The sequence below is a fragment of the Acomys russatus genome, chromosome X, assembly GCF_903995435.1.
Source record: "Acomys russatus chromosome X, mAcoRus1.1, whole genome shotgun sequence".
In the NCBI taxonomy this organism is placed as follows: Eukaryota; Metazoa; Chordata; class Mammalia; order Rodentia; family Muridae; genus Acomys; species Acomys russatus.
This window is the reverse complement of record NC_067169.1, coordinates 52,167,394-52,289,289: the sequence shown is the minus strand read 5'-3', so window position 1 is coordinate 52,289,289 and position 121,896 is coordinate 52,167,394. Positions and strand designations below refer to the sequence as shown.

At 45.7% G+C, this 121,896-nt stretch overlaps 4 protein-coding genes and 1 pseudogene across 21 annotated transcripts; 2 read left to right on the top strand and 3 right to left on the bottom strand.

The window, feature by feature from the left end:
* Window positions 1-24,852: 24,852 nt before the first annotated feature.
* On the bottom strand, window positions 24,853-30,181 carry Itgb1bp2 (integrin subunit beta 1 binding protein 2). 2 transcript variants are annotated; one of them, XM_051142001.1, is made up of 11 exons: window positions 29,694-30,181; window positions 29,410-29,459; window positions 29,264-29,320; window positions 29,040-29,185; window positions 26,878-26,972; window positions 26,716-26,774; window positions 26,529-26,599; window positions 26,341-26,440; window positions 25,834-25,947; window positions 25,534-25,596; window positions 24,853-25,258 (listed from the first exon to the last, which is right to left on the bottom strand). In XM_051142001.1, the coding sequence occupies exons 1-11, from the start codon at window positions 29,755-29,757 to the stop codon at window positions 25,025-25,027; spliced, it is 1,053 nt and encodes a 350-aa protein (XP_050997958.1). In that variant the 5' UTR covers window positions 29,758-30,181; the 3' UTR covers window positions 24,853-25,024. The 2 variants fall into 2 exon arrangements, with proteins under 2 accessions (XP_050997958.1, XP_050997960.1); XM_051142003.1 differs by lacking the exons at window positions 29,264-29,320; window positions 29,410-29,459.
* Window positions 30,182-30,962: 781 nt separating this feature from the next.
* On the bottom strand, window positions 30,963-51,320 carry Nono (non-POU domain containing octamer binding). 2 transcript variants are annotated; one of them, XM_051141999.1, is made up of 12 exons: window positions 51,200-51,320; window positions 50,429-50,488; window positions 41,839-42,004; window positions 39,405-39,598; window positions 37,345-37,646; window positions 35,950-36,045; window positions 35,504-35,700; window positions 34,582-34,666; window positions 34,020-34,122; window positions 33,515-33,554; window positions 32,785-32,894; window positions 30,963-31,419 (listed from the first exon to the last, which is right to left on the bottom strand). In XM_051141999.1, the coding sequence occupies exons 3-12, from the start codon at window positions 41,993-41,995 to the stop codon at window positions 31,285-31,287; spliced, it is 1,419 nt and encodes a 472-aa protein (XP_050997956.1). In that variant the 5' UTR covers window positions 41,996-42,004; window positions 50,429-50,488; window positions 51,200-51,320; the 3' UTR covers window positions 30,963-31,284. The 2 variants fall into 2 exon arrangements, with proteins under 2 accessions (XP_050997956.1, XP_050997957.1); XM_051142000.1 differs by lacking the exon at window positions 50,429-50,488 and having other exon boundaries at window positions 51,200-51,314.
* An 8,106-nt stretch (window positions 51,321-59,426) lies between these two features.
* On the top strand, window positions 59,427-76,700 carry Zmym3 (zinc finger MYM-type containing 3). Of its 13 annotated transcripts, none has more exons than XM_051141111.1 (25): window positions 59,427-59,448; window positions 61,572-62,254; window positions 63,227-63,270; window positions 63,604-63,676; window positions 64,137-64,431; window positions 64,662-64,839; window positions 65,205-65,423; window positions 65,716-65,866; window positions 66,078-66,193; window positions 66,357-66,443; window positions 66,559-66,709; window positions 66,999-67,171; window positions 67,387-67,552; window positions 68,346-68,443; window positions 68,526-68,685; window positions 68,918-69,030; window positions 69,168-69,342; window positions 69,514-69,660; window positions 70,999-71,102; window positions 71,388-71,556; window positions 71,853-72,004; window positions 72,756-72,870; window positions 74,354-74,608; window positions 75,951-76,065; window positions 76,172-76,700. In XM_051141111.1, the coding sequence occupies exons 2-25, from the start codon at window positions 61,585-61,587 to the stop codon at window positions 76,362-76,364; spliced, it is 4,119 nt and encodes a 1,372-aa protein (XP_050997068.1). In that variant the 5' UTR covers window positions 59,427-59,448; window positions 61,572-61,584; the 3' UTR covers window positions 76,365-76,700. The 13 variants fall into 13 exon arrangements, with proteins under 13 accessions (XP_050997068.1, XP_050997069.1, XP_050997063.1 ...); XM_051141112.1 differs by lacking the exon at window positions 59,427-59,448 and adding an exon at window positions 59,560-59,580; XM_051141106.1 differs by lacking the exon at window positions 59,427-59,448 and adding an exon at window positions 59,800-60,016.
* A 15,929-nt stretch (window positions 76,701-92,629) lies between these two features.
* Gjb1 (gap junction protein beta 1) lies at window positions 92,630-101,963 on the bottom strand. 4 transcript variants are annotated; one of them, XM_051141472.1, is made up of 3 exons: window positions 101,829-101,919; window positions 101,498-101,566; window positions 92,630-94,141 (listed from the first exon to the last, which is right to left on the bottom strand). In XM_051141472.1, the coding sequence occupies exon 3, from the start codon at window positions 94,123-94,125 to the stop codon at window positions 93,271-93,273; it is 855 nt and encodes a 284-aa protein (XP_050997429.1). In that variant the 5' UTR covers window positions 94,126-94,141; window positions 101,498-101,566; window positions 101,829-101,919; the 3' UTR covers window positions 92,630-93,270. The 4 variants fall into 4 exon arrangements, with proteins under 4 accessions (XP_050997429.1, XP_050997431.1, XP_050997432.1 ...); XM_051141474.1 differs by having other exon boundaries at window positions 101,498-101,603; window positions 101,829-101,887; XM_051141475.1 differs by lacking the exon at window positions 101,498-101,566 and having other exon boundaries at window positions 101,829-101,963.
* A 12,150-nt stretch (window positions 101,964-114,113) lies between these two features.
* On the top strand, window positions 114,114-114,679 carry LOC127185274 (40S ribosomal protein S7-like; annotated as a pseudogene).
* Window positions 114,680-121,896: the final 7,217 nt, after the last annotated feature.

Genomic DNA, 121,896 nt, shown 5'->3' with positions numbered 1-121,896 from the left:
GACTCAGGCAGGAGAGTTGCAAGCTTGAGGCCAATATTAGTGAGGGCCTATATTGAGATTAAAAGGGACTGGTAATGTAGCTCAGTGGTAGGGTGCTTATGTAACATGCACAGGGCCTTAGGTTCAGCCTCCAGTACTGAAAAAGATCAAATGAAGGCCAGGTGAGAGTGTGCGCTCTGATATTCAGAAGATTAAGGCAGAATTTCTTAGGCCAAGGAGTTTAGGCCAGTCTGGGCAATACAGCAAGACACAACTTCTTTTTCTTTTCTCATTTTTAATTTAAAAAAAATTTTTGAGACAGAGTCTCTCTGTATGATAGATAGCCCTGGCTGTCCTGGACTCACTTTGTAGACCAGGCTGGCCTTGAATTCACAGCGATCCACTTGCCTCTGCCTCCCAAGTGCTGGGATTAAAGGAATGCACCACCATGCTAGATGCCATTTTTAATGGTTTTCCCCCCTGAGACAGGGTTTCTCTATGTAGCCTTGGTTGTCCTGGACTCGTTTTGTAGACCAGGCTGGCATCGTACTTACAGAGATCCGCCTGCCTCTGCCTCCCTAAGTGCTGGGATTAAAGGCGTGTGTCACCACCACCCAGCTTTTTTAATGTTATAAAACAAAAGATTCTCACATTCAGTGTATGTGTACCTTTATCCACTGAGCCATCTCACCGGCTCTCTTGTTCTATTTGGTATTACTTTGTTTTGTCTTTGAAACATGCTCCTTTCTACATATACATCTTTCTACAGCTACGTATAGCTGTGTCCAGCCTTGAACACAAGGCACTATTCCTGACTCAGCCTCCTAAGTGCTAGGAGTATAAGCATACAACCCTAAGCTCACCCAGCTCAGATCCAGCTTGTCTGTGTATACGTATGTTTGGGCGGTATACATTTGTACATGTTTGTGTGCTTGAGAGGGAACACATACACGTGGAAGTCAAAGATCAATATCAGGTATTTTCCACTGAAGCTCACTGAGTCGGCTAGACGATCTCGTCAGTGGTAGAGTAATCTCCACTTCCATCCCAGTAATGGCTTTCAGATACATGGTGCTATGGCCAGCTTTATTTTTTTTTTTATTCTTGTTTTTGTTTTTGTTTTGTTTTGTTTTTTCGAGACAGGGTTTCTCTGTGTAGCCTTGGCTGTCCTGGACTTGCTTTGTACACCAGGCTGGCCTGGAACTCACAGTGATCTGATTCCCTCTGCCTCCCAAGTGCTGGGATTAAAGGCGTGCGCCACCACACCTGGCTTTTTTTTTTCTTCTTTTGGTTTTTTGAGACACGGTTTCTATGTGTAGCCTAGTCTATCCTAGAACTAGCTCCTGTACATCAAGCTGGCCTCTGTAGAGCAAATTCAGAAATCTGCCTGTCTGCCTCCTGCTGGGATTAAAGGTCAGCAGCAACACCTACCTGGCACAGCTTGCTTTCTGATAGAACCCAGGATCACCTGTCCAGGAATGGCTCACAGTGGGCTGGGCCCTCCCCTATTGGTCCATTTACAGCTGGATATCCTGGAGGCATTTTCTCAACTGAGGCTGCTTCCTCTCTGATGATTCTAGTTTGTATCAAATTGACACAAAACCAGGCAGTATACCCTGTCTCAAAAACATACTGTTATAAAACCCCACCCTAATAAAAATATAGGGTTTAAAGGAACCTCAAGTAGACAAAATAATATTAAAACAAAACAAAACAAAAATTGTCAGAGAACTCGCTTCTGGATGTCAAAACTCATTGCAAAGCTTCAGTAATGAAAATTGTGGTCCTGATGCTGGGGATGCGGCTCAGTGGTACAGTGAGTGTTTTGCATGTGCAATATCCATGCTACAAAAGCACTTCATCACTGTGCTACACTCTCATGCCTCTTACTCATTTTTAAATGTACCGTACACTACTGTTTACTATATTCAACACACAATATAACACATCTCAAAGAAAATTACATTTATTCACTCTAATTGAGTTTTCAGACCTTTGCCTATCACCTCCACATTCCCTCTACCCCTCTCAACGTCTATTTATCACCATTCTGCTCTCTGCTTCATTCAATTTAATTATAATTGAGAAAATACAGTAATTGCAGCACTATTCACAATAGCCAATTTGTAGAAATCAGCCCAAGCATACATGAACAGATGAATAGATAAGGGAAAAGGTAATATATGTGCACAGAATGAAACCCTATTTAGGTTTCAAAAAGAGACTTTGGGGCCAGTGGGATGGTTCAAATGGTAAATGTACTTGCTGACAAGCTGAGTTCAGTCCCTTGGACCCACATGGTTGGAAGTGAGAACCAATTTCTGCAAACTGTCCTCTGTGCATGCTGTGCAGAACAATGTCTGCTGAAGCTCTCCCCCTGCATATTTATGGTCTGCAGGTAGCTCCCCTACAGAAAGTGATTTTTTGTTTTATTTTGTTTTTTCAGGGCAGGGTCTCTCTGTGTAGCCTTGGCTGGCCTGGACTCCACTTTGTAGAGCAGGCTGGCCTCGAACTCACAGAGATCCGCCTGCTTCTGCCTCCTGAGTGCTGGGACTAAAGGTGTGTGCCACCATGCCTGGCCAGAAAGTGCTCTTAACCCAAGATTAGCTCAACCCTTTAAGCTGTATGCAATAGCCTGCCTTCCTGCCTGCCTGTTCAACTGAATATAATAAATACATTGAGCTTCTGGGATGCCGCAGCTTCTCCATCAGAGAGCCTGGTCCACCAGACCCCCGTTTTTCTGCACATCCCCGTGTGTGTTCTTCCTTCCTTCTCTCACAGCCCTGTGGCAGTGAAAATCAAGCCAACCTAATTTTACTGGTCATATAGAGATTATATATTAAATACAAAATGAGACACTGATTTTTATTATAAAAGTGGTAGTATCAGGGACATTTCAAACACATCCCTACCTCAGGAATCATTGAAAGACTGTAAGAGTCAGAAACGAGGGATGGCTACATATGAATGCACAGTGATATGACAGAATGGACAAGACCTTCAATGGCTCAGACCAGACAAAGTACCAGAAATTGGGTGGGGTTTACCACTGTGGACATGAAGTCCCACCCCCAGCTGAGGAGCTATTGGATTTGATAGCTGCTAGGAAAGGGAGAATCAGTTTTCTCTTAGAGATGTGACCCCTGGTAGGTCTACCATACCCCAGGGCAGGCCTCCCACCAAGAATATTTGGGCAACTCAAACTGGACTAGATGGGTAGATAGAGAGGTGGGGGTGAATCTGGAGGGTTTGGGGGGGGGTATCAGGTGAATATGATCAAAATACATTGTATGACATTTTCAACGAATAATAAAAGAAATTTTAAATGGCAATATCAGAAAGTATGGTAATATATTATTTTGGCAAGACTATAAAGAAAGACACCCTCCTGTATTGCTTGCTGTTCAACTGTTGGTATAAGTTTGGAAAAGTAACTTGTCAAAACATATTAAAAGTACACATCCTTGCCTGTCACAGTGGTATACACATTTAGTCTCAGCACTCAGGAGACCAGCCTGGTCTACTTAGAGAGTTCCAGGACAGCCAAAACTACACAGAGAAACAAACTCTGTTTCAAAACAAAACAAAAGAAACATACAAAACTACACATACTTTTAAAATTATTAGTAAGTAACAAAAACTCCAATTCCAATAGGCTTCAATAAGGAGAATTTTTTGGTTCATTCAACTGCAAACTTCAGAGAAGCAGGTATTATATTGATTTGATTGCATAGATAACAATATCAAAGACCTAATTTCCTTCCATCAGCCTTGTAAAATATGAGCTTCATTTTAAAATTGATTCACTCCTTAGTAGCAAAAGAAATGAAGTATTTGAAAGCAGTCACACTACACTGTCTAAAAGAAAAGGCTGCCTTCCTGTTCCTCGCTCAGAAAAAAAAAATCTTCTACCCACAAATCCTGTAAATCTCCTCAGTCATTTTACTAGGGCTCAGTGCATTCCTAAACAATCTCCTTGAACAGGAACATGGTGTCACTGGGCAAGCCTGGGTTGTCGGAGCCAATCTACGAGGCTTACAGACATGATTGGGTTTTACCCGTGGTATAGCACTCTGGTGAAATTATTCTGCCTCTCCACCTCCAATGTTATGAGTACCGAAGGATGAGGAGGATGTGGGGTGAACTGACTAAGGAGTGGTGTCAGCTGCTACATGAGATCCAGCAATATCTAGGACTGTATCCTGCATTATACTGCACATGTGTACAAATAAGTGTTCAGGGAATTTGCGTGACAGGAAACTGCAAATAACTGAAATATTAGGGACTGCTTAAATTATGACATAGCCATATAGAAGAATAAGGCACTGTATGTATATTGGGATGATACAGTCTTTGTTTGGTTTTGTGTTTCGGTTTTTGTTTTTCTTTTTTTAGACTTTTATTTATTTTTTCTATTTTTTTTCTTGTTTTTTTTTTTTTTTTCGAGACAGGGTTTCTCTGTGTAGCCTTGGCCATCCTGGACTCACTTTGTAGACCAGGCTGGCCTCGAACTCACAGCGATCCGCCTGCCTCTGCCTCCCGAGTGCTGGGATTAAAGGCGTGCGCCACCACGCCCGGCTTTATTTTTTCTATTATTATTGTTGTATTTATTTATTTATTTTTATTTTAGCTAGAGTTGCAGACAGTTGTGAGCTGCCAAGTGGGTACTGGGAATTGAACCTGGGCCCGCTGGAAGAACAGCCAGTGCTCTTAACCTCTGAGTCATCTCTCTAGCCCCTGTTTTTTTATTTTTCAAGGCACGGTTTCTCTGTGTAGCCTTGGCTGTCCTGGACTCACTTTGTAGACCAGGATGGCCTTTAACTCACAGATATCCACCTACCTCTGCCTCCCGACTGCTGGGATTAAAGGCGTGCACCACTATATGCAGGTGTACGATACAATATTAGAGATGTACTAAATGAAAAAATAGAATAACAACAGGCAGTCTTTTCTGGAAAAAACAGAAAGATATAATCATATATTCCAAGAAAAAAAAAAGAAAGCAAGCTTCTGTTTTCATCAATAAACCACAGCACACATACAAACACATGTGCCAGCACACATAGTGGCACAAGCTATAATCCCAGCACCCGGGAGGAAGTTCACCTCCTAGACTATGTAGCAAGTTCTCAGCCATCCATTAGAGGCTAAACACAGTGAGACTCCTTTTTAAAACAAAACATCAAAAACCATTAGCAACAGTGGTTGTCTCTGAAAAAGAATCTGGGAACTGGAGTAAATAATACATGACTTTTAAAAACTCAGCCTGGTGGTGGTGGTGCACACCTTTAATCCCAGCACTCAGGAGGCAGAGGCAGGCAGGTCCCTGTGAGTTCAAGGCCAAAGTGGTCTACAGAGTGATTCCAGGACAGGCAGGGCTACACACAGAGAAACCCTGTCTCAAAAAAACTTAAATTAAACAAAAACAAAAACAAAACAAAAGCCAGGAGTGGTGGCGCACGCCTTTAATCCCAGCACTCAGGAGACAGAGGCAGGCAGATCACTGTTGAGTTCGAGGCCAGCCTGGTCTACAAAGTGAGTCCAGGACAGCCAAGGCTACACAGAGAGACCCTGTCTTGAAAAACCAAAACACCAAAACAAACAAACAAACAAACCTCAGCTGGGTGGTGGTGGTGTACACCTTAATCCCGGCACTTGGGAGACAGAGACAGGTGGATCTCCATGAGTTCCAGGAAAGCCAGAGCGGTTATACAGAGAAAGCCTGTCTCAGACAAAAACAAACAAACCAAAAAAAAAAAAAAAAAAAAAAAAAAAAACCCACTGTGTGTGTGCGCGCATGCACGTGCCCACGTGTATTTCTGTCTGTATTTCTGCAGAATCCAGAAGAGGGTACTGGATCCCCTGGAGCAGAAGTTACAGGTGTTTATGAATTACACAATGTGGATGTTGGGAGTTGAGCTCAGGTCCTCTGGAAAAGCAGTAAATATTTTTTAACCACAGAGCCATCTCCCCAGTTCTCATATTTAACTTTTATTCTCTATCTTTTTATAATGCCTGCTTTAAAAAAAAAGATTTATTTATTTATTTGTTATTTATACAGTGTTCTGCCTGCATGTACATCTGCTTACCAGAAGAGGGCACCAGATCTCAGGTTGTGAGCCACCATGTGGTTGGTGGGAATTGAACTCAGGACCTTTGGAGGAGCAGACAGGGCTCTTAACCACTGAGCCATCTCTCTAGCCCATAATGCCTGCTTTTAAAAATTATACAAACAAATTGTCCATGATACAAGTATTTGCTAGCCTAGTATGGACAGTCTTGCCTATTTGCTTGTTTTTATTTGTATTCTTTCTGTTGCTGTGATAAATGCCATAACCAAAGTTAACCTAGGGAGGAATGTGGTTATTTCATTTTACAAGTTATAGTTCGTTGTAGAGGAAGCTAAGGCAGGAACTGAAGACAGAAACTGAGACCATGGATGAACACTCCTTCCTGCCTTGCCCCTAGGCTCATCATGCTCAGCTAGTTTGTTTGTTTGTTTGTTTTGAGATAGAGTTTATCTGTGTAACAGCCTTGACTGTCCTGGACTCGCTTTGTAGTCCAGGCTGGCCTCGAACTCACAGCGATCCGCTTGCCTCTGTCTACCGAGTGCTAGGATTATAGGTGTGTGCCACCACCACCTGGCTTCAGCTACAATTTTTATATAGCCCAGGCCCACCAGCCTATGGATGGTACTGCTCCCAAATGAAAATTTTTCTCCAACAGTCTCACTGGGTATACAAACCACACTTAAAATCTGGGCGTGGTGGCGCACGCCTTTAATCTCAGCACTCCAGAGGCAGAGGCAGACGGTTCACTGTGAGTTTGAAGCTAGCCTGGTCTACAAAGTGAGTCCAGGACAGCCAGGGATACACAGAGAAACCCAGTCTTGGAAAAAAAAAAAAACCTAAAACCAAAGAAACAAAAAACAAAACAGAAAAAAAACCCCAAAAAACAAAACAACAACAACACACTTAAGGGCCAGACCCATGCCTAGCTGTATGAACTCAATGGTATTTTGGAAGATGTTTTCTTGTAACGCTTTGGGCATTTGTAACTTCACTTGTCTTTTGCCTATCTATTATGGTTTCTGATTTTGCGGTTTTGGGGGGTTTTGTGTGCATATGTTCCTCGTGCTTCTTCTATTTTTTAAAAGAGATTTATTTATTTATTATTATGAATACAGTGCTCTACCTGCATGTACACCTGCATGTCAGAAGAGGGCATCAGATCACACTACAAATAGTTGTGAACCACCATGTAGTTGCTGGGAATTGAACTCAGGACCTTTAGAAGAGTAGACAGTGCTCTTAACCTGTGAGCCACAGTCTCCAGCCTACTTTTATTTTCTTTCTGTTTGTCTATTTGGTTTGTTTTATTCTGGTTTGTTTGTTTTTTATTGACTTATTTGTTTTCAAGAGAGAGGGGGAGGAAGTTTAAGCATGGAGTTGGATGAGTGGGAATAGGAAGGATCTGGGAGGAGATGAGGAAGGGGAAACTGATCAGAATATGCTGTATGAAACAAATGTATTTCCTTCCTTCCTTCCTTCCTCTTTTTGGTTTTTCAAGACTGTTCAAGTCAATGACTGTACTTGTCCTGGTTTTGATCTCTAGTCCTACACAAAATGGATTATAATTTGGGCTGGAGAGATGGCTCAGAGGTTAAGAACACTGGCTGCTCTCCCAGAGGTCCTGAGTTAAATTCCAAGCAACCACATGGTGGCTCACAACCATCTATAACGTGATCTGATGCCCTCTTCTGGCCTGCAGGTGTACATGTAGACCACTGTATAAATAATAAATATTTTTAAAATGGCTTACAATTTGATATTGTTAACGGTTACAGAATTTACAGAACACTATTACAAAATGATTGTAGGCTTGGGATGCAGCTCAGTGGTAGAATGAATGTTTAGCATGTTCAAAGCCCTGGGTTCAGTCCGTAGATCCGCCTGCCTCTGCCTCTGCCTCCCGGGTGCTGGGATTAAAGGACTATAACATTTTTTATTCAAAATTATCCATAAATAATAATAATAAAAAACAGGGCTAGGTGTGATGGCACACGCCTTTAATCCCAGGACTTGGGAGGCAGAGGCAGGCGGATCTCTGTAAGTTTGAGACCAGCCTGGTCTACAAAGTGAGTCCAGGACAGCCAAAAAATAAAAAATAAAAAAAAAATAAAAAAATAAAAAATAAAAAACCCAACAACAACAACAACAAAAAAAAAACCCAAACAACTTCTGCACATTAGATACTGTATCTTCTCAGACTTTTCTTAATCAGTAGTTCTCAATCTTCCTAATGCTGTGACCCCTACCCAACCATAAAATTATTCATTGCTACCTCATAACTAATTTTGCTATGGTTACAAAGCATAATGTAAATATGTTTTGAAAGAGGTTTGCTAAACGGGTCATGACCCACGGGCTGAGAACTGCTGCTTTCTCTAAATGTTCTAGTGTGTATTTGAAATGCCTAGAAATTAGATACATCATGGGTCATGGTGGCACATACTTATTTAGAAAAAGGCAGGAAGATCACCACAAGTTCAAGGCTATCCTGGGCTACCCAACCAAGATGGTGTCTCACACCCCTCCACCTGTACCCCAGAAAAGGAAAGGAAATGGATAGGTGGATGAGTAAACCAGACTGTTAAATGTGACTTTCTCTGAAGAATAAATTGGAGGAATCAAAATTCTAATTTTCATTTCACTCACTCACTTGTTCCATTTTAGAAATAGAGGATCCACATGCTGGAAGCAGAAACTGACTTCACAACGGAGCCCTTTGAACTCCATGGTGTTCACATGACAGTGCTTGTAGCTGCACAGGTGCCTGCACACATATACCGCCACCGCTAGGGCTTCCTTTTCTTTCTTTCTTTGCTTGGAGCACTAGTGCAAAACCCAGAGCCTCCCACGAGCTTAGCTTATACTATAGCCACTCAGTGTACACTGAGCTGTACCTCCAGCCCCAGGATTTCCTTACTCTCTGCCTCCCGAGTTCTGGGATTACAGGTGTGCGCCACTGTCTCCACCTCTTAAATAGCTAGGATAACAACATACATTCCAGCACCTGGCTCTGTCCAATCTTTGCCAGCTCAATTGAAGTCCTTCATTCAACAAACTTTTTTTTTTTGTTTTTGTTTTTTGAGGCAGGGTTTCCCTGTGTAGCCCTGGCTGTCCTGGACTCACTTTGTAGACCAGGCTGGCCTCAAAATCACAGCGATCTGCCTGCCTCTGCCTCCTGAGTGCTGGGATTAAAGGCATGTAACACCACACCTGGCTCAACAAACATTTATTGATCACATATTATGCGTATGTTAGGTAAATTTTGGTCCTGAGAATATTTTATCAATACAGCATTTTATTCTAGTGGAAAAGAAATAATGTACAAATAAATAAATAATCATACATTAAGATAACATTTAACAATCCTAACATTTAGCACACATTTAGGTGTGCCTCCTGTACCAGGCACTGACTATGCGGAGAGTTTCATATGTTCTTATTTAATACTTGTAATGACCTCATGATGCAGTGTTATTATTCCTGTTTTATAGTTAGGGTACTGAGGCACATAGCTACTAAATATTTTAGGGTCATACACCTAGAAAGGGGAAAAGAGACTTGAATTCAATCTGACTCATAGTGTGTCCCCCTTTTTTTTTTAGATTTATTTATTAATTATGTACACAGTGTTCTTGCCTGTATGTACACCTGCAGGCCAGAAGAGGGTATCAGATCTCATTATAGATGGTTATGAGCCCCCACGTGGTTGCTGGGAATTGAACTCAGGACCTTTGAAAGAATAGCCAGTGCTCTTAACCTCTGAGCCATCTCTCCAGGCCATAATATGTCCTCTTAAACTATTCTGTTCTATTGTTTCTCATGTAAGGAAACTTCAGCTGACAAGGGTTATGGGAAAAATAATCAAGGCTAAGCTGGGTGCTGTGGCGCATGCCTTTAATCCTAGCAATCAGGGAGGCAGAGGCAGGCAGATTGCTGTGAATTCAAGTCCAGCCTGGTCTACAAAGTGAGTCCAGGATAGCCGAGGCTACAACAGAGAAACCCTGTCTCAAAAACTGACATCATCATCATCACCATCATCATCATCAAGGCACTAGGTACTGATTTAGAAGAACTTGTCTAGAATGGCTTTCCTGAGCCAGGTACGGTGGCACAGGCCTATAATCCTAACACTCGGGAGAGCTGTGAGTTCAAAGCTAACCTAGGCTTTGAGTAACTGAGAATATAGACCTCAACCACCACACCCAGATCTATCTTTCTGTCTGCCTGTTCATCCGTCCATCTATCAAAACTGGTGCTCTCTCTCTGTCTCTGTCTCTCTCTCAGTAACCCTGGCTGTCCTGAAACTCACTATGTATACGAGGTTGCTCTACAGAGATCTGCCTGCTTCAATCTCCCTAGTGCTGACATTAAAGGCTTTTGCCACCATGAGACAGGGTCTCTCTTGTGTGTAGCCTTGGCTGTCCTGGACTCACTTTGTAGACCAGGCTAGCCTTGAACTCAGAGATCCGCCTGCCTCTGCCTCACAAGTGTAGACTTTTAAAAAAAAGGTAATATTCGCCGGGCGTGGTGGCGCACGCCTTTAATCCCAGCACTCGGGAGGCAGAGGCAGGCGGATCGCTGTGAGTTTGAGGCCAGCCTGGTCTACAGTGAGTCCAGGACAGCCAAGGCTACACAGAGAAACCCTGTCTCAAAAAAAAAGGTAATATTCTAATTTGTTGGACTACTTTTGTAAAAAGACACAACTAATATTCTGTTATCTAGTATCCTGGAAAAGATAGGATCATGGTGGATTCTTTCCTTTTATTGGCCAGTTTTTAACTTAATTATCATGAGAGATATTATCAACTTATAACAGGTAATCTGAAATCTACAAGAAAATTATTCTCAGCAGGAGGAGTAGTTAGTACAGAGACACTAGAGATTGAACTGTGTTATATTCAAGAACAGAGGGAGGGGCTGCAGTGATGGCTCAGCCATTAAGAGAGCCTGCTGACCTTGCAGTGCATCTGAGTTCGCCTCCCAGCATCCACATCAGGTGGCTCATAACTGCTTCCAGGAGCTCCTACACTTCTTACACCCAAGGGTGCCTAAACTGTACACACACACACATACACACGCACGCACACGCGTGCGCTAAATCGTACAAAGAAAAGAACAGAGCAGAACCCATTCCCCCCTCTCGTCCACCTATGGTGCTCTCTCAAGGCCAGCATATTTTCCCCAACAGAGCTGCTTAGTTTGGTTTTGGACTACGTTTTGTTCTAATCTGGACATGATGGGATACAATGGTCATCCCAGGTGAGAGTGCTGCAAGATAGCTTAAACTCAAGGCTTTTTTTCCCCCCAAGACATGGTTTTTCTGTGTAGCCTTGTCCTTCCTGGACTCACTTCATAGACCAGGCTGGCCTCAAACTTAATAGCAATCCGCCTGTCTTTGCCTCCCTTGAGTGCTGGGATAAACTCAAGGCTTAAGGCTATCCTGAGCATCATGAGCCCCTGTCTCCTTAAAAACAAAACCTAATCCCTTTATCTGTCAAGATGGTTTGGTGGTTAAGTGAATAGGTTACTTTTACAGAGGGCCTGGGTTCAATTCCCAGCACCCACATGGCAGCTCACAACTGTCTGTAACTCCAGTTCCAGAGGATCTTATACCCTCTTCTGACCTCCAGGGGTACTAAGTGCACATATGATGCACAGATATATATGAAGACAAGATATTCATATGTGTAATAAAGAACTTTTAAAAGGATTATGGGGCAGGAGCGATGGCTCAGTAGGTAAGAGCTCTGGCTGTTCTTGCAAAGCATCAGGGTTCAACTCCCAGCACCCACATGGCAGCTCACAACTGTCTCTTAACTCCAGTTCCAAGGGATCTGACACCTTCACACAAACATACATGCAGGCAAAACACCAATGCACATAAAATAAAAATTATTTTAAAAAGAATTACGGGCCCATGTCACCACTCTCTTTTTCTTTTTCTTTCTTATTTATTTTATTTTATCTTTTGGTGACAAGGTCTTGCTAAGTAGGCTTGTCTGGCTTGGAACTTGCAAAAATCAGTCTGCATTTGTATCCTGTATACTGAGATTAAAGATTTGTACTGCCATGCCTAGTTTATTCTTACATTTTCACCAACAGTTATGGAAAAAAAAGATTTGATGGTAAAGGGATTATTCAAATTTTTTCATTTTATGTGTATGAGTATTTGGCCTGCATATATGTTTGTGCATCACTATCTTCCAGCCCCATAATATTATTTTAAAATAACAAAGTAAGCCCAGGATATCCAAGGCTACACAGAGAAACCCTGTCTCGAAAAACCAAAAAAATAAAGTAACAAAGTAAACTGGGCGCGGTGGCGAATGCCATAATCCCAGTACTCAGGAGGCAGAGGAAGTGGGATCTCTGTCAGTTTGAGGCCAGCCTGGTCTACAAAGGCCAGGACAGCCAAGGCTACACAGAGAAATCCTGCCTTGAAAACAATTTAAAAATAAAATAATAAAGTAGGTAGACATGGTGGCACAGACCCTTAATCCCAGCACTTGACGGGCAGAGGTAGGTGGATCTGTGTGAGTTGAGCCAAGGTGGTCAACTTACCTACCACATTAGCCAGAGCTACATAGTGAGACCCTGTCTAAAAAACAAACAAAAGCAAGCTGGGCATGGTGGCGCACGCCTTTAATCCCAGCACTTGGGAGGCAGAGACAGTCAGATCCCTGTGAGTTTGAGCCCAGCCTGGTCTACAAAGTGAGTCTAGGACAGCCAGGGCTACACAGAGAAACCCTGTCTTGAAAAACCAAACCAAACCAAAACCTTTCACTGCAGGCTAGCAAGCTAAATTAACGAATTAAGGTGATTGTTCCCAGGACTGACAGATTCTGATGACCTGGAAGGAGAACTGACTCCTTCAAGTTCTCTGGTCCCCATACAAGTCCCACAGCAGACAGTGTATCTCTCATAAACACACACACACACACACACACACACACACACACACACACACACACACACACACACCAAAATGTAATTTTTTTAACTTAAAAAGCAAAACCCTCAGTCACTCAGGAGAGCTTGTCTTAGTGCCATCTGAGAACACACAAAGTCTGAGACCCTGACAGGGATATTAGAAAAAGCCACACCCCCCAGCATCCCACTCTGTCCCTTTGTCCAGCCTAACTGGGGACCAGGGAGCCTCTCGATCAGTGAGATTGCACACCAATGTGAGCCTTTTCTAAGGCACTCTGACCACTCTGGGGGCCTGATCCACGACCTCAGTGGGACCGCAGCCACCGCACCCCCTGCTTCCTCTAACTTGACACACACTCCCAGGGATACTTGACTTCACACTGCCTGGCAGCAGCCACTTCACTCTTGCTGCCTCTGGAAGTCCCTGTCCACTGTCCTCCCTCTTCTTCCTGCTCCCCAGGTCACTGCTAGAGGGAGAACCAGGCAGATAAATATAAATTCATGCTGTCCCGTTTCAAGTTGGCCCTTGCAGCTGCTCAGCAACCCTTTATTTGTCTCGTACATTCCCTGGCACTCTCCTGCAGGGTTGTTCAGACAACCCCCATATTAATTCCCCTCTTTCTGTTCTACTCTTTCTGATTACTATATAGACTTTCATCAGATGCTTAGAATTCCACAACGTTGTAAAACTTTCTTTTTTTTTTTTTTTTTTTTTTTGCAGAGAATTTATAGCATGGACAAAAGCAGACAGAACTGCATAAAGAATCATTTACCAAGCACTCAGAAGGAATACCAATTTCTGGGCAATCTTGTTTCAAGTATCTTTTCATCCCTTCCTCCTTTATTATTTTGGAGAGAATCCGAGACAGTGTATCATTCCATACTTAAAGATTTCAGCATATTTCTCTAAACATAAAAATCCTAATTGTAATGTCATTAGCACATAAAATAAATGACAACCAACACCAAATTGGTATCTATATTTGCAAGTTTCATAAATGTAAGAATATAGCTCGTTTGAATCACTATCCAAATAAAGTCCAACTTTGTGATTGATGAGCAGGTATTATATGACATTTCTTTTCTTTTTTTTCTTTTTAAATGTTTTTATTAGCATATATTAATTGTATACAATAATGGGTTTCATTATATTTTCATATTTGTATATGATGTTTGGCCATATTTACACACATACCCATTACTTCTATCCCCTTCCACTCCTGTTTATCCCCTTTCTCTCCTCAGTTGTCCTCCTTTCTATTTTCATATATTCGATTTTGTTATCCAGTAAGTTACATTAGGACTGATTACTAGAGCATGAGCCCCTTATCAATGGCGAATTCACTGAAGACATGTCTCTCCCTCTCCCTTCATCTGTTACATGTATATAAATCTTCAGGAGCCTGGCGCAGTGGTGCACACCTGTAGTCCCAGCACTCGGGAGGCAGTGGCAGGTGGATCTCTGTGAGTTCGAGGCCAGCCTGGTCTACAGAGAGAGTTCCAGGACAGCCAAGATTACACAGAGAAACCTGTGTTTTTAAAAAACAAAAACAAAAACAAAAACAAAACCCTTGGGCATGGGTAGATGCATAAGCCCTCCCTCCCATGACGGGATGATGGTAGGTTTATGTAGGTCATCACAGCAGCTATAAGTTGTAAGAGGCAACAGCCACACCATGTCTGGGGGTGAGCATTCCTTCATCTTCTCTCCATCTTTTCGTTCTTTCTGCTGCCGTCTCCTCCAATGTTCCCTGAGTCACCTAGCAGTCACTTTCCCTCAGCACTTTGACTAGTTATGAGTCTCCGCAGTCACTGCTGACCACTGCAAAAAGTTCTCAGATCAAACTGACAGCATTCTTACTCTATGAACATAAAAACATATTTAGAAGGCATTCCAATAGATACATTCCCCAGTTAGCAGCAGTAGTAAGTAGGTTCCATATTAGGGCCAGGGCCCAAGATCTCCCTAGCCATAAGCTTCTGACTAGGCTTACAGCACCATATATGCTACTCTTAAAGTAAAAGTGCAGATTTTTCCCTTCTTTCCTTTCTTGCAATCATTTTAAGAATCTTACTGTGTAACCCAGGCTAAAGTTGAATTCACTGTTAGCCTAGGGTGGCTTTGAGCTTGTTCTCTTTCTGCCTCATTCTCATGAGTGCTAGGGTTAGAGGTGTGCATCATTATATATCTTCCTTATGAGGGTTTTACTGAAGAAGTTGGACAGTTTCTCAGTAGCTTTAAAGCCTGGGTTTTCCTGGCTGCCTGTCTGTTGTAAAGTTTAACCTGTTCTTTTGACCTCTTTGGGTTTGTTTTTTTTGTTTTGTTTTGTTTGCTTGTTTTTTCGAGACAGGGTTTCTCTGAGTAGCTCTGGCTTTCCTAGAACCCTATCTGTAGTCCAGGCTGGCCTCAAATTCACAGAGATCCACCTGCCTCTGCCACCCAAGTGCTGGGAGTTAAGGCATGCTCCACCATACCTAGCTTTGACCTATTTTAATTAACATCTTTATAAAAGCATCTTTTGTATTCGTTGACCTGTTTTTAGTAGTGTGGAGACAAATGAAACGGGAAATTGTGCACTGCCTTGGAGAGTGACTCAGAATGGAACTCGGACCTCTTTACCAGGACTGAAACAGATGGTTAGGGGTCAAAGCTCAATAAATAGTAACAGAGGTCCAGGGAAGGTAGGATACACAAGGGGCCTCGTAGTGTCCAATTTCCACAGAGCTGGTATGTGAACCAGGCCAAGGGACACTCAAGCTGAATGTCAGAGCTGGAAAAGGAGAAGCAGCAGTTGAGGCAGCAGCTGGGATGGTTGCTCTACTCACTACTCCCGTTGTCTAAAAATATCGTATCTCCCTCTGGGCCTTTGTCCAGGGTAAGTCCTCTGTTGGAATACCTTTCTCTCTCCTCATGTATAACAACCGGTGTACGTTCCCTTGTTTCCATAGTTTTACTGATAGGGTCATAAAATATCTAAGGAAGAATATATGAGAGGAATAATGTTGATTGGTTTTCCAAGAAGGGAACCAGATAGGCAAGAGAAAGGGCTGGAAGGAAACAGATAATACTAATTTGTTATAGACAGAACAGTTAATCTGATCAGAGTATCCAGCATGGAGCCTTTTGAAGTGGGAGTAGGAAAGGAATTCGTAGTTTTAGAAGATGGACGAATGGTCCGAACAGCCCTGCAGGAGAGTGCCAGGGAATGTACGAGACAAATAAAGGGTTGCTGAGCAGCTGCAAGGGCCAACTTGAAACGGGACAGCATGAATTTATATTTATCTGCCTGGTTCTCCCTCTAGCAGTGACCTGGGGAGCAGGAAGAGGAGGGAGGACAGTGGACAGGGACTTCCAGAGGCAGCAAGAGTGAAGTGGCTGCTGCCAGGCAGTGTGAAGTCAAGTATCCCTGGGAGTGTGTGTCAAGTTAAAGGAAGCAGGGGGTGCGGTGGCTGCGGTCCCACTGAGGTCGTGGATCAGGCCCCCAGAGTGGTCAGAGTGCCTTAGAAAAGGCTCACATTGGTGTGCAATCTCACTGATCGAGAGGCTCCCTGGTCCCCAGTTAGGCTGGACAAAGGGGCAGAGTGGGATGCTGGGGGGTGTGGCTTTTTCTAACATCCCTGTCAGGGTCTCAGACTTTGTGTGTTCTCAGATGGCACTAAGACAAGCTCTCAGGAGTGACCGAGGGTTTAATTAGTAGCCATGAGACCTGAAACAACCCATGCAATCCATTTCTTTCTTTCTTTTCCTTTCTTTTTGTCCAGACAGCATTCCTCCATTTAACATCCCTGTCTGTCCTGGACTCAATCTGTACACCAGACTGGCCTCAAACTCACAAAGATCTGCCTGTCTCTGCCTCCCTGAGTGCTGGGATTAAAAATGTGTGCCACCACACCCAGCTCATTTATTTCTTGTATCTTTTTGTTTGTGTTCTTGTGATTGAACACGAGACCTTCGGCACACTTCTTTCTCTCTCTCTTTTGAGTCTCATGCAGCCCAGGCTGGCTTAGTACTCTGTATGTAGCCAAAGACCATTTTGTGTTCCTCATCTCCCTGCATCCAACCCCTGAGTGCTGGTATTACAGCTGTATGCCATCATGCCAGGTTTATGTAGTGCTTGGGATAGAACTTAGGACCTCCCATGCTAGGCAAGTATTTGACCAATTGAGCCACATCTCCCATCCCATTTTCTTCTTTAAGCCTTGGTTTCTTCATCCCTAAGAAGTTGGGAAATGGGGTGATGATAAACAAATGTAATTCTAATGCTCAGGATGAGGTAGAAGGCTCACAAGATAAAGACGGTCTATGCTACATAGTGAGATCTTTTTTTTTTTTTTTTTTGAGACAGGATTTTTCTGTGTAGCCTTGGCCATCCTGGACTCACTTTGTAGACCAGGCTGGCCTCGAACTCACAGCAATCCGCCTGCCTCTGCCTCCCAAGGTCCGGGATTAAAGGCGTGCGCCACCACGCCCGGCTCCATAGTGAGATCTTGTGTCAAAAAAAAAAAAAAAAAAAAAAAAAAAGAAGAAGAAAGAAACAGTTAAATTAAATAACAAAAAAATGAGCTACTAATATGTAGGTCAGAGCAGTTCTAAGGATTAGGTAAAATAATGTGAGTAGACATGTACAGCACAGCGGACAAGCAAATGACAGCTGCCTTAATTGTGAGGCTGACGCAAAGCTGCAGTGAAAATGTCATCACCTCATAGAAGGGTAAAAACGTTGGCTGCCCCCCTTTAGTGTTTTGAGACAAGGTATCACTGTGTAGCTTTGCTGGCCTCAAACCCAAAGAGGTCCACATGCCTCTGCCTCCCTAGTGCTGGTAATTAAGGGGATGCACCATCATACCTGGTTCTCTCAGTTTTTCTTTTTTGCTTTTGTTTTTGGGAATGTTTGTTTGAGAAATGGTCTGTTTTTATTTATTTATTTTTATTTATTTGGCTTTTTGAGACAGGGTTTCTCTGTGTAACAGCCGAGGCTGTCTTGGACTCACTTTGTAGACCAGGCTGGCCTTGAACTCACAGAGATCCACCTGCCTCTGTCTCCCGAGTGGGGATTAAAGGCATTGCCACCACGCCCGGCTTGAGACAGGGTTTCTTTATGTAACAGATCTGGCTATGCTGGAATTCCCTTTGTAGACTAGGCTTGGCCTCAAATTGACAGAGATCCCATCTCTGCCTCCTGAGTGCTGGGATTAAAGGCATACAGTACCATGCCCAGGATGAGTTTTTAAAACAGGATCTCATCTCACAGAGCCGAGCCTAGTCTCAAACTTTCTCTGTCAGTGAGAATGACCTTGAATTTGTAATCTTCCTGCTTCCTTTTTTTTTTCTTGGTTTTTCCAGACAGTTTCTCTGTGTAGCCTTGGCTGTCCTGGACTTGCTCTGTAGACCAGGCTGGCCTCAAAGTCTCAGAGATCCACCTGCCTGGGCCTCCCCAGTAGAGTAATGGAAATATAGGTGTGTGCTACCACACCCAGCTCTGCTTCCACTTCTAAGTACTGGGGATACATTATTATGCTTCTATGTCCTGAGAAAATCTTATTTCTCACTGAAACATAAAATTGGACTTTGGAAGGCTGGGCAAGGTGGTGCACACCTTTAATCCCAGCACTTGGGAGGCAGAGGCAGGTGGTGAGTTCGAGACCAACCTGGTCTACAAAGCGAGTCCAGGATAGTCATGGCTCTTTTATACAGAGAAACCATGTCTCGAAAAAGGTTTAAAAAAATAAAAAAAGACTTCGGGGTTACATCTCCCCCTCTCAGAAGAAAAATTCCTTCAATTTAACAGGCGGAAATAAAAGGGTATGATAAAATGCTGGGATGGTGGTCAATATCAGTAATTCCAGCACTTGGGAGGAGGGTTTGAAATCCGAGGCTAGCCTCAATCAAAATCAGGAAAAAATATTAGTGAATAGAGAGGATAGATCGTTAAAGAGTAATAGTAAATAATTACACGTCGCTTATTAGCTATCAACCTCAAAGGCAGATGTAGTCAGAGATAAAAACGCAAGTGAATGCTCTGCATGAGATGTTCGAGGGCATAGGCAAACTGCATGCCTGGAGGAAGAGTCATGAAAGAGAAACGCTAGGATTGAATAGCCATAGACAAAGAGAAGCTCGGGCTGGAGAGATGACTCAGAGGTTAAGAACACTAACTGCAGCCGGGCGTGGTGGCGCACGCCTATAATCCCAGCACTCGGGAGGCAGAGGCAGGTGGATTGCTGTGAGTTCGAGGCCAGCCTGGTCTACAAAGCGGGTCCAGGACAGCCAAGGCTACACTGAGAGACCCTGTCTTGAAAAAACAAACAAACAAACAAACAAACAAAAAACAAAACAAAAAACCACTGACTGCTCTTCCAGGGGTCCTGAGTTCAATTCCCAGCAACCACATGGTGGCAAGCTCCAGGATATCCTGGGTGACATAGTTAGACTTTGTCTCAGAAGAATAAATAATAAAATAAAGCCATCCCAGCACTGGGAAGGCAGAGTGGAGTGGATCCCTGAAGCCAGTCACACTAGCCAAATAATAGCAAACTATAGGTTCTGTGAGAGACTGTCTTTAAAAAAATTAAGATGAAGGCTGAGGCTGGGTGTGGGGGCGTACACCTTTAATCCCAGCACTTGGGAGGCAGAAGCAGGCAGATCTCTGTGAGTTCGAGGCCAGCCTGGTCTACAAAGTGAGTCCAGGACACAGAGAAACCCTGTCTCGAAAACAAAAAACAAAAAATAAAACAAACAAACAAAAAAAGATGAGGGCTGGAGAGATGGCTCAGAGGTTAAGAGCACTGACTGCTCTTCCAGAGGTCCTGAGTTCAATTCCCAGCAACCACATGGTGGCTCACAATCATCTGTAATGAGATCTGGTGCCCTCTTCTGGTGTGCAGGCGCGCAGGCAGAGCACTGTACACGCAGTAAATAAATAAATAAATATTTAAAAAATTAAGGTGAAGGATAATTGAGGAAGATACTTGATGTTGATCTCTGGCCTACACACACACACATCATGTCCACATGTATACACACACACACTAGCGGGTGGTCACTGTTGTTACTATGTGTAATTGTAAATTTCTTATACTTTAGGCTTTGGCTTTATAAAACAAACTACTACCATACTTTGTTACCATTAATTATTTGACATTTTATATATAAACTTTATATACAAGAATTACCTGGTTTTTTTGAATCCTCACCTCCTTTCTCTTCAGGATATCAGGACAGTTGTTATCTTGTTTTCAGAAGATAGAAAAATATTTCAAAGTTAATATTAATGGATACTATACATCTTTCTATAGTCATTTTACCTCAAACTTTGTTTGTTTGAAAGTCTCCCTATGAAGGCAGACAGTGGTGGCTCACACCTTTAATCCCAGCACTCAAGCGGCAGAGGCAAGTGGATCTCTGTGAGTTCGAGGCCAGCCTGGTCTACAGAGTGAGTTCCAGGACAGCCAGGGCTACACAGAGAAATCCTATCTCAAAAAGTCTGTGAAACCAACACTAGCCTTGAACTTGTTATATAGACCATGGTGGCATCAAAGTTGCCATGTAGCTCATCTTGGCCAGGAAGCTCATGATCTTCCTGCCACAGCATCCCAAGTACTGAGATTATAGGTATGTACTACCACACCCGGCTTGCAGGGGGTGGAGGGTGCTATTTGTCTTGATTTTTTATTATATAGCCTCTCAATGGCATAGAACTCACTATGCAAACCAGGTTAGCCTCGAACTCACAGCGATCCGCCTGCCTCTGCCTCCCAAGTGCTGGGATTACAGGTGTGCACCACCACATCTAGCCCGTCCTTGACTGTTTTACTTCTAACTTTCTTTTTTGAGATGGGTTCTTGCTATGTAGCCTATACTAATATTGAACTCATATTGACATTGCTAGCTCAGCCTCATGTGCTGGAATCAGAAAGAGACATGTGCCACCATGCCTGGCTGACACTTCTAACTTTTAAAAATATTAACAAATCTATGTCAACTCATCCCTAGAAAGATAGCGTTAAGAGTAAATTGTGGGCAAGTAAAGGTAAGATGGCTCAGAGGGTAAAGGCAGTAGGTCCCAAACCTGAGTTCAATGCTAGAATCTACATGGTAAAAATAAAGAATTGACTGTCATAAGGTGTCCTCTGACCTCCACATCATTACATACATACTACCCCATACATGTATACACAAAACATTAAAATGTAATACAATTTTTAGCTTTGGTTTGTTTGTTTTTGTTTTTTAAGACAGGGTCTGACTATGTAGCTCTGGTTGGCTTAGAACCTGCTATGTAGACCAGGCTGGTCTTAAACTCAGAGATCCACCTGCCTCTGCCTCCTAAATGCTAACATTAAAGTCATGTGTCACCACACCCATCTTAAAAATAAAAAGAATGCCGGGGCTGGGTTAAGAGAACTGTCTACTCTCCAGAGATCCTGACTTCAATTCCCAGCAACCACATGGTGGCTCACGACCATCTATAAAGGAATCCGGTGCCCTCTTCTGGCGTGGAGGTGTACACGCAGATAGAACACTCATATACATAAAAGAAATAAATCTTTAAAAAAAGAGTGTAATAAAAAAATTTAAACCAGACATGCTGGTGCAAGCCTGTAATCCCAAGTTAGCACTCTGGGAGGCAGAGGCAGGTGGATCTCTGTGAATTCAAGGCCAGCCTGGTCTTCATAGTGAATTCTATGTCATTGAGAGGCTATATATTAAAAAAATAAAGACCAGCCTGGTCTACAAAGTGAGACCAGGACAACCAAGGCTACATAGAGAATCCCTATCTCAAAAAAAAACAAAAAAAATTATTTTTTAAGTAGCCAGGTGGTGCTGGTGGCGGCACCCACCTCTAATCACAGCCCTTGGGAAGCAGAGGCAGGTGGATCTCTATGAGTTTGAGGCCAACCTGATCTACAGAATGAGTTCCAGGACAGCCAAGGCCCCGTCTCGAAAAGCCAAGGAGGGGGAGGAAGGAGAAGGAGATGAAGGAGGAGAAGAAGGGGGGGAGGAGGAGAAGGAAACTGTTTTGACTGAGTGTAGCGGCACACACCTTTTTGAATCCAGCACTCAGGGGGCAGTGTATCTCAGCCTAGTCTATCTTTTCCATTTCAGTTTTAGTTTAAGTGAAGTTACATAGTGAAACCCTGTTCCAGAAAAAGAAGGAAAGAAGGAAGGAAGGATGAGGGTGGGAGGAAGGAAGACAATACTCTTGAGGCTTTAGTTCAAAGGAGAAAGTTTATTTGCCCTACGAATCCACAGAATGGGAGCAGTGGGAATTGATACATAGCCTATAAACCCAGAAAGTCCTGTTACCTCTGATGAAAGTTCTCTGTGAGTGAAACTCACACCCTTTGAGACATCCCCTAGTTTCCCCTTAGCCTCCAAATCCTTATGTGTGCTACTGTCTATACTTGCTCCATCCCTTCATCTCACTCCTGGATCCCAATCACATTCTAGCATCCCTCAATCTGAACTGAAGAGCTTGATGCAGGTGTGGTGGCAGGGGCAATAACACAAGTTCAAGGCTCACCTGGTCCACATAGTGAGTTCGAGGCCACTCAGGGCTATATAATGATAACCTGGAGAGAGAGAGGAGAGGAAGAGAGGGAGGAGAGAGAGAGAAGAGGAAGAGAGGGAGGAGAGAGAGAGAGAGTGGAGGTGGGGAGTAATGGACCTGGGAGAAATAAAAAACTTGAGATTGCCTGAGGTCTGAAGAGCTTCTTTGCTGGGTGTTTCTTGGAAATGTACTGTTATTGTATATATGTGTATTACACCATGTGTGCGTATGAGTGCAGGCACCTATGTGCAACAGCACATGTATGAAGATCAGAGGACAACTTGCAGGATTTGGTTCTCTATCATAGGTTCCAGGTATGGAATGCAATCAGTTTTATGTAGCAACTGCCTTTCCCCACCCTGAGCCATCTTTCTAGCCCTGTTTCTTGGAATTTGGTTTTCTCAGATTGTTGATCATTCTGCTAAGGGAGAATTAAAATAAATTGCAAGTCTACATTTTTTTAGCTAGGTATGGTGGCTCAATCCTATCACCCCAATATTCAGGAACCTAAGTAGGAGGATTATCCCAAGTTTGAGGTCAACCTGAGCTCTATCTAGTGAGTTCCAGGTCAACCTGGGCAATAGTGTGAGAGCCTCAATCACAAACCCCAAAAGATAAGAACAATAAAACAAAAATAAAAGCAAACAGAAAGGTCTCTACAGTCATTCCCTGTCCTTTAGTATCAGTAGGAGAGAGGTCCATCCAGGTACCTCCTGCCTGCACCAAGCTTGAAGATGCTCAAATCCTTTATATAAAAAGGCAGACTATTTGCACAAGACCTATACATATTCTCCTCGAACTATTCATCTCTAGAGTATAGTACTAAGTAAATACTTTGTAAATGAGTGCTGCTCTATTATATAAGGGACACAAGAAAAACCTATAACCCTTCAGCACAAATTTTTCTTTATATTTTCAACTCACAATCGTTGAATCCATGAGTGCAGAATGTGCAGAAACAGCAAGCTAACTATTTTTGAGGGTTTTTTTTTTTTGATAACCTTTTTCATCACTCAATTGTGTAGTTTTTAAAAAGTTTTCCTTTTTTTTTTTGAGACAAGGTTTCTCTAACAGCCCTGGCTGTCCGGGACTCACTTTGTAGACCAGGCTGGCCTCGAGCTCACAGAGATCCGCCTGCCTCTGCCTCTCGAGTGCTGGGATTAAAGGTGTGTGCCACCACACCCAGCTTAAAAAGATTTTTGAAAAAAATTTATGTCTGTGTGTGGACGTGCATGTAACTGCAAGTACCCACAGGGGTCACAGGAGTCAAACTCAGCTCCTCTGCAAAAGCAGCACACATTCTTAGCTCCATATTGTCTCTTAAGTTCCCTTTTAGCAGGGGCTGTGGCTTAGTGGTAGAATGCCTGCTCATCACTGGGAGGTCCTGGGTTCAAGTATCCCCAGCACTACAAAACAACACAAACAAAAGCATCCCTACTATTTGGGTGTGAGCATGAGGACTCGCACCTGTAACTGCAGCAGAGAGGAGGCTGAGGCAAGAGGATATTAAGATTGAGGCAAGCCTGGGTCATAATTTTAGGGTTTTTTTTTTAGTCTAGCCACACCCCCATTAACTTTTTTTTCTCCTTTACATATACACTCTGATATGCAGTAGGAGTAAACAATATAAAAGCACTGTGGCCATCAAGAATCTCACTACGTCATCCAGGTTGGCCTGGACTTTCTATGGAGCTCAGGCTGATCTTGTACTTGCAATCCTCCTGCTTCAGCCTCCTGATTGCTAGAATTATAGGAATAAGCCACTATACTTGGCTAGAAAGAATGACTTTGTTTATTTTGAGATCAATTTAGTACAGGGTGGCATGGGATTCACTCTGTAGTCCAGGTTGGCCTTTTTTTCTACCTCGGTGCTGGGCTTGGACTTACAGATGTGTTAGCCATTAGAGCCAGCTTAGAGTGTTGTTTCTTTGTTTTCTTTTTGTTCCTTTTCTTCAGACAAGTTTGGAAGACAAGGTTTCACGTAGCCTAGGCTGCCCTCCAATCCACTATGTAGGGCAAGATCAGCTAGAACTCCTGGCATCTGGCTTCACTTCCTTAGTGGTGGGGCTACAGGCATGTGCCATGCCCAGCTCATCTTTGTCTTGAGAGAAATAAACAAGCTTGTTTCTCAGCTATCTGGAAACCACCTAACATGGAACCAGACACATGGGAAGTACTCAGTAAGTGCCTGGTGAGGAACAGAGAGCGCACATGAATGTGCTTGTTTCCAATTGTGTGTCAAACACACAGCAAAGTGGGGATGGGGCAGAGTGGGGCGGGGCGGGGCTGAATCCACTCTTGCATGAAGAGAGAGATGACACTTATGTGAAACTGCAGAATATAAGATTTATTTAGGGGAACAGCAGCACAGTTTGGACAGTTTTGTTTGTTTTCTCTTCCTTTAGCCTCCTGATACTCAATGATACCACACGGTCTCTGAGATTCTAAGGAGGTCACCCAGGGTCTACCTAGAAACACAACTATCTACTGTTCCTATTCCCTCATAGCTTCTTCCTCCTCTTCCTCCTCCTCCTCTGTCCAGCTCAGGTCATCATCTGAATCCTCAGGCTCTTCCTCATCCATCTCTAGCAGAACCCCTGCCCTAGCCTTCTCAGCTAGTGAATCGGGGTGCTCCAGCTGGGCCCAGGATCCTGGGTCAGCCTTGACCAGGGAGATTTCAACCCGTGATGGCATCAAAGAGACAGAGCTCTGTTCCACGTTTATGACCTGAGGAGGAGGGAAAGACAGAAAGAATGAAGACATCACAGATTTGGGACTGGAGTGGTGATGAATAAGAACGAAAAAAGAAAGAGGCAGGCAGGAGTGTGATGGGGAAGGGCTGCGGGAAGGGAGAGGAAAGGAAAGAGGAAAACCACAGCCTTCCAGAAGGAATCCCTCTATGTTCCCATGGCAACTCTTTCAGCATACCTTCTATCAACTCAATCTGGCCCTCCTTTTATGCTATCCACCTCCCTTGCCTCTGCCCAGTTCTCTCCACTTACCCCCCAGAGCTTCATTTGTGCTTGGAACACACGGTTACCGTCAAAGACAATGTGGGCATGAAGCTGGGAGAAAAGAATTAAGGGTAGTATCAACCCCAGAAGGTCAGAAAACGTCATTACTGCAGAAGCAGGCGAGAGGCGAGACCCAGAGGCCAGCCAGGCCACCCTGGTGTAATAATGCTCACTTCTCCCTGGGGACTGCGGAACCTAAAGAACGACACCTTTCAGCACCTCCCCCCATAAGACTGCGCCTCCACCAGAGTTCACCAGGCCCCCGGCCTGCCTCACATGGTTCCTCACCTCAGTTTGACTGGCTTTCACCCAGTTGAATGCAGGAAGTGGAATCTGGCCGTATACAGTCAGCACTACCAAGGAATCTGTCTGGTGCCAATCATGGCGGCAAGATGCTGGTAGCTGAAGAGAGATAAGGACAGTGAAAAGCAGCAACTAACACAAGAGGAGTTTAGTTTCACGGGGTATAAAGATACACGAAACCTCAAAAAAGTTAACTACTTCACATTGCCAAGAGTCTGCGCTAGAGAGGGCTAAAGAGCAGAATCTTACTTGATTTGTATTAAAGGAAGAAGCTAGAGAGGCCAGCCATAAGGTACTAGGAGGAGAGTGTATCTCTGTAACTGGTCCTAGCCAAGTGTTTATTAGGAAAGGTGGAGCTGGGAGGCAGAGGCAGGCAGATCGCTGTGAGTTCGAGGCCAGTCTGGTCTACAAAGCGAGTCCAGGACAGCCAGGGCTACACAGAGAAACCCTGTCTCAGAAAACAACAACAACAAAAGGAAAGATGGAGCTTACCTGCTTTGCCCAATCATGTCTTCCAACTCTGCATCCGGGCTGTGCCAGGAATGCCCCAAAATCCAGAGTCTGGATACCACAACAGCTCCAAGACTTCATCCTGAGGGAGAAGCAGAATTTATTTGAATTCTACCCCCCCAAACTCTTACTCATCTATATTGGGAGAAACCTGCCCAGTCCCTCCTTACCCCTCATGAAAGCGAGGTGCCCCTGGGTGGTAGGTACATGGTGTAGCGTCACTCTCGGGGCCTTGGTAAACCTAACAAGGCCAAAGGAGAATCAGCTCATTCATTCAGATTCCTGCCTATACCCAGGCATCCCTCAGGTACCTCTCACCACATGTTGGAGGGCCCCCTCCCCAAACCTCTCACTCACAGCATCACATCCTGGGTTCTGGCAGCTGGAACCAGTCCAGATCAGACTACTGTCAAGTCCTGGGCAAAAGAAATAGTCAGGAACCTGTCTATTTCTCCCAGCCTGCCGCCACTTACAGCAAAGTCCAGTCTTTGAGACCTGTCCTGTTAAAGACCTACCTACCTGCTCCAGGTCCCTGGTCTAGTTCCTTCTGCTCCAACGCCACTCCCAGGGCTTGAGATATAATAAGGGGTAGCAGTTTGGGAGGCATCTCTGACCTAGAGGTTTAAGCAGACATTTTGTTCTTATCCACTCATCACAATTAACAGCTCTAGCACCCCTACCCATAGTAGTAAAATCAAATAAGTCTGGGGAAAGTGAGTCAGGGTCAGAAAAGTCAGGTAGCAACTCCTTTGGTCATTTTCATCTCTGTGGTCATGCATATTTGAGAAGCCTGGCAAAGCACCCAGGGCTTCGAGGTTGGTTGCTTCCACTCTTCCCACATTTCTCTGCAGAACTGTATCACTTCCTCTTCCTCTGACTGTGGACTTTCTTGTATTATTCCCTGCAGCTTCCTGCCTTGCTACTACTACTTCTGTGACGTAAGATGTAGCTATAAAAACCTAAAACATCGTTTTTGTTTTGAGACAGGGTTTCTCTGTGTAACATCCCTGGCTGTAGTGGACTCACTTTGTAGACCAGGCTGGCCTTGAACTCACAGAGATCCGCCTGCCTCTGCCTTCCTGAGTGCTGGGATTAAAGGTGTGTGCCACCATATTCCGCCAGACATAGCTTTTTAAAGGACTGGAGAGATGGCTGGAGGGGAGGCTAGTCGGGGGAGGCTTGTTGCTCTTGTAGAAGACCTGGGTTCAGTTCCCAGCACCTACAGCAAGTGGCTTACAACCACCTATAATCACACACACACACACATTTAAGAAAAAAAAATATATGATTTAGCTTTTTAAGTAAGGCATCTCAGCACTCACTCTCAAGGCCAAGCCAAGTAGATCTCTGAATTCCTAGCCAGTTGGGGCTACCCTGTCTCAAAGAGAAATTGAAATAAAATGTTGAGCATTTGATTTTATTATTCTAATAATAAATTTTAGTTTATTAATTTATTAATAAGTAATTAGTGTAGGGACATGCATACTATAGCACATGTGCGGTGGTCAGAGGACAACTTTGTAAATTCAGTTCTCTCTTTCAGTCTTTATGTAGGTTTCAGGGATCAAACTCAGCTCATCAGGATTATGTAGGAATAACCTTAACTGTTGAGTTATACTACTGGCTCTTTTATTGTGTTTTGAGGCAGGGTTATCACTTGGTAACCATGACTGGCCTGAAGCTCACTGTAGGGAACAGAGCAGCCTCAGACCTGTGGTGACCTTGCTATTTCTGCCTCCTAAGTGTTGAGATGTACAAGCACAAAACAACATATCCAGCATTGCTTTTTCTGTAGCCCAGGCCAGCCCAATAGCCACAACAATCTTGCTGACTCAGCATTCTGAGTACTGGGATTACAGGAGTGAGGCAACAAAACAAAAAGCTGTAAAATTTCTCTTCAAAGGTGGGCGCAGTGGTTCATGCCTATAATCTCAGCACTTGGGGAGGCAGGAACAGGCGGATCTCTGTGAATTCGAGGCCAGCCTGGTCTACAAAGCAAGTCCAGGGCAGCTAGGGCTACACCAAGGAACCCTCTCTCAAAAAACCAAAAACCTAACAATAGAGGTGTGTTGGTGGGGGCATGAACAAGGTACAATGATACACCTATTAAAATGTGAGAATGAGCCAGGCGTGGTGGCGCACACCTTTAATCCCAGCAGAGGCAGGCAGATCACTGGGAGTTCGAGGCCAGCCTGGTCTACATAGTGGCTACACAGAGAAACCTTGTCTCAAACTCCCCCCAAAAGTGAGAATGAAACCCATTATTATCCATCCTAATTAATAATCATTAAAAACAGAAAATGCACAACAAAAAAATCTCACTCCATTCTCAAGTGTGGTAGTGCACACTTGTAATCTCAACATTCAGGAAGTTAGGGCAAGAGGATTGAGTTCAAGCCTGGCCTGACAGCCTATCTCAACAAAATCAAAACACTATTCTGCCATATACTAAGTATGGATTTGAAGGGCTATCTAATCCCTAGAAGGTACCTATTCCGTCATCTTTACACTTATAGCAAAGGACTTTTCTTGACACAAATTTTCCCTACACAAAAAATGCATTCCGCAAACCAACACATGACCCTGCTCACATCGCTAACCCCCATTTTCCAAACCCCAGTGAGCCACTAATTCCTAGGAAGCTGCATGGATGTAGGCAAAAGCCCCCGGGGACTCTTTACTTAGGCCTTTCACGGAGCAAGGTCTCTGCTGACTTAGGAATTGTATTCAGAGGTTTTTGCTCCTGAAGTGAACTTGTGGCAGGGCCAGCAGGCTGAGGAGGGACCTCAGGAAGCTTCTCAGCACAGTGTGGTCCCACAGTACAGCCCTAGTACAGATAAGGAGATAAGGATTAGAGGTAGAATTCTTCTATAGGGAGCCAAATCCAAGGAAGTAAAGGGTTTACCTTGATGTTTAAGAACTCAGAGAAATCTACAGTTCGCTTTTGGCAGCAGGACCAACCCTGATAACAAGAAACCCAGATCAGCTTAGATCTTCTGGCTATTTCCTTGGGGAAATGTTCTTGCTAGGCTCCCATCACCTATTCCTCACCTTAAGTGCATCATGAAAGATAGGGACCCCAGAGTGATAGAGACAGGAATCTGTTGATACCAGCAGAAAAGTCAAGGCAGGGAAGAGAACCATCAGATAGCATCCCTCACATTTTCTCCAGGCTCATGTTAATGGCACTTCATAGAATGTGGAAAGTAAACCACCAAACTGAAGATCACCCAGACCAATTATGCCCAGTTTTTGTTCTGTTCCCAATAGCCAGTCCCACAGCTGAACAACCCCTAACACCCATTCAAAACCCCTGAGAGCCATTATTTACTCACCAGGGAGATTGGTACTGGGGTCAAAGTGTTGGCCACAGCCTTTGTTATGGCAAAGCAGAGACATGGAGGCGTTGGTAGAGCTTACTCAAAGGGTATTTCAAGGAGTCTGGCTGCAGAGTGGGGAACACCTCTTCGTCTGGAGGCTTTTAGCTGCCTAGAAGGGCCAGCTGTTTCTATCTTTAGTTCAGGAGGCGTCCACCTCCAAACATGGGCAAGGGAACTTCAGTTGGTCTTTCCAGCCAATAGCATAGTGCTCCAGAGCATTTTAGCTCTGAGGCTCAGGAAAAAAAGGATCAGGAAGAAGAGCCCTTGGAACTTGGGTGAGGTCAGTAACTACAGCAGTTTTAAATGTTGCCAATTCCAAGCCTCTGACATGCCAGCAGCTGCTTAGAAACAAAATACTAATTAAGATCCTCGGTCCCTACGTGGGTATGGGTACAACCCCTCCACCTTCTGCCATTTGGAATAGCTTGCCTGCCGTTGCCATTACCTTGAAGCAGTGCCAATAGCATCCCAGCCACTCCACCCTGCATCTCCCCACCCCACCCATGTTTGTTGTTTTAGTATTTCAAACAAAAGGTTGCAAAGATTACACCACTGTGTATACACCTCCCAAAGCAGAATTCCCCCCCCTTCTCCATCAAAAAACAGCACAGAAAATTAAAAGGCTTCAAATGTATTTTAATAAGGTGATGCTGCATTACTGCTCCATTTCTCGGAAAAATTTCAAATTGAATGTATCAGGAACAAATCATAGTACACCAATAAAAAAATGCACAGCATAACTACCTAAGATAGGCAAGGCCAAGAGCTACTGTCAGACCTTCAACACAGCAACCCTGTGACCAAGACTGCACCAGGCCTATCAAGAAAAGCTGTGAACAGCAACATCATAGACACAAAAGGTCACTGATTCTTGGGTAGTCCTCATCCAAGAAAAAGATGGAGGCAAGTAACACAAGATTTTTAAAAGATATACTAAAATGAAAACCTCTAAAGAGAAAATGTCTTCCTTAGGACATGAAGGGGTCACATATGAGATATAACAGAACCGTGTATATGCTGTAACCTCTGTGGACATTTGTCTGAATTCTCACCTGGGAGTGAATGGAGGAATTGGGCTAGGTCATTGGAAGATGTTTAGGTTTTGTGGCATATATATATATATATACACACACACACACACACATATATATATATATATATGGCAGTGCCTCTGGGGTTGAAGGGAATACAAATGAAAAATTATTTAAAACGTGATGGAGAAAGAAAGGAAGGAAGGAAATAGGAATGATCAAGATTAATGGAGTTCTGAGTCCATTTTCCTATGGTTCTCCAGGCCCTCCAACAACCAGTACACTTCAGGAATGCTCCAGACAGACTTGATAAAGTAATATACCAGACTTTGATTTGTTAAAAATACCACCCCTCCCTTGCCCTCTGCCTCCAAGCATACTCCCTAGAGTGGTACAGGCAGGGAAGACCTATCTATTGGGAAGAATCCCTAACACTTTTCCAGGGTAGAATTCTGGCTAGTCCAAAAAGGGCTCTTCTTTTAAGGGTTGCGGGAAACTAGACACTGCAACTTTATTTAATAACGGCGGCGTTTATTTGGAGCAAATTCAGCTCCTGGAGCTGGACGGTTGAATGCAGGAGGAGTTCCACCAATTGCTCCAATTCCTTCCATTGTAGCAGCTTGGCCGAAACGTTCAGTTGTTGGAGGGGTCTTAAAAGAGAAAGAGAATATTACAATAGAATCTGCTTCTGGCTCGTCTAAGGTCTTCCCACTAGAGGCCATGTCTACTTAATTATTCAAGACCCCTTCCTGACTGCTAGGGGCAGGCAACCAAGTCTGTGTAGAGCTCTAGTAGAAAACCCTGAGAGGAAAGGGAAGGATGTGCTAGTTATGGCTCCTCCATTCAGTCATCTTTAGCTTTTTTCCATGTTTCCTAGTTTGGGCCAGGCGGTGGTGGCTCATGCATTTAATCCCAGCACTCAGGAGGCAGAGGCTGAGTTCAAGGCCAGCCTGGTCTAGAGTGAGTCTAGGACAGTCAAGGATACATAAACCATCTTGAAAAAACCAAAGAAGAAAAAAAAAATCCTAGTTTGTATAAGTTCTAACCAGTTCCTTTTTTTCTGAGCCAGGAAGAACATGTTATCATCCTCTAGCAACCTTAAGTCTATTCAGTTTTGGCCTATTCAATCTGGGCTTTATTAACCATGAGGACACTGGTTTTACATGTTATACATTGTATTATCTAACTTTTTCTTGACTTCCCCCTCTAAAGAGCAACATGCTAGCCAGACATGGTGGCACATGTATTTGGGAGGTAGAAGCAGGAGCACCTCTGTGATCTGAGTTCAAGGCCAGCCTGGTCTACATAGTGAACTCCAGGACAACCAGTACTACAGAAACTATCTCAAAAACCAAACAAAAAAGTAACTTGTTTACTAACGATAGCAACTGTAACAGTTAATCAGTCTGGTAGTCAGACAGAGGATATTGTGAAAATAGCATATGATAATGAATTTTCTCAAGATTAAAAACTAAAGGACCAGGAATATGAGATAGCAGAATACTTGCCTAGCATACATCAAATCCTGGGTTGGGTTATGCACACCACCCCTTCAAGATCTTACGTTACATTTTATGAATACCAATAGCCTTGAAGATCGGCATCTACCAAAATCAAAGTAAACTCAGAGGTAGGAGATGCTGGGCAAATAGCTTAGTCAGGTAAAGTGCTGCTTCTGCAAGCTTGAGGATGTAAGTTTAATTTCTCAGCAGCCAATGTCAAAAGGCGGGAGGCAGGGTATGCAGGCTTGTATTTACAATCCTAGCACTAGGAAAGCAGAGATCAGAGGATTTTGGGGGGCACAAAGACCAGTCAGCCTAGCCTAATTGGCAAATCCCAGGTCATGGATGGCCAATGAGGAATGACACAAGCACTACACTCATATGTATACATATCTACAAACACACACACACACACACACACACACACACACACACACACACACACGACCCCAGAAATTGAGAAACTCTCCCTACCACTATTTACAATTACTATGAAGCCCTGTAATTTATTACCAATCCCAGGGTTCCATCTGGCATCATAGTGGCAGGTCCTGGAGGAGCTGGAGTACCAGTTGGCACAGGAGCAGGGGGCATGGCGCCTCTATTGTTCATGCCCATAGCACCTAAAGCAGATAGTGTGATCACTATAGGGGAAAGAGTTATTAGCCTCTTCCCCTACCAAAAAGAATAAGTCAGAATGATCTATAGACTAAAATGCCAACAATCCCCCACTCCCAGCCTAAAAGTCCTATTGTTGCAAGAAATGTCAAGTCCTTTAAACGTGGATGAGGAGGAAGCCCCATAACTCATGAGAAATCAGATCTGAAAGAAAGAAAAGAAAAAGAAGGTTCTGCAAATACAAGGAGCTGAGTTTAATCCTGGGTTCACACATTAAAAGCCAGGCGTGGTGGCACACACCTTTAATCCCAGTACTACATGGGAGGCAGAGACTGGAGGATCTCTGTGAGTTTGACGACAGCCTGAGTGAGTTCAGGACAGCCAGGGCTGTTACACAGTAAGAGCCTGTGTCAAAAGAAAAGAGAGCTGGGCAGGGCTGTACATGCTTGCTACCCCTTGTTTTATGGGGCAGAAACAAGCAGATCACAGTAACTAGGCAGCCAACCTAAAAAACAAAACCAGGCAGGTGGTTCTTTGATTCCTGGATACCTGCTGCTCTTCTTCTGTAACTATCCTTTATCCTCCCCAAAGGACAACCAGAACTAATTAATTCTTAAGTCCTTACCTCCCATGGCCATTTGGCCCATCCTTATCTCTTGTTCTCTCTGAAAAACAATATATACTCAATACAGTTCAAGACAACAGGTACTCCATTACAACCCCCATTGATGACAACACAAAGGGAAGTAAACAGTGATGACATACTAATGCCCGCTTGCCATTTGTAGTGACTTTGGGTAACAAATTAGGATCTTCTATTAGGAACAAAAAGGTGACAGAGCAAGAAACAGCTAATTTCTTCTTAGGGCTGCAAACCATCTAAGTACAAGGGTAGCAGTGGATTAGCCAAAGTCTGCTATAGGACTCAATTTCTCTCTCATCATTGGATATGAATAAAAAACAATGGCAACAGCTTCCCTTCAATTCCTACCAACACTTTTTTTTTTCCCTAAAAGAAATTTTTGTAGCATAGAAAAACTGGCCATAACCTGGTATCCCAACAGACATTTCATGGTAGGTCTGTCTTATCAAGACTGGCCTGGCATATCATAGGCACATGGGAGATATACCGCATCAGGGAAGGTTCCCTTGAATCCTTCCTGCTGTCGTCGCATCATTTCTTCTTGTTGTCGCCGCATTTCTTCCTCACGGCGCCTGCGCTCCTCTTCCTGCCTAGAGAGTTATCAAGATATTTAAAAATAAAAGGCATTCCAGAAAATGAGTAGAGCACTTGAATAGGAAGATTAAGACAAAGAGACAAGCCTACTAGAAGCCAGCATAGCTTGCTAGGACAAGGGAATCAGCCAAAGAGACTAAGAGACCAGTGTTCAGCTCTTTTTAGTGAAGACCTAAGGCAATTCAACAAAAAACCCCATGTACCCAAAGGGAGAACCTGAGAAGCAACAAACACTTGGTGAGAAGTAAAGAAGCATGACTCTTTGGAGTTGTCAGAAAAAAAAAAAAGAGGGTTCAAGGCTAGTGATGTGGTTCAGTGTGTAAAGGTGCATTCTCTCTAGGCTGATGACCAAGATCAAGTTCTAGGATCATATAGAGAATAAACATTGTGGCATATGCCCAGGCCCCCAAAGAAATATATATATATATAAAAATAAATGTTTAATTAAAACTTACCGGAGCTCTAGCTGCTTTCGTTTCTGAACCTCTTGGTTATGCAGCTCCTCCATTCTCCGGAGCTCTTCTTGACGCCTCATCAAATCTAGCAACACATTGACACTTTTTGGTTCTTGTTACATATACACAATAATTTCCCATAAATACCCACAAAGCAAAGATGTCAACCAGACACAAGCTAACTAGTCATTTTGGAAGAGGGAACATCAATTGAGAGTGGTCAGTGGACAAGCCTGTAGTACACTTTCTTGATTGGTGTGCAAGGGCTGAGCTCACGATGAGTGAGCAGGCATGGTAGCACCTGCCTTTAACACCAGCACTCAGTGTTAGAGGCAGGTGGAGCTTGAGTTCAAGGCCAGTCTAGGGCCAGTCTAGTGTATAGAACTAGTTCCAGGATAGCCAGGGCTACACAGAGAAACCATGCCACAAAGAGACAAAACTCCCCCCCCCCTCAAAAATCCCAAAACAAAACAAAAACGAAAGCATGCTAGACAAGGTATGGGAGCAACCTAATAAACAGCACCTCTACACCACTTCCTGCCTCCAGGTCTTTGCCCTACTTGAGTTCCTACCCTAGCCTCTCTCAATGATGTAGTTACTTGTGACTTTAAGACAAAAGAAACCCTTTCCTCCTCAAGTTGCTTTTGGTCATGGTGTTTTATCACAGCAACAGAACCCTTAACTAAGATAGTAGGTAATGCCAGAATGACTATCCAAGTAAACTCAAAACTTGATCATCTCCTTCTTTATAGAATCCATCCAGTATTCTATACCAAATCTCCAAATCCATTTCCCAACCAGGATCAACAAAGTAGTTCAGGGAATAACAGCAGAAATTTATGTCTTTTTCTACTGGGAACAAAGAAATGATTGAAGAAAAAATGGCATTTGATATGTACTCTAGTTTTACAACTAAACTCACCCTGCCTCATTAGCATAACCTGGTGCTCATGGCGTGCCGCCTCCATCTCCATTTCCAGCTTCTCACGAGCCTCCTTGATGTTACGGTCCACTTGATCCTGCTGTTGCTTCTCCATCTCAATGAGTGCCTTCCAGCGCATGGCATACTCATATTCAAAGGACCCGGGCTGTGCAAATCTGGGTGGCTGTTCTCGCTCCCTACAGACAATAAACAAGATTCCTTAGAATCACATTCTTTAAGGGCCAAGTGAACATAAATATACAATAAAGACATGCCTCTTTTTTAGACACCCCTGTAAAGTGTCAAGATCAGGAAAATAACCAGGGGATGGAGATGTAGTCAAATATGTTAAGGCCCTGGGCTCAAGCTACCAGCACCATACATATAAACACACACCCTACCCCACCCCAGAAAAGCATAAGAATCAATATATCTGGACCACACACTTGTGAAATTGCTGGTTTTTTATAACCAGCTTCTCTGGAAGTCCCTCTTCATCATCTAACTGGTCCATAGGCTCCACAGTCACAGGCCGAGGAAATCTGGGTAAAAGAAAGTTAGTATTAATGAAGTCATACCCAATAAACATGCTCCCTATACCTTCAGAACTGGACAACTACAACACTTTAAAAAAAATGAGAATTTGGCAAGGATTCATACTGTAAACTAGGCTGGTCTCAGGTTAATGGCATCCCTTCTGCTTCAGCCTTCCAAGAGCTGGGATTATAGATGTGAACCACCGCATCTAAACAGATTTCTGAAGAGGTTTTTATACCTAACTCCAAGTAACCAAGTCCTTCTTACTGGCATTATGGATAATAATTTGGGGTTAACAGCCCAGAAGGAGCCAAGTTTCAGATCTTTGAAATAGTCTCAAACTGTTAAAAGCCGAGTAGGTAGAGTTATCTAATATATTTGGTAACTCCAGAAAACGAAGGAGGGAAAATGCCTAGATAAAATACATTCAACAGAACAATTACCAGAATTCTAAAACTTCACCTATCCCAGGCTAACTTCCAGTTTTGTTTTGTTTGTTTGTTTTTTTGTTTTTGTTTTTGTTTTCTGAGACAAGGTTTCTCTGTGTAGCCCTGGCTCTCCTGGACTCGCTTTGTAGACCAGGCTGTCCTCGAACTCATAGCGATCTGCCTCCCGAGTGCTGGGATTAAAGGTGTGCGCCACCATGCCTGGCTACTTCCAGCTTGTTGTAGAGATGGGGATGACATTTACTCCAGAGCCTCATATCTCTCTGCCTTCCAAGTGATCATAGACAAGTTAGCTCCAGGTAACCTTGAGGTCATAGTTCTTTTGCCTCTGAAGCTGAAATGCTGCAACTACAGGCATGGGCTACTATTCCCAGAGAAAAGCTATTATTATTCCATGTGTACTAAGCAGGCATCGGATCCCTTAGAACTGAAGTTACAGATGGCTTTGAGCCAACATGTGGATGCTGAGAATCAATTACAGGTCCTCTGCAAGAGCAGCCAGCACTCTTAACCTCTGAGGCACTACTCTAGCCTGAAAAGTTATCTTTATACCACTTCCATTAATTTAAAATCCAGGGCCATTGATGGATAAAGGAATTTGCTCATGCAGGCTAGGCAACCTGAGCTTGGTCCTGGAACACATATAAAGGTGGAAAGAGAATACCGGCTCCTTAAAGTTATTCTGACTCCTCACATGCGCGCAGATACATTAACCATTTAGGATCCCATTGAAAACTGTTAGAAATGCTGAGTTAGTATTAAGCCTTTAAATGAAAATAAAAACATGTTACTAGATGTAAACTCTGCATATAAAAGAAAGAGTAAGGAACTCAAAACCATTGTCTCAAAACTACTTACGTGGTTAGCAAGAAGGACCCTTCACTGCATCTGTCCAGAGCTTTCCGAGCAGCTGGCTTCCCTGAGAACTCAACAATGCCTTTCCCAGAGGGCCTTCCTCGGTCATCTACAATGACCACAGCTCTCTCCACCTGGCCAAACACGGAAAAGGCTTCTTCCAGCAGTTCGTTGGACACATACTGAGGAAGATTGCGGACTGTAAGGGATGCACTATGACAAGCAAAGCGCACGCGCAGCTGCTTTCCACGGAGTGGCATATTGTCCAGCTCCACTTTGGCAATTTCTGCTAGGGTTCGTGTTTCCTGGGGAAAACAAAAAAAATTAGAATTTAGCAAATCAACTAAGCAGCCATCAACAAAATGTCCCTCAAAAAACCCTGGGTTATAGTGGCACATGCCTTTAATTCCATCATTCAGGAGGTAGAAGCAGGCACATCTCTAGACTAGCCTAGTCTACAGAGTGAGCCCACAGCAGTCACAGATGTATGCCTAACAATACAGCAGTCAGAATATTTTAATTTCCACAAACATACCAGAATTGCTTGTCTTCAAATAAATTTTTTCCCCAAAACAGGGTTTCTCTGTGTGGCCTTGGCTGTCCTGAACTCACTCTCTAGACCAGGCTGGCCTCAAACTCAGTGATCCACAAGCCTCTGCCTCCTGAGTGCTAGGATTAAAGGTGTGTGCCACCACACCTAGCCAAATGGGAATATTTACTTTATGTGTATTAATGTTTTAACTTCATATATATTTATGTACAAGTGTGCCTGGTGCCCATAGAGGTCCAAAAGGGGCATCAAATCCCTGTCCAAGCTTTAGAACCAGAAAACTTTGACAGGACGTCTCTTTGCTACTTCACAGAACTAAGGAAGTATTTTTTTTGTTTTTGTTTTTGGAGACAGGGTTTCTCTGTGTAGCCTTGGCTTTGTAGACCAGGCTGGCCTCGAACCCATAGCGATCCGCCTGCCTCTGCCTCCCGAGTGCTGGGATTAAAGGCGTGCGCCACCACCGCCCGGCCCTAAGGAAGTATTTTAAGAAAATGACTTGCTTATGGGATTGCGTTAGTGGTAGGTAGGAATGAAAACTAAGTTCAACCATCATCTGGAGCTCTTGTCACACTTTGCTCCTCATTTATAGAGGTAAAATGCTTCTTTCTCAAAAAGTATTCCTAAATCAAACCAGATTTAAGAAATAAGACCAGCAGTTAGATTTGGTACAATTGGAAGTACTACTGAGTGGTAGTACATTTACCTAATAAGTACAGGAGTCTGCATTTGATCCCCAAGTGCCTTCCCGAGAAAGAAAATAGGAATCCATTTAATTTAGTTTTTTGAGACAGGGTTTCCCCATTATCTTGGCTGTCCTGGACTCTCTTTACTCACAGTGATCAACCTGCCTCTGCTTCCCAAGTGCTAGGATTATACAAGTGGCACCATGCCCAGCCACTTAACTAATATTAAAAGATTTTGAAAAGATAAAAGTAGCTTGTCCCCTCAGGTCTTTGAAGAACAAGACAACACACATACAAGAACTTTGGAAGTAAATTATATAAGCCTCTATAATCACTAAAATAACTTCACTTTCCCTTAAACCAAGCATGGTGGTACATGTGTGTCATCCAGCACTTAGAAAGTAGAGGTAGTAGTCTGCAAGTTCAAGCACAGCCAGGGGTTACATAATGAGATCTGAAACCAAACATAACCCCAACCTACTTTAGCCCTTGTATTCTCGACAAATCTATATTCGCCTTCAAGCCTGAAGGAAAAGAAATCTTTTTGTTATCATTAACTATTAGCATAAAGGCCAGGCATTGGTGGTGCACACCTGTAAACCTAGCACTACATAGACAGAGGCAGGCAGATCTTTTTGAGTTCAAGGCTAGCCTGGCCTACAGTGCTAGTTCCAGGACAGCTGGAACTCAGACAACCAAAAACAAAAAATAAAACCACCAACTATTATCATATAGACAATGTAATTATTTTCACTGCTACTTTTTCCATATTCACTCCCCAGTCTTCCCTATTTTTCAAAGTATATGCCCCAAAGCTTATAGTTACTCACCAAGCGAATGAAGCCAAAGCCTTTATCCTTATGAATGAAAACTTCTCCTGCTTTCCCATACTTCTCAAAAAGTTTCCTCATTTCCTCCTCAGTGATGTCAGGGGGAAGATTGCCCACAAAGAGACGGCTACGTTGGGTGAAGGTCTTCTCTCCTGGTTTCCTAAAATTCTTTAGGTCAATAGTCAAGCCTTCATCTGAAAGAAGACAGTCAATCAAAAGACTGGGTAAAGAACTAATTATATCCTCAACATTGCTCCTATGACGGAAGACAAATACCACTTTTCCCAATACGACCTAGTCAACTCATCAGAAAATTGCATTTTAGAAGATGAAAGCAGGGCTAGAGAGATGGCTCAGATTAGGAGCACTGACTGCTCTTACAGAGGTCCTGAGATCAAGTCCCAGTAACCACCATCTATGATGTGATCTAATGCCCTCTTCTGGCCTGCAGGTATACATGAACATAGAGCACTGATACATAATAAATCTTAAAACAAACACAAAAGCAGCTTGAAGGGACCAAAGAACTTAACATCCCAACTATGATCCAGAACCTAAGCTAGCTAATCAGAGGCAAATGATCAAATGGTATAGCAACATGGCAATAAGTAAATAAATATACCAAGCCGACTTATGTCTGCTTTAAAAAACAAAAACAAAACAAAACAAAAAAACCACTGTATTTTCTTAACCAATTTCCAATCTTCACAATTGACAGGTTATATATAAAAATGAGTAATAAATATTTTTGTAGTAAGCTTTGGTATTTAAAAAAATTATCAGGTATGTATGATGTATATATGGGCATGAACATGTGTGGCATACATGTGAAGGCCAGAGGGCAACTTTTAGGAGTTGGGTTTTTCTTTCCACAGTAGGTTCCAGAACTCAGGTCCTCAGGTTTATGCTTTTAAGAGTTGAGTCCCCCGCTGAGCCCTACTGTTTGTATGTGTGTAAATAAACTGTATGTGTGCCTGCCTGGATGAGTTTATATGCAGAAGGTCCCTCTGGAACTGTAGTTACAGGTAGTTGTGAGGCACCTGATATAAGTGTCCAGAATGGAACCTAGATCTTCTAACAGCAGTATAGGTTTTAACTACTAAGCCACCTCACCAGTCTCTACTTCTATTATCTCTAGCTTAAAAAAGACTTAAGTGTGTGTGTGCGTGAATGTGACTATGTGCCATGTGTACCATGGAGTGAGAAAAGGATGCTGGATTCCCTAGAATAGGAGTTACAATTGGTAATAAGATGCCTTATGTAGGTGCTAGGAACCTAACTCAAGGCCTCTGGAAGAGCAAGAAGTGCTCTTAAACACCACACCATTTCTCTAGCTGCCCTCATCCCACCAGGTTCCTACTCTTATAGGTAGGTACTCAGCTTCCTAAAAGAAAGACAACATACAGCTGGGCGGTGGTGGCACGCACCTTTAATCCCAGCACTCAGAGGAGGCAGAGGCAGGAGGATCGCTGTGAGTTTGAGGCCAGCCTGGTCTACAAAGTGAGTCCGGGACAGTCAAGGCTATACAAAGAGACCCTGTCTCGAAAAAACAAAAACAAAAACAAACAAACAATGACAACATAAAAAAACTTTACAGATTCAAGGTGGGCTGAGCACGGGCCACAAAGTCTTATAGTTAACTCTCTATTAAGCCTTAAATTTTTCTCTTAAATCCTTTGATTACTATTTCTAAAGACCCAGAGTACATACAGACTTTTGTTTGGGAACAAAATAAACCAATATGACAGAGTAGCCTATACTCCATTGATCTCTGCTCCTTTGTCAGATATCAACCCCCTTTTATAATAAAACACTGGCTCAGCAGTTAAAAGTACTTATTCATCTTTCAGAGGATGCAGGTTTGATCCCCAGCATCAACATGGCAGCTGACAACCATCTTAAAAAAAAAAAAAAAAAAGGCTCCAGACCCAGAAGATCCAATGACCTCTTCTGACCTCCATGAGCATGAGGAACACACATATAGCAGGCAAAACATTCATACACATAAAATAAAATATATTTTATTAAACAAAAACCAGTATATGAAATATGACAGCACACATATGCCCTTAAACCCCAACACTTAGGAGGGAATCATAGGGGAAGTTGTAAACCAGCAGCCAGGGCTACAAGACAAGATCCTACCTGAAAAGGGCGGGATGGTGGTACACGCCTTTAATCCCAGCACTCAGGAGGCAGAGGCAGGTGGATATCTGTGAGTTTAAGGCCAGCCTGATCTACAAAAGTGAGTTCAGGACAGTGCCAGGGCTACATGGAGAAACCCTAACTTGAACCTCCACCCCCCCAAAAAGTAAAAATATCAAAAGTATGCTATCAAAGGCCTGTTCACTTATAATCCCAAGAGATCAATCTAAAACCCACGAAACCATTCCCAAGAGAACCCATTTCTATCCCTCACTCAGCGTCTTCTTACTCTGGCTGCTGGCCTGCTGGCCGTTGGCAGGCATTGGAGGGGGCGGCTGCTGTTGCTGTTGCTGCGGCTGCGGCTGGTGCTGCTGATGGTGATGCTGATGGTGCTTCCTGGGAGTATGGTTCTGCTTCTCCAGGTTAAAGGCTTTATTGCTCTGCATTTCTGCACCCTAAAGCAAAGTGTGCAATGTCATATTCCTGGATTACAGAGACCCTGTCTCCAATAAACAAACAAAATCAGTCTGGGATGAAGAGACTCTACATAATATATATGGCAGAAAGTAAACAAAACAAAGTCCAAAAGTCTTGATCTTCTCAATCACTTAAGCAAAGCTTACTGTAGGTACTACAAAATTCAGTGAAGAATGTCTAGGACTGAAAACTTAGGTTTGAGCCAGGTATGGTAGCCCATACCTTTAATCCCAGCACTCAGGAAGGCAGAGGCAGGCGGATCTCTGTGAGTTCAAGGCCAGCCTGCTCTACAGAGTCCAGGATAGCTAGGGCTAGAGAGAAACCCTGTCGCAAAAAAATAAAAACCAAAAGGAAAACTTAGGTTTGAATTACAGCCCTAATACTATACACTACATAGGAACACTAGTTTCCTCTGCTGTTATAAGCAGGCATCCAAGTTTCTGCTCCTTGATATGGCTGTGAGGATTAACAAATAACTCATTACAGGCATATGCATGTCTATGTAACAGGTGTATTGTGTGTCTTTCATTTGCATACATGTTTATGTAACAGGTGTATTGTGTGTCTTACATCCTTTGAGGCCTAGTAGAGGGCTCTGGAACTGGAGTTACAGTTGTAAGCTGCCATATAGTTGCTGGAAATCAAACTCAGGTATTCTGAAAAAGCAACAAGTACTCCTAATGACTCAGCCATCTTTCTAGTAATTTTTTTTTTCAAGACAGGGTTTCTCAGTGTAGCTCTGGCTGTCCTGAAACTCAACTCTAGACCAGGCTGTTCTGCCTCTCAAGTACTGGGATTAAAGGCATGTGCCACTACTGCTGAGCCAGTAATTCTTAATCATGGTAGTAAAATGTATGATTACTTAAATAAAAGAACCAATATATCATAGGCACTTCCTTAAACTAGGGCTTGAGAAAACAGATTATGAATGAACCCAAGATGAGTGACCTGAAGTTATATTTCTAGCAAAGTAAAAGAGAAACAAATATTAAAAACAAAACCAACTGTCCACTTCTGGCATTTGGAAATAGGCAGAGTTCAGTTCCTAACAGCAACGTCAGATGGCTTCACAGCCTGGTTTCCCTTTTTGTAGGGTGTGTGAAAGGGTGGAGGGGGTTTGGAGTTCGATGGGTGGAAAGGATCTAGGAGCTAGGGGAAGTGTGATCCAAATATACTGCCTAAAATTTTTTTCTATTTTAAGAGATACATACACACTCAGGCAAAACACCCACACATTTTCAAGTTATAAAATAATAATTAAATATTAAAAAACAAAAACAGAAAAAAAAGTTTAAGGTGTGGCCATGAAAATATTCACTGTAATGGCCTTTATGGAGATGGGCAATAAAAATGACTGATTACCAAATATTAAAGTAGGTCATACTAAATTTTTCAAACATTTACATGATAGGGATCATATGACACTTAAAATTGAGGGCTACATAGTCTGTGTACATGAAACGGAGAGAAAACTTTGATTGTTCAAAAGATAAAGGAATAGTATACAGACAAAAAATAATAATAGAAGTACCTGTCTTGCTCATAGACTACTGATAATTTTTCATGTCACCGATTCGTTTAACAAACATTCAGTGAGCCGGGCGGTGGTGGCACACGCCTTTAGTCCCAGCAATCGAAAGGCAGAGGCAGGCAGATCTCTGTGAGTTCAAGGCCAGCCTGGTCTACAAAGTGAGTCCAGGACAGCCAAGGCTACACAGAGAAACCCTGTCTCCAAAAAACAAACGAACAAACAACAACAAAACCCCAATCATTCTGACCCCTGAGCATGAGGGATGCAGGGGAGAGGGCGTTCAGGAATGATCTACCCAGAGTGGGTTGCGGAAATTGTCCATCTCAAATGAGTCCCAGGACAGCCAAAGCTACACAGAGAAACCCTGTCTTGAAAAACAACAAAACAAATATTAAATGAATGCCTATTTTTGCTGGGTGCTATTCTAGATGCACATATTTTGGCCTTTAAAGCCTCCTTTTTTTGAATAACAAAATAGATATAAGCAAATCACACAGGACTTAAGAGATTAAATGCCAAGAAAATACAAAAACTGAGATAAGGAATACACTAGGTGCCAGGGGCTGAATATGATTGAGTTATCTCACTGAAAAGCTGACATTTAGGCTTAGACTTGATTCTCATAACATTTCTGGCTCATCTTTTTAGTTTGTTTTTGAGACGACAGGGTTTCTCTATAGCCCTAGCTATCCTAGAGCTTGCTCAGTAGATCAGGCTGCCCACAAACTCAGCCTGCCTCTGCCTCCCAAGCACAGGAATTAAAGACGTGTGCTATCATGCCACGCGAATTCTCAGATTTCAATCACATTTCTCAGCAATGTCACAAAGCACCAGAAACTGTAATAAGGTACTTATTAACAACCTGAGTTCAGGCCGGGCTTGGTGGTGCACACCTTTAATCCCAGCGCTCCAGAGGGATAGGCAGGCAGATTGCTGAGTTCGAGGCCAACCTGGTCTACAGAGTGAGGCTAGGACAGCCAAGGCTACACAGAGAAACCCTGTCTTGAAAAAAACAAAACAAACAAGAAAAACTTGAGTTCAACCCTGGGACCTTCATAGTTGTGAACTGACTCTCACAAGTTGTCCTCTTACCCAACATACATAGACATTAATTTTTCTTGTTGTTGAGACAGGGCCTCTCTATGTAGTTCTGGCTATAGTGGAGTTTATTGCATAGACCAGGCTAGCCTTGAACTTACCTATCTACCAGAGTGCTGGGATTAAAGGCACACATGCCTAGCTGTTTAAGTTTGAGACAGGGTCCACATAAGACCCAGCTGGCCTGGAACCCATGCCTGGCTTTTGAATTTAAAAAACAAAACAAAACAAACAAACAAAAAAAAAAACCAAGGGCTGGAGAGATGGCTCAGTGGTTAAGGACACTGGCTGCTCTTCCAGACCAACTGAGTTTAATTCTCAACAACCACATGGTGGCTCATAAACATCTGTAATGAGATCTGGTGCCCTCTTCTGGTGTGCATGTGTACATGCAGGCAAAACATTTTATGCAATACATTTTTTAAAAATTGGTTATTTATAAAATTGAGGGGGCCTCAGTGGCATATGCTTTCAATCCCAGCACTTGGGAGGCAGAGGCAGGCAAATCAATGTGAGTTCGAGGCCAGCCTGGTCTACAAAGTGAGCCCAGGACAGCCAAGGTTACACAGGGAAATCCTGTCTCAGGGAAAGAAACAAAACAAAACAAACAAATTAAGCCACAAACCCAGGCAGCCATTGTGTGGCACGTGCCTATACTCCCAGCACTCTAATAAGATGCTGAGACAGGAACTCATGAGTTCAGGGGCAACCTAGGCTACAGAGACCAGGAGGGAGAAGAGGAAAAAAAAACAATCCACTCCTAACACCCACATTGGACAATTTACAAATGTCTTTTTAACTCCAGCTCTGGGGAATCAGCTACCACTGACTGTCTTGGGTATCTTCATGTGCAAATACCCACATACAGATATAAATTTTAAAAACCCACACTAGAGGCTGGAGAAATGGCTCAGAGGTTAGGGAAACTGATTACTCTTCCAGAGGTCCTGAGTTCAATTTCTAGCAACCACATGGTGGCTCACAGCCATCTATAATGTGATCTGGTGCCCTCTTCTGGCCTGCAGGTGTATATGCAATGCAAAAACACTGTATACATAATAAATAATCTTTTGTTGTTGTGGTTTTTTTTTTTTGCTTTTCAACAGGGTTTCTCTGTGTAGCCTTGGCTGTCCTGGACTTGCTTTGTAGACCAGGCTGGCCTCAAATTCACAGCAATCCACTTGCCTTTGCCTCCTGAGTGGTGGTATTAAAGGCCATAAAAATCTTGGAAAAAAAAAAAACACAAAACCTCATGCCAAGTAAGAGCTACTGTTAACATTCTAGTACAGCCTTTGTGATGGCTATTCTTGGTTGTCAACTTGACTACATCTGGAATTAACTAAAACCCAAGAGGCTGGGTACACCTGTGAGGGATTTTCTTTTAATTAAATCATCTGAAGTGGGAAGACGTACTTTTAATCTTGGCCACACCTTCTGGTGGCAACCTATATATAAAGGACATGGAAGAAGGAAGCTTTCTTTCTTTGCCGGCTTGCCCTCAATCTCAATGCCAAGTCCCTTCTTTGACTGGCATTAAGGTTTCCTTCAGCATTCAAGTGTATACTGAAGACCAACTGAGACATCCAGCCTAATGGACAGAAAGAACTACTACTTTTCATTGGTAGACAGCCATTGTTGAACTAAGACCACAGCCTGTAAATCACTCTAATAGATACCCTTTATATTTATATGTAGATTCATTCTATCCATTCTGTTCCCCTAGTGAACCCTAATACAATCTTCTAGTCATTAATATAGATTTTTTAAAATTCTCTTTTCCATTATGTGTTTGTGTGTCTGTGAGGTTCTGTGTATGCAAGTACAGTGCCTGAAGAGGGCATGGCAGCCCCTGGAGCTGGAGTTACAGGGACTTGTAAAGCCACCTGACATAGTGGCTGAGAACTGAACTCAGGTCCTCTGTAAGAACAGTAGGTGCTCTTAACAGCTTAGCCATCTCTTCAGCTTCCACTGTTTTCTATTTGAAGTTGCACATTAAAGAAGCCAGTTTGTGGGAAGCTGAAGAGGTAGTTTAGAGGTTAACAACACTAGCTGCGCTTGCAGAGGACCCCAGTTAAATTCCCAGCACCCACATGGTGCATCACAACTACCTATAACTCCAGTTCTTTTGACCTCCATGGACACATGTGATACAGACATACAGCTGAGACACCCACACATTAAAAAAAATGAACACATCTAATTTAAAATAGCTTTAAAACAATATGCCAGGTAGTGGTGGCACATACCTTTTATCCCAGTACTGAGGAGGCAGAGACAGGTGGCTCTAAGTTTGAGGCCAGGCTGGTCTACAGAGCTAGTTTTCCAGGTCAGCCATGGCTACACAAAGAAACTGTCTCAAAAACCAAACCAAATTAACCAAGCAACCCAACCCCAAAAATTACAAAAAGAAACCAGTTTTGGGGTCTGGAGAGATGGCTCAGAGGTTAAGGAAACTGACTGCCCTTCCAGGGTCTTGAGTTCAATTCCTATTAACCACATGGTGGCTTACAACCATCTATAAGGTGAACTAATACCCTCTTGTGGCATGCAGGTGAACATGCAGGGAGCGCACTGTATACATAACAAATCTTAAAAAAGAAGTTTCTAGCCGGGCCCAGCACTCAGGAGGCAGAGGCAGGCAGATCTCTGTGAGTTCAAGGCCAGCCTGCTTTACAAATGGAGTCCAGGACAGCCAAGACTACACAAAGAAACCCTGCTTCAAAAAAAAAAAAAAAAAAAAAAAGAGAAGTAGTAGTTTCTAAACCTTCTTTAAGATACATAGCAAGTTAGAGGACCAGCAGGGCTAATAGGGAGATCCTGTCTCTCCCTATCACCCATTAAAAACTATAAAGACTAACATGAATTGATAATATTCAGCTGTCAATCAAGCTCCAATTGTTTTGGACATTTTGGGTTCTTTCTAGTTTTCATTATTAAAATCAACACACATAGATATTATCTTTGGGCATATAGGCATTTCTTTAAATAACCCTTTCACCACTTCCATCTCTACTTATTTATTTCCTGAGGTGTTACTGTTTTAGTTGAAACAGCAACACACCTTTTGATGTTCAGCTTTTCCTCATTTCTGCAAAGTCAATTTAATTGTAATCGCCTATATAAACTACATCAGGATATACACTAATTAAAACTACCATTGTAATTTAGATTGTTTTCAGTTTTTTTCCTATAATTTTAAATGTCATCAACAGATGTAGTGGTTTAATGACAAATAAAGCGTCTTGACTTTTCTTTCATAAAAGGATTTCTTTTTTTTTCAAGACCGGGTTTCTCTGTGTAGCCCTGGGTTTCCTGGAACTCTAGACCAGGTTGGCCTCAAATTCAGAGATCTGCCTGCCTCTGCCTCCTCGGTGCTGGGATTAAAGGTGTGCATCAGCCAGGAGGCAGAGGCAGTGGAATCGCTGTGAGGCTATACAGAGAGACCCTGTCTGTCTTGAAAAACCAAAAAGGTGTGCATCACCAAGCATGGATCAGGAAATGTTTGAAAAATTAAAAACAAAAACTTTAAGACTAAGTATTAATTCTAACCTGTTTGAAGTCAGTATGGGTTAGCTACAGTGTGAACCTGTCTTAAAATTGAAAAGACACGATGTGCTGATGTACACTTATAATTTCAAGGTTGGATAAGCCGATAAGACAGTTTCAGGAAAGCCCTGGCTATGCATCAAGACTCCCTCTCCCTCCTACAAAAAGAGAAAAAAATGAAAAGCCCAAACCAGAAACAGTTGGAGATGGGGGAAGATATTAGAATACAATCTTTTCATATTCAAAGTCTTCTATCCCGAAAGTAGTCAGTGGCTGATTTGTCATTTTCACAACTATCTCTATTTTCACAGAGATCCACCTGCCTCAGCCTCCCTGAGTGCTAGGAAGGTGTGTACACCTGGCAATGCCTTTCTTTCTTTCTTTCTTTTTTTTTTTTTTTTGGCAATGCTTTTTTAAAAAAAGTTTTTTGAACTCAAGAGATTCGCCTGCCCTTGGCAATGTCTTTTTAATTATTTACTTATTTGAGACAGCGTTTCTCTGTGTAGCCTTGGCTGTCTTGAACTAACTTGTAGTCCAGGCTGACCTGGAACTCAAAAGAGATCCGCCTGCCTCTGCCCCCCAAGTGCTGGGATTAAAGGTGTGCACCACCACAGCCCAGCAAGGCAATGTCTTTAAAAAAAAATATATTCTAAACCATTTACTTCAAGGAAGGTTGTATTTTGGCTTTAGAAAGTCTATTCTAGCCGGGCGCACGCCTATTATCCCAACACTGGGGAGGCAGAGGCAGGTGGATCACTGTGAGTTTGAGGCCAGCCTGTCTACAAAGCGGGTCCAGGACAGCCAAGACTACAGAGAAACCCTGTCTCAAAAAACCAAAAAGAAAAAAAAAAAAGGTCTATTCTTGGGGGGGGGCGGCAGCGATATTCTGGGGCTGGCAGAGAGATGGGCAAGAATAAGGAGGATGAAGGGGAAGAGTAACCAGAATGAATCATATACATGTGAAAATTGATTTTTAGAAGTACACTCTGCAAAATACGACATTCACTGCTCATTAAAATCCAGGCAACAGGCTAAACTTGGTGATGCATACCTTATCAGCTCTCATTCAGGAAGCTGCTCTGAGGTTGGTGGATCTCTGTGAAATGGAGGCCAAGCTAGTCTACATGGTGATGGCCAGACCATTATAGTGGGTGACACTCTGACTCAAAAAAAAAAAAAAAAATCTAACTCAGGAGCCAGAGGCAGGCAGATCTCTGTGAGTTCGAGGCCAGCCTGGTCTACAAAGTGAGTGCAGGACAGCCAAGGCTACACAGAGAGGCCCTGTCTTGAAAAACAAAACAAAAAATAAAATCTAGGCAATGTGCTACATCTGCATTACTTCATTTAGTGCTGTTATTTCTTTTAAATAAGGAAAACAAGCCTTAAAAAATACCCAACCAAAGCCACACCACTGTAAGGAATGGAACCCCTATCTGTTGACCCCTGAAACAACCATCATGCTCCAAATAAGCCTTCTGTTCAATTTAAACTTACTGGCTATGTCACCCAACTTCTGCAACCTGATAGGATGGAGATGGTGCAGGTGAGTAACAGTTATTGATCTTACAGGGGCGGTTAACTTTAAGGCCTAAGTGAAATACTACCACAATGCATTTAGCTATCGTTCAGGAACAGGTGAAGCAAGTAGGAATTTATCGGGCATGATGGCACATGCCTGTGATCTCAGCACTGGGGAGGCAGAGGCAGGTGGATCTCTGTGAGTTCAAGGCCTGCCTGGTCTCCAAAATCGACTCCAGGACAGCCAAGGCTACACAGAGAAACCCTATCTTGAGAGAAAAAAAAAAAAGTACCAGGTAGTGATGGCACACGCCTTTAATCCCAGCACTCAGGGAGGCAGAGGCAGGCGGATCTCTGTGAGTTCCAGGCCAGCCTGGGGAGTCCAGAAAGCCAAGGCTACACAGAGAAAGCCTGTCTCGAAAAAGAAATAGGAATTTAAACTAGTGTCATCCTTAAATTCTTCCTAAATTGTCGATTATAAAGGTGTGGACCAAGGCACCCAACTAATGAATAACGTTTTTTTAGTCAGGGTCTTTCTACATAGGCCCGTCCTGGAACTCAGGATGTCGACCAGGCTGGCCTCGAACGCACACCACTCAGTCACACTGTAGTTTTAGATTTCTAAAATTTGTTGGCTTAAATAACATGAAAAGTGTTGCCTATGTGAAGCATCCTTAGTTTACCTGGTAACCCTACCTCCTGCACCTACCTTGACTTTGATTTGAACACAGAAAAGTGTCTGTCTCCCAGTCCTCTCTAACCTCGACTTCTGTTAAAAACACAAAGAAAGGTGTCAGCTTACAGTAAGACATCCACAAAGTGAAAAATACTCGAAAGTAAAGGCCCAAATTTCAGTTTAATTTAGGAAAAGCGATGCCCACAAATGGCTGGGCAAAAAGCGCGCGCACAAGGGTGGGGTGGAGGGTGTTTCATCAACTTAGCACCACGGGGTTTTGAATTAGCACTTTCAACTTTAAGGCGTTTTCACACACACACACAAAAGCCCACCAAAACAAACAAACAAAAAAAACCCCATCGCTCCAGGGGCCCCATGGCCCTCTCGGAATTAACCGCCTCCAGGGGATAGAGAGGAGGAGCCTCTGACAAAGCAGCGCGCCTCCTTCCCTAACCCCGACTTCACGGCTTTAGCATAATAGACCCCGCGCCCTCTGGCCCCGGGCGACTCGGAAGCCGCCAACTTAGGGTCGCTGAGATTCAAAGCGGGTAGCACAAAGGACCGGGGCAGGGGAGCAGGAGAGGCCGCGGCCAAAGCCCCGGGCGTGGAGCGGGGCGCGCGCCGAATCCCACGGCTCGCCGGCGAAGGCCCTGCACTGAGGGGGGGGGGAGAGGCCTCACGAGGCCTTCGAGCCCACATCCTCCGTCCAAATTCGGCCTCGCCCGAACCCCTCTCCTTCACCGGTCGTCGCAAGACGCTCCCCCCGACCCCCGAAACAACCACAGACGCGTCCCCAAAACTCACCCTCGGCCCACAGTTCTTTGCTCAGAGTAACGGCGACGCCGCACGGCCTCCACCGTCCCGAGAAAAGAGCGCGCGACCGCCGGAAACGAGCCGACGGAATTCGGTGCCTCCCGAGGGGGTCAATGTTGCGTTCCTGATTGGCTAGAGGAACTGCCAATCAAAGTTTATCTCCTGAGAAGGACGCGTTTGTCCGCCATTTCTTAGTTTCTATTGGCTACCGACAGTCAAAGCCTTGGGTTCCTGTGAACGACAGACAGGGGACAAAGAGCGAGGCTTTGTACCTTATGCGCATGCGCTAGAGGCGCTGCGCGAAAGACGGAAAAGGAAGGGGGAGGGGGAGCTTGCCGTGGGAGGTAGGGGGTCGGAAGGAGAGACGAACTGGTCCTACGGATGGACGGAAAGACCTAGTGGTGGGAGGAGGGAAAAGAGAGAGCCCATGAGAGGAAAACTGAAGAGAAAAAGCGAGAAAATGGGCGAGTGGGCGTGCGCTGAGCGTTTATGCACTGCGCCTGTGCAAAATTAAGAGTAACAATGTCATTGTTTTCTATGTGGCAGAGCTAGCCGTTTGCTACTGGAAAAAAAAAAAAGTACCCCGCCATGTTTCTTTTTTCACACTTCCTCAAAGCTTGCACCTTGAAACCCTGTAACGTTTTAGTTTCCTTCCCCAGTGCAGAGTATATTTGAAAAGTGTAACTGAAATGGTCATTTATAGAAAGGGGCAGGAGGGCAAGCGATTTTGACACGGTAATCTCTGTGTGATTACCCAGAACTGTAACCGGCATTATTTCCATGGTAACCAGAGAACCCAGTAGGCCAAACGTCACTAAGGTTGCCATGGCGGAGAGATTCAACAGGTTGGTCCCCCAGCTGTGTTGGAGCCAGTATGTTGGAGGTCTTCGCATCAGACCTGCTTTATATCCCATAGGTGGCCTATCAGGTAATAATAACCTTTGTTGTTCCGTAATGCCTAACTCTCCCAGGCAGCTATCCAAGGATTACAAGGTTCAGTTGATAGGCACCAATAGTTAATTCCCACTAATTAATTCATACTCTGGATGGCAGATTGTCCCAACAGGCACTACCTACCTTACATGGGGGCACAATGATATAGACCCGTGCTGTCTAATAAGACTTCTTACAACGTTAGGAAACTTCTGTGGCGTCGTTCAATACAGTAATAGAGACTAGCCATATTATACCCCACCTCAGCCCGTGTGTATGTGTGTGTGTGTGTGTGTGTGTGTGTGTGTGTATCAACATTACGGCTACTAGCTACTATACTAGGTATATTTAGCCCAGTGATTCCTAAACTCAGGGAAAAAAATCACATTATTATGAAAAAAAAATTCCTACTCGTGGGGGAAAATCAAACAATGTTCAACAGTATGAAAAGTCTATTTAGCCGGGCGGTGGTGGGCATGCCTTTAATCCCAGCACTTGGGAGGCAGAGGCAGGCAGATCGCTGTGAGTTCGAGGCCAGCCTAGTCTACAAAGTGAGTCCAGCATAGCTAAGACTATACAGAGAGACTCTGTCTCAAAAACTGGAAAAAAAAAAAGTCTATTCATCTCCTATACCCACTACCCAACTACCCAATTATGAAAGCTGTTTTCTATGTATAACTGTCCCAGTCAAACAAATGATTAATCCTTTAATCCCTACTCTCAGGAGGCTGAGAAAGGAAGATTGCCCAGGAGGCCACTCTAGACTACATAGGGAGTAGCAGGGCAGCCAGTACAAATGACTGTCTCAACAGAAAAAAAAAGCACTTATATATGTATACATGATTTTTAAAATGGATATACTTTCTAAGTCATGGCCTTTTCTGTTTTTTTGTTTGTTCGTTTGTTTTGTTTTGTTTGTATTTTGGGTTTTTGTTTGGTTGGTTTTGGGTTTGGATTTTCTAGACAAAGTTTCTCTGTGTAACAGCCCTGGCTGTCCTGGATTCTCTTTGTAGACCAGGCTGGCCTCAAACTCATAGGGATCCACCTGCCTCTGCCTTCCTAGTGCTGGGATTAAAGGCGTGTGCCACTATGACCAGCTGGCTTTTTCTGTTTTTCAAAAAGACTTACTGGGGCTTGGAGAAATAGCTCAGCAGTTAAGAGTACTGGCTGCTCTTTCCGAGGATGAGGGTACCCATCCCAGCTCCCATTGGTGGCTAACATTGTGATTCCAGTTTCCAGGGGATCTGAGGCCCTCTTCTGGATTCTGAGGGCACTGCATGTGTATAGTGCACAGACAGGCAACCAAAAAGGCCACGAACATAAAATTTAAAAAAAAAAAAAAACCAACTGCAGGGACTGGAGAGATGGCTCAGTGGTTAAGAGTGCCACCTGCTCTTCCAAAGGTCCTGAGTTCAAGTCCCATCTGTATTGTGATGTGATTCTCTCTTCTGGGCAGAACACTGTATACATAGGTGCCTGTAATCCCAGCACTTGGGAGGCAGAGGCAGGCGGATCGCTGTGAGTTCGAGGCCAGCCTGATCTAAAAAGCGAGTCTGGGACAATCAAAGCTACGCAGAGAAACCCTATCTCAAGAAAAAGAAGGAGAAAAAAGTCTAGGCCAGTAAGATCATTTAGCAGGTAAAGGCACTTGCCACAATCCTGAAACGTTGAGTCCAATCCCTGAGACCTACATGTTGAAATGGGAGAGCCACATATCTACATACACATGCACACATAAATGTTTTAGAAAAATCATTTATTTATTGTGTGTGGTAATGTGCCACATAGAGTTATAGGTACTTGTACACTGCCCAATTTGGGTGTCAGGAACCAAGCCTGGCTCCTTGAGAACAGGAAGTTCTCTTCACCACTGAGCCATCCTCCAGCCACAGGTTTTTTGTTTTTTGTTTTTTGTTTTTAAAGAAATGATAGGTTGGGCTGGGCGTGGTGGCACAGGCCTTTAATCCCAGCACTTGGGGAGGCAGAGACAGGTGGATCTCTGTGAATTTGAGGCTAGTCTGGTCTACAAAGCAAGTCCAGGACAGCCAAGGCTACACAGAGAGACTGTCTCAGGGGGGAAAAAAGAAATGATGGGTTGGGCTAGAAAGATGGCTCAAAGATTAAGAGCACTAACTGCTCTTCCAGAAGTCCTGAGTTCTAATTCCCAGCAACCACATGGTGGCTCATAACCATCTATAATGTGACCTGGTGCCCTCTTCTGGTGTGTAGGTGTACATGCAGGAGAAACACTGTATACGTAATAAATGAATAAATCTTGAAAGAAAGTCAAAGAAAGAAACAAAAAAGGATAGGTTATGCCAGATGTGGTAGCACACACCTTTAATCCCAGCACTTAGGGAGGCAGAGGTAGGCAGATCTCTGGGTTCAAGGCCAGCCTGGTCTACACAGGGAGTACAGGACAGCTAAGGCTACACGGAGAAACCCTGCCTCGATAACAAAGAAAAAAGAAATGAAAAGAAAGGAAGGAAGGAGGGAGGGAAGGAAGGAAGGATGTGTTATGTTGCACATGCTGGCCTCTAGCCCTTCTTGCCTCAGCCTCCTGAGTACTGGAGCCTACCGGCAGTGTTATCTGGGTCATTTAGCTCTCTCTCCATCCAGACATAGATTTACTAGAGCTCCTTTTCTTTTTGGAGGGTGGGGGTGGGGTGAGACACAACCTCACTATGTCCAGCTTCATCCTCTTCACGCTCCCAGCTTGGCCTGCACCAGCACATCCAGTTTCTAGTTCATTTTAATTAGGTTAATTTTAGCCACATATTGCTAGGTGTGTCATTGCATAGACCCATACTCCCAGCACTGGAGAGGCTAAGGCAGTAGGATCAGGAGTTGGAGATCATGGCTGTCAAGGCAGCTCAGTGAGAAAGGTGTCTGCCGTCAAGCCTTTTAATCTGAGTTCGATCCCTAGAACCAACAGAAACGAGAAGAAAACAGACTCCCACAGTTGTCCTTTAGCTACAGTGGCACATTAATGCCCATACACAGACAATAGACACATAAAAATATTAATATTGGGGCCAGGCATGGTGGCGCACGCCTACCATCCCAGCACTTGGAAGGCAGAGGCAGGCGGAACTCTGTGAGTTCGAGGCCAGCCTGGTCTACAAAGTGAGTCTAGGACAGTCGAGCCTACACAGAGAAACCCTGTGTAAAAAAAGGTTTCTTCTTTAAAAACATTAGTATTGGTGTTGGAGATATAGCTCAGGAGTTAACACTGGTTGCTCTTGAAGAAGACCTGGATTTGAATCCCAGCATCCATGTTATGGTCACGACCATGTGTAGCTCCAGATCCAAGAATATCTGGTGTCTCCTTCTGGTCTCTTCAGGCATTGCATGAAAGTAGTACACATCCATACATGCAGGCAACTCAAATAATATAAAATAATGTTTTTAAAAATAAATGCTTAAGACAAACTATGAGGCCAGCCTAAGCTATATCGCAAGACCCTACCTCAACACACACACACATTAATAAATATAATTGAAAATATACTAGCCAAGGAGGTAAAACCTTTAATTTCAGCACTTGTGAGGCAGGAAAGGCTCTGTATGTTTGAGGCCAATCTGGTCTGCATAACAAGTTGCAGGCCAACTGGAGGTACATAGTGAGAAATGGCTCAAACCAAACAACAAAATAGAACCTAGAGTGGCTCATTGCAGAGCAAGTGCTTCTCGTGCAAGGCCCCTAGGTTGATATCCAGCGCCAAAAATGTAATAAAAGAGAAGTGTTTGTCTCTAAGTGGTAGATCACTATGACTTTCTTTTGAATTTTTTACATTTTGTGTATGGGGGGGGGAGTTGGGGTGCATGTATATGTGCAATGGGGTGGGTGTGGCAGTCAGAGGACAACATGCAGAAGTCAGTTTCACCCTCCCACCAGGTGGGTTCCAGAAACTGAACTCAGATCATCAAATTTGGCAGCAAGTACCTTTACCTGCTGAACCGTCTTTCTGGCTCTCTCTCTCTCTCTCTCTCTCTCTCTCTCTCTCTCTCTCTCTCTCTCTCTGTGTGTGTGTGTGTGTGTGTGTGTTTGTTTTGGTTTTTTGAGACAGGGTTTCTTTGTGTAGCCCTGGCTTTCCTGTAACTCACTATGTGGACCAGGCTGGCCTCAGACCTGGAGAGCCACCTGCCTCTGCCTCCCAAGTGCTGGGATTAAAGGTGTGTGCCACCACACCTAGGTATCTTGCTTTCTTAGGGCTTTCCCAAGTCTTCATGTGAATGAGTGAATATTGATAGATAGATAGATAGATAGATAGATAGATAGATAGATGATAGATAGACAGACGAGACAGCATTGGGGATATCTATCTATCTATCTATCTATCTACATAGATAGATACACACACACACATATATATACACATACATACATATGTGCTTTAGTGACTTTTGAGACAGTGTCTCTATGTAGCTTTGGCTGTCATGGTACTCACTCTAGACAAAGCTAGCCTTAAAGTCAGGGATTTGCTTACCTCTTCCTCCCAAGTGTCTTTTTTCTTTCTTTCTTTCTTTCTTTTTTTTTTTTTTTTTTTTTTTTTGGTTTTTCAAGACAGGGTTTCTCTGTGTAGCCCTGGCTGTCCTAGACTCACTTTGTAGACCAGGCTGGCTTCAAACTCACAGCGATCCACCTGCCTCTGTCTCCCAAGGGTAGGAATTAAAGGCATGCGCCACCACTGCCTGGCCTGTTCCCCACTTTGAGATAGGATCTCACTATGTAGCCCAGAGTGAACTAGTTCAGAATTAAATATGTAGACCAGACTGGCCTCGAATTTAGAGAGATCTATCTCTACCCTCCCCACACCTAGGTGCTGGGATTAAAGGCATGTATCACCAGCCTTGAACTTAACTCTGTAACCGAGACAGGCCTTGAGTTTTCCATCCTTCTGTCTCAATCGCCTGAGCAGCCTACTTTATCATCTATACTCAGAGGCCTGGCTGAGAAATGCCTGTAATATGTAGCCTTGACTGGCCTTGAATTTGCTAGCCTCCTGTCAGCCTCCTGAATACTGAGATTACAGACCTGTATTTTCATGACTGATCTGTTTATACTTTGTTTTTTTGTTTTCCAGACAGGGCTGTCCTGGAACTCTCTTTGTAGACCAGGCTGGCTTTGGCTCACAGAGATCTGCCTGCCTTTGTCTCCCAAGTGCTGGGATTAAAGGCCTGTGCCACCATCGCCCAGTTCTAGATAGATGTTTTAAGTTGATAAAGATGAGATATGATAGATATTGATCTACATTCAGAATTTTAGAGGCACCAAGATAGGAAAGATGTTTTCTTCAAGATTGTCAAATACAAATAGCCAAAACACTATGAATGTAACATTTATATAATTCCTGATTGTTTTGTGGTTCTTCTTGCTATAGATAGTTTACTGTATATATGTGGAGTAATATAAATGTTTATGTAAAAAGAAAAAATAAAAATCAAATAAAAAAATAAGCCGGGCGTGGTGGCGCACGCCTTTAGTCCCAGCACTCGGGAGGCAGAGGCAGGTGGATCGCTGTGAGTTCGAGGCCAGCCTGGTCTACAAAGTGAGTCCAGGGTGGCCAAGGCTACACAGAGAAACCCTGTCTCGAAAAAACAAACAAAAAAAAATCAAAAGACAAACAAAGCAATCCTAGCACTCAGGAGGAAGAGGCAGGTAGATCTCTGTGAGTTTGAGGCCAGCCTGGTCTATAGAGTAGGGTTTCAGGACAGCCAGGGCTGTTACACAGAGAAACCCTGTCTTGAAAACAAAAACAAAAACAAACAAACAAACAAACAAGACAAACAAATAAAAATAAAATCTCACTCAAAATCAAACAAAGATTTTGGGGGGTAGGGTGGGGTAGAGTTTTAGTTTCATAGTAACATGATACAGAACACAGCTTTCCTGCATAGCCAGTGTCCCCACACACTCACAGTCTTTCCCACTATCAACATCCAGGACAAGGCAGGTACATTTGTGCAATCCATGAATGGACACAGACAAATCAGTACTAACCAAAGCCTATGGTTTACATTGGTCCTTACAGTTAGTATTTTATATTATATTTGAATAATGTATCCTGACCCTTATCTACCATTATAATATGCAGAGTGAATGTTACTACTGTAAAATCTTGTGTTGCTTGTCATTAGTTATTTTTTTAAGATTTATTTATCATATATACAGTGTTCTGCTGCAGGCCAGAAGAGGGCGCCAGATCTCATTACAGATGGCTGTGAGCCACCATGTGGTTGCTGGGAATTGAACTCAGGACCTTTGGGAGAGCAGCCAGTGCTCTTAACAGTTGAGCCATCTCTCCATTGTCGTTAGTTTTAAACATATACTTATTATTATTTCGTGTGCCTGTGTGTGCATGCATGCTCCTTCATAGGTATGAAGGCCAGAGGACAATTTATAGGCCTAGGATATCTGGGTCCTTAGACTTGGCAAGCTGAGCCATTTTACTGCCCTCTGTTGTTGTTCGGTGTGACTGAAGTTTTGGTTTATTATGGTTTTGCTCTCTGGAAGCAGGGTCTTACTATATATTCGAGGCTGTCTTCAAACTGCAGGGAATCCTCTTGCCTCAGGTTCCCTGTGTGCCACCACAAACAGTTTTGGGTTTTGTTTTGAGACAGGGTTTCATCATGTAGCCCAGGCTGTTCCCCTGGTCATAACTCTCCTGACCCAGCCTTCTAAGTGTCGGAACCACAGAATGCTATGCCAGAACAGACCTCACTCCTCTGTCTTAGACGGTCTTCGCTCCATTTGAAAATTAGTGGTCAGACATTGGACCAGCAGAGAAGCCAAGGATCCAGGTATGTGTTGAGGGGGACAGGCAAATAAAGGAATTAGGTGGCCCATCTGAGAAGGAGCAAACGAAAATACAAAGAAGCAGTATAAACAGAAAGAAGCAGAAAGTGGGAGATGGGTACAGAGCATACTGATTAAGATACAGAAAGCTGGGTTTAGGCAACCTACACCGAAAAAAATTACATTTATCTCTGATGTAGGAGAGAGCAAAAACAACCTCAAGGCTGAGGGGGGGGTGTGGCTAGGGAAAACAAGGTTTCTGTGAAGTATGGGTAAAACTCTCAAGGACTAGGCTTGGGGAGGCTTTGCGTGGGAAGGAGGAAAGTCCAGAAGCCAGCTAGAGGGGCCAATGGACAACACCGGACTCCCTTCTTGCTTGACTTTCTAGCATCTAAGCCGGGACATGCTGGGCAGCCCTTAGGAACTATCATGAGAATGCCGGGAGAAGGTTTGTAAAGTGCTCTGTCTGGAGGCCTGAGAATGAACCGTGGAACTACTGACTTTTTAAGTAAGTAGACCTAACGTTAGTGACCCCTACTTTTCAAGCCTTAACTGTAGCCACGCCCACCATCAAGTAGGATCCCCGTAGTCGTAGTCTGTGTCAGTCCGAGTGCTGTAAAGGGGCAGAGACGCAGTGACGGTGAGGGAGATAGACAAGAACAGGAAAAGACGGTAGAGGGAAGGACAGAGGATTTGTGTGTGTGTGTGTGTGTGTGTGTGTGTGTGTGTGTGTGTGTGTGTGTGTGTGTGTGTGTGTGTGTGTGTGTGTATGTGTGTGTGTGTGTGTACACTTACGTGCGCGCGCGCGCCTGTGGATGGGTAGGTGGGGGCTTCTGGTGAGGAAAACTATGTAAGAGATAATTCAAGCTCCTACAGGAAGATTCAGTGACATGATCCCAGAACTTACCCAAAGGTCATGGAGGGATTTGGGGGTATAGCCATGCAGACCCCGCTTCGGGGGTCACCAGGCAGTAACCTTTACTGCATAGGCGTTGTCACTAAGCCAGAGCCATTTGACTGGCAAGGGTGGCGGAAGAGCAAGCTTAAGACACCCCATAACTACGACTCTTAGACAGGTTGGAGGGGGGCTGAGGCTGCAGACAAGGGGAGGAGGGGCACTTGAGGGTTGGGTCTTTGCCTCCCCCTTTCTCCGCTGTCACTCACTACCCCAACTGTCGCCCGGGGGGCGGGCCCCGGAGAGGTGGGGATGGGGGAGGGTAATCTTGGCAGGCGTCTGCTGCATGGCGTAGGTAGGGACTGCTGAGGGGGGACGCGGGGGGGGGGGAGCGCTGAACACGAGTGGGAAGCGAAGAGAGACACGGAGAGGGGGAGGGGACCGGGAACCATTTGAATGAGAGGAGGGGATCACGGGTACAGTGGGCTCTGGAGGTAGGGCGGGCACGGGTGTGACGGGGCCAGGCTCTTGAGCCAGGTAAGGAAAGCAGGTGCGTAGATCTGGGTTTTGTCCTCATATTTTGTGTCTTTAGTGTACTAGGCCCTTCGGTAGAAAGGGGGCGCCGCCTTCCCTGGGGGCGGGCTTCAAAGCTCCAGAGGCTATCTTTCCCTCAACTAACGGGGCCCCGGGCGGGGGCTCAAGCTCCATCCCCAGTGACGGCAATCCACTCCGCAATTTCCAGGCGGCCACTGGGCTGGGAGTCTCGCGCCGGGGGCCGGCACTGTCTCGCGAGCCCCCTCCTCCAGCCAGCCAATGGGATTGGTTGCTGGCACCGCCCGCCTGCCTGGTGCAGAGCGCTCAGCGCTGCAAGCGGCGCTGCCATTTAAAGGGGCCGCGACCCCTGTCCCGGCTGCTAGGGAGGGAGGTGGAGAAGGAGCGCGGGGCCGTCGCTGTCTGCAGTTCTAGGCTTGTGGCCGTTACTCTAACCCTGCCTCAGGTAGGGGTCGGGCCTGATCAAGCCGAACCGAACCTGCAGGCGGGATCTCGCAGTAGCTGGGAGGGGGGTCTGAGGAGAAATCGTAGCTCCAAAATGTCTTCCTGTAAATGCCTGAGGTGGGGGGTGGGCAACAGGAGAAGGGAACGACTAGGGGAGCAGTAGGGAAGGGGGACAGGGCTGAGGAAGTGGTCCACCCTGAAAGGCAACGGAGCGGGGGGACTGGTTAGGAAGGGCAGTTTGTGGGGGCGGGGAAGGGCTGAGGGAGGACAGGGCTCCGAGGGGAGGGGCGGTGGGGCTGGACAGGATGGGTAGAGACTAGAGACCCGAGGCTTTCGGAGAGTGAGGAGGGACCAGAGGCTGAAGTCGCCAGAGCGGGAAAGGCTTCTAGCTGCGGCAGCAGAGGAGACTCTGAGGGGGCGTTCAGTCTGAGGTGGGGGTGTGTGTGAAAGGTAGGAAGGAACGAGCTACGAGTCTTGGTGGGGGGTGTCGCAGGTTAGAGACCAACTGCCTGGCGAGAGTGTGGGCACCGGGCCAGGGCGGGGAACGCCACTCCCCACAGAGGGCGCTGTATGGGGTGGGGGAGTGGACGTTGGGGCTGAAGCCTGTGAAAATGCCTATCGGTTGGTGGGGGGGGGCGGCTGCTAATGAGAAATCGAAGAGGATGACGGGGTGTGTCCCATAGCCTACATAAGAAATTCAGGCTAAGACCACCTCTACTGCCCCCTCTTCCGATCTGCAGCCCATACCCAGCCATGGACCCCAATGATTTCCCCAGTCCATTTGACCCATTGACCCTGCCAGAGAAGCCCCTGGCTGGAGACCTTCCAGTAGACATGGAATTTGGAGAGGATCTGCTGGAATCGCAGACTGCCCCAACTCGAGGATGGGCCCCCCCAGGCCCGTCGCCATCCTCTGGAGCTCTGGACCTGCTTGATACCCCTTCTGGCCTGGAGAAAGACCCTGGAGTAGTCCTAGATGGAGCCACTGAGCTCCTGGGGCTGGGGGGGCTACTCTATAAAGCCCCCTCTCCCCCAGAGGTGGACCATGGTCCTGAGGGGACCCTTGCATGGGATTCTGGGGAGCAGACCCTAGAGCCTGGACCAGGGTGCCAGACCCCTGAGGTGATACCACCTGATCCAGGGGCTGGGGCCAGCCCTCCTTCACCTGAGGGGCTACTAGAACCTTTGGCTCCGGATTCTCCAATAATCCTGGAGTCTCCTCGTATTGAAGAGGAGGAGATACCCCCTATAGCTACAAGGAGAAGGGGCTCCCCTGGGCAGGAGGAGGAGCATACCCAAGGGCAGCCACAGAGCCCCAATGCACCCCCTAGCCCTTCCGTGGGAGAGACTCTGGGGGATGGAATCAACAGTTCTCAGACCAAACCTGGGCTCTCTAACCCTGCTGCACATACTTCTTTGCCAGGTAGGTTGTCCAGTCATTGGGAGGGGGCTGGGGGAAAGAAAGGGTGGTGGAAGGGAGGGATGGCTGTGTGCTTTGAGAAGTGGAGGAGGAGGAGGAGGGCCAGGAGGGTGGAAAGATTAGAGTAAAGATACATGTGGCTGTGGCGAAGGTTTTGGAAAGAAGGAGTGGGGTGTGGTGAAGATCATGGAAAACGGGTGGGAGGAGTGGAGGGCCTGTGCAGAATGAATGGGGTAGCATGAGGGGATGGATTTGATGGCAGAGGGTAGATCCCAGTGGGCTTTTAGTACCAGGGTCCTTCCTTCAGGATTTGAAGGAAAGAAAAAAAAAAAAAGCAGGCTTCTAGACTCTACGATTTTTCCAGCTTTCGGTTCTAAATGGGAGTGGAGTTTCTGGGATTGAGGGATGGTGACTCCTTTCTGAAATCTCTAACAGCATACTGATTTCAGGGGGAATGGTAGACAGGCAGGGTCTAGGATTGCATCTCAGATAGGGGAGGGACAATCTAGACCTGAGACTCTAGTTTCTCCCTTAATGTACCTAGTGGTATCCTTCCTCTAGGCTGTGACAAGGGTCTTCAGACATAAAAACTTATGTAATCTACCTTACATATCACCAAAGTCCAGAGGAACCTACCCATACATTGATAGGGGTTTTTTTTTTGCCCCCTTCTTGCACCCTTTAAGTGGTTATATTTGTTTTTGTTGGTGAAATAGAAATTCTTCATGAACAGTGGGCCAAAAATGATTGGAAAGGGAAGATAATGTATTTAGTTAATAAAGAATAGCTGCACCCATACCCTCCTCAAGTCCACTCTAGTACCAAGTCTGAGGGAGCCCTGAAAGGGCTAGAAGCCACAGGCACTCAAGTTTTCCCTTTTGGTTTCTGAGTAAATTCTTCCCCAAGAATGGAGGTGGGGGTAGGGCCTGGGGCAGGCTCAAGATTTAGGCTGCCTTCTTCTTGCTTCCTTTGCAGGAGATGGTCTGGCTGGGAAGGAGAGTGAGAAGCCGCCTGAGAGGGTGAGGGGGAGAGGACTGGAAAGAGTTTAGTTACCCCTATAGCTCTGAGAAGGACTGGCCCTTCATTTTCCTTCCCAGATGTGCTGGTGGTGGTGGTGGTGGTGGTGGTGGTGCTGGTGCTGTCAGGAGAGTCAGAGAAGGGAGGAGCTTATGTGTCTACTGACTTAAGAATGAAGTCCAGCTCCCATTCCCCCCCCCCCCACCCCCGCTTCCAGGGATAAGCCAAGGGTCTCAACTCTTCATCCCCCCTTCCATCTCCTATTCCTCCCCAAACCTTGTACCCCAGGTAGCCTGCCACTAGTGTCAGCTTTCCTCCCTGCCCCTCTTTCCAAGGTACAGAAGAGAAGCGAGCGCGTTAGAAGAGCAGAGCCTCCAAAGCCTGAGGTGGTGGACTCCACTGAGAGCAGTAAGTAGGATGTGAGGCAGTGAGACCTGGGAATTCGGGGCATGGAGAAGAGCAGAAGATGGGATTGTGACAGGCCATGGATCTTCTGGCTCCTGTAGTTCCGCTCTGCAGAAAGAGAAGTGCCTGTCTCTGCTGTGGGTTGGCATGGGAACCAAGAGGTAGTGGGGGGAAATTGAAAACAAGAACAGTAAGAATAGAAGGTTTCAGGTTTCAACTATACTGTCCCTGTTCCCCCCCCCCCCCCCCCCATCTTCTCTCTTGGAACCCACCCCCCTTCTCAATATTGTAGGATAACCATGGGTAGCTTAAGATAGGGGGAGAGGTAGGGGGAGAGGAAATGTAACAGCCAGAACAAGAGGAGGACCAGAGATCCCAGATCAGTATTGAACTTAATCTGGTTATCAAATGGCTGGGGATCCATTCTGGTGGTCTTTTCTCACTGCACCGCCTACTCCCACAGTTCCAGTGTCAGATGAGGATTCTGATGCCATGGTAGATGATCCCAATGATGAGGACTTTGTGCCGTTCCGGCCCCGGCGCTCTCCTCGCATGTCCCTGCGCTCGAGTATGGCACAAAGGGCTGGGCGCTCTTCAATGGGCACCAAGATGTCTTGTGCACATTGCCGGACACCACTGCAGAAGGGGCAGACGGCCTATCAGCGCAAGGGGCTGCCTCAGCTCTTCTGTTCTTCATCTTGTCTCACTACTTTCTCCAAGAAGCCCTTGGGCAGAAAGACCTGTACCTTCTGCAAGAAGTGCGTTGAGATCCTAGGGTGGGCGGGGGCAGGGGCCAGGGGAGGGAGTTATGGGTAAGACAGGGTATGTTGGCAAAAGCAAGCAGGATGGAGAGGATAGGGTTAATTTTAGAGAAGTGGTTAGAGCGGCTGACTCTGTGGTCATCTGTCAGAATCATAGGGAGTACAGGAGTTACTGCTGGAATGAGAGGGTGGTCCTGGGGGGTACTCAAACCTGTTCCCACCTCCAGGGAGATCTGGAACACCAAGGACTCAGTTGTGGTACAGACTGGTTCTGGAGGCTCCTTCCATGAGTTCTGCACATCTGTCTGTCTCTCCCTGTATGAGGCCCAGCAGCAGCGTCCAATTCCCCAGTCTGGGGACCCTGCCGATGCCACCCGCTGCAGCATATGCCAGAAGACCGGAGAGGTGAGGCCACTCACCACAGGCCAACTTAACAGAGCCTGTGGCTGCCTCTGACCTGCCCCTCTTGTTTCTGGAGCTGCAGGGGCCGGGCCCTTGCGGGGGGCGGGGGAGGGATTTGGGTGGAACAGGTAGCCATTATGAGGGGGCAAATTCAAGCATAGAGCTTCTCCAGGATGTATGCAGCTGACCTTCCTTACCTCCCAGGATCTCGCCATCAAGTCTACAGCCTGAAGCACAGGTTGGGGGGTCCTAGGCCCACTGTCTGCTGTGAAGGTCTAGGGTGAGGGGGGAGTTCTGTCCTTGCGTTGACTGGGGTGGGCGGAGGTGGCCTGGCCTCAGCTCAGGGTGTGTATATATGTATGCGGCAGGTCCTGCACGAGGTCAGCAATGGCAGCGTGGTGCACCGACTCTGCAGCGATTCTTGCTTCTCCAAATTCCGAGCCAACAAGGGACTGAAAACCAACTGTTGTGACCAGTGTGGGGCTTACATCTATGCCAGGCCAGGGAGCCTTGGCCCAGAGCTCCTGTTCCATGATGGTCAACAAAAGCGGTTTTGCAACACAACGTGCTTGGGGGCGTACAAGAAGGTGGGGCCGAGGGAGTAGTGCACTAGAGGGCTATGGAAGGGGGTGTGGTTCTTGGGTGATAAATAAAGGTGCCTGAAGGGTCGAGGGCTGGGAAAAATAAAACAAATAAAGGGGGTTTCATTGTATCTGTTATGTTTTTATTTTTGAAGCTGGCTGGTGGACACACAGGTCTTTGTTATATCATCATCTATACTTTTTTGTATGCCTGAAATATTTCATGTTTAAAAAAAATTTTAAAAATAAAAGCGAAGGGACAAATCCAGCCTCAGCCTCTCCTTCCCCATCCTCACAGAAAAACACACGTGTGTACCCATGTGTCTGGTGCAAGACCCTGTGTAAGAACTTTGAGATGCTATCACATGTGGATCGTAATGGCAAGACCAGCTTGTTCTGTTCCCTGTGCTGTACCACTTCTTACAAAGTGAAGCAGGCAGGGCTCACCGGTAGGTGCAAAGCCCTCTTCCTCTGAGATCCCTGCTGGCCTTTCTTCTACTTCCCATATTCCCCTCTTTTAGAGTAATTTCTGCTGCCCAACTTCCGCCCCAACCACATCTTCCCGTGGATTTTTCTATTCCATCTCTGCCCTGCCTTACACCTTCTATGTGCTCTCTCTTCCTCTTTTTCTTTCTTTCTCTCTTTCTTCCTATGCCCCAGGCCCTCCCCGACCCTGCAGCTTCTGCCGCCGCAGCCTCTCTGACCCTTGTTACTACAACAAAGTTGATCGCACAGTCTACCAGTTCTGCAGCCCCAGCTGCTGGACCAAGTTCCAGGTATTCCAGACCCTGGAGCAGGGATAAAGGGAGTGGCCACAAGGAAAGGGTAGGAGAACTGGGATAGGTAGGCCTGGGTAGAGCCAAGAACAAGCCCTCCCCCTCCCCCTCCTCTCCAGCACTGCACACATCTTGCCCCCTTATCTGTCTTCCTTCCCTCCAGCGTACTAGCCCAGAGGGGGGCATTCACCTGAGCTGTCATTACTGCCATAGCCTCTTCAGTGGCAAGCCTGAGGTCTTGGAGTGGCAGGTAAGATCCTCCCCCCCCCACATCTTGCCACATGTTTGAAGAAGTCTTCTCCAGCTGTGCCTCTCAGGTGCAGATGTCCTAGTTGTGCCCTCCCTGCCCTGTATTTCCACCTCAGGACCAGGTCTTCCAGTTCTGCTGCCGTGATTGCTGTGAGGACTTCAAGCGGCTTCGGGGTGTGGTATCCCAGTGTGAGCACTGCCGGCAGGAGAAACTCCTGCATGAGAAACTTCGATTCAGTGGCGTGGAGAAAAGCTTCTGCAGTGAAGGTAAGGAAGTGAGCTAGGGACCAAGGCCCCCTTCCCACCCTCCCCCCCCCCCAGTCTCTTCCGACCAGGGGAGAGTGGCAGAAAAAGGAATTAGGCTTCCAAAGCAGTGTATAAGGTAGGGCCTTGTCAGAATGCTCCACACCCCCCCCCCCCCCGTTTATGCCAAGGCTTTAGGTGAGGGACTATTTAGAGGAGGTGTCAGATGTAGCACTTTGAAAAGACTGGCTCTAATGCCTGAGAGTGACTGTGTGCCCAGGCTCTCTTTCCTGTTCTCCCTCCCCCTCTCTAGGCTGTGTGCTGCTGTACAAACAAGATTTCACCAAGAAGCTGGGCTTATGCTGTATCACTTGTACTTACTGCTCTCAAACCTGCCAGCGTGGAGTCACTGAGCAACTGGATGGCAGCACTTGGGACTTTTGCAGTGAGGACTGTAAGACCAAGTACCTGTTATGGTACTGCAAGGTAAGGAGAGTCAACAAGTCAGAAAGAAAACAGCGTGGGTGTGAACTTTGTCCTGACATCAGTCAGCAGCATCAGGTCTCCAGGGAGGGAAGCTAACCTTTCCAGTCTCTAAGCTGGTCCTGGCTCCAAAGAGAGGAACGTGGCTGATCGTAGAGGAGGGGCTCAGCGCATTTTCAAGGGGCAGGTATGTCTGACCATTCTGTCAATGCCCTCAGGCTGCCAGGTGCCATGCCTGTAAGCGCCAGGGGAAGCTGCTGGAGACCATCCACTGGCGTGGGCAAATCCGTCACTTCTGCAACCAACAGTGTCTGCTGCGTTTCTACAGCCAGCAGAACCAACCCAACTTGGATACCCAGAGTGGGCCAGAAAGCCTCCTGAACAGTGAGTCTGAGACAGTGTGCCATTATTAGAACTGGCCTGGGCTCTTCCAATTTTGGGTGAAGCCCCTTCTTCCTCAGTTTGCAATTACCCTGGCCAGAGGGTCTGGTATTGTGTTCCTGTTTATCTCTTGGATTCTTCTGGGTATTCTTTTTTAAATCGTCTTGGAGTGAGCGTCTCCTAGTTTTCCGTAAGCACATAGAGTTTAAGGTGCACTCAGGTAGGATGGGACTTGTTATGGTTACAGTTAGTTTTCAGAGAAAGAGAAGTCTGAGCATAAGCTCTACCTTTAGTGACACTGAAAACTGGTTCCATTTCTAGAATATTAGCCTGGCCCTTCGGTCACACTCTAGGGATACTGAACCCCTGAAGGCTGTTTAAATGGAAGACATAAAGAGTGGGGCAGGAGGTGGTGGTGTTGCTCTCTAAATGTAGTCTGTCTTTCTTTCTCTTTTTTTCAGACAGCCTTTCTTCTCTGTGTAGCCTTGGCTGTCCTGGACTCGCTTTGTAGACCAGGCTGGCCTCGAATTCACAGCGATCCACCTGCCTCTGCCTCCCAAGTGCTGGGATTAAAGGTGTGCGCCACCACGCCTGGCAGTGTTTCATTCTTGTTGGAAGCCAGAAGGAAAGAATCTTGTGTTTTGGGGGCCCAGAGACTAGACCTGGAGTCGGAAGGAAAAGAAATCTTACTACATGTTTCTCTTTAGTGTGTTCTTTCATAAAGCTCTCCTTAGAAAAATGATGAGGAAAACCATTAGTTCCTCCAGCCAGAGCATTTATTTGTTTGATTCTACAGGTCAGTCTTCTGAGTCAAAGCCCCAGACACCCTCTCAAACCAAAGTGGAAAACACCACCACAGTGAGGACCCCAGAGGACAATGGGAATTTGGGCAAGGTCAGGACAAAAACCAAGAGGGAGGATTACTTCAGAGGAGGGCACTTTAAGTGGCAGAACTAACATTCCGTTGATGCTACAGATCCCTGTGAAGACTCGGTCAGCTCCAAGTGTGCCCACCCCTCCACCCCCACCACCTCCAGCAACACCCCGGAAAAACAAAGCTGCCATGTGTAAGCCACTGATGCAGAACCGGGGAGTCTCCTGCAAGGTGGAAATGAAGTCCAAAGGAAGTCAGACAGGTAAATGTCATGATCGCTCCATGCCACGGACTGCATTCGTAAGCCCTAAGCCTCCAGCCTTCTGTCCAGGAACTTGACCAGGACATTCCCTAGGTAACTCCTCTCGATCTATTTAAGGGCAATTTTGTGACACCGAACACATGTTTAGAGCTTTTGAGGGTGACAGAGGAGCATCATAGACCAGATGTCACTCATGTAGAAGGGGTGCTAAAAAGACTTCTCTTGTCTACAGAAGAGTGGAAGCCACAGGTGATTGTGCTGCCCATTCCAGTGCCCATATTTGTGCCAGTGCCTATGCATCTATACTGCCAGAAAGTCCCGGTGCCTTTCTCAATGCCTATCCCGGTAAGTGGCCTTGTTCTTCTGGACCAGTCCTCCTTTACCCTTCTAGGATCGAGGCCCACCCTCTCTGGTCTTCTTGTAAGCTGGCACCCCTATCCACTGGTGTGATTCTTGACATGTCATTGAATTTGTACCTCCAGGTGCCTGTGCCCATGTTCTTGCCCACGACCTTGGAGAGCACAGACAAGATTGTGGAGACCATTGAGGAGCTGAAGGTGAAGATCCCTTCCAACCCCTTGGAGGCTGACATCCTGGCCATGGCAGAAATGATTGCAGAGGCTGAGGAGTTAGACAAGGCTTCTTCTGATCTTTGTGGTATGCAGTAGATAGCGGTGATGGTGGAAATAGTGCTCCCAGTCTGTCTGCCTATGACGGTGGGAGGGGTGGTCTTGGTGCTAAGTGGGGGTGCCTGGGATCAGCCCCTAAAAGCCTCTGTGGGTATTGGACAAAAGCTGCAGCGACAGAGCTGACTTCTCTGCCTCCTAGATCTTGTGAGCAACCAGAGTGCAGAGGGACTTCTGGAAGACTGTGACCTGTTTGGGACAGCTCGGGATGATGTCCTGGCCATGGCTGTTAAGATGGCTAATGTTTTAGATGAGCCTGGGCAAGACTTGGAGGCAGATTTCCCCAAGAGTAAGTAGGATTTTAGGCATGCCCACCAAATACTGTAGCTTTTGTGTTATTTGAGAAAGGAGTATTACTTGAGACCTTGAATATGACTCTAAACCATTCTTATTAGGACACTACAGGGTACTGGTTTTTGTTTGTTTGTTTGTTTGTTTGCTTGTTTGTTTTTTGAGGCAGAGTCTCATGTAGCCCAGGCCATCCTCAAAGTTACACTGTAGTTGAGGATGACCTTGAGTTTCTGATACTCCTGCCTGGATTCTAGGTGTGCACCACCACTCCTACTTTATATGCTACTGGGGATTGAACCCAGGGCTTCATCTATACTAGGTATACGTCTACTAAACTACATCCTCTAGCCTTTATTTTTTATTTTTAGTCATGTGTGGATGTGTGTGCATATGGGCATGTGTGGATATTTATGTGTGTACAGGTCCACATTGAGGTCAGAGGAAAACCTTGGGTGTCATTTTTTTCTAGCACCATTCACCTCCTTTTTGAGGTAAGGTCTCCTTCACTGTCCTGGAAGTTGCCAAGTAGGCCAGGCTTGGCTGGTCAGCAAACCCCAGAGATCTACTGTCCTTGCCTCTCCAGTGGTGGGATTACAAGTATATGCTACCATGCCTGGCTTCTCATGTGTGCTAGGGAATCAAACTCAGGTCCTCATGCTACATGACAAGCAGTTTCTTTAAAGACTTATTTCTTTATTATTATGTATACAATGCTCTGCCTGCATATAGCTATAGCTACATGCCAGAGAGGGCATCAGATTACATTATAGATGGCTGTGAGCCACCATGTGGTTGCTGGGAATTGAACTCAGGACCTTTGGAAGAGCAGTCAGTGCTCTTAACCTCTGAGCCCCCTCCCTAGCCCTGACAAGCAGTTTAACTGAGCCATCTCCCCTGTCCCCATTGCCACCATTTCTATGTGTACAGCCCTGTCATGTTAAGCATATTCATATTGCTTGAATTTGTGAATAGTTGTGCTCAGTGTGGCTGGTTGTGTGAATTACATCTAGGGCCCTGTATACGTGAGGCAGCCTCTACTGCTGAGCTACATCCCAGCCCGATTTTTTTGCTTTTTACTCTGAGAGAGGGTCTGAGTTGCCCAGGTTGGCTTTGAACTCATTCTGTAGCCTAGAAAGTCCATTGCCTACATATGTAGCTTCTGTCTGGTGTGCCTGTGACTACCTTTCATATAGCTTTAGTAGTTCCTGTTGAGTTCCATGGAACTGACCAAATGGTTCCTCTTGAGTTGAACCAGCAAGTAGCAAGGATAGGATAAGAGGATTTCAGAGTGGAGACCTAAAGAAAAATGATTTCTTCTTTCTTTCCTTTCTATTAGATCCTTTGGACATTAACCCAAGTGTAGACTTCCTCTTTGATTGTGGCCTTGTGGGGCCTGAGGATGTATCTACTGAACAAGACCTTCCTCGAGCCATGAGGAAGGTGAGGACTGTGGTTTCTATAGCTACACACCCAAAAAATGGACATCTGAAGGGATGGGGCCACCCTCATAGCCCTGCGTGAAAGCTTAATTTGACCTTCCCTGGCCTCCTTTCTCCAATACTAGAAGTACTGAGATCTAGCCAAATTTTGCTTTTCTCCCAGTCCACAAGATCATCAAAGCTATTCTGGGGCTCTCTGCCATGGAAGCTTTCTGTGTTCTTATGTCCCCAGTGGTAAGCACTGTCCTTGCCTTCGCCACCATCCTCTTTTTGTCTTCCTTTCCAGGGTCAAAAGAGGCTGGTGCTTTCTGAAAGCTGTTCCCGGGACTCTTTAAGCAGCCAGCCTAGTTGTACTGGTCTCAACTATTCATATGGTGTCAATGCTTGGAAGTGCTGGGTGCAGTCAAAATATGCCAATGGAGAAACCAGCAAAGGTGATGAGCTACGCTTTGGACGTAAGTACTGGGGAGGAAGAAGGCACAGACAGGGAAAGGGCCTAAACCTACGATCAGCTGAAGATGTCTAAGCGGCAAGGGTATGATCACTTATGGCTTCTCCATCCAGTAAAGACAGTGTGAACAGTTGTAAACTAAATCAGACCCTGTCTCAGTTCAAGGCTGAGGGCTCCTTTTGTAATTAATGGATTTTTTTCAGGACCTAGTTATAACTAAAGGGTTGTTGGTAGAGCTAAGTGAAATTCTCCTCATGGAGTTTTCTCAATCCTCTCCACTTCTACTACATATCACTACAGCGAAACCCATGCGTATCAAAGAGGATATTCTTGCCTGTTCAGCTGCTGAGCTCAACTATGGTCTGGCCCAGTTTGTGAGAGAAATTACTCGACCCAATGGTGAACGATATGAGCCTGACAGTATCTACTATCTGTGTCTTGGCATCCAGCAGGTACCTCTTGGACACCACCTGGTTTTCTATTACTTTCAACACAGTATACTGAATTCTACTGGAACTGTTTCTAGCCCACTCCTTTTTTTTTTTTTTTTTTTTTTTGGTTTTTGGTTTTTGGTTTTTCGAGACAGGGTTTCTCTTGTGTAGCCTTGGCTGTCCTGGACTTGCTTTGTAGACCAGGCTGGACTCGAACTCACAGTGATCCATCTGCCTCTGCCTTCCAAGTGCTGGGATTAAAGACATGTGCCACCACACCCGGCAAGCCCACTCCTCCTTGTCACATGCCTCTGGCCTTGACTAGGCAGCTTGTCTAAATTTCCTATGACAAATAGATGTCAATGATCTCCTAAGGAAGATGCTTCACTCCAGGACTATTGTTCAAGTGTTCATTGCTGTCTGGATCCTCTGGGTCACCCTTGAATTGGGTCTTGAGGAAGGGTGTTGGGGCTGAGTTCCTTGAGTTTAGTTCTCCCTAGGATAGATTAGCAATTCTGACCTGATATGGGTATCTGGGCTTGTGAGAGACATCTCCAAGCCTCCACCCCTTTCAGCCAAGCCTCGGTACATCAGCGGTGTAGAAACACACCTGAGGGAAAGCACACTGGGTTAGCTCCTCAAGCAGTTGTTTCCCATCCTCTTTTAATTATAAAGGACCATGACTGCAGATTTCATCATCTTTTTGTCCTCTAGGTCCTAGAGTCTAGCACCTACAGTCTGACTTTATGTATGTCTGTTTTTCTTTTTCTAGTATTTGCTGGAAAATAACCGAATGGTGAACATTTTCACAGACCTTTACTACTTGACTTTCGTGCAAGAACTCAACAAGTCTCTGAGTACCTGGCAGCCTACACTCCTCCCCAACAGTAAGGGACAGGAACTTAGCAACCCTTTCTCCCTCTTTTCCCTTCTTTGAACACACCGCTATAAGAGTCCTGTACTGTCTGGCCTGTTACTCTTCACTAAGTGGTCAAGGGTAGGAGTATGTACCTGAATGCCAAAGGGTTTCAAGCTAATGGAGCCAGAATCCTTGCCCTTGAACCCACATGTAGTGATGCATGCCTGTAATCCCAGCACCAGGGAGGCTGAGGCAGAATTGTGAGTTCTGGGCTAGCCTGGGCTATATACTGAGACACAGTCATTTTAAAAAGGAACATGAACACTTGGGCAGGCATGGTGACTCACACTTTTAATCCCAGCAATCACAAGGCAGAGACAGGTGGATCTCTGAGTTTGAGGCCAGCCTTGTCTACAAAGCAAGATCCAGGACAGGGCTACACAAAGAACCCCTGTTTTTTAAAAAAGAGCATGAGTTGGACATGGTAGTATATGCATTTAATCCTAGCATTTGGGAGGCAGAGGCAGGTGGATCTCTGTCATTTCAAGGCTAGCCTGGTCTATGGAATGGGTTCTAGGCCAGGCAGGGCAAAAAAGGATCACTAGGAGAGAGACAAGACTTTAGTCTTAAACTGGGCGTGGTGGCGCACGCCTTTAATCCCAGCACTCGGGAGGCAGAGGCAGGCGGATCTCTGTGAGTTCAAGGCCAGCTTGGTCCACAAAGTGAGTCCAGGATAGCCAAGGCTACACAGAGAAACCCTGTCTTGAAAAGCCAAAAAAAAAAAAAAAAAAAAAAAAACCCAAAAACAAAAAACAAAAAGACCTCATTCTTATCTAGGAGCAATGATATGTGCCTATAATTCAGGCTACTTGGGAGACTAAGACAAGATCTAAAGTTTAAGGCTAGCCTGAACTACATAGAGAGAACTCTTTCCTTCCTTCCTTCCTTCCTTCCTTTCTTTTGTTTTTGTTTTCAAGACAGGGTTTCTCTATGTAGTTCTGGCTGTCCTGGACTCCCTTTGTAGACCAGGCTGGCCTTGAATTCACAAAGATCTGCCTGCCTTCCCAAGTGCTGGGATTATAGGCATGCACCACCATGCCTGGTGGGGAAACCTTTTCTTAAAAGGAAAACAAGAAAAAAAAAAAAGACTCAGATCTTTAGACTTATCTCTAGGACCAGCAGAAGACAGTCCAAGTTTGGGTGGTAAGTAAAAGAAAGCAAGATGTGGGAACCCTCAGCTTTCTGTCTACCTGCATATAACGTAGATGTGGTCAGAAATGTGTTGTATGCAGGTGAACAGAATATAAAAAATGTCCTCTTACAGGACAGGCAAGGTTCCATAGAGAAACTCTGTCTCAATACCTCTACCCCACCAATGCCCAGCCCCACTGTGTAGATCAGGTGTCAGGGTTTATATGCAGTAAGAAACCTACAGTTCAATGGATGTATGTTAGGAGTTCAGGTGGGTTTGGACAGCCGATCCCCTTTGTTTTTCTCTTTGTCCATCACAGATACTGTATTCTCCCGTGTGGAGGAAGAGCACCTCTGGGAGTGCAAGCAGCTGGGGGTCTATTCTCCCTTTGTCCTTCTCAACACCCTCATGTTCTTCAACACTAAGTTTTTTGGACTGCAGACAGCTGAGGAGCACATGCAGCTCTCTTTCACTAATGTGGTACGGCAGTCTCGCAAGTGTACCACTCCTCGGGGCACCACAAAGGTGGTGAGCATCCGCTACTATGCCCCAGTCCGACAGAGGAAAGGGCGAGGTATGAGGCCATCCCCATCCTTTGCTTTTGCCCTTTATGTTCTTTTTCCTGGCATTCCCACAAAACCTGCCAGGTTGATCCTCTGCTTTGCCACTAGCTTCCCTCTGTGTTTGCAGAAAAGACGAAAACAGGTTTTCTGATAGACCCGTGGCTGGCTGTTTCCTAATAGGAAGGCAGTTAACTGCCTGTTTCGCGCTTTCATCATTTCTAGGCAGTTTATTTGCTTGCCTTATTTTGAGAGAACAAGGGTGGGCAGGTGACACGCTGTTAGTTGTATCTGACTATCAGGGAGACTTGAGAGTGAGTAACAAACCTTCTATGATTCAAAACCTACCTACAGAGGACTGGAGAAATGGCTTAGTCAGTGGCCTGTCTGTAAGCTGGAGCAGGCAGCTTCCCATAGCTCCTTGTCCAGCTAGCCCAGCTAGTTGGTGAGCTCCAGGCTCTGTCTCAACATAACGTGGAGAGGATAGAGGAAGACACCCAACGGGTTACACGTATGCACCTGCGCTCACATGTTCAACATGAACTCACATATATACCCAAAAAATAACAATACAATGAAAACTGTACAGAGGGAGAAAAGACACTACATAGCGTTCCCATTCTCTTTGGCCCTGGAATTCGGTCCTGTCTCTGTGATACCAGGCCCCTTCTGTGTGCCTCTACCTAAATGGATGTACAAAGGTTGTGGCCATCTTTTTTTTTTTCTGACCCTAGAAGGCAAACCCAATATTCCAACTATCTGTTTTTACCAATTTCTACCTAGTGAGATCACCTCTTTAAGATAACAACTCAGGAGCCGGGTGTGGTGGCGCATGCCTTTAATCCCAGCACTCGGGAGGCAGAGGCAGGTGGATCCCTGTGAGTTTGGGGCCAGCCTGGTCTACAAAGGGAGTCCAGGACAGCCAGGGCTACACAGAGAGACCATGTCTCAGAAAAAAAAAAAAAAGATACCAACTCAAGAACGATTTTAAACACTTTGGCAGGAAAAACTGGAGAGGGCTGTAGAATAGTACACGCAGAGGATTTTAGTGTGAAAAGACTAACAAACTCTTCTGCTTTCCTTTCCTCCCTCCCCCCTGCTTTTGTTTTGTTTTGTTTTTTGTTTGTTTGTTTTTCCTTTTGTGGTAATGGAGACAGAACCCAGTGCCTTGTGGATGCTAGGCAAGCACTCTTCCACGCAGCTCTGCTCCTAGGCCTCCTTTATTCTCGCTTTATTTCTTTATGAAGCTGTATTTTGTGACCCTGTGGCCTTATCTCCGTGTCCTTGATTGTGCTCTGGGCAGTGGCTCATTGGGCCTGTGTTCTAACAAGTCTGGGTCATTTCTCTCCACTATAGACCCAGGTCCTGGGAAACGAAAGAGAGAAGATGACACTATCCTAGAGCAGCGTGAGAATCGCATGAATCCCCTCCGCTGCCCTGTCAAGTTCTATGAGTTCTATCTCTCAAAATGGTGAGTTGGTGAGTGTATAGGCATGACTTAACATGTGGACCTCCGAGGCCTGCTTTGCCTTGGGACTACTAATGTCCGTCTTCCCATTCCCATCCCACTCATATAGTCCTGAAAGCCTCCGGACTCGAAACGATGTGTTCTACCTGCAACCTGAACGCTCCTGCATTGCTGAGTCACCTCTCTGGTATTCTGTGATTCCCATGGACCGAAGCATGTTGGAGAGCATGCTCAATCGCATTCTGGCTGTGCGTGAGATTTATGAGGAACTTAGTCGTCCTGGGGAAGAAGACCTAGACTGAACCCATGTGGTACCTTGTATCCATCTTTCACATCAGTGTCTGTCCTGTGGGGTAACTGGCCCAGGAACCAATGCTACCCATTCTGAAGGGCCCTGACTGCCTCTTTCTATTCTTTCATTCCCTGCCTTTCCCAGGAACCCTTGCCTTTAACCTTCTTCCATACCACCTGATAATCAGGGGTCCCCAATCTGTACTCAGGGGCTAGCCCCCCAGTGATGGGCGTGAACCAGGTAGCCCATTTTCTTTATGTTTCACAGTAAACCCTTTCTGCTGGGGCCTGACTTGATGGAGTGATGATAGCTCTGGTGATCCTGTTGGCTTTGGGTTTCCTGACCTGTATCTGAAGCCCTGTGCTCCTAGGTCTGACCTAGGGAAGAACCCAGCTGCCTTCTCTGCCCTGCGTCCTCTCTCTTTCCTTTTTCCCAGTACCATGTGAAAGAATCTTGTCTGAGAGGTGTGAAAGAAGTGAGGGGACCACTTAAAGCACAGAGCTCAGATGCTCTTATCCCTCCTAAAATAAGTGATGGTTGGCACCCTTCACCACCATGTCCCTTACCCTACCCTTCGAGCACCACTCCTTGGTGCTACAGTTTCTCAAAGGTTCCAAATGCTTTCTTTTCCTCAAAGGCAGAGAATGATTCAGTATGGGGAGCAGACTCCTCTTGTGCAGATTCCTGTCCCCTTGGTTTATGTGTTTGTCTCTCTCTGCCATTTTAGGGTGGCATGAGCCATGGTGTCAACATGCTTATCCCCTCCGTAACTGCCTCCCTTTAGTTCCATGACAGAGCTCCCAAAGCAAAAATGTCCCACTTGGATTGGGGCTGGGTTCCCCCCAGTGTTGTTCTCCTGTATCATCAGAGCCAGGCCCACCCTACGGGGGCCTAGGCCATCCAGGATGAGGTTTGTGGTCAAAAGATAGCTATGGACAAAGGTCCGGCTCCCACTACCTACATCTTCTCTTTCCCTCCATCTTACCTTTGTGGGCCCAGAAAATTTAGTGTCTGGCAGAGGGAGCACCCAGTTCTTTCCCTGTTGGCTTTGCTGTTCCCCAGCCTTCTTTTTGTGTTTTTATAACTGTCACCAGTTTAGCCACTGTTAAAATGTATATATTGTACTGAGGTGCCTGGCCTATTCATTCAGTGAGCCATGCCCACCATTGTGTTGTAGTGAGAAACTGTTGTCACAACTAACCTGTCTCTGAAATTGTTTGTTTCAAATAAAGAATTAAAATTGTCCTTTGCTTTCTCTGGGGGAGGGAGAGCTGGCTTTGGAGGAGTGGAAGATAAGAGGAAGAACACTAACTGTGGGTCCTTGAAAATTATTCTTACCTCATCTAATGAATATCAGAAATTTGGTCCTTGTGTCATTCATTTTAAGACACATCAGAAAAAAATATTTTTCAATAGCCATTTATTGAGCTGGAGTGGCTCACGTCTATAATCCCAGAAGGTGGGAGTAAGAGACAGGAAGACTAGGAATTCACAGTCATCCTTGGCTACAAGTCAAGTTCAAGGCCAGCCTAGGCTATGTGAAACCCTGTCTCAAAATGGGGACAGGGGCTGGAGATTTAGTTCAGTAGAGTGTTTGCTGAGTGTATACAAAGCCTTGGATCCCATCGGTAGCAACACAAAGAACTGAGCACATATCTGAAATTCCAGCATTCTTTCAAGGTCATCCTCAGCTACATAACAAGCTTAGACCACCCTGGTCTACATGAAACTGTCTCCACAACAACAAAAAAACAACATAGCCACCTGTCAAAGATCTCTTAGGTTTAAGGACTTAGATTACATACGTGTTTCAAGAAAGACAATGGCTGGGGTGGTGCTGGTGGTGCATACCTTTAATTCCAGCACTTGGAAGGCAGAGGCATGCAGACCTTTGAGTTCAAGGCCACCCTGGTCTGTGAAGAGCAACCCTGTCTCAGAAAAAAAGGCAGGTAGGTGAAATGCCATGAACTATAAAATAAAATATGAAATATGTGCCACACAACAGATACGATATTGAGAGGTTTATTATGTGAACATGGGGAGAGAAGGATGGAGGGAGCCTGGGCGGGGGGGGGGGGAGAGAGAGAGACAGAAAGAAAGAGAGAGAGAGATACAGAGTAAGAACAAAAGAGGGAGAGAGTGGAGGGGAGAAAGCAAGACAGACAAATAGACTTGTCCTTTTTATATACTCCTGGGCAGGGGCACACCCAGTAGCAGGTAGGCAATGACATCACAGGTTGCTAGGCAGGCTGAGGCAGAATCCTATCAGTGGGGAAGACATTGAACCTGTTACCTGTATCCAGTAGGCTCCCAGTCTAGGGAATCAGCAAACATAATTATAGTACAGGCAGAGTGAAATAAATAGGACTATGGGAGGGCATAGTACAGGCAGAATGAAATAAATAGCACTATAGACCTTTCAAGGTGATAATGATTAGAGTTCACCAGGGATGTATCATTTGGCCTGGCCCTCAAAGACAAAATGGAAGAAATTGGGAAACCACAGATTTAGAGGTGGGAGAGCAAGGCTTGGATTTGTTCAGTAAGAGAATGGTGGGCTCAGATCTGTTCAAGAAAAGACCTAGAACAATGAAGGAAAGAATGGAGGGGAAGGCCTGAAAGCCGCAGATGGGTGCAGAGAGCATGTCTAAGATATTGTGCACAAGGGCTATAGTGATGGGGAGGATAAAATATGGATTAAAAAAGTATTTTTTTGGCCAGAGGAAGAGAAAGCATTAAATACAGTTTTAGGCCCTTTAGGTAAAAATAATTGTCACAAAAGCCTGGAGACCTCATCTGGATCCCCAACGGAGGGAACCACCCACCACTCTCGCTTCACTGCATACTTTTTTCGAGACAGAGTCTCTCTGTGTAGCCCTGGCTATCCTAGACTCACTTTATAGACCAGGCTCGCCTCCAACTCACAGTGATCCACCTGCCTCTGCCTCCCGGGTGCTGGGATTACAGGTGTGCACCACCACACCTGGCACCACTAATAAAATGTTTTAAGTAAAATACTGAAGCTAGAAAAATAAACTAGTAGGGGCTGGAGAGATGACTCAGTGGTTAAGAGCACTGCCTGCTCTTCCAAAAGACCCGGGTTCAATTCTCAGCACCCACATGGCAGCTCACAACTGTCTGTAATTCCAAGATCTGACACCCCCACACCAACGCACATAAACTAAAAATTAAATAAAAAAAAATTTTTAAAGGAAAAATAAACTAGTGGTAAAGACACTTGCTGTTCTTGCAGAGGACCTGGGGTTTAGTTACCAGCACCCACATGGGGACTCACAACCGTCTGTTAATTCCAGTTCCAGGAGATCTGGCGTCCTCTTTTGACATGCCTTTTGGCAACAGGCATGCACAGGGTGCACAGAAATGCAGGCACATACAAACATACATACATACATACATACATACATACATACATACATACATACATACAAAATAAATCCAAAATAAAATAAAAATAACTGAAACACAGGATCTTACTATGTACCTCTGGCTAGCTTGGCTCACTGACAGCCACCTGCCTCTGCTTTCCTAGTGTTGGGATTCCAAGTGTGTAACTCCATGCCTGGCTTCAAAATAAAACTGAGTCTTCAAAATTAATTCAGATATCTTGAACTTTAAGTCTGCAGGGTCTAGTGACTGAGTGGAAGTGAGGGTTGGCAGAGAGTTGAGCATGGGGCTTGGGGTTCTAGCCTTGATACTTGGGAGAATGAGCTACCCTTAACCAAAGCCAGTGTGGCCAGGCTGAGAATCACCCCAAATTCTAGGCCAGCCTGGATTACAGAAAAAGATCTTGTCTCATTAAAAATAAAAATAAAAGAACCAAAACAGTAGAGCTGAAGAGACGGCTCAACCGTTAAGAGCACTGGCTGCTCTGCCAGAAGACCCACATTTGATTCCTAGCACCCACATGGCAGTTCACAACATCTGTAACTGTAGTCCCAGGGGATCTGAGGCCCTTCTTGTGTCTGAGGGCACCAGGTATACACTGGTACACAGACATACATGTGGGCAAAACACTCACACACATAGAATAAAATAATAATAATAGTACACATTTAAAGGACACATACCAGTCTATCAGAGGACTCAAGTTCAGACCCTAGCACACGCACAAGTGGTTCAAAATACTTGTAACTCCAGCTCTAAGGGATCATAAACACTGTCTCTGGCCTCTGTGGGAGGGAGGGCACACACACACACACACACACACACACACACACACACACATCTTTTTTTTAAAGATGATTTTTATTTTATACATCTGAGTTTTTCTTGCATGCCTGGTGTTCACAGAGGCCAGAAAAGGGCCTGGGTTCTCGTGGAACTCGTGTTACCAAATGCTTATGAGCCAACATTTGGGTTTGGTGAACCAAACCCTGATGGTCCTCTGCAAGAACAGCAAGCAGTGTTCTTAACTGCTGACCCATCTTCCCACCCTATAAAATGACTCTCTAAATAAATCAATAAAGTGAGGGATAGCGTGGTGGCTTGAATGAGAATGACCCCCATAGACTCATACATTTGAATGTCTGGTTCCCAACTGATGGCACTGTTTGGGTAAGATTAGGGGGTGTGGCCAAATTGAAAGAGGTGTGTCACTGACTAAAGGTGGACTTTGGGGGCCTCAAAAAACCACACCATTTCTAGTTACTGTTTCTCTGTCTCTCTCTCTCTCTCTCTCTCTTTCTCTCTCTCTCTCTCTCTTTCTCTCTCTCAGATACACTCAGCTATGGCTCCAGCACCACACCCCATGCTTGCCTGTCTGTTGCTAGCCTTTAAGTTGCCTTAGTCATGGAGTCTCTTCATAGCAACAGAACAGTAACTAAGACAGGTACCTTGAATCCTGATAGCGGGATTTTCACTGTTATTTGTATTTGCTTTTTGTTATAGACAGGAGGAGACTGATCATCAATGCTGAGTTTGGGACTCCATTGGAATAACCTTTATGGGTCATGCAACATAGCATTGTAGAACAAATGTCCCCAGCTTGAATTCCTAGTCTTAGCTGTGCCATGAAAACGCCCTTTTAAAAAATGAGTTTATAGACAGGCAGTGGTGGTGCACGCCTTTAATCCTAGCATCTGGGAGGCAGAGGCAGGCAGATCACGGTGAGTTTGAGGCCAGCCTGGTCTACAAAGTGAATCCAGGACAGCCAAGGCTTGTACAGAGAAACCCTGTCTTGAAAAACAAAAAACAAACAAACAAACAAACAAAAAAGAGTTTATAGTCCAGTTTGGCTTCTGTTGTTGTTCATTTCCTTTTTCCCTTTTTCTTTTTCTTTCTTTCTTTTTTTTTTTTTTTTGACTTTAGATTTTAGTTTTTTGAGACAGGGTTTCTTTGGGTGTTTATTTGCTTCTTTGTTTGTTGTTCGCGCCCCCCCTCCTGAGACAGAGTTTCTCTTATAGCCCTGACTGTCCTGGATTCACTTTGTAGACACACTGGCCTCAAACTCACAGAGATCTGCCTGCCTCTGCCTCCCAAGTGCTGAGATTACAGGCATGTGCCACCATGCCTGGCAACAGAGTTTCTTTTTGTAGCCTTAGCTGTCTTGGACTTGCTTTGTAGACTAGGCTGGCCTCAAACTCAGAGATCTGCCTGCCTCTGCCTCCCCAGTGCTGGGATTAAAGGCGTGTGGCCCAGTTTTCTCAGAATTTTTGAGATCTGATAAGATTATGGAAATGGGGCTGGCAAGATGATTCAGCCAGTAAGGGCTCCCGCTGCCAAAAAGGAAAGAGAGAACCTGCACCGGAAAGCTGTCTTCTGACTTCCACAGGTAAGCTGCCCCCAGCCTACCTGCCTTGTCGAATGACACACACACACACACACACACACACACATGCGCGCGAGCTCGCACACACCAAATAAGTAATTGTAAAGTGTGTGTGTGTGCGTGTGAGAGAGAGAGGGGTGGGGTAAGGATAGATCTAGGCACAATGGCTAACAGTTGAAGGCCCAGTACTTAAGAGGTTGAGGTAGGAGGATTGCTTTGAGTTTGAGCTCAATCAGTGGTGCAAAGCAAGACCTTGTCTTGAAAGGAAGATAAGACAAAAGAGAAATAACTGAGGCAAAGAGCAAATGATGATGTTACCATAATATACTAGGCATTAAGAAACTCAGTATTTGGGGCTGGAGAGATGGCTCAGAGGTTAAGAGCACTGACTGCTCTTCCAAAGGTCATGAGTTCAATTCCCAGCAACCACATGTTGGCTCACAACCATCTATCATGAGATTTGTATACATAATAAATAAATAAATCTTAAAAAAAAAAAGAAACTCAGTACTTGGTGTGGGGGGGATTGCCAGTGGCTGGCAAGATGCTCTGCAGGTGTAGGTGCTTGCTGTGGGCCTGACAATCTGAGTGTGATCCCTGGGATCCATATGGTGGAAGGAAGGAATAGATTCCCACAAGTTACACACACACACACACACACACACACACACACAGAGAGAGAGAGAGAGAGAGAGAGAGAGAGAGAGAGAGAGAGAGAGAGAGAACTGTGACATGCACATAAATTAAATACATTGTAATTTTTTTTAATGCAGGGTCTCAAGTTACTGGCACATGCCTTTAATCCCAGCATTTAGAAGATCCAGGCAGATAGATCTCTATAAGTTTGAGGTCAGCCTGGTTTACATAGTGAGGTACAGGCCCAGCCAGGGCTACAGGAAGAGACCCTATCTCAAACTAAAACAAAACGAACGATACCATTGACAATGTCTCTCATTAACAAAGAAAGAGAGGAGAGACGAGACAAACAAGAGGAGCTCCAAGTCTGAGACGTCAAAGGCATAAGCACATGATGGGTGTCTTCACAGCTCAGGCTGAGGTGGAGTTGCCTCAGTTTGCTCTCTCGGTCTCCCACTCACAACAGACCCAAAGCCACCGTCTCCATCTAACTCTTTGCTCTATGGGAACAGAGAAGTACAAATCTGATGTCATTCATTCAGCTAGCTTTCTACTTGGTGCCCAGCCTCGTCAAGTCTAGTCACTATGGATAGATACAAAGCTAATTAAGAACGTGAGCTCCTCACTTCTAAGTGCTCTAGCCTGATAGAGAAGACCAGGCTGGAGCACTGGAGAGATGGCTCAGAGGTTAAGAGCACTGACTGCTTTTCCAGAGGTCCTGAGTTCAAGTCCCAGCAACCACATGGTGGCTCACAGCCATCTATACTGGGATCCCATACCCTCTTCTGGTGTACATGCAGACACAGCACTGCATACATAGTAAATACATCTTTAAAAAGAGAGAGAGAGAGAGAGAGAGAGAGAGAGAGAGAGAGAGAGAGAGAGAGAGAGAAAAGACCAGGTTGGAACTAGGGTGAAGCAATGGAGGCTCTTGGGGTCACAGAAGTCCAGGGTTGGCATCTGTGTGACCCTTGAGAATGAGTACCTCCTTTAAATGTGCCCACCCCCATTCTAACTCCGAGAAAGACTCAAATCAACAAAATAACCATGGTCCAACGGAGTTATTTCTCAGTCTCTCTCCAGAGGTGACATGGGAGCTGGGTTTTGTGTCTCAAAAGAGAGTGAGCATTGGTGGAGGTACAGCAATCAGTGTGGACAGAGCCACACTTTGTGTGTGGGGGGCATCGCGCATGCATGTGTGTGTGTGTGTGTGTGTGTGTGTGCACTGGAGGCTGGGTCAGAGGGAGGTAGACAGGAAGGCTTCCTGGAAATAATGAGGGTGGTGGGAGGTTCTGCTGGGAAAATGCAGATCAGACTGGAAAAGGTATTCACTGCTGTGTCCTGGCCTGCCCTGCTAGGACAGAACTCACCTAAGACTTTCCTGGTTTTTGCAATGAAAATTTGCAAGCTAAGAAAACCCTCACTTTTGACAAGTCGGGGTGATCAGACCTGATCCTAAATAGCATTCCTTCTATGTTTTACTCTAGAAGCAGAGGAAAGCCATTACAATACTATTGCAGTGTTGGCATGGTAGCACATGCGTATATCCATCCCCAGCACCCAGAAGACAGAGGCAGGAGGCTCATGTATTCAAGGCCAATCTGGGCTATATGGCGAGACCCTATCTTACGGGAAAAAGGGGAGAACTGAGAGTGTGGCTCAGTAGTAGAGTATTTGTCTAACATGTACGAGGCTCTGGGTTCACTCCTTTGCAACACGACACACGCGTGCGCGTGCACACACACACACACACACACACGCATGGACGCATGCAAGAAATGAAATTAGGACTTTCACAAAGAAATGGAGTGCAACACGACTCCATGACGCTCTCTCTCTCTCTCTCTCTCTCTCTCTCTCTCTCTCTCTCTCTCTCTCTCTCTCTCTGTGTGTGTGTGTGTGTGTGTATGCAACATATACACCCACATGTGTGAGTGTGCAGTTGGAGGCCTGAGGTCCTCAATCACTCTCCACCTTAACAAGGTCTCTGGTTGAACCTGGAACACCTCAGTTCCCTAGGCTGGCTGGCCAGTGAGCTCCAGGGATCCTTCTGGCCCTGATTCCCCAGTACTGGGATTACAGATTACAGGCACACTCCGGTATACCTTACTCTTGTTTTTTTTTTTTTTAATTTTTTTTTCTGAGACAGGGTTTCTCTGTGTAGCCTTGGCCATCCTGGACTCACTTTGTAGACCAGGCTGGCCTCGAACTCACAGCGATCTGCTTGCCTCTGCCTCCCGAGTGCTGGGATTAAAGGCGTGCACCACCACGCCCGGCTCAAAAAAAAATTTTTTTTGAGACAAGTTCTCATTACATAGCTCTAGCCAGCCTGGAATTCACTATGTAGGCCTGCCTCTGCCTTCTCATGTACTACTGTGCCCAATGTTTGGACCCTATTTTTAAGTAGATATTGGGGCTAAACCCAGGTCCTTGAGTGTGTGTGTGTGTGTATAACATTTTACTCACTGAGACATATTCTCCAGTGCCATGGCTTCATACTTTTAAAAAAAGATTTTGTTTTTATTTCCAATTATGCCTGGGCGGGTGTGAATTAGTATGTGCACACCCAATACGGTGCTCGTGGAAGGCAGAAGAGGATGTCAGAGCCTCTGAAGCTGGAGTTACAGGCTGTTGTGACCTGCGCAATGTACATGAGTGCTGAGAACTGAACTTGGGTCCCTCTGCAAGGGCAGCAAGTGATGCACTCTTAACCACTGTGTCCCACCAAGACTTCATATTTTTTTTTGTTTGAAACAGGGTCTCACTAGGTAACCCTGGCTAGCCTAGAAGTCACTCTGTAGACCAGGCTGGCCTCAAACTCACAGAGATCCACCTGCCTCTGCCTCCCAAGTGCTGGGATTTGAGGCCCTGTGGCTTCAAGTTTTAAGGTGATTCTACCGTAAGTACATGAGATGCCCAGGAGCAGGGCACTAAAGAAGCCTTGATGGCCAGTCCAAGGAGAATTTATGGCCCAGAAATGGTCAGTGTTCTTTGTCTAGTCAGAGTTCCAGTTCCACAGCTTGGCCCCTTCTTTCCTAGCTGAGTGATATGGACCAGTGATTCATTCTGTGCTGGCCTGTTTTCTCATCTGTAAAATGGGAACAGCACGGTGCTCACCCAAAGGAGGGGCGAAGACTAAAGGAGAGAATGTTTAACACAGCGCGCCTGCATGGAACAAACACTTTCGTATTAAGTCCCCTGCTCCCCCCTTACCAGTTAGGACATTAGCTACAGAAGAAAGAGAGGAGGAAGGAAGGGATTTGAGAAAGATTTGAAGAGAATTAACCTGCTGCGTGTCGTGTTGTCTGTCAGACAGAGTGCCTATATTTTTGTGGGAGAGAGTTCAAGTTGGAGCTAATTCTCCCAGGCATTTTTGTCAGAAATGGCAAGATTGCTGAGAATGACGTCTAGGACCTTGCACAAGCCAGCACAAGCCAGGGGGGTAATGTTACTCAGCGACATTACCCTCCACCCCCACCCCTTTTAACCTTAATGTTGACAGAGTCCAGGCCAGGTTTTCTTTCTTTCTTTCTTTCTTTCTTTCTTTCTTTCTTTCTTTCTTTCTTTCTTTCTTTCTTTCTTTCTTTCTTTTTTTCCAGACAGGGTCTCTCTGTGTAACAGCTCTCGCTGTCCTGGACTCACTTTGTAGACCAGGCTGGCCTCGAACTCACAAGCGATCTTCCTGCCTCTGCCTCCCAAGTGCTGGGATTAAAGACGTGCACTACCATGCTTTGGCCAGGTTAGGCTTTCTTGAAGTTATGTGGGGAAGGCAAGGCTCTGTGCCTTCAGGGGAGATTGATGTGGAAGCAGAAAAAAAGACACAACAGGAGGGGGCCTTGAGGTACTTCTCAGTAGCACAGCACTTAATTAGCATGAGTAAGGCAGGGGTTCTTTCCTCAGCATGGGGTGGAGGGAGGGGAGAAAAGCAAAAAGGGACTATAAAAGGTTCTTCCTGGGGTGAGGAAAGAAAGGATGAATTTCAAAAGATTATCTTGAGTGAAAGTTTGGGGCTTGAGGCCACTGGCTTCTCTTTTAGAGGAATTGGGGGTTCAATTCCCAGTTTACAACCACCTGTTAACTCCAGTTCTAGGGGATCTGAGGTTCTTCTGGCCTCTGTGGATACTAGGCACAAAAGTTGTGCATCTCCGTGCAGCAAAACACCCATACACATAAAATAAAGTAAGTGTGAAAAGTTTAGCCTGGCGCGATAGTGCATGACTTTAATCCCAGCACTTGGGAGGCTGAAGATCTGAGTTCGAGGCTAGCCTGGTTTACAGAATGCGTGCCAGGGCAGCCAAGGCTACACAGAGAAACCCTGTCTCAGAAAAACCACAAAAAGAAAAGAAAGAAAGAGCTGGGTGTGGTGGCGCATGCCTTTAATCGCAGCACTTGGGAGGCAGAGGCAAGAGGATCACTGTGAGCTCCCGAGGCCAGCCTGGTCTACAAAGTGAGTCCAGGACAACCACGGTTAACACAGAAAACCCCTGTCTCCAAAAACAAGAAACAAACAAACTAAAAGAATTATAGTCAAAGGCTAAGGATGCAATTCCGATGCTAATGTGCTTGTCTTGCGTACCTGTGTTGCGCAGCAGCCTCCTCTGAGGTATGACCTTGGAAGTTTCTTAAGGCAGAAAGTAAACAAATCAACATAGTTTTAGGATGTTGTGAAACTGACCAGATTCCCTAGGTCCTTCCCTCACAATAAACAATTAAAGCTGCTGAAAGTCACTCCCAGACAAGGCAAGTTGCAAAGAAGACTCTGAGAACAGCTGCCTGGAAGAGGCTTAGACCAACTTAGTCACATGGTGAGGATACTCGCTGATCTGTTGAGCTGTCTGCAGCACAAAAGCAGTGCTCTGGATTCCCAGCTTTTGTGAGCTGTCGCCAGTGCTGGAATGAGCTTTGGTGATGCAGTTAAATTTCTGCATCCGTAAGTGACCAGCCCCTCACCCATATAAAATTCATTGGTTCACTAAGTTGGACTTTGGTGGTGTCTGTACTTCGGTCTGTTGTGAGTTCCCTCTCTGGAGAGAATAGATACATGTTTTGCATCTCCCTATGTCTCTTAGTCACTGTTTATTTGTGTGAAGAGACACCATGACCAAAGCAACTCTTATAAGAGAATGAATACATTTAATTTGGAGCTTGCTTATAATTTCAGTGGTTTAGGCCTTTTTGTTTGTTTGTTTGTTTGTTTGTTGAGACAGGGTTTCTCTAGGTAACAGCCCTAGAACTCACAGAGATCCCCCTGCCTCTGCCTTCCAGTGTGCTGGGATTACAGGTGTGTGTTACTGCGCTTGGCATGACCTTCTTTTCTTTTCTTTCTTTCTTTCTTTCTTTCTTTCTTTCTTTCTTTCTTTCTTTCTTTTGAGACAGGGTTACTCTGTGTAGCCTTGGCTGTTTTGGATTCACTTTGTAGACCAAGCTGGCCTCGAACTCACAGCGATCCTCCTGCCTCTGCCTCCCAAGTGCTGGGATTACAGGTGTGCGCCACCTGGCTTGCCTGACTCTCTTAAAGATACTTATAATTCCTTAAAGACACACATAAAGCCTATCTCAATCTGGCCATAGTCTATCTTTCCCACCTCCCCTGTAGCCATTCCATTCCTTGAATCCTCCACAACAGATTATTTATTCGATTCTGAAGACACCATACATTTCAGATGTCTGCCTCCCACTTTATTCCTCCTCACATTAATGCCTCAATCCTTTCTTTGCTTGCCCCTGTAGGTTCAGCCTGGCCTAAACTGGGAATCAAAGGGAGCCCAGGCCAGCAGAATTGTGTAGCCCCTTGTATACTACAGGTCAGATTTAGCATTTTAAATATTGTGGAATTGGTAACTGAAGTAAGTGAGCAATCCCCTCCACCCCCCACTGTGTGTGCCCAGGCTATCTGATTGAGCATCTGAGGCAGTCTGTGGTTGCCATGCCAATTTGCTATGGATACTGTTGCTTGCTCTGTAATCTCAACTCATTTAGCTGGTGCTTTGACTACTCTCCATAGTTCAGCTAGCCTCCATCCACAAATGGACTCTATCTTTTCCCTGCAGCTGCTGGCGTCTCTGCTCACAGACACCTCTGAAAGATAAATTTCCCCCACCCCTGACCCCCAAACAGCAGATGAATGTGCCAGAACCTGTCCCCAAGTTAGATCTCTTGAATATTGACCCTTCAATGGGTCATGCTCAAGTTTGCAACATCTCTTGGACTTTGTCGTCTGGACTGCTGCCTGCCCCCTGGAAAAGCCTTACTTTTGCCAAGATTCTGTTGTTGTTTTCAGACAGGGTCCTTGATAACTAGCCTGGCTTTGAAGTCCCATTCCTTCTTCCTCAGCCTTCAGAGTGCTGGGCTTGCTGGGCGTGGTGGCTCATACCTTTAATCCCAGCACTTGGGAGGCGGAGGCAGGCCAATCTCTGCGAGTTTGAGGCCAGCCTTGTCTACAGAGTGAGTCCAGGACAGCCAAGGCTGCACAGAGAAACCCTGTCTTGAAAAAAACAAAAAAGAGTGCTGGGCTTATAGACGAGTGCCAAACCTGACCTCAGACTGTCAAGTGCTTCTCCTTCTTCTTCAGGACAGCATCTCTTTGTAACTCCAGCTGTCCTGGAACTCACTATATAGACCAAGCCCACCTCGAACTCACAGAAATCCACTTGCCTCTGTGCACTGAGATCAAAGGTGTACGCCATCATGCCTGGCTCATAAGAGTCAAATTCTTTACAGAAGCTTCAGCCCTATGGATCTTGGAGAGTTCTAGAACACTTTAAAGCCTCCGGTCAGTGCCTATGAAGCTATCTTACATTTATAACTTATTTCTTTTAACTTTCTTTTTTCTTAAAGATTTATTCCTCTTTATTTTATATGCATTGGTATTTTGCCTGCATATACATCTGTGTGGGGTGTCCAATCCCCTGGAACTGAAACAGTATGAGCTGCTACATGGATGCTGAGACTTGAACCTGTGTCCTCTGGAAGAGCAACAAGTGCTCTTTAAAAAAGATGTATTGGGCTGGAGAGATGGCGCAGAGGTTAAGAGCACTGACTGCTCTTCCAGAGGTCCTGAGTTCAATTCCCAGCAACCACATGATGGCTTGCACCCATCTACAATGAGATCTGGTGCCCTCTTCTGGTGTACATGTAGGCCAAACATTGTGTGTATATGGTAAATAAATAGATCTTTAAAAAAATGTACTTATTAATATGTACACAGTGCTCTGCGTGCTTGTACACCTGCAGGCCAGAAGAGGACATCAGATCACATTATAGATGATTGTAAGCCACTATGCGGTTGCTGGGAATTGAACTCAGGACTTCTGGAAGAGCAGCCAGTGCCCTTAGCCTCTGAGCCCAGCAACAAGTGCTCTTAACTGCTGAGCCATCTCTCCAGCCACTGGTTTTTTTGTTTTTCTGACAGGGTCTCATACAGCCTCCATGGGCCTCAAACTCCTTGTTTAGCCAAGGCTGGCCTTGCACTTCTGTCTCCACCTTCTAAGTGCAGAGATGATAGGTGTGTGCCACCCCACCTCATTCATTACCTTTAGAATTAATTTTATCTTACCATTTTCATTTCTAGTTCATGTGCATTGAGGTTTTACCTCTATGCATATCTGTGTGAGGGTGTCAGATCCCCTGGAACTGGAGTTACAGACAGGCGTGAGCTGCCATGTGGGTGCTGGGAATTGAAGCTGAGTCCCCAGGAAAAGCAACCAGTGCTCTTAACCACTGAGCCATCTCTCTAGCCCCATCACAACTGTTATAATTCATAATCAGTTTTTGACCACCACCTGTTTGAGTCTCAGAAAAGCCCTGTGAAAGACAGAGCAGTTATTATGTACCCTATACTGCGGGTACAAATACTGAGACATACAAGGGCTAGAGTTAAAGTGTCGAAGGGGTCAAGCCCATCATGAGAAAGCCAGGTCTCCAACACTCCAACACTCTCTTCACTACCCAGCTCTCTCAGCACACCATGCCCTATGATGTATACTAAGCCCTCACTGTGTTCCCTTCAAGTAAAATGTCAGTCCTGGAGCAGCCTTTCCCACTACTTTGAGATTTTGCCTCCATGGAGCTAGCTCCTCTCAAGGTTCCTTCAGCCGCTTTCCACCTGGTTAGCAGGACAGAGTTAAAAATGTCCTGTCCTCTCTCTGGCTTCTGATGCCTGATAGCTTTGTTGTCCCTCCCTTTGCCCTGACAGAGGTAAGCCTTGATCTGGAATTGGTGTCTTCTTTTCCTTCCTTTTTTGGGGGTGGGGGGTGAGGGTAGGGAAACAGGTTCTCTCTATGTAGCCCCGTCTATCCTGAAGCTTTCTACATAGTCTGGGCTGGCCTCAAACTAATAGATAGCCTTCTTACCTCTGCCTCCCGAGTGCTGGAATTAAAGGTGTGAGCCACTATGTAGGTGCTGGAATTGATGTCTTATGTCTGAAGCAATGAGCACAAGGGCTAGGATTAATTCACTGTGGTGCTGAGGACGGAACCCAGAGCGTATTAGGAACCCACTCTCCTTACTCACTGAGCTAGCTACACCCCCAGGCCCCAGGATGGAATTTTGAAAAAGATCTTTCTCTGTGTGTTGTGCTGTGTTGTGGGAAAGGAGGGTGGATTTCCACAGGAAAGGAAATTCTGCTGCCCACGTGTCTGTCACATAAGGACCTCTCCTCTGACAGAGGGCAGTGTCAGTGTCGAAGGAGAAAGAACATTTCTCAGAAGAAAGGAGTGGTTTTGCTGTTGTTACTGTGGCAGGGGCCTACGCTGTAGCCCAAGCTGCTTTAGAACTGTCTCAGGCTGCCCTCTAACTCATGTACCACCACACCCAATTTGTTTCCTCTATTTGTATTTTATGCTTTCTCTCGGAAAGGAAAATGATTCTGATGAGATCACACTTAATTGTCCTCATTTTTGCTGTATTTCTTCCACGTACTCCGAGAGGGAGGGGGCCAAGGCTCAGAGATGGGATGGCTGAGGAGGAAAGCTTGCTGGGTGGGGGGGAAATCTGGACCCCAAGGTACCTTTTGTGTATGCAGTGACAATGAGGGAAGGCCCTGTGGGGCTAGGAAGGGGTCCTTTAGAAGCAGACAAGTGTGGGAGGGAGCTAGGAGAGCTGCTAAGCCAGCCCCCTTTTTACACATAGTGCAAAAAGGCTTGAGAAGAGGCACACCTTGTAAACAAGTGAGTGACACAGCTAGGACTTGAACTGGGCTTTGTCAAGTCCCAAGCCTGGAACTTTTCCTTCAGCAGCTGACACGGGGAAGGGGGTTCTGGCAAGGAAACTTCTGTTGACATGCCTGACCTGTGATGGAGCCGTGGGGGGGGCGGGCGTCGGGTCATGTGTTCAGAGAGTAACAAGGGAGGGGTACTGGGGAGGCAGATGGAATTTGGGGCCATATCCAGAGGAGAGGAGGGGTCAAGGGCTTGCAAGGCATCAGATGTTGAATGTCTAGAGAGGAAAGGGACAGCAGTCTCAGAAGTACAGAGAAAGGACCTGAGGTAGCCAGGGAAGGTGTGCCTCCCCCACCCTCCTGAGAAATTTCTCTAGCATTTCTGGTCTCTCTAGAAGAGGCTGTCATTTCTCTTTAAAACCAAAGAAAGGAGGTATGTGAATTAGATAGCAATAGACTGAATAAACACTGGCAAAGAAGTAAGTAAACAAACAAACAGGCCAGAACAAGAAAAAGCATTAGAGGATGGCCCGGAGGGTGGTTTCCCCAGGCCCCGGTTTGCAGCTTCAAGTCACTCTTCCTTCTGCCCTTTTCTTTTCCTGATCAGCAAAATGCCAGGCAAGGCCAGCTTATCCTGGGGGAGGTCAGAGAGGAGGGTGCAGGAGAGAAAGAACTTCAACAAACCACCTCTTCGTTTACTGTAAAATCCTGTTTAATGTGTAACATTTGCAGAGAGGCCCGCCTTGGGAACTGGGGACTGGGGGCAGCCCTGACCAACCCCCACTCCAATTTCTCTGCTTGGTTCTTTCTCCCTCCACAACTCCCTCACCCTAGACATGGCCTCCTTTTCCTTGTGACAGGCAGCAAGACAAGCGCTGTTCTTCCTTTTCCTGTGTTTGCTCCCCTCCTTTCTCCACCCATAACGCAGAGCCCCTCCTCCACTCGGCTTGCCCACATCCCTCCCCACTGACATGACTCCCGAAGTGGGATACCTGACAGCATGGGGGGTTAAGATTAGTTTCATAATTGGAAACACCAGCAAAGCATCTCATCTCTCATCTCAGGGAGACGGAGGGGGAAGAGGAAGGGGTATAGGCAGAAGGAACTGCCCACCCCCCCCAATAACCTTGAGCCCTGATGCAGAGGTGGCTCCCCACTCCCCAGCCAGCCAGTTCTTAGGCAGAAGGCTCTCTGAGGAAGGGGAGTAGGGAGGAAGGGAAGGTTTTGATCGAGTAATCCTTAGCAGACTGGGGCCTGCTCACCGGCATAGGAGGAGGGGCAGGCCTGGGCTGGATGAGGGAGGGGTGGGATGGGAGGTTGCCTGGTACAAGGGCATCAGCAGGCTGAGCATCGGTCGCTCTTCTCAGCCAGCCCGGCCCCTGTGCCGGGGCTGCGGCGCAGTATGTCTTTCAGAGAGCCATCCTGCTCGCTCAGCAGCTTGTTGATCTCATTCTGCTTGTATTCAGGTGAGAGGCGGTGGCCGAAGCCGCCAGAGCCCTTGCGGGAGGGCGGATTGGAGCGGCGCTGAGCACGGCGGGCACAGGCCCGGATGATGAGGTACACCACCTCCGCCACGTTGAGGATAATGCAAATGCCGGAGGCGGCGAGCATAAAGACAGTGAAGACGGTTTTCTCAGTGGGGCGGGACACGAAGCAGTCCACTGTGTTGGGGCAGGGGTAGGCCTCACACTTGACCAGCCGCACCATGGCATAGCCGGGGTAGAGCAGATAGAAGACGTACATGAAGACAGCCTCGAACAGCAGCCGGAACACCACGCTGATGACATAGGTCCACCACAGTGTCCCTGAGATGTGCACCTTGTGCCTCTTCACCTCTTCCAGGTGAAGAGGGTCCCCGTGCCCCTCAAGCCGTAGCATTTTCTTTTCTATGTGCTGTTGGTGAGCCACGTGCATTGCCACGAGGAGAGCTGGGGTGGAAACTAGGATAAGCTGCAGGGACCATAGGCGCACGTGAGAGATGGGGAAAAACTGGTCATAGCAGACGCTGTTACAGCCAGGCTGGAGGGTGTTGCAGATGAAAGAAGACTTCTCATCGCCCCACACGCTCTCTGCAGCCACCACCAGCACCATGATTCTGAAGATGAAGATGACGGACAGCCATACTCGGCCAATGGCGGTAGAATGCCGATTCACGCCACTGAGCAAGGTGTACAAACCTGTCCAGTTCATCCTGCCTCATTCACACCTGTGAAACAAGAGGCAGGAAGCAAGCTGTCAGAAGGTTAAGCCAGGAAGCCGGGCATAGCAATGCTGCCTTCCCTGCCCCCATCTCTTCCAAGAGCTGGTGACGGGGAAAGGAGCAAGGATGGTCATAGCTTTCTCATCAATCTCTCTTGGCGCCAGCCTTTCCTCCTCATTCGCTTGACGTGACCTCTCTGAGTCCCATCCCCTTTCTTCACATACATCCAGCAGTCTTTTCCTCGAGAGTCCCTTTCTTGTTCTGCTATCTTGTTCTGCTATTAGCCAGCTCTTCTGGCTCCCCTCCCCCTCCTTTGCACCTGACTTAGGGCAAACCCAGAAAGCCCGGTTACCTCGGGGAGCGCCTATTCTTGAGGCCGCCCAGACAGCTCCCCTATGGTCTCATGTCTGTGTAGGGGGAGTGGTCCCTGTGGTCGCGCCTGCGTCCCAATTCATCGCCTCCCGGTGCTGGAGAGTCATATGCTGCTTTATACCCAGTGTCTGTACAATGGGACCTTTGTGGGGCACTGAACAACACCCTTTAGAATTCAGATCAAACGCCCTGACTTCCGCCCACCCTACACACAGAGCACTTGTGTCCCAGCGCCGGACACCCAGCCTGCACCCACCTGTTCTGTGCCCGCCCGGTCCATCGCCGCACCCGCCCCATGGTCCCACCAGAATAATGGCTCTGGGTGGGGGGAGGGAAATGGAACACAGACAGGTGCGTGTAAGCCGGGACCCCTGGGAGCTAGGAGCCTCTAGACTAAGGCCCTCCCCCATATTTCTACCAGAAACAGAGTCCGCGGGAGTTTGCCTAGGTTTAGGTCCCCTTCCGGGCATGGATGAACCAGAAGGGAGAAAACTGGGGACACCGAGTTTATGAAGCCAGAAACTGTACTAATCATTCCCCCCCAGGCATTCTTTCTTTTGAGCCATTTAACAATCCTGTTGCCCACTCAAAGTCACACAGCTAAAAAGATGAAGCGCAAAAGGGTCTGAAGCTGAAGACGGGATTCTTCCAAGCAGCGGACTCCTTGCACTTTCGCAGATGGTGTTAGCCAAAGAAAAAGCTGGCCATTAGAAAGAGAAAAGAAGGCTAATTGGATGTCACCTTGAAAAACACACAAATCAAGGGAACTGTCCAGCTGTGAGCAGTTCGGGAGGCAGCAAGCTATGAATATCTCCCCTTAAGCTGCAGCAAAGGGACCCTCTCCACGGGCTGGGCAGGTGGGCGCGTGAGGAGGAGGAAGACAGGCAGAGACGAGAAAGTTGATGAACCCTCCAGGCAAGTAGCAGGGTGGCCGATGGATGTTGCAAGGTTCAGGTAGGTTCTGTTTGTATCCCGATTTTTTACTTAAAGTGACCTTGGGCTAATTACTGACTTTTGATGAGCCTGCTTGTCCATCCCTTAACGGGGCCTGTAGCCCGGGTTCCAGTAGGAAGGAGGCAATGAAGATGCCTGCTCCAGTTTCTCAAGTGGTCATAAAGGGGTTAAGAGAGCTGTCTCTGGAGGAGGAAACAATGTTGCCTTGGTCCTGCAAATGGTCTGGCAAGCCCCAAGATCTCTCCTTTTCCTCCCCAGTACTATGTGGCTGATCTAGAGTGTCTGACATGGAACAGACAACTAGATTGCTGCCCTGGTCCCAATGTCAAGTGTGTGTATCGTAACCTGCTTAGGAGCATTCCAATGACTCTAGGGAGGAAATTTTCCTCTCTCCCTTAGGCAGACAAAGAAGGCCTCTCCTCACCTCCCACCACTTCTGCCATTGAAGTTGAAAAGAGATTGTGCTAGTAGTAGCGAGCTGCATGAGAGAAGAGCACCCCAGGCCTGGGCCTACAGAAATGCAGCAACGTGCAATGCATTTTCTTCCTTACCTGAGGCACCTCCACAACAGGGGTGGTGGGTAAAGGAAGCTTTGTAATCCCTTCTGGGTGGCTTTCTTGGTTATAGAGGAAAGGGACAGGAAAATAGTCACTGGAAATGTTGAGGAGTGAGAGGAAAGAAACAGGCAATCAGGGCAGGCAGCACACAGCTGTCTATCTGGGGAGTGATGCTTAAAGCAGGAGGCTCTCTTGAGGGTTTTTTGTTTTGTTTTGTTTTCTAGACAGGGTTTCTCTGTGTATCCTTGGGTTGGCTGTCCTGGACTCTCTTTGTAGACTAGGCTGGCCTGGAACTCACAGAGATCCACCTGAGTCTGCTTCCTGAGTGCTGGGATTAAAGACGTGCGCTCACTTGAGCTCAGATGTTTTAGACCAAGGGCAGGCATGACGTTGCACATCTATGATCTCAGTGCTTGGAAAGTGGAGGATCACAGGCAGATCTCCGTGAGTTTAAGGCCAACCTGGTCTACAGAGCAAGTTCCAGGGCAGCCAGGGTTACACAGAGAAGCCATCTCAAGAAACAAAAACAAAAACAAAACAAAACAAAAACCGTGAAGGATCAAGAAGTCAGGGGCAGCCTCAACTATATGATTTCAAGGGCAACCTGGATTACATTTGACCCTATGGCAACACACACACACACACACACACTTTATAAAAACTACAGACAAAAAAGATATGAGTTCTAGACCAGTTTGTGTGACTTAGTTCAGTCACAGAAATACAGTGAGACTAGAGGAAGAAGGGACAGTCTACAGGACACAAGTCACTTCTCCAAATGATGTTTCTTCTTTAGTTTTTTTGTTTTGTTTGTTTTGGGGTTTTGTTGTTGTTTTGTTTTTTGAGACAGAGTTTCTCTGTGTAGCCTTGGCTGTCCTGGACTCACTTTGTAGACCAGGCTGACCTTGAGCTCACAGAGATCCCGCCTGCCTCTGCTTCCCCAGTGCTGGGATCAAAGGCGTGCGCCACCACGCCCAGCCTCCTGTTTTGTTTTGTTTTAAGGCATGCCAATACACATCTTTAATCCCCTTACTTGGAAAGGCAAGGTTAGGCAAATTGCTTTGGGTTCAAGGTCAGCCTGGTCTACATAGTGAGTTCTAGGCCAGTAAGGGTTACAAAGTGAGACCTCCCTCATCTTTAAAACAAACAAAAAAAAGTTGGTTGTGGTAGTGCATACCTTTATTCCTAGCACTCATGAAGCAGAGGCAGGAAAGATCTCTAATGAGTTCAGGGTCTGCCTGGTCTACATAATGAGTTTCAGGACAGCCATGGAGAGACCCCAAAAAGAAATGAGAAAAGGAGGGAGGAACATTTTTTTGCCAATAAGATGTATTCGGCTTCACAAACTGGACTGGGGCTTTGGGTTGGCGGTAGAGGGTTTGTTTTGCAGCCCCGGGGGTGAAGAGTAGCCTGGGCTAGCAAGATGGCTTAAGAGCGCTTGCTGCCAAGCCCGGTGACCTGAATCTGGTACCAGAATCCACATGGTGAAGGGAGGGAACTGACTCCTTTTTTTTTTTTTTTTTTTTTTTTGGTTTTTCGAGACAAAGTTTCTCTGTGTAGCTTTGGCTGTCCTGGACTAACTTTGTAGACCAGGCTGGCTTCGAACTTACAGCGATCCATCTGCCTCTGCCTCCCGAGTGCTGGGATAAAAGACGTGTGCCACCACCGCCCGGCTGAACTGACTCCTTTTTGTTTTGTTTTGTTTGGAAGACAAGGTCTCTCTGTGTAGCCTTGGCTGTCCTGGACTCGCTTCGTAGACCAGGCTGGCCTTGAACTCACAGCGACCCACCTGCCTCTGCCTCCCAGGGTGCTGGGATTGAAGGCGTGCGCCACCATGGCTGACTCGGGAACTGACTCCTGTAACTTGTCCTGTAACTTGCACACACACACACACACACACCAATGTAATAAAAAAACAACTCCTGAAAGAATAAGCATTTGCCAAGTCTGTACTAAACTATGCCAAGCCCTGGAACATGTACTGTCTCCTATGATTCTCAGAACAATCCTGGTGGTGGTGGCATGGCGGGGAAAAAGCACTTGTCCTGCAAGCCTGATGACCTGAGGGAAGAACCTACTCCTGAAAGCTGTCCTCTGTCTTCCACCTGTGCACCATGACACTAACTCCCAACAACACTGAAACATACACATTATAAGTGCACATGTCAATGGGCTAACAATAAGGAAAAGGAAAAAAGTTTAAAGAACAACCTTGGGAGTCGGCTGTGGTGGCACACGCTGGTAATCCCAGCACTCAGGGAGGCAGAGGCAGGTGTGTCTCTGTGAGTTTGAGGCCAGCCTGTTCTATAAAGCGAGTCCAGGACAGCCAAGGCTACACAGAGAACCCCTGTCTCAAAAAACCCAAACCAACCAACACCAAAACAACAACAACAAAGAACAACCTTGGGAGATAGGGTGTTTTTTTAGCCTCCCATAATGGAGGAGGAAACCAAGGCAAAAAGAAAGGCAGGGTGGTGGTGGCACAGGGAAGAGGCCTGTAGAACCCCCGAATTCAAGGCCAGCCTGGTCTACAAAACTAGTTGCAGGGCTGCCAGGGCTACAAAGAGGAACCCTGTCTCAGTAGGAGAGAGAGGAGGAGAGGGAGTCATTCCTGAGGCTCATGACAGAGATGGGCTTTGAGAGAGAGAAGCTGACATGACAGCCCATGTTCTCTCCATAAATTCTATGGCATCTTACAAAATTATGACTTTTCTTTCCATGTTTGTTCAGGATCAAGGAGATTTGAAACTTCTTCCTTTCTTTTCTTCCCAGGGCTTCTCTGGCCTCCTGATCTCGTCCTTATTCCTTTACTCAGGGTGCTTTCGTGAACTCCAAAGCAAACTTTAGATGCTCTTTCTTTTCCCCTCACAGGTGCCCCATACACCTCCTGACCAACTTCAAGTTTCTGTGTCCTTCTAAGTTCTCTGCCTCTCACTTTCTTGAGTTTTCGGGGACACAGCCCGTAGCTTCCTTTAGGGCCTCTAAGAGCCCTTGTGTGGGCACTGGGATTCAACTTTTGCTTTATCTGTGTCAACATCAATAGCTCAAGGGCACATTTTAAAAACATCCAGGGGAGTGACCTGATTTTGAAATCCAAACTGTTTCCCTGACTTTAGGTTAAAGTCCAGATATTGATATGGTTTGAGCTGCACCAGGCCTGTTTTGCTCTATATTTAATTAGCCTCTGAGGCTCATTCTGAGGCCTCGTCAGGCTTTGAATTCACGTTTGCCCAGCACTTGAGCGTAGTACAAGATAGTATAAGATCACAAGCAGTTCTGTAAGCTTATCCCCATTTTTCAGACCAGGAACTTGAGGCTCAGAGAGGTTCTGTAACTTACTTCATTGGCAGTTGCTCTGCTGCCAATTAAGAGAATCAAATTCCAGTTTCCTGGTAAGTGAAGGCTTGATACCCTATGAGAATATATAGGGAGACGTAATCCCCCTCAGGAACAGTCATAGGGGAGGGGAATAATGGGAAAATGGGGGGGGGGGGGAGGAATGGGAGGATACAAGGGATGGGATAAACATTGAGATGTAACAAGAATAAATTAATAAAAAAAAAGAGAATCAAATTCCAAACTGATTTTCCTCTGACTTCAAAGCCTTTGAACAAAAGCACTAATTCTGATGATATTTCTTTAAGGAGTGTTTGGTCTGAGACAGAGCACACAACCCACAAAGCTGTACTCCTATGTGTGTTGGCGTGTGTGTGTACATATGGTACCTTCATCCCCTCAGTCTCCCTCCCTACCCTGCCATTCCTTCCAACCACATTAGAATCCTTTTTTGGGGGGTTGTGGGTTTGGGCAACAGAACTCTCTGATGGGGGTGGGGGAGCTGGATGAGATTACACTCAGGCCCAGACACCAGGGTTGAAGATGTGGCTCGGTTGGTAGAGGGCTTGCCTAGTTGGCATGCAGCCCTGGGTTCTGTGCCCAGAAGTGGTAGCGCATGTAGTGCTCTCTGGAGGTAGGAGCACGAGGATGAGGAGTTCAGCTACATAGTGAGTTTGAGGCCAGCCTGGGTTACATATGATCCCATTCAAAACCAAACAAACAATAAAAAGAAAAAATAAATAACTCAAACTCTATGCTCCCTTCCTGTCTCACAGGTCACGCATAGTCAGGAAGGGATATGGGGCTTTCTTGGAGGCTTCCTTCTGAATTTTGGGGTGCCATGGTTGAAACCAATCTTCTCTGGTTCCTTTTCTTCCCCTGCTATATCTCCAGGCCTGTATCCTGTGGGTCTATGGTATCTCAGGTACGGGCTTAGTCTCTCCACTGTCATTCACCCACTGTAGCCAGGCTTGCTCACCATGACCAGTGTGATGCACTCACTTTTCTCTCTCACTCTCCTTGCGGTAAACTCTTCATAAAGCTTCTGTTGATATTCATTTTTTTTTGAGACAGGGTTTCTCTGTGTAGCCCTGGCTTTCCTGGACTCACTTTGTAGACCAGGCTGGCCTCGAACTCACAGGGATCTGCCTGCCTCTGCCTCCCCAGTGCTGGGATTAAAGGCGTGGGCCACCACACCCAGCTAGTTTTTATTTATTTATTTATTGGCTGATATTCATTCCTTTAACACTACTTGGATTATTGCTACTTGCACCTCCATCATCCACTTCACGTGCTAGTGTTGCCTGGGCTCATTGTGACAGCCACCAGTTATAGAATGCTTCCTGTGTATCAGGAACTGCATGTTTATGAACTCTCATCTTCCAAACCACATTAATTTACACATGTAGCCAGCTTAGTCTGAAACCCACAGCCCTCATGCCTCAAGCCTTCTGAGTACTGGGATTATAGACATATGCCACCCTGGCTGGAAAGTGCTATCGCTTATTACACATCTGGTAGACAAGTGGCAAAAGGCAGAATGCAAAGCAAATTGGCCTCTCTTTCCAGTCTGGGTCCCTTACCAATGGCTTCTGCCTATTAAAACTTCTTTTGTGGCTGGGCTAGTTGGCGAATACTTTTAATCCTCCACCTTACTCAGGAGATAGAGGCAAGAGGATCTCTGAGTTGAGGCCAGCCTGGTTTATATAGCAAGTTCCAAGTCAGCTAAGGCTGAGATCCTGCCTCAAAAAACAAAACAAAACAAAACAACCCCCCCCAAATCAGTCCCTTTTGTGTATATTCTCTTTTTCTCATCTCAGTTTTTAAGACCGTAGGCTCCGCTATGCCATTCCTGACAGCTGGAATAACTTTTTAACAGCTGGGAGCCACCCTTTCAGTACCTCCTCCAACCATCAGTTACCCTAAGTTCATCTTGAGTCTGCTGTTCCCCTCAAGGAAATGGAAAGGCATGCTCCCACATCCTTGCCTCTGTTGGCAGACCCATGCCAGGTACATGCCTGCTTTACCTTGTCATCAAGAAAAGAAAGCAACACCTGGCATAGTCTGACAGTCTCATGGAATCCTAAAAACCCCTCCCCCCGCCCAGTGCCAAAAAATGTCTCAGAAAGGCAAACTTGGCTACCTTATGCTGAGAGGTCTTCACGTCTGTCTTCGTGGGCACCTGCCCTGTGGGCACGAGAAGACTCTTTGGCTGAGGAGAAAGAGTGAGAAGAGAAAGAACTTGGAGCCTAGAAAGAAGGTAAGAGTTGGTGGCTGAGAAGAAAATCTAAACAGGCTGGGCACCTGGCAGGTGGACGTCACCCCAGCTCAGAAGGAAGTATAGAAAGGCCCTAAGTGCTTGAATGCTAAAGCCAAGAGAAGGCAAGACCCAGGCTTCTTCTCAGTCAGCATTTCTACTCCAGTACCATATCAGCCCACCACAGCCCCCCTTCCTCAGCCCTCAAACTCCTCACCTCTCTGGCACTACCACACCTGGTTGCAGCTGCCTTTTCCCAGGGAATGTTGCAGGCGTGTCTGTTCAATGCCACTAGGTACTGTCAAAGCCCAGCCCAGGGGAGGGACAACAAGCCCAGGACCGGAGCTTGACATGGCCCGTAGCCCAAGAGGAAGCAGAGAAACATTAACCAGCCCCACCCCCGTCCCACACACAATCATTAAACAAGATTGATCCTTGAGTTCCCAATGGATTTGGACCTAGAGTTCTTGCTTTGTTCCAGAGAAAAAGAAGCATCATTGTCACCAACATGCCATGTTGGGCCAATTGGAGTACTAAATGGGACTTGGCTACTTAACACACTTCAGCTATGCCCAACTCTTGGCTGTCAGTAGACCCACTGTGTGAGCAAGCACCATAGAGGACTCTTACTCTTGATGCTATCTCTTCTCAATCCCAGCCTCTAAAACTATGGACAATTGGGAAGACAAAAGTACCTGAGGTCAAAATGGGAGATGGTTTTGCTCCCTACCGATATAGCAGTACCAGGGTATCACTTACTTGTTGTCTATGTACTTAATAGCTGGAGACAGGATACAGTATTTCCAGTTACATACCAGAATCATAAAAACCTATTAGGAAGTTATCTTCTACTCTTAGGGCTAAGGCAGTTGATGTGCAAAGTGTGTCATATGCAAGCAGGGACTCTTGGCAATCATTTAGGTAAACAGACAATGTCAACCATTAACTGAAGGGTCCATGTAGTTTCAAGGTCTCCCCACTGAAGGCTCATCTGAGGACCTTGCTTGTTCTGCAACCTGGACCACTGAGGAAACAAGTGAAGCCAGAAGAGTCAGTTTCCTGCCTTCTGCTTGAGCTCACTGTCACAAACCAAGCCAGGACCTCAGCTTCCCTCGGCCGAATCTGAGTTATGCTATCTATGTCAGCAAATACATCTTTACTGGATACATACTGGGAAGCCAGCATAAGGCTCTGTGCTGGGGTCAGGGGGACAGAAGAAGGGAGAACATGCTGACTCTTAAAGAGTTTGTTGGTCTAAGCCGGGCATGGTGGCGCACACCTTTAATCCCAGCACTCGGGAGGCAGAGGCAGGAGGATCGCTGTGAGTTCGAGGCCAGCCTGGTCTACAAAGTGAGTCCAGGACAGCCAAGGTTACACAGAGAAACCCTGTCTCGAAAAACCAAAAAAAAAAAAAAAAAAAAAAGAGTTTGTTGGTCTGGAGGTGTGGCTCAGTGTATAGTACTTAGCCTTGGGTTGAATGCCCAACACTGGGTACATCAACAAACTAATGGAATTTAACAATCTTTTGAGGATACACGGCCAAGACCAAAGTGATTGCTTTGTGTATTCAGGCACATGGTTTTGATTCTGACTTTGAGGTGAGTTCAAAGGGGAAGAGAAGAAGAAACTGACAGAGGGTGTGGTGACCCATACCTTTAGTTCCAGCATTTGGGAGGCAGAGGCAAGCAGCCTGGTATACAAATTGAGTTCCATCCAGGAGAGCCAACACAGAGAAACCCTGACTCAAAAGACAGAGATGAGGAGGAAGAAGAGGAAGAGGAGGAGGAAGAGAAGGGGGAGGAGGGGGAGGAGGAGGCAGAAGCAGCTGCAGCAACAGATGACATAATCAGGAAAAGTTTCTTAGAAGAGGCAAGGTTTGAGCAGAGAAGGGAAAAGATGGGTGGGGGGAGGAAATGAGAGGACGGTAGGGCTGGAATTCCAAAGAGGAGGAACTGTGTGAGCAAAGGTGCAGAACAGAAATGAATAAAGCATGCCTGTGGAACAGCAAGGAGCTAGCAACCAGTCAGCCAAAGGGTTCAGAGCACTGGCAGCATTTAAAGTCAGAAAGGCTGAGCGTGGTGGCACAGGCCTTTAATCCCAGCACTTGGGAGGCAGAGGCAGGTGGATCGCTGTGAGTTAGATGCCAGTCTGGTCTACAGAGTGAGTCTAGGACAGCCAAGGCTACACAGAGAAACCCTGTCTCAAAAAAAGAAAAAAAGAAATAAAGAAAGAATGAAGTAGGCACTATTATTATTCCATGTTATTGAGGAATTAAGGCACAGAGAGTGAAGTTACATATCCAAAGGCTCTTGGCTAGTAAGTAACAAAGCTGGATTTGAGCTCAGGCACCCCAGCTCCAGCATTAGCACTACACCAGAGTTGATGAGCTCTGCAGTTCCCATTAGGAACTGGCAGAAGGGGCTGAAAAGATTAAGAGGTTAGCCGGGTGTGGTGGCACATGTCTGTAATCCCAGCACTTGGGAGGCAGAGGCAGGCAGATTTTTGTGAGTTCGAGGCCAACCTGGTCTACAAAGAGAGTCCAGGACAACCAAGGTTGTCACAGAAAAACCCTGTCTCAAATCCCCCCTCCAAAAAAAAAAAAAAAAAGAGGTTAAGACCATTGGATGCTCTTCCAGAGAACCTGGGTTTGATTCCAGCACCCACATTGCAACTAACAATCATCTATAATTCTTGTTCCAGAGAACCCAATGGCTTCTTCTGACTTATGGGCACCAGGAACACACATGCTGCACAGAGACGTGCAGACAAAATGCTCATGAACATATGATGATGAAGATGATAATTGCATAAGAAGCTAGAGAGATGACTCCATTGCTCCTCTTTTATTTGTTTTTTCTTTTTCTTTTTTTTGGGGGTGGGGTGGGGCTTTGAGACAGGGTTTCTCCGTGTAGCCTTGGCTGCCCTAGACTTGCTTTGTAGACCAGGCTGGCCTAGAACTCACAGCGATCCACCTGCCTCTGCCTCCCGAGTGCTGGGATTAAAGGCGTGCACCACCACGCCTAGCAATTGCTGCTCTTTTAGAGGACCTAAGTAAGTTTGGTTCCCACCACCCAAATTGGATGGCTCACAAGTGTCTGACACTTAGGCATACATGACATATACTCCATAGACACACACACACACACACACACACACACACACACACACACACACACACACGTAAAGAAGTAATAATAAATTGAGGCTGGAGATTTCACAAAAGAGGCAGAGCTACACTTGTCTTATTACAGGACATGGAGGGGCTGGACATTTCAGATGACAGAAAGCTGTGAGATGTGGTTAAGGAATGGTGGGCCGACCTGTTAGGCGAGAACTCCAGGAAAGGAAACTCCAGGACAATTATGTAGGTCAAGGCCGTGGAAAGTCTATTTGAGTAGTTTGTAGCTGTAGAAAAGATATTACTAAAAGAAAAAGAAAAAAGAAAAAAATTCAAAGGTAAATAAATATTTTAGAAGATACTGCTATTGGAATCAGCTTCTCCGAGGCCTGTGTACCACTTTGTTCATTTCCTCGCTGAGATTCGTGGGAGCAGAAGGGAAGGAAGTCAGGGAACCGAGAGGATGAAAAAGGCTACAGTGTCAGCTCCCAATAAGCAGCCGCTACCCCGACTCCTCAGCAGGCTTTCTTCTCACAGTGAATGTTTTGGGCACAATGTTTAAGCATTTTATGTTAGCCTGTTGGTTTCCAGAAAGCCACTCAAGATGCTCCTCATTAGACCCTGACAGGCCCAAAGTAAGAGGCCCTGAAGACAAGAAACCTGCCAACTCCAGCATAGCACCACTGTCATCCCGAACAGGGACTCATCCTTCCTGCTCCACCCAAGACTGGGACAAAGGATGCAGAAAACTGAGTGGATTATGATGCTTGACCAGCAACACTGGCCCAGTTCAGAGCTCCGGTCTTCACACACAGTATCAGCAGCCTGGTGAGAGGGAGCTGTTGATGACGTCACAGGAGTGCAGCTGGCTGCCTCAGCAGCAGCGGCCTCAGACAGCAGGCAGCCTCGCTGCCTCACCCATGCACTCCATCATCTCTGGATGTCCCAGGGCTTCATTACCAAACAAAATGAGCCTTTTGGGTGGCTTTGATCAATGAGCCAGCATTGTTGTATGGCTCAGGAGTCAAGGGGACCGGTTTCCATACAAATGACAGTTTTCAACATGCATAAGGTAAAAACTTCCTAAGTGGATTTTATGTGGTAAGGGAGATGGTTGACCCAGAAAATCTGCAGACCATTTCAATAGTTCTCACCCCAGGCCAGGCTAAGACTACGCAGAATATTCCCAATGAGGGCTACCTGGAAAAATGGGAGTGGTTGTGTAGTCCTAATTACTATTGTTATTTATTGTTTATTGGTTTGTTTATTGATTTATAAGTCCTTTTGAAAGGCTGCATAATTATATGGATGAATCTGTGCACCAGAAACTCATATTCTTAGGAGAGAGGCCAGCTGGAGGTAATTATCAATGTTTTTCTAAAGGTTTTTCTAGAGAACTGAGTCAGTTTTCCATCACTGTGATACATGGACTGATAAGAAGGAAAGGTTTATTTTGGCTCCGAGTTTAAGTCTAGGGTCAGTAGACCTGTGGGGAGGTGGAAGGTCATGGCGAATGAACCCAATAGAGCAAGGCTGTTCACCTGGTGGCAGCTGGGAACTAAAATGAACCGGAAAAGGCAAGGGTCTAGTATGGCCTTTAAGGACCTTTTCTCAGTAGCCTAACTTCCTTCCACTAAGCCCCACCCTCTGAAGGTGCACCAACCTCCCAACATTGCCCCCCAGGGAGAAGACAAACTGTACCAACAAAATGTCCCCATTGACTTGACCTTGACCACTAAGCACCTTTTGCTATAAGGACTGCTTGGAGTTGGGTAATGGCGACAGAAAGGTGATCAATGCAAACCAGGAAAGAAATATAAAGTTACTTCAGTCCTCCTCATCAAAGCCTAGTTGTAAGACATCTCCTAAACCCAGCCCTAGATGTCAGGATGGTACACTCCTCCAGCCAGCAATAAAGCCTAGTGTGGTCCTTCTTTGAGAAGACTTGTTGCCTGGCTGTCCTGGATCTCAATTTGTAGACCAGGATCTGCCTCGTTTTTTTTTTTTTTTTTTTTTCTGAGACAGGGTTTCTTTGTGAAGCCTTGGCTGTCTTGGATTCACTTTGTAAAGCAGGCTGACCTCGAACTCACAACGATCTGCCTGCCTCTGCCTCCAGAGTGCTGGGATTAAAGGCTTGCGCCACCACGCCTGGCTCATTTTTTCCTTTATTTATTTATCACTGTACAGCCTGATCCCAGCCCCCTCACTTCTCTCCTCCCCATTCCACCCTCATGCCCCTCCCCTCTCTCCTTTCCTTCTTCTCAGAGAAGAAAGGCCCTGAAGGGGGTACCAAGCCACTCTGGCATCTCAAGACACAGCAGGACTAAAGGTATCTTCTCCCATTGAGCCAGATAAGGCAGTCCAGCTAGGGGTAAGGGATTCAACGGCAGGCAACAGAGTCAGAGACAGCCTCATTCCCATTGTTAGGGGACACACATGATGACCATGCTTCACATCTGCTACATATGTGCAGGGGTCTAGGTCCAGCCCACACATGTTCTTTGGTTGGTAGTTCAGTCTCTGCGAGCCTTAATGGGTTATGAAGATCTTAATTCCTGAGATTTGAGACAATGCTCACAGAAGATTCCAGAGAGTTTTGCATCTTTTGGCCAGATCAGGTAGCATAGTGAAAAACAGAAAAATGGAGGAGGGGGCCCAGGGGAAGGGGAGGCTTGAGAGATGCTTGAGAGATGGCTCGGCAGTGGGTAGAGATGCTTGCTGCCAAGCCTGATTTACTTGTGTTGGATACTTGAGACTCACGTGGTGGAAGGAAAGAAACAACGGCTATTGCTCGTCTTCTGACCTCCACACATACATGCTGTGGCACACTTGCGCACACACTAAATAATAAAATAAAACGGAAGAAGAAGCAGAGGAAAAATAGGAAATTTGGAACTTTTGGGCTCTTGTCATAATCTTGCTTGAACATGGGTCCTACAGATTAATATCCATATTCTAGTCTTTGTGCCCTTGGGGTGTAGAACGTGGCATGACACAGGGGTAGGAACCACCACCCAGATTAAATCCCATGCTAGATTTTCACCCAAGAGAACTGAAAAGTTGGGTTAAGGAATCAGAGAGGAGTCCAAGTCTCAGACCTGGAAAAAAAGGAGGCCAAGCGTCACTTGAAGGGTGAGGCACACATGACACAGAAGAATTAAGCTTGGTCTGCTAATGTTTGGTCACCCAACTGATAAGCTGATGTCCTGCCCATGGAATTGTTAATACTTAAAGCACCTTCCCTTCCAGTTTTCTGTCTTTGTGTGCACATTCGCCCTTTAAATCTCTCCACCTAGTTATAGGAGGAGTCACCCCTATAGGTTTTCCCCCAGGGTGTTCCAAGTAGAAATCTACTCATCTACCACCTGTACCTCAGACTGATGATTCAATAAAGCATGTGGGGCTGGAGAGATGACTCAGCAGATCAGAGCACGCATTGTTCTTGTAGAGGACCTGGGTTTGATTCCCAGCACCCACATGGTGGCTCACTACCTACCTGTAACTCCAGTTCCATGGGTTTCCAGAGAAGCCAAAGCTGCCTCCTGGTCTCTGTAGGTATCAGACACATATTTAGTAAAGAGACTTTATATGCAGACAAAATACTCATAAACAGAAAAAGTTAATATTAAGGCATGTAAACTATACCCTAAATGGAGCGCTGGTAGTCACCCTTCCTGTTGAAAGAACCTTTGGACTACCCTACTCCCTCTTGATTAGCCAAGCTTGCTAGCAACAGTCCATATATGCCTCCTCCAGACTCCCCGCCTCCCAGCCTTGGGAACAATAGTCACCCCCCCCCCCTGCTACTTCTGTGAATCACTCAGCATTTCCAGATCAATAGACAGGGCAGTTCCAAGAGCACCCTTTAGGCCCAGGGCCTATGCTGGCAAACACTGCTCATGGGAGGCATGGTGGAACGTCCAGGTAGAAAACGAGGGCAACTCACTTCCTGTTCTATGACGTGCCATAACCAAGACTTGTCCAAATCTAAGCAGAAACTAGCAACTCCATTCTCCTTTGTCTGAAGCTCCCCACTTTTTTTTTTTTTCATACACGTCTTTCAGTTTTATCAGGGACATAGAGCTAGAGCGCATCGTTGCTGAGGCTCCTGGTCAGCTCCACCATGGAGGATTCCTACCCATGGGTCCCTAATAGACTTTGGGCAACCTTGATGCTCCATCCCTCCATAACGCTTTGGTGCCCTCCATAAAGCCCGTTCAGCTCTGCCTGGTCTATACAGTGCACGATCAACTCAAAGGGAGATGGAATATAGCTCTGCATGCCTTCTTTTTGTTAATATATGTTGAGTTTTTGAGACATGGTCTCACACAGCCCTGGTTGACACTGAAGTCACTGTTTAGTGGAGAGTGGTCCTCCTGCCTCCACCTCCCAAACGCTGGATTTACAGGAGAAGGCCACACAGCCAGTTTCTATACGCCTTCTGTAAGATGGCCTTGAATTTTTCTTTTCTTTCTCCCCCCTCCTTTTTTTTTAGACAGTGTTTTTTTGTGTAGCCTTGGCTGTCCTGGACTTGCTTTGTAGACCAAGCTGACCTCGAACTCACAGAGATCCGCCTGCCTCTGCACCCCCTCCCCCGAGTGCTGGGAATAAAGGCGTGCGCCACCACCACCCGGCTGGCCTTGAATTTTTCAATTTTTCTATCTCAGCTTCCCAGGTGCTGGGTTACAGGCTTATTCCGTCATACCATATTCACACTTTTTTTTTTTTTTTTTACATCTTTTAAACCTATTGTCCTTAATCTGCTCCTTGCCCTTAAATGGGACAGTCCTACTTTCAGGCCTTCAGACCAAAGACTGTCTCACCCTTCTACCCTAATCCGTGCCGATTGATTGCTTACCCACCCCTACCCCTGCCGCTGCCCAACTCTTCTCTGGTGCAAAACTCTTCTAGTTGGATGCCTTAGGATCCTGCTTCCTCTGCTTTCCCCAGAAGCAGGCATAGCCAGAAGTCTATGGAGGGCCCCATTTCAGGTATAAAGGGCTTAGATACTTCCATTTGTGTAGCTTTTCTTCCACAAAAGACGAAGATGACTGAGCTGTTTTATTATCTCCTAAGAAATGGGTGTTCGGTGGCACTTAGTTTGCCAGCATTGGGGTGTTCTATAGAATGTGAAGCCATTATTGATTTCTGAATCAGAGTGAGTACTTTACAATAAACATTAACTGCTCTTTGCTGACATTTCACCTCACAGTGTCAGGGCTGGGCTGAGCCACAGAATGCACTGAGCTCTGCTTGAGTCCTAGAGAAACGATATCATCTGTGGGACTGGCTGTCACGTATTGACACGGAAGCATTCACTGCTACCATATGAGTCACAAGCATTTCCGTAGCTGCTTCACACCCATCACAAGCTTTTGGGCTTCTTTCTCTTAAGATTAGCTAGCGCTCTAAAAACGATGTGGCTGTGTATGCAGCACTGCAGTGGGTTTTATGTTTGTGTTGCTTTGCTTTGTGTTTTGTTGCAAGGAAAATTCATTCAGAAGCCATTGCTGATGCTGGTGCCCTGAGTGGATCACTCTTCCAATTCCGTGCTACGCGGAACCCAAGGTCGGAACATCTTCATCCCTTGTCTCTCATTAGTGTCTCAAGGGCACCATATATGATTCCCAGTCTGGGCAGTCACTGAAACTGAGCAGCTACCTTTTTTCTTTTCCTTCCTGTGGCTCCCCAGCCCCAATTTGGTATTAGGTATGGAACTTGGGGTTTGTTGTTGTTGGTGGTGGTTTTGGTGTTTTGAGACAGGGTTTCTCTCTGTATATAGCCTTGGCTGTCCTGGACTCACTCTGTAGACCAGGCTGGCCTGGAACTCACACCAATCCCCCTGCTTCTGCCTCCCCAGTGCTGGGATTAAAGGTGTACACCACCACCGCCTGGCCTTTTTAGCTTCTTAAGTGCATTATTGAAAGATACTTTTTCTATGCTTGATGCCTCTATTTCATTTCTGGTTATTAAAATATTTTATTACACTTTAGTGTGTATGTGTACACATGTACGTCAGTGTATATGTTGATATCACTAGCAATTTGTGGGACCTCTCTCCTTTCATCAAGTAGGTCCTGGGAATTAGGCCACCAGGCTCTTTGGAAAGTGCCTTCCATGGTGGTCTGATATGCCTCTATCACTTCATCTCCCAATAATTCTTTTTTTTTTTTTCAAGATAAGGTTTCTCTGTAGCCCTGGCTCTCCTGGAACTCGCTCTGCAGACCAGGCTGGTCTCAAACTCACAGAGATCCATCCATCTGCATCTGCTGGGATGAAAGGCATGTGCCACCACCACCCAACTTTTGTTTTGTTTTTGTTTTTCGGGACAGGGTTTCTCTGTATAGCCCTGGGCCATCTTGAACTCACTTTGTAGACCAGGCCTCACAGAGATCAGCCTGCCTCTGCCGGAATTCAAGGCATGTGACACCACCACCTGGCCTCTTAGTCATTCTTCATTTCTACTCCCACGTGCCTTCTGCTCCCTCTCCACATTCCACTGAAATCATTTTCAGCAGTCACCTGGTGACTAGGTCCGATTGACCTACTCCCTAGCCCTATACAGTGTTTAATCACTCTTATTTCTATAAACTTGTTTCCTAACTTTTCAAATGTTTAAATCTTTTTGGTTTTCGAGACAGGGTTTCTCTGTGTAGCCTTGGCCATCCTGGACTCGCTTTGTAGACCAGGCTGGCCTCGAACTCACAGCGATCCACCTGCCTCTGCCTCCCAAGTGCTGGGATTAAAGGCGTGCGCCACCACGCCCGGCTTTAAATCTTATTTTGTGTGTAGGTGTGTTTTGCCTTTACTATCTGGGTCTGTGCAACATGTGCATGCCCGGTGTCTGCAGTCCAGCAGAGGGCGCCAGATCCCCTGGAACTGCAGTTAAAAGCCAGTTGTGAGCGGCCCATATTGGTGCTGGAAATTCAACCTGGGTTGGCTGGAAGATTAGTCAGTGCTCTTAAGTGCTGGGATATTGCTCCAGTCGCAATTTAATATTATCTTTAGGACAGAGCGACAGAGCGTAGGCTGTTCTCAAACTCTTTGTTGTTAATGTTGTTTTTCGAAACAGGGTTTCTCTGTGTAACAGCTCTAGTTGTCCTGGAACTCTCTTTGTAGACCAAGCTGACCTGGAACTCACAGCGATTCTCCTGCCTCTGCCTCCCCCAGTGCTGGGATTACAGGTGTGTACCACTATGCCTGCCTAGTTCTCAAACTCTTTAAGTGGTCCAGGATGGCCTCAACCTAGTTATTTGTTTTTCCTTAAATAGCTTTTGTTTGTTTGTTTGTTTGTTTTTGATGCAGGATCTCATGTAGCCCAATCTGGCTTGGAATCATTTATGTAGCTGAGGATTGTCTTGAGCTCTTTAATTTCTGATCGCCCTGCCTTTACCTCCCAGGTGCTGGGATTACAAGCATGTGCCCTACACCAGTTTGTGGGTTGCTGGGGATAGAACACAAGGCCTTAGGTATGTGCCAAGCAGAAACTTTACCAACTGGTTCATATCCCAAACCCTTTCCCTTTTGTTTTTATTTATTTTAAAGATTTTCTTTCTTTACTTATTTATTTATTTTTTGTTTTTTTGAGACAGGGTTTCTCTGTGTAGCGTTGGCTGTCCTGGACTCACTTTGTAGACCAGGCTGGTCTCGAACTCACAGAGATCTGCCTGCCTCTGCCTCGCAAGTGCTGGGATTAAAGGCGTGCGCCACCATGCCCGGCTTATTTTAAGTTTTAATTACATGCATATGTGTGTGTGGAAATGTGCAAGTGAATGTGAGTACACACAGAGGCCAGAGGTTTGAATCTCCTGGAGTTAGCGTTACAAGTGACTGTGAGCCACCCAACATGAGTGCTGGGAACTAAACTTGGGCCCTCTGGAGGAAAATATGAGGTCTTCAGCACAGAGTTGTCTTTCTAGCCTACTCTTTTTTTTTTTTTTAATATTTTTTTATTTTAGACGTGGTGATGCATGTCTTGAATCCCAGCACTCACACAGAAGACAGAGGTAGGTGGATCTCTGTGAGTTCAAAGCCAGCCAGGACTACAAAGTGAGTTCCAGGCCAACCAAGGCTACATACTAAAAAAATACTGATTTGCCAAGAAGAGACTTGATACCCTATGAGCATACACAGGGGGAGGAGGTCCCCCTCAGTCACAGTCATAGGGGAGAGGAGTAAGGGGAAAATGGGAGGGAGGGAGGAATGGGAGGATACAAGGGATGGGATAACCATTGAGATGTAATATGAATAAATTAATAAACTATATTTAAAATATTGATTTATTTTTATTTTGTGTGTATGGGTGTTTTGCCTGCATGTATGCTGTGTACTGTATATGTGCCTGGTGCTGAGAGGGACCAGAAGATGGTATTGCATCTCCTGAAACTAGATTTACGAATGCTTGTGAGCTGCTCTGTGAGGTCTGAGAACCAAATACAGGTCCTCTGCAAGAACAGCAAGTGCTTTTTGAAAAAAAAATATTGTATTCTTTTAGAGATTTATTTATCCTTATTTTATGTGTGTGGGTATTTTATCTGCACGTGTGTCTGTGCACCATGTTTGTGCACTACCTGCAGAGGCCAGAAGACGGTATTGGATCTCTTGGAACTAGAATTATAGACTTACAGAATTATAGCCACGTGGGTAGTTGAAAATGGAGTCAGGTCCTCTGGAAGATCAGTCAGTGCTTTTAACTGCTGAGACATCTCTTCAGCCCCTCTCCTCTTTGTTCCCTTTTTAATATTAATTTTACATTTACTGGTTATTCAAGTAATCCTTAGGCTTTCCAGAACAACTAGGAAATATAGAGAAGTTCCATAAGGATGAAAATAAAAAGTCTATAAGAACTCCCCTCCCCTGAGGTAACAGGCATGACACCTTTAAGGCATTTTTTTTTTTTTTTTTGGTGAGAAATACACATATACACCTACCCTTAGGGCTGGGAATACTGCCCAGTGGTGGGTTACTTGCCTAGGCTCCATATCTAGCACCACCACAAAAAAGGAAGCTGCCATCACATACCATGTTAGTCTGCACCCTGTTTTTCTCACTTGCTACTATATCTTAAACATATTAGAATGTTGCGCAGAGGCAGACAGATCGCTGTGAGTTCGAGGCCAGGCTGGTCTACAAAGCGAGTCCAGGACAACCAAGGCTACACAGAGAAAGCCTGTCTCGAAAACAACAACAACAACAACAACAAAACATCAAAAGAAAGAAAGAAAGAAAACGCCTTAAGACCTGACAGCAAGCTGGGCGGTGGGGGTGCACGCCAGGATAGCCAAGATAACATAGAGAAACCCTGACTTGAAAAACAACAAACAAACAAACAAAAACACCTGACAGCGGCCTCATTCTCAGCCGGCACTCCGTAAGGACGAAGCCATGTTCAGCTCAGGGGCCAAGACTGTGAAGCCCGTTGGCGAGAAGCCGGATGAATTGGAGTCTGGCATCGCAGACACTGCTTGAGCTGGAGATGAGCTCAGATCCCATGGTGCAGCTGCGGGACCGCGACATCACTGCGGCCACGGAAACTGAAGTTGGTGGTGGTTGGAAAGCTATCCTAATTTTTGTACCAGTTTCTCAGCTGAAACCTTTTCCAGAAAATCCAGGTCCCGCTAGTTCATGAATTGGAGAAGAAGTTCAGTGGGAAGCACGTGGTTTTCATTGCTCAGAGGAGGATTCTGCTCAAGCCAACCCGGAAAAGCCGCACAAAAAAATAAGCAGAAGCGCCCCAGAAGCCACGCCCTGACAGCAGAGCACAACGCAGTCCTTGAGGACTTGTCTTCCCAAGTGAAATTGTGGGTAGGAGGTTCCGTGTGAAACTGGATGGCAGCCGGCTCACAGAGGGTCATTTAGACAAAGCACAGCAGAGCAACGCGGAGCACAAGGTGGAAACCTTTTCTGGTGTGTACAAGAAGCTCCCAGGCTTCCCAGAGTTTCAGTTGTGAAGAAAATGACTGAATAAAGTGTCACAAGTTTTTGTTTGTTTGTTTGTTTTTTTAAAGACCTGAGAGAAGGCAAGCCTATAGGGCATTTCATTAATCAGTGTTCAATGGGGGAGGGCCCAGCCCATTGTGGGTGGTTCCATCTTTGGGCTGATGGTCCTGGGTTCTATAAGAAAACAGCCTGGGGCTGGAGAGATGGCTCAGTGGTTAAGAGTGCCGCCTGCTCTTCCAAAGGTCCTGAGTTCAACTCCCAGTAACCACATGGTGGCTCACAACCATCTGTAATGTGATATGGCGCCCTCTTCTGGCTTGCACGAATACATGCAAGCAGAGCACTGTATACATAATAATAAATAAATAAATCTTTAAAAATAAAAAAAGAAAGAAAGGCTGAGCAAGCACCTCTCCGTTGCCTCCACATCAGCTCCTGCCCTGCTTGAGTTCTTGTCCTGATTCCTTCAGTGATGAACAGTGAGGTGGAAACATAAACCAGATAAAACCCTTTCCTTCCCAACTTACTGTCAGTCATGCTGTTTCATTGCAGCAATAGAACCCTGACTAAGGCAAATGTCATTAACTATTTCTCTTAAACATGGATTTTACTGGTTGTATAGTTGGTTATGCTTTTTTTTTTTAAGAGAGAGAGTCTTATTCTGTAGCCAAGGCTGGCCTGGAGCACTCCTGCACTCCTGTCGGAGATTGCAGGCTAGCAAGCATGGTTGGATAGTTCCCTATGCTTTTCGTCTGGCTACGTCTTTCTGATGTCTTTGACTGCTCCAGACTTTCCTTCCACTCTGACACTTAAATGTTCATGGTCCTCAGAGTCTCAGTCTTTGTCCTCTCATTTTTGTTCTTACTATTTTGTATAGGCTTTGGCTGGTAGAGAGGCTGAGTGAAGGGATCATTACTGTAGTGCAGGCTGGCCTGGAATGCTCATCCTCCTGGCTCAGTGTCCTGAGTGGTAGGACTGCAAGTAGATGCCACCATATCTAGGTCCTTTCCAACACTTCCTGAGATGTCCCATCTACTCTCATGACTTCAGCTTTTTAAAAATTTACTTCCTTTTTTTTTTAAATTTTTGAAATAAGGCTGTGCTGTGTAACTTAGGTTGGCCCCAGCCTCTTGAAAAGTTGTTATTAGAGGCACACACCCCTGTTCTAGGTTCAATTCATTTGTGCCAGGGTTGGGCATGGGGACTGAACCCAGCACTGTCTGTCCATATGCTACACCAACACTCTGCTTTGTCGACAACTCTCTCGACTTATTATTTTGAGGCAAGGGCTCAATAATTAGCCCAGAGTGGCCTTGAACTCACTCTGTAGCCCAGGCAGGCCCCGCACATGGAGTCTTCCTGCCTTTGCCCCTCCAACACCCACCAAGCAGCTAGAATTACAGGTCTGTACCACTAGGCCTAGTTCTCAAATTTTTGTTTGAAACAGAATCTCATTTATCCCAGACTGACCTGCAATTTGCTATGTAGGGGAGGATGGCCTTGAACCACTCATTCTTCTAGTCCTGACTCCCAGGCGTTGGGAATATAGGCCTGGGTACCACCACACCTGGTTTATACACTGCTGGGGGCCAAACTCGGGGCTGCCTGTATGCTGCTCATTTATATTTTACCCTTTTAAAAAAAAAAGATTTATTTGTTTTATTTTTATTGCTGTGTGTGAATGGCTATCTTATTTGTGTGGGAGCCTTTGGAGGCCAGAGAGTGTTGGGCCCCTTGGAGGTGGAGTTACAGATGGCTGTGTTTGGAAAGTAGTACACACTCTTCCCCCCCCCCCAAGACAGGGTTTCTCTGTGTAGCCCTGGCTGTCCTGGACTCACTTTGTAGACCTGGCTGGCCTCGAACTCACATCGATCCACCTGCTTCTGCCTCCCAAGTAGTACACAATCTTAACTGCTGAGCCATTTCTCCAGCTCCTAAACATGACTTTGTTGTTGTTGTTTTGTTGGTTGGTTGGTTGGTTGGTTTTTCGTTTCTCTGTGTAGCCTGGCTATCCTGGACTCACTCTGTAGACCAGGCTGGCCCTGAACTCACAAAGATCTACCTGTCTCTGCCTCCCGAGTGCTGGGATTATAGGCATGTGCCACCATGGCCTGCTACTGTTTTTTGGTTTTGAGACAGGATCTCATGTAGCCGAGGCTGGCCTCAGGCTCAGGATGTAGCTGATGGTGGCTTTAGATCCTTGATCCTCCTACCTCTATGTCTCAGTGGTGGCATTATAAGTGTGTACCACTGAGCCCTACTTAAAATCCACTTTGTTTATAACTGACTCTGTGCTACTCAGTTTTTCAACTATTACTGTAACAACCTAAGGTAAAGCAACTCTTTTTCTTCTTTTTTTTTTGGAAGGGTTTGTTTGTTTTGTTGTTGTTTTTTTTGAGAAAGTCTCATACACTTCAGGCTATACTCAAATTTGCCATGTTGTCAAGGCCTAGCCTTAAACCTCTGATCTTGAGGTAAATTAGGTCTGATTAAGGAATGGTCGATTTTGGTTTGCACTTTCGAAGCTTTAGTCTGAGACCAATGTCACTTTTAGTCTGCGGCAGCACATCATAACAAGAGTGTGGAGCAGAGCAAAGCTGTTCAGTATCATAGCTGGAAATAAGATGGAGAAAGGAGAGGGGGAGAGATGGGGGGCAGGGGAGCCAGGATCCCATTTCCCCCTTCCAGGACACACTCTCAACAACCAGAAGCCAGACCTTCCAGTGGATAAAGTTTACACTACCTTTCAACAGCAGCAAGCTGGGGATCAAGCCTTTAACAAATGGGCCTTTGTGGGTATTGAAGGCCCAAACTAAAACAAACAAACAAACAAACAAACAAACAAAATATATATATATATATATATATATATATATATATATAAACTATAGGCAATGAAGAACAATTGTTTGTGTTGATGGGCTGCAGTGTGATGTTTTACTACATTACACATTACATGACGTGCCAGGCGTGGTGGCACACCCCTTTAATCCCAGCACTCAGGAGGCAGAGGCAGGTGGATCGCTGTGAGTTTGAGGCCAGCCTGATCTATAAAGCAAGTTCAGGACAGGCAAGGCTACATAGAGAAACCTTGTATCATAAAACCAAAAATAAAAAAATAAACCAACCCCCCTACAAAACACATTACATAATAAACAGAATAATGAACACATTTGTCACCTCATGCATTTATCATTTCTTTGTGGTAAAATTATTAATATTTCTTTTTTCTGTAAATTTTGTTCTGGTTTTGAAATGGATCTCACCCATTTCATAGGCTGGTTTGGAACACATAAACTCAAATGTTGTTCCTTCTTCAGCCTCCTTAATAGCTAGGATTATCAACATCATGCTACTTTGAAATTTGATTTTTTTTAAGGCAAGGCATGGTGGCTCATGCCTTTAATTGCAGCACACAGGAGGCAGAGACTTGTGGGTCTCTGTTGAGTTCAAGGCCAGCCTGGTCGGCATAGGGAGTTTGAGGCCAGCCAAGACTATATAGTGAGAGCCTGTCTCAAAAAAAAAAAAAAAAAAAAGCCAGGCGTGGTGGCTCACTCCCTTAATGCCACCACTCGGGAAGGCAGAGGTAGGCAGATTGCTGTGAGTTCAGGACAGTCAAGGCTACACAGAGAAACCCCACCTCAAAAAACAAAACAAAACAAAAAGTAAAAGAAAATTAAAACCAGACAGTTGTAGGGAGGCCTGATGGCTCATCAGGAAGGGACATTTGCTGAGTACCTAAGTTTGAATCCCAAAGTCCACATGGTGGCAAGAAAAGCCGATTTTTACAAGTTGTCCTCTGACTTCCACATGTGCAGCATGGCACACAAAAAGTCACACACATACAGATACATAGTAAATGAATGTAAAACAGAGAAGGGAAGAGAGAAAGAAGTGAAACCCACCATAGCCACAGTTCTTCAAAGTCACATAAAATAAACGGACCCAAGAAGTGAGCTGGAGTAGTCATCCTATTATGTAATAAAATAAGACTTTCAACCGAAATTAATCAAAAGAGATGGAGAAGGACACTTCATCCTCATCAAAGGAAAAATCCACCAAGATGACATCTCAACTCTGCATATCTATGCCCCAAATGCAACGGTACCCGCATTCATAAAAGAAAAATTAATAAAGCTTAAATCACACATGGAACCCCACACATTCATAGTTGGAGACTTCAATACCCCACTCTCACCAATGGCCAGATCATCCAGACAGAAACTAAACAGAGAAACGGCTGAGAAATAATGAAACTAACAGATGTTTTGAATCAAATGGACCTAACAGATATCTACAGAACTTTTCACCCAAAGACCTCATGGAACTTTCTCCAAAATTGACCATATACTTAGTCACAAAGCAAACCTCAACAGATATAAGAAAATTGAAACATCTTATATCTTATCAGATCACCATAGAATAAAGCTGGACTTCAACAAGAACAGAAACAACAGAGAGCATATGAAGCCATGGAAACTGAACAACTCCCCTACTCAATGACCGCTGAGCCAGGGAAGAAATAAAGAAACTAAAGACTTTCAAGCTGGGTTTGGTGGCGCACGCCTTTAATCCCAACACTTGGGAGGCAGAGGCAGGCGGATCGCTGTGAGTTCGAGACCAGCCTAGTCTACAAAGTGAGTCTAGGACAGCCAAGGCTACACAGAGAAACCCTGTCTCGAAAAACCAAAGCAAAGCAAAACAAAACAAAAAACCAAACCAAAAACCAGATACCCAGGAAATCCAAAGAATCATTAGGTCTTATTAAAAAATCTGTACTTCATAAAATTGGAAAGTCTAAACAAAATGGACAATTTCTTCTTTTCTTTTTATTGTTTTTCAAGACAGGGTTTCTTTGAGTAGCCTTGGCTGTCCTGGACTCACTTTGTACACCAGGCTGGCCTCAAACCCAAAGAGAGTCACCTACCTCTGCCTCCTGAGTGCTTAGATTGCAAGCATGTACCACTGAACACAGCTGGAACAATTTTCTTTCTTTTTTTTTTTTGAGACAGGGTTTCTCTGTGTAGCCTTGGCTGTCCTGGACTCGCTTTGTAGACCAGGCTGGCCTCGAACTCACAGCGATCCGCCTGCCTCTGCCTCCCGAGTGCTGGGATTAAAGGCATGCGCCACCACGCCCGGCTTGGAACAATTTTCTTGATAGGTATCACTTACAAAAGTGAAATCAAGATCAGGTAAACAATTTCAATATACTTATAACCCCTAAGGAAATAGAAGCTGTCATTAAAAACTTCCACACCAAACTGGGTGTGATGGCCCACACCTGTAATCCCAGCACTCTGGGGAGGCAGAGGCAGGCAGATCCCTGTGAGTTTGAGGCCAGCCTGCTCTACAAAGTGAGTCTAGGACAGCCAAGGCTACACAGAGAAATACTCAATAAAGTACTCGAAAACCAGCTGGGCATGGTGGCACAGCCTTTAATCCCAGGATTTGGGGCCTGTTAAACAGAGAAATCCTGTCTCAAAAAACCAAAACCAAAACACAAACAAAAACTTTGAAAACCAGCTACAATAGTACCACGCAGACCAGAGCGCTTGCAGCTAACAGCCCATTCACATAATAAGGACACCACAGCATCATCATCAGAGGAAATCTGCAACCAAAGGATTTGACAAGGGTAAGTCGGGGAAGGATGGGGACAAAAGAACCAACTTCCTCTTTCTTCAAGACAAGGCCCCAGCTTAGCACATCCTGGGCCCAGGAACCAGGAAGAGGGCTCTTCAGGAATCTCCTGGCTTCAATGGCGTACTATACCTTTGCCTTATACAGACTGCTTCTCCCGCAATCCTTTTGCTCTTTCTGTTTCTCTTCTTACTCACCTCATGACCATCCTTACTAGGCCCCAATCCAAAGATTCGATTACAAAGGGAGTCAAGGGAGTTACTAAAGTCAGAGCGCTCAAAACTATGGCTGTCCAGCACTTCTAAAGTATGGAGCACCCGTCCAATGGTGAAACCTGAAGGCAAACAGTAAAGGGGACTGAGCCAGAGGCTTAATGGATTCACAGTCTCAGCTATCTGTGAGCCCATCACTGATCCTTTATCTTCTGTCCTCTGATACCCACCTGCAGTAGCTTCCTGACACTTATCAAAAGACCAGCGAACCTCAACTGCTTGTCCTCGCTCCTTGATCTGTTGTTCAATCTCTCGCAGCTTTGTGCGGACTTACACTTAAAGAAAAAACCTTCAGCCAGGTGAGTGGCCTGTAATCTCAGCACTCGGAAAGGCAGAGGCAGGCAGATCACTCTGAGTTAAAGGCCAGCCTGTTCTACAAAGCAATTCCAGGACAGGCAGGGCTGCACAGAGAGACCCTGTGCCGAGAAACCAAAAAATAGGCTGGGTGTGGTGGCCTAGGCCTGTAATCCCAGCAGTTGGAAAGGCAGGAGGATCACTGTGATTTCCAGGCCAGGATGGTCTACAAAGTGAGTCCTGGATAGCCAAGGCTACACAGAGAAATTCTATCTTTAAAACAAAACAAAACAAACAAGGAAACATAAAACCTGGCAAACCAAATCAATCCCCCCCCCCAAAAAAAAATATTAAAAACACCATCCACCATGATCAAGTAGGCTTCATCTCACAGATGCAGGGATGATTCAACATGCGAGAATTCATTAATGTAATCCACCATATAAACAAATTGAAAGAAAAAACCCCACATGATCATCTCACTGGATACAGAAAAAGCCTTTGACAAAATCCAGCACCCCTTCATGATAAGTGTCTTGGAGAGATCAGGGATACCTAAACACAACAAAGGCAATATACAGCAAGCCAATAGCCAACAAATTAAATGGAGAGAAACTTAAAGCAATTCCATTGAAATCAGGGACAAGACAAGGCTGTCCTCTCCCTGTATCTCTTTAATATAGCACTTGAAGTTTTAGCTAGAGCAATAAGACAACTAAAGGAGATCAAGGCGATACAAAAAGAAAAGGAAAAAAATCAAAGTAACACTATTTGCAGATTGTATGTAATATATAGGTGATTCCCAAAATTCTACCAGGGAATCCTAAAGCTGATAAACACATTCAGCAAAGTGGCTGGATATAAAATTAATTTTTAAAATTCAGGAGCTTTCTTACATGAAAGCAATATATGGGCTGAGAAAGAAAATAGGGAAACAATAACATTTACAAAGGCCACAAATAACTCTAACCAAGCAAGTGAAAGGCCTATATGATAAGAACCTCAAGTCTCTGAAGAAAGAA

Coding starts and splice junctions, on each gene's coding strand:
- Zmym3 (XM_051141111.1), top strand. CDS start 61,585: ATGGACCCCAATGATTTCCCCAGTCCATTTGACCCATTGACCCTGCCA. Junction 69,031..69,167: donor CTTTCTCAATGCCTATCCCG/GTAAGTGGCCTT, acceptor TTGTACCTCCAG/GTGCCTGTGCCCATGTTCTT. Junction 76,066..76,171: donor GAGTTCTATCTCTCAAAATG/GTGAGTTGGTGA, acceptor CCACTCATATAG/TCCTGAAAGCCTCCGGACTC.
- Nono (XM_051141999.1), bottom strand. CDS start 41,995: ATGCAGAGCAATAAAGCCTTTAACCTGGAGAAGCAGAACCATACTCCC. Junction 35,701..35,949: donor AAAAACCAGCAATTTCACAA/GTGTGTGGTCCA, acceptor TATTGTCTGTAG/GGAGCGAGAACAGCCACCCA. Junction 32,895..33,514: donor GGGCCAAATGGCCATGGGAG/GTAAGGACTTAA, acceptor TATCTGCTTTAG/GTGCTATGGGCATGAACAAT.
- Gjb1 (XM_051141475.1), bottom strand. CDS start 94,125: ATGAACTGGACAGGTTTGTACACCTTGCTCAGTGGCGTGAATCGGCAT.
- Itgb1bp2 (XM_051142001.1), bottom strand. CDS start 29,757: ATGTCTCTGCTTTGCCATAACAAAGGCTGTGGCCAACACTTTGACCCC. Junction 26,441..26,528: donor GCACCTCGCTTTCATGAGGG/GTAAGGAGGGAC, acceptor CTTCTCCCTCAG/GATGAAGTCTTGGAGCTGTT. Junction 25,948..26,340: donor GACATGATTGGGCAAAGCAG/GTAAGCTCCATC, acceptor ATCTCTCTTCAG/CTACCAGCATCTTGCCGCCA.